The sequence below is a fragment of the Malania oleifera genome, chromosome 3 (genome assembly GCF_029873635.1).
Source record: "Malania oleifera isolate guangnan ecotype guangnan chromosome 3, ASM2987363v1, whole genome shotgun sequence".
NCBI lineage: Eukaryota > Viridiplantae > Streptophyta > Magnoliopsida > Santalales > Ximeniaceae > Malania > Malania oleifera.
Window position 1 is genome coordinate 44,916,207 of NC_080419.1, and position 144,179 is coordinate 45,060,385.

The 144,179-nt window shown below is 36.3% G+C and overlaps 2 protein-coding genes and 1 non-coding gene across 5 annotated transcripts; 1 reads left to right on the forward strand and 2 right to left on the reverse strand.

Annotated features, from left to right (window-relative positions):
• Positions 1-28,505: 28,505 nt before the first annotated feature.
• Positions 28,506-33,615, reverse strand: LOC131152398 (uncharacterized). 2 transcript variants are annotated; one of them, XM_058104256.1, is made up of 3 exons: positions 33,355-33,615; positions 32,131-32,560; positions 28,506-29,447 (listed from the first exon to the last, which is right to left on the reverse strand). In XM_058104256.1, exons 2-3 carry the CDS (start codon positions 32,317-32,319, stop codon positions 29,154-29,156), a joined length of 483 nt encoding a protein of 160 aa, XP_057960239.1. In that variant the 5' UTR covers positions 32,320-32,560; positions 33,355-33,615; the 3' UTR covers positions 28,506-29,153. The 2 variants fall into 2 exon arrangements, with proteins under 2 accessions (XP_057960239.1, XP_057960240.1); XM_058104257.1 differs by having other exon boundaries at positions 32,131-32,708; positions 33,355-33,603.
• A 1,267-nt stretch (positions 33,616-34,882) lies between these two features.
• Positions 34,883-108,191, reverse strand: LOC131152399 (dihydroxy-acid dehydratase, chloroplastic). Of its 2 annotated transcripts, XR_009135937.1 has the most exons (15): positions 107,493-108,191; positions 107,090-107,161; positions 92,685-92,732; positions 61,125-61,279; positions 60,843-61,037; positions 60,656-60,767; positions 60,385-60,454; positions 60,245-60,303; positions 60,014-60,137; positions 59,757-59,827; positions 41,513-41,614; positions 40,875-40,955; positions 35,400-35,558; positions 35,203-35,303; positions 34,883-35,117 (listed from the first exon to the last, which is right to left on the reverse strand). XR_009135937.1 is itself a non-coding variant. In XM_058104258.1 (14 exons), the coding sequence occupies exons 1-14, from the start codon at positions 108,105-108,107 to the stop codon at positions 35,253-35,255; spliced, it is 1,914 nt and encodes a 637-aa protein (XP_057960241.1). In that variant the 5' UTR covers positions 108,108-108,168; the 3' UTR covers positions 34,883-35,252. The 2 variants fall into 2 exon arrangements, 1 of the variants encoding a protein (XP_057960241.1); XM_058104258.1 differs by having other exon boundaries at positions 34,883-35,303; positions 107,493-108,168.
• Positions 108,192-116,316: 8,125 nt separating this feature from the next.
• On the forward strand, positions 116,317-116,422 carry LOC131152532 (small nucleolar RNA R71). The gene has a single exon (XR_009136024.1). It is a non-coding gene; the product is annotated as a small nucleolar RNA R71 (small nucleolar RNA).
• Positions 116,423-144,179: the final 27,757 nt, after the last annotated feature.

Sequence of the window (144,179 nt, forward strand, 5' to 3'; positions counted from 1 at the left end):
CTGAACCCCGATAACAAATGTTGTGTCTCTCTTTCTCTTTACTATTTATCTTTCCCGCACATGTATGTTTAAATTTGATTTATTGTGAATGTTGCGCATGATTTAAATACTTCCAAATATTAATATTCGAATTGGTTATCTCTTAGAAAGACCCTAAGTTGTGCTATACTGATTGTGATTTGAAGTCAACTTAGGAAGAAATTTTTAAATACCCAATTCACCCGCCCCCCACTTTGAGAATACACCATTCCTATCAATTGGTATCAGATCCAGGTTGCAATAAGCTTAACCGCATTTGCATAAAGATTACAATGACTCTTCTTCAGTGTATCCCTGTTTTGAAGGTCAATCCTTTGCAAATCATCCACTACTTTTACTATGCAAATTTTATCATTTGAATATTGAAAATTATTTTTGTAAAATCAATTGATTTGAGGTTTGGAAAGAGTTTGCCAAAGGATTTTTTTTTTCAATAAAAATGATTTTAAAAATCCATAGTTTCCCAAGCTTGAATGTGAAATGAATGAGCATGACATTGGTTTTAACGCATATTATTTGAGTGTCATGCATTATTTATTGTGTCTTATGCTACAAATGTTTTTAAAGAGGTTTATATCTTGTACTAGTAGTGCTAAGGTATTTTGGGAACATTAAGAAGCGTGGAAAAACCGAGAGAGAGAAGAACACCACTTCAAAGATTTCAGGCTTAAACAACTAAGAAGAGGTACATCTTCCTCCTTCAACTTTATTAAATATTCTATGTCATGATTCATGTGATGTTTTTGCGTTAAATTTTTTATGAATCATGTGATATTAGCATACCATCTTATGAGATGCTACATAGGAATATTTTATATACTCATAAGATTTTAGTAAATAATATAAAAGGGGTTATAATACTTTAAATGCTTAAGTAGTGTTTTATGCTTAAAATTTTAAATTTTAATATACACTATTGTTTTATTAAGAACCATGGAAGAGCATGCCAATATAAGAATTTTAGTGAAATATCCAATCTAATAACTTAATATCTATATATATATATATATATATATATATATATATCATGATGATTGGTTAGTATTTGATTATATTGGCTATAGCATGCTTAAATAAATTATCATTTCTTGAATTGAATCTTAGAAGCATGCTTAAGTGAAACTCTCCTCAAGTGAACATATGTGTTCTTATTTCTTAAAGCTATATATATGCTTAAAGTCTTGATTGTTGTCCACCACATTGAATTGAGTTTTAGGGAATCAATCAATGATATAAAATCATATATCCCTAAACTCTTCATTGAGCTTAAATGATCAATCATATTCAAATGCATTTAAAACTCATCCCCTAGTAGAAAATATTAGTTATGCCAAATATTGCTAATTGAATATATAATTCTTTGGCTAATGAGTTGAATGAAAAAGGGGAGCAGCATGATTTAAAATTTCATCCAATAAATACTATATTATATTGTGCATACTTTCGATATATCTATTTGCCCTACTTAATTATATTGGATGATTTGCGTGAGCTGAATGCTACCATCCATTTTTACTCAATGATTATATTATCTAATGGATGGATAACTTATAACAAAAATTGTTATTTGAGTCATACTGGTATGCATGCTTGTTCTAAATGCCAATTGCATGGCTGATGTAGTATTGTGAATTGCATGCTGGTAGTTGACTATGATCTTGCATGTTGAATTGAATGATCATATAATCACATGCCATCTAGTTAACCGAAATCATGACTTCATAAGACTTATTTTTGAATTTTAAATAGTTTCACAAGTCTTATGCAGTTTCAAATTTGTGACCATGTTGAACATAATATTTTAACTTAAGTGGTCATTTATAATGCTATATGTATTTTTCCGAATATTCACTATTGATGCATGCCTAATGATCATGGCTTGAAAACCACTACATGATGGTTGGACAAAATGAATATATTTAATGCATGCAAATTAATTGAATAGACTAGTACATGTTGAGTCCAAAATGCTACACAAATTGATCACATGTACACATTTCATAATCTTAAGATGAACTAGTTCATAGACACTATTTGGTCCAAATCTCTGGGTTATAACTTTCACCCAAGACCTAAATGGTAAAACATCATCCTTGGAGTCAAACATCTCATATTTTGATAGTCTATAGACTAGGGAAATTGCATGACTTAGGAGAGTTTTCATTTTGCACGCATGTATTATTGAGTTGTGTCATCTTTGTATTGAACCCCTATTGCATAATTTTTGAGTATAGCCTTGATTAGTTATCGTGCATTGAATAGATATGCAATATGTCATGCTTGTGTGTTGAACGCCTAATATTTGCTACATGCTGAAATCCTTTGGAGGATGAATATATGATGATTGCGCTTTAAATGAACTTCATCCTTGTTTGAAAATGCACTCATGTATGCATGCAAGTATACAGGGGGAGCTTAAGCCCCGTCCTCAAGAAAAAGATTAAAATCACCATCATGGACTCATGTGCCTCATTGTTTTTGTTTTTGAGTCCTTAAGTTTTTCTTGGTACCTTGAACATCATATCTAGTCCTTCATTGAATTATACTTCGATATGGATTGTTCTTGGCATATACAAATACTTTTCAAGACTTTATTTCAATCTTCTGGTGCATGTGTATCCTATAGGATTGATTATACTGGTTGCTTGTTGAAAATTGCCTAATTACCATCTAGTATATTTGCTTAAATTGTTGCTTATACTGTTTTATGCATTTTCACAATTTGTATCAGTATAAGTAGTTAACAACATCTAAGCTCGTATTCAAATTGATAGGGCCGAGGGGGGGACCTTTTGAACTTAAATTTTCATCTTGTTGTGCTCACCCATTCTTTTGCTTAGATCTATATTAAATTTTTGGTGGCATGTAGATTAAATTATGATGATTGTATTGAAAATGTTAAATAAAAATATATTATTTAGCCACAATTCAATTTAGGTTTTGCCATATGATCTTGCAATTAAATTGTATGATATTTTTTAATCAATATGGTTGCATTTATTTCTAGTTAATTTATGAAATGTTCCTTGCTTGAATGTATACCAGAAAAACTTTGCTTGCTTGAGTTCTTATGTTAAAGTTTCTTTTTCAGCAAGCATTGTCCCCAGAACTTATTAGTAATATCCAAAAGGGAATTTTTTTTGGCAAGAATGATCTTATAATTTCTAAATCTTATTCCTGTCTATGAGCTTAAAAGCAATCATGACAGGTACTACTTAGTTTCAAATTTTCATTTATGTCATGGATTTTTTTTTTTTTTTTAAGTTTTTAAGAGCTTTGGACTTTAAATAGTATTCTTTTCAAAGAAATTTTGTTTTAGCCCTTTTGCTGATGACAAAAGGGGGAGATGTTTTTTGAGCAAAATTATAAACCCCTTTTATCTCTCTATCTTTTGTTATTCAAAATGGAAAATGACAACTGCACAAACTTGAATATTTTGTTAAAATAGCTTCAAACATATACTACAATTGAACCACTGAGCTTAACTGTCAACCTGAAAATTTGTGAAGTCTTCATGTTTATGATTGAACTTTTTTTAATATCATTTTGAATTTATACGTATTTTAAATGGGAGCCTTATTAGGCAATCCCAATTTTGCTCTTGCGTTTGTCATCATCAAAAAGGGAGAGATTGTTAAGTTTTTTAGTCTGATCCTTGTTTTGATAATGAAAAACCACAGTATCTCACTTGTGTAACTAAGTGTGAACAGGTTTATACTTTTGTAAGCACAAGTGATTAATGCAAAATGGAAGTCGTAAAGAGTACTGAAAAGAACATCAATCGGCGTATTCCATGGAGCATTGAAGAGCAGAAGACACGAAAACTTTATTTATTTTCTGGGTTGTAATAATAATTAGGGTTGAGTGCGCATGCATCTTACATGATTTAAATTGAACCTCTACCTGACCTTAGATTGATCATAGGACCTCCAAGTAACATAAAAAACCCTTTTCATAAAATGTCTAACTTATACAAAGGCTTTTAAATAGTTTTAAAGTTAAAAGAAGGCAAAAACTAAATTTTTCAAAAGGGTCGGTTAACCAGCCAGTTGACCAAACATTAGAAATAAGAAATTTTCTCACTCAATTAGATCTCATCTCAAACTGTGTTCAACATGAAAATTGTGGCATTTTCCCTTAGCTTTCTTTTGATACCAAGAACGTCTAAATTGGAGTTGCACAGAAAACGTTATGGCTAAAACACTAAAAGGTGTCTGTAATAGAAAAACTCCCTTCATGTTTCTTCCGTCTCATTGATAGGCATTTTTATCAATCCAAAACTTCTTATCCTAAACTTTGTTCAACATGAGTGTTATGTAATTTTCTCTTAACTTTCCATTGATATCAAAAACATCCAATTTCGAGTTGTATAAAAAAAAGTTATAGCCAAAGTACTGAACAGTATCCGTGCAGAAAACTCAAGATCGGTTAACCAAACCTTGAGCTTGGTCGACCGACCTTCTTGGGAAACTGTCCCAATGGCCAAAAAATGGCTAGTTTTCAAAATAAAAAAATATTTTAAGGTTCCAATGGCTATATAACATTCACAAGGGGTTTTTGCCTATAAATAAAATCACAAAACACTTGAAAAATGTTGGAGAATCCCTTTGTTAATTTAGTTTATCATTCTTTAATTCTCCCACACTTCTATACCCCATTTATCTCCTACTCTTCTTTTATTTGAAAATCATTTTGGGAGAAAATATTGTTGGGGGGTTTTATGTGAAGAGGCTTGAGCATATATCATATACATATATATTGCTTGATGGTCCTCTTCTTTCATTTGTGATATATTTTCAAAGATTAAAATTTCTCCTATACTCTTCTTTTGAAAACCATTTTTGGGGAAATATTTTTGGGGTTATATTTGAAGAGGTTTGAGCATATAACATTCTCTATATGTATATTACTTGAAGGCTTCTCTATTTTTCATGTTTTCAAAGATTAAATTTCTCCCATATTCTTTCATTTGGAAAAATATATATATATTTTTTTTTGGAGAAATTTCTTGTGAGTAATGTCTTGAAGGCTTGGGCTAATATTCTTGCTCATATATTTTGCTTGAATACCTTCTTGGGATTAATTTTACTAAGGTCAATCATTTTGAAGAAAATCATAATATTCTCCTACTCTTATCTTGAAATATATTTGTTGGAGAATTTCTTTGGATTATACAAGAGGAAGCCTTAAGTATATATCAATTTAATATATACTTGTTTGAGAGGCTTCTCCTTTTATTTTATAAAGGTTAATCATTTTGATAGCAAAATCCTAGTTTCTCCTACTTGTCTTGAAGTATATTTTTGGAGAAACTCTTTGGGTTATTCAAGAGCTTTAAGCATATATTCATTAATATATATTGGCTTGAAAAGCTTCTTAAAAATAGGCTAAAGCATATATTCATTTTTTTCTTGGTAGCCTTCTTAATTTGAATTTGAAAAGGTCAAGCATTTTAGAAAAGAAAATCATTTTCCAATCTCTCAAATTTTACTTGAAAAATATTTTGAGAGAAAACTCATACTCTACATGAGCTTCATTTCAAAATCATATGAGAGTGCATATTAGATTTTAATGTTGTACATCCTTGCTTAGTTTAGAAGTATTTGTTTGTATGCAAATTCTATTAAATATATTTGTATTCCAGGCGTGGCCTAAAGAGAGAGACTCGCTCTATAAAGAGTTCCGGATAGATTTAGACCCGGTTAAGAAAGTCCCGAATTGGCTTAGACTTGATTAGGAAAACTAGATGCATCATCCTAGTAAGGTGTAGGTTGAGGTCAGCCTCACTAATTGACCTGGTATTAATGGTTGAGGTCAGCCCTGTGCTAATTGATCTGGTTGTAATCGGTGTCACTCTACCCGTTAAGTGAGCATTAGTGGAATCCTTGGGCTGCTGGCTCAAGGTGGGGATGTAGGCAGGATTGGCTGAACCCCGATAACAAATATTGTGTCTCTCTTTCTCTTTACTATTTATCTTTCCTACAATTGTATGTTTAAATTTGATTTATTGTGAATGTTGTGCATGATTTATATACTTCCAAATATTAATATTTGAATTGGTTATCTCTTAGAAAGACCCTAAGTTGTGTTATACTAATTGTTATTTGAAGTCAAAGTGGGAAGAAATTTTCAAATACCCAATTCATCCCCTTATTGGGAATACACCATTCCTATCACAATGGATAGTTTTGAGATTAGTGCAGAGTTGTTCTCACAAAAGCATACAGATATATAAGCATAAATAAATAAAAAAATTGAGAGCATTTTAATGTATATAATTATGAAAGAATACATGCTCCCCCTGAGTTATGAGCTCAACTCATTTTATGCCATTTTCTGATTATTCATGTTCTTTATCCAAGAGTTTTAAGATTTTCAATGTTATATATCTTGGCATTGGATGAATAGGCATAGAGGACCAAAAAATCACAATGTATATATCTTTAAGTGAGCTAAGCCTATATTTGCCTCTTTTCCTATGATTTACAATATATGAAAGGCTTAAGTTTAAATGGCTTTGAATGTTAAGGTTCATGCATAGGTTTCTTTGAATTTTGTTCCATCACCTAGATTGAAACTTATATTAATCATTTTAGCGATTTAACTTAATTCATGAGGATGAAGTTCTAAATGATTTTATATAAATTTTGAGAGCTCGAGGGAAAATTGAATGCTCTTAATAAGTAAATTTCTATTATGTTCATAAGAGTATTTAAGATAGGCAGGACATTTTTTAGGATAGGAAGTCTAAAGATATTGTCCTAATTGTTTTAGCAAAGAGCTCTAAAGTATATGAATTTTGACTATAACTCTTTGGTGATTGGAAAGTATCCTTTAAGTATTATTACTATTTTGAGTAAGGATACGAACCATGGAATAGGATGAAAACTTTATCGAATGTGATCGTGATTGGTAAAGATTACCTATTGATGAGATAAACCAAAATTAGAGGATTTTTATATTTTTGGTTCAAAGGGAATATTTTGATTTAATCAATAAAATTTGAATCCCTTAGTGGTTGCCTCTAATTTTGATTATGGAAGGATGTCTTTTAATAAGCACCAGAAATATTTGGAATTTGTGATCAATAGTGCTTCGAGCCTAGAGTGATGACTAAACCTTTTATTAGGCATTTTAGGCTTTGAAGTTCAATGATGGATTTAGGATTAAATGATATATAGTGTGAGATGGATTCTCTAAACCACAATCTAGTGTAATGGACAAAAGGTATCCTTAACTTTGGATATTCATATTTGAGCGTGAGTTAAGAAATTTGAAATTTAATTACAAGACAAACATGTCATGTCCATTTGGAAGTGGATTTTTATTCAAGCAGCCAATAATTTCATATTTTAACCAATGAATTTATGCATTAAGTTCAGATTGGTTATTTTGCTTGAATTTCCGTATTGGCTTGATTTTTCAAAATACTTAGTATGTAAAATTTTAAATAGTGGACATATACTAAGATTTTACATTTTCAGCCCCGAACCACTTCCTAAGCCTTTAGAAGACACTACCTCCTATAGCTAATCTTAACTGCTAAGGAAGAATTATGTGATCATGTAATTTTTGCGTGAGCAAATTCTTCCGTGAATTTCAAGGGATTTTTTTTCTTAATAATCCATATCATTTTTCTACCTTTTATTCTCAATGGGTTAGGAGTCGGTGATTCTTTAATTTTTTTCATACTCGTTTGGGTTTCACACCTTTTCTTTTAAATGGACAATTAATTTTTGTGTGCCCCTTCTTTTTACATAAGACACATGTGGTGTGAGTGTATGGACTAGAGGAGGTACTAGCATAGTGTTTCGACTCTTTTACAAAGTACCCCATGTATAGGTTCTTTCTTTTCTTATTTTCAATTCCATTATAACCTATACCTTCTTTGTCTAAGGTCAACTTTTGTGAACCTAAGAGTTTGTCAAATTTTTCTTTACCTCTAGTGAATGTATGGATGATCTTAGACTGGTCTTCAATTTTCTTTTCTATATCTTAAATTTTTAAGTTCTCTAGACCTTTGCAAACATTCTGAAGATTCATAAATTCTTTAGTCATATTGTTTGATTTTTTTTTTCAAGATCAAGGATATGAAGATCCTTTTCATTTTCAATTGTAAGTTGGGATCTTACGTCTTTAAGCTCTTTTTGTAGCATAGCATTCTTGTTTTCCAAATTCGTGATTTTATTTGTGATTCAAGTTCTTTCAATGATGCCCTTGTTTTCCAAAACATTGTAGCGTTCAAGTGTTTTAACAATAGACTTATGAGTTCTAACATATTCAACTTGCAATTCCTCATAAGTAGGCATGCTCTCACTATTAGTGTTATCATATGATTCAGTATCAGATGCATCATTCAATTCATCACATGAATCATTACCAGATTTATCTACTAAAGTAGAAGGAACAAAGACAACTTCATTATCTGTTAAGGCAATAAAGTACTGGTTACCTCCTTCAGGATTAGTAGGGCTTGAGTCACACGGAGAGATCACATTATTTTGCATGGGTGCTCCATATCTCCTCTCAAGTTCATCTCAGATCTGCTTAGCATTACTACACGCCATAACCTCACATAAAACATTAGAATCTAAAGCATGCAATAAGGTATTCATGGCATCAAAATTTATTTGCACTAAGTTCCTATCATGATCATTCAATTCATACTCAGATTTAGGAACACTAGTACAACCAATGAATTTAACAAGCACACAATCACCCTAATCAATGATATTCCAAAATTTCCAATTTAAAGCTTTCGCATACACAATCATTATGAATTTCCAGATAGCATAGTTATCACCACAGAATACTGGTGGGTGTGTGACGAGTCTTCCCTCACATGAAGGGGATGCACTAACACGAGTCATCATGATCTTTTACTAAATGACGTCGAAGTCTAAGTTACGAGACTCTGATACCAATTGTTAGTTTTGGTGCAATCCCAAGAGGGGGGTGAATTGGGTACTTAAAAATTATCGCCTAGGTCAATTGGTTTAACAACAGTATTGCACAACCTAGGGTTAGTCTATGCAATAAATAAATAAACATACATGTGCAGTAAAGTAAAGTGCAGAAAAAGTAAATGATACACGCGATATGTTATCGAGGTTCAACCAAAGTGCCTACGTCCCCGCCTTGGCTAACAAGCACATAGATTACCACTATAGGCTCACTTAACGGGTGGAGCGGCACCTAAACAATCAGGTCAATTAGCACAAGGCTGACCTCAACCTTTACAACCAAGTCAATTAACACAGGACTGACCTCAACCTACACAATCCTTCCAGGATGGAATACCGCCCCCTCAGGCCACACCTGGAAATATAACAGTAATTTCTAAATCAAATGGTATAGTGATTATATTTTCATGTAAAGCAGATACGCAATCAATATACACAGTATAATCAATACATTACTAAAAGATAGGATTTGATAAGCTCAGTATAGTCTAAGTGTCTGCTCTCAAATATCTATGCAAATATTGCAATTAGTGCGTGAGAGTGTAAATGATATGATTTTTGTGTCAAATAATGATTTTAATCACAATGCACAAACAAAGATCACAAGCACACTTCAAATATCTCAACAAATAATTTTCTCAAAATAAACCACAATAGATATTCAAAAATGGTTTGCAAAATATTTATTTGATCTTTGTAATAAAATGATAATCTCAATCAAAATGAACAATAACAAAGTTCTTCTAGCACTCAAGCAAATATCTCAAAATATATATATTTCAAATATGAGCACAAAAGATATTTTGAAAATGATTTCTAAAATATTTTAGCAATCAAGATACAATATGAACTTTTAAGTATTGCAATGAAAATGCAAAACTCGGAAGCTTTAAGAAGTTTTTCTACATAAAGCGTATTATGAAGCCCCCTAGAAAAACTAGAAGCTTACTCTCTATGAAAAATAGATCTCAATCAGAACAGGCAAGAGAGAGTTTAAGTTTGGTGAGATGAACACAAGAGCACTCTTACTAAGTGGTATTTGCAATATGGATGAGTAAGAATGGGAGTATAAAGCTTGAATATGAAAAATAGGCTTTTTGAGATTCAGAGGATATTTGCTAATTATTTTTCTAATCTCACACTAATTTTTGCAAATGAAGGGGTATATATAGACTTCCCCAAAAATATGACCGTTTAGGACACATGGAATTATTAGGAAAGTTTAAATATATTTTAATATGATTAACCCCGTTTAAAAATATTAACTGCGGTAAAAAATATGGGGCAACCCGAGAGCACCGATCGACCAAGCCAAGTTCGGTTGACCGAGTTGCTTGAAGTTCATACGACCGGGCATTAAATGAACTACAAATTCAGTCAAATGGACTTGGAGGTTCAGGGCAATTTTTTTCCTTTTCGCACGGTTCAGTCGATCGGAGACATTTTGAACTATCTCTATCGGTCGACTAGACCATTGAGTTCCCACACGTGGGAACTTGGTCGACCAAGACGTTGGTATACATTTTGTGTTTGGTCGACCAGATGGTCAATTATGTTGATTCCAAGTGAGTTTGGTCGACTAGGTATAAATGAACTAGCTGAGTTCAATCAACCGGGTTGTGGTCAATTTGTTGACTCGGTCCTAGTTCGGTCGACCAGGGGCATTTTGTACATGGGAGTACGATCGACCGAATATGTAATTTTCATACATTTCGGTTCTTTTCAATTCATGCAAACACCCTAATCAAATGACCAAACATATATATGCATGAGTGAGTGTCCTATGGCCATTCTAAGTCTTTTTGAAGACACCAAAAAAATCCTATGTCGGTCAACCGAAGGGTGTTCCCTGAGGTCTATCTATGGTCTTGAGCTTCTCCTTCCTACCATGCAGGTAAGGTATTAATTATTATAGACCATTTTCCTATCTTACTATTACAGACCCAAAATGATAAATAATGAATTACAACACAAAATGATCTTTAGGGTCTTTTTTCTTCTTTAAGCCCATGTGCGTGCACCATATGATACTTTTGATTGGTCTTGTACACAAACTCATCAACCATTAAATATCAAAGTATTTGTCATAATCAAAACGGGATTTGACCAATAAGGTCAACAATATTCCAGGCGCAGGCCTGAAGAGGGAGACTAGCCCTGCTGAATAGTCCCGGATTGGTTTAGACCCAGTTAGGAAAGTTAGGTACACCATCCTAGTAAGGTGTAGGTTGAGGTCAGCCCCATGAATTGACCTGGTTGTAACTGTTGCCGCTCCATCCATTAAGTGAGCATTAGTGGAATTCTCGGGCTTGCGAGCTAGAGGCGGGGACGTAGGCAGTATTAGACAAACCCCAATATCATATCGTGCGTGTACTTTTTATTTCGCAGTTTATATTCCACACTTTCATTTTCAGCACATGTATGTATTTTGTTTAATTCATTATATGTTGTACATGTGTTAATTGGGTTTATGATTAAATATAAAGACCCTAGGTTTGTGTAATACTGCTGCTAGATTGGTTGACCTAGGAGAGAAATTTTAAATACCCAATTCACCCCCCCCCCCTTCCTTGGGAATACACCAAAGCTAACACATTCCAATTGAGAAAATATGGATTTGTAAGATTTGAAGAACTAGTTTCAACGTTTAGTTGAGAAATAGGATTTGTTTGATCACTTGATTTAGGAGATGCTATGGATGGTTTTCAAGAATTCAATTGAGGAAGACGATCAAAAAAATGAAGAAAAACAGTTAGGAAATCGGTCAAACTGTGCTAGCCGAGGCTCTGATACCATGTAAAAAATTGAATGCCCTTTCTAATTTCATTGAAGCTGAAGAATGAGCAAATTACAATGAATGAATTAAATTAAAACTACATATGCCCAGCTAACATATATATAGGAGCTGGCTAACAGATAACTGAAAAAATAAACCAATTTTTTGTTGGAGGGAAAATTGTTACAACCATTTACTAAAACTACCAATAACTACAAAATAATTATATCACAGGCAGCAAATCCTCATAACTCATGCTCTGTTCTTGGATCACTGTCTTGCCTTGCACTGTACTGATAGCATTACCAGCATTGGTGGTAATCTCATTAAGTTTAACACAGGAGGAACGTGCTAAACTGGGTGCCTGACAAGACTTTAGAAAGGGCTAGAAGAATGCAGTCTGTTTTAGTTAATTCACTTGTTGTTCAATTATGGTGTCAATACTCTCTTTTTGTTGCTTCATAGTGCTTACTTTGTCCTCATGAATGGATTGTAGATGTGGCTGTGGATAATACTATTTTGACAGAGAAAGGAAGCCTTACTAGTGGGTATGAAAAATAGGCCATGACACTTTTCCATAAAACAACTTTTTATATTATATAGCTGACCATAATAATTTGCTCAATCTATATGCATTTTTTGGAAGCATGATTGTCTAGATTTCACGGATGGGTTTTTTAATTTGTTATACAATGCTTAAAGGACAACTAAGTCTTGTCACAAGGGTGTGTTCTGTGTTGAGTTGGTCTGTGTTGCTTCTATAACCTTAATATCACAATTTACACCTTCAATTTTCATTCTAAAATTATACAGGCAACTCCAAGCCTAAGCGAGGACAAAGTAAAGTAGTCTGTTGATCCAAAGCTAAACAATGACCATCAGTCGAAGGGTAAGGTATGCTCAATACCTTATATTCCTAAAATTTCCCTAAGGAAAAATTTGGAATTCAAAAAATTTGGAGGATAGGAAATATAAGGAAAAGAAATATTAGGGACAAAAGGAATATATTTTTCTTGCTTGGTAATCAATGAAAATGATGGAAGAAAAAAAAATAAAAATAAAATTAATGAACAAAATTTTTTTCATGCCATCACCATTTCATTTAACACAATTTTCAATCATATTGTAAGACAATTTCATTCCTAATATTATTTCAGACAAAGAGAAAATATTGGTAACTTGATTATCTTTTTATGTTCTTTTCCTTTCAAATCTCTCACAAAATAGTTAATCCAAACAACATCAATGAAAGTGGGTGCAATGTGTTCTCAAACCAACTTACAATTAAAAAGATATCTAATGGAATTTGCTAGCATGCTGCTGCAACAACACCTGCAACACTTATATGCTCAATATAACTATTGGTTTGCATTTAAAATCATTTATTAAAAATTATATCTTTTGAGTTTTTAGCTGGCAATAGTAACAACATTGTGTATGAATATGGAGCAAATTTCCACCAAATATGACAATTATGGTCAAGGCAATCCACTCATTTCTTAAATCAAAACCAGCATCAGCAAACTCCCGTGCATAGGAATGGCAGTGTATTTTAATTTTAATTTTTTAAGATTAGCAAGTTCAGAGTATTAGTATTAATAGTCATCTCTTTCTACAAATTTTGTACTCTGTACTATTCGCTATATTCTGTTCTTGCTAAGAATCGAAAGCAAACAAATTTTGTGTGATTTTGTATTGAATTGGAGTACAACTATTAATGAGTTTTGTAGATGGGTTTTTGAAATAATATTTTGTATGGTTGGATAGAATATTTTTCACCACAAAATTAGAAAAATATTTCTCATAAAAAGTAATTCTAATTTTATTTGCACTTGTTTCACTTTATATTTTTTAAAATAGGCTGTCTTCCTACTTCCCTCTTTCCACCCCCAGCCAATTAAAAAAAAAAATTTGAAGGTTATTGGATTCCCATCAATATACACTTATAGAATCTGAGATAATGGTTTAGCTTGAAGGTTGTACCTCACATTGGAAAGTAAAAATAAGTCGCATAACATGTTGTCAATGGCAAGTTCAATAATATCTCTTCCTCTTCTTCTTCTTCTTCTTATCCTCCTTCTCGTCCTCCTTTTTCTTTTCAATTGTTGCCTTAATAACGTTGGTTGTGGTATTCTTCTGAATCAAACTCATTTGCAGACCTTTTTCCATGGTTTAAATCAGTGAAGATTTTATGTAGTTGTTGGGTTTTTCCAAGAGTTAACTAGCCTGAAATCGTTTATTATTTAATTATGAAGGCACAATTGCACTATTGAATGCTAGTTATGAGGTACCTTGGTGTTGTACTTTTGTAGTGGCTAGAAATACTGACTAGTATGTGACCTACTATATTCTAAGTGTGCAAATGAAATACAATACCATTTTATCGCCATTTCTAATGTATGTTTTAGAAAATACAAATTTATTGTCTTGGGATGCTAAGGTGTTGGTCACGGATTTTTTCAATATTGAGTTCTCTTGATTAATCTATAACTTGCATAACATTACCAAAAAATTGTTAAATGACTATTAGAAAGGAGAATCTAGTCTGTTTTTGTTTCCCTTTTTGATCTTCGATGATCAAACGACCTTCATTAGTTTTTGTATTTTAGGTGGGAGAAACTAGAAGACAAGAAGTAATTCTTGAATGATATCTAATATAGAGGAGAGTAGCTGTTCCAAAAGGATTTATGTCGTGCAAAGTTGCACTTCCCAACCCAAAATTCCGGTATGTGTGAGATATTCATTATGTTGTGATTATTGAGAGCTGTTGTTTATTTGACTAAAATGTAGGGGCATCAATTTCATTGTTTGTCCTGAATTTTTGTTGGTTGATAGATGTACATTGCCTATTTAGAACTTCTGGTCTATGCTTTATAATTAATTCTTATTATCAGTTAGTGATACTTGGACCAAGAAAATTTTGTCTGCATGTCTTGAATCATGTCTTTATTGATTAAAATGTTGTTAGATTTTTAACTATAGCATCAAGTGCACAAATATCCCACCTAATATCAAGGATCTATGATGGGTATGACAAATGCTAATTAGGAAAATTATGCTGATGCGCATAATTTTTATTAGTGTGCCTCAATGATCAATTCTAATTATTTTGCTCAGAGCAATTGGAGAAAGTTAGCTTTTGAACATTTTATTAGAATTTGTTTAAATATAACTAGGATAAAAAGTGTCTAGCACGGAGACCTCGATATATTAAGATGTCTATATGGAAAAGGAATTGCTGCTGGAGTTTAGCTTGAGCCAATAGTGCAGTGGCTCATATTGTGTGTGTGTGTCTGTGGTCTCTAAGCACTTCTCCTTAAGCAAAAATCATACCACCTTTGAAAGCAGAACAATTTTCCTGCAGTTAGTGTGTGTCTCAAATTATTTATGTGTCTCTTGAAACAATCCTTTTTCCCAGATGTTGAATACATTTGTATTTATTTCTTTAACATAAATAATCCTTGCCAGCCTCGATTACCCACTTGTTACTCTTAACTATTAGAGTGTCAAGCGAATTAACTGGCACCTCTATTTAAGGATATGTACAGTGAAGTAATGGGACATCTTCAGAACTACTACAAACCAACCTAAATTGCATGCCACGGTCAATGATTTTGAAAGAGTTTGTGTAATTAGTTTATTAAAATGTAAAATTAAGATTCTTTTTTTTTTTGGTTTGGAAAATACTGATATAAGTAAAGAGTAGCATACTTGCTGTGTCTTGACTTAATTTGGATTGCCATTGTGATGTTTATATGAGTTGTTACCCGTTCAAGCCACTTTCAAGGTGGATATTGTCCAAGACATTTAATAAAGTTTCATTTATGCTCTGAATCAAAATTTTCTAATTTTTTTTGTTTAATTTTTGAATGTTGTTTTCATAAAATATTGTTTTATTTTATGTCAGTGACTATCATGGGTTGAACCATTTAGTTTGTAATGTGCAATTCATATATTGTGTAAATCCGGGTTTCTTTAGGGCAGGCAGTGAAGTTTGCCTTTGGTGTTATGATATAGTTTTCATATATTTTTAAAAAGAATTAATTGTTTGATTATTAAATAGTTTTGCTTGCAGTGAGCAATGAAATGCAACCACTTCCTGATAAAGAATTATTATCTTTAGAACAGGTTTAAGGATTGGAATACGAAGAAAAGTACTGAGAGTAAATATTCAACAAAAAGTATATTTTGGAAAATTTAGAACTACTGTAAATCGAGTTTCAAAAAAGGATTCAAAGAATCTTGAGAGGTGTGGTTTTGAAAGGCTTAAAAAATGTAGGAAAAACATTGAAATTCTATTGTCATATGCCTTAGGTTCTAGGAAGAAAAGTCTTCACCCATAAGGAACATTCTTCAAAAATGGAATAAGATATTAATATTGGCATTGTGTATTGCAATATCTTTGGACTCGTTGTTCTCTTACATCCCACTGTTTCAAAATAAAAAATAAATGCCTTAGCTTGGATTGGAATTCGGACATGTAGTCTTTGTTATTTCATTCACAAAATTCAATTTACTATTATCTATGCATATCTAACTCCTTGACCTTTTCTTATTTGTCTGCAACACTCACAACCTAAAACAACTGTGGGAACTCCTGCATACATTGCTTCAGAAGTACTAATGAGGCAAAAGGATGATGGCAAGGTAAAATTGTTTCTACTTTTGCAAAATAAATTACATTAAATTTACCATTTTTGTACTAAATTTTGCCCTTGAAACTTTGGTATTGACAGGTAACATAACGAGCATTTTTTAGCTAAAAACAGTGTACTGATAATGCAATTTTTTCATTGATTGAATCCAACCCTTATGTTATATTTGACCATCAAATTATTTTCTAACAGTCCTAGCAGTTGAATGATTATATTATATTAGTTAACTTTTTCTGTTTTTTTTTTTAAGTTTGCTTTAACCACAAATGTGGTTTAGTTTGCGTTAGTTAGTTTGATTAATTGTCAAGCTTGCTACTTTGAAAGTGATTATAAAGGTACGACCTTAGTTTTATGAGCATTATATAGTTTTTTGGATATGCAAAGGGGCATGCTTTTGCCAAGTTGTTTTGTTCATTCCATAGATTCTGGTAACAAAAGGTGGATGGGGAAAATTATAAACCTAGCTACATTTCTAAAGATGCTTGCTTTGATTCCTTCATTTTGTTTATCACGTGGAGGAGAAATTTCATTCCTTTTCTCATTAAAGGTTTTGAAATGAGTCTTGTAAAATATCTATTTTGAAGAATTTGAGAAATCAAAATTGAACCATTTTGGCTTTTCTGCTTATTCTTGATTCTTTAGTCATGGATGGCTTTGTAGATGACCAAGAAGTGGAAGACATGTACATACTAGAAAAAACCATGGCACCACGAGCATCACATCAACAAGATTATCAAGCATCCTATTCCTCTCTTGATATGAATACTGAATTCAGACTATCCAATTTATAGATTAGACCTTTCCAGCCCTTAACAAGATAGAACATATGATGAACAAGATCATTACCAGATTAAAATTTAAAGTTGAATCCCAAGTTTAAAATTAATAACAAGTTCAAATTATTGACATTTTAAACTGAGTTATTATAGTTGGTATATGTTGTCACTTATCAATTTAAAAAATGTGCTTGTAATAAATAAAGAGTATTCAGTTTTTTAATTATAAGAAGAGTACTTCTACTATGAAGTGTTCATAAAAAAATTATTGAATAAGAGATCTTTTAAAAAACAACCGCATGTCAACATGATACATCTATACCATCATATTGTAATACAAACATTGTGTTATATCGTATTAAATTATTTTTAAAACAAAAGATACAACCGTTTTCTAAGATTTTGCAAAACAACAAAGATTTCCTTTGAGGTCTCAAAAATTTCACTGATCTTTCCTAAGGTTGCAAAAATATCACAAACTTCCCCAGAAGTTTGCTTAAAAAAACAATTTTTTCCTTAAAAGATTTGTCTTTTTTGGTAAGATGTAATCAGAGATTTGTATATTTTTAACAAACTCTAGGAAAGGTCTCTGGAATTCTTGAAACTTTAGGAGAGATTTTTATCTTTTTGCCAAATCTCATAAAAGGTCAATGTCTTGTCTTTATTATTATTATAGTGTAATATTTATATTATTAAAATATTTGTGATGTGTGTGTGTGTATTTTATTATTAAAAACTTCACTATATATTTTTTATTTTTTAAAGTCTTTAATGGATAATATTTTGACAAATTATATTAAAACTCCCTTAACTCCCTTAATTCCTGGGCTTACGCGTCAAACTAATCCCATGCCTACACTAGCCGTGCTATAGAGACCCAATGATTTATAGCAATTAAATAATAAAAAAATGAGAGGAAAAAGGAAAATTTAAAAAGGGGAAAAAACAGGGTTCGTCGACGAACTCCCTATTGGATTCGTCGCGCGCCATGTGTCTCGTCAACGAGAAATTACCAAGAGGTTATTTTGCAGGGCCTGAAGTTCGTCAACGATAAATAAGTGTTCATCAACGAACTCTCTTCTGCGCTTCGTCGACGAGGTAACGTGTCTCGTCGACGAAGGCTAGTGTATAAATAGGCTCAAATCTAATTTTCTGAAAGGAAAATTCATGCAAATCCTTTTCTCTCTCCCAACTTCGGCTCCCTCACCTTCTCTCTTTGATTTCAGCCCCATTCTTTGTCTGATCGAAGATCGGAAGCCGCCACATCACTCTTGGGAAGATTCTCTGCGCATCAACTGGAGTGATTTGTTGGTTAGGCTAACTTGGGAACCATCCCAAATTTTGAGTAAGTTGATTATTTTAATATTTATTAAGGTATTTGGTATTTTTGGGTTGAGGAAGATATTAGATCAGTTTATACTGAAATTTTGTTAGGAAAATATCAATTTCAGGGTTTTGAGCTGGGGAACACACGGGTGTGATTTTGGGTGTTTTGGTGGGCTTCTCAGAAAGTCAGGTAAGGGGATAAACTAAATCAGTATTTCCATAAAATTATTTATTAATATTCAGCTTTTATTTTCAAGGAAACTATATCTATTATGGAATTGAGTTTGGAAATACAGCTTAACAGGAAAATGTTTTTAATACAGTTCAGCAAGGAATATGATTACTTGTGGATTTTTACGAATAGAACAACATTCATTTTTGTGTGGCATGAGTAGAAAATTATATGATTTTATGTAATATCAAAATAATATGTTTTCAGAATCAACATGTTATTACTGTTTTCAGAAGTTATTAAAATGATATGGGAACTATGTTTAAAGTATGGTAATGAAACAGTACATATATTTCAAACTATGTATGTTAAGTATATGTCGGCATAAGGACTGTGATTTTACATGATATGTCGGCGTAAGGGCCGTATTTTTATATGATATGCCATGCCGACGTAAGAGCTGTGATTTTTATATGACATGTTATGTCGGCGTAAGGGTCGTGTTTTATATGTTATGATATGCAAAAATTCATGAAAATATTATCCTGACTGATATTATTATGAAACAGTTATGTATCATTATTTGAAATTTACTATATGTTATCAGAACCCGAATGGTTTGGTTTAGGCTTTCACGAAGCACGGTACCGTAGCTATATGATCACGATCATGTATATGTTAGTGCTACCACTTGTCGTAAGGGGCAGTGGGAGATCGACAGTCGATGTGATTTTATGGTAGTGCAGGCGTCCCTCTAGTATCCATACCAGAAGGGACAGACACATCATACTTACAGACTTGTGTTTATCTAGCGTGGTCAGTCAGCCATTGTTAAGTCTCGCCTTCGAGCCGCACAACCTAATCATGTGGGGGTAAGACATGACACCATTCAACTATCCATTCGAGGTGTTATTTCATTTACAAATATATGAGATGATTTTTATGTATAGAAATTCAGTATGTTATACCATGTTATGAAAATTATGTTTTTCCCATATATGTTACAGACAGTTTTACCACATATGATTTACGTACTGTTATATGTATAACACGAAAATACTCATGTTGCCATACACTAATATTAGTTTATTTCCCTTACTGAGACGTGTCTCACCCCAGCTATATAAACATTTCAGGAAATCCAGGTAGATGAGCAAATAGAGCTCCACGACAGTAGAGTCTGATTGAGCTACCCTGTCAAAAGGGTGAGTTGATGAGCTAGGGTTAGATTAATTTTAGGGAAGTGGCCCTAGGCTACTTTTAGACGTTTTGTGGATGATTGTGTATATATATATATATATATATATATATATATATATATATATATATATATAAAACAGTTTTAGTAGGACTCTGATATTGTGGTTGGTTGTATGGTATGTTGTAATTTACATTTCCAGCTGCTTAGGTATCTAAGTTGTATTTTGGATATATCCCTAGTACCCATGGGTCCAGGTTGATTATGTTATTCAGTGGTACAGGATTATTATATTGATTGTTATTTTAAAAAAAATTATTAAATTGGTAAATTAGGCAGGTCGTTACAGTTTGGTATCAAAGCCAAGTTTGCTAGGTTTTATAGACTTTAGAGTGCAGTGGAAACAATACCAGAGTTTAGGAAAAAGATTTGAGGTTTTGTTCTGCAGGTTAGAGACAAGACTTCCATGGTGGTTTCTACGTCTTTTTTGGGGTGACGATTTTAGGAAAGTCATAATAAACTATTGTCGGGTTGTGTTTCTATAGTGTATGACTGAATCTTGAAATAAGATAAGGATGTCAAGATAGGGGATTTTAGTTAGATATGTAAAATATAAGAATAGGGTCCCTAAGCCATGTCAGGATAGACCCTGGAGAAGGTAGTGCCCATGCGAGCGGTAGTGACAGTGCAGGGCCCTCAAGTGCAGGCAGGGCTAATTCTAATGCGGTATTACGCAATGTGGCTCAACAGGTTATGGCTGAGATTGCTAGGAGCTCCAGAGAGTAGGGAGACACATCTACGATCCCTGGGTGCACGATAGAGAAACTTACCGAGATGAATCCTCCGGAATTTTCATGAGGAGTTGATCCTGCAGCAGCCAAGAATTGGATGCAGGAGTTTGATAAAGTTTTGGCGGTATTATAGTGTATGGAGGAGCAGAGGGTCCTCTTCGCCACCTATAAACTGACAAGGGAGGTTGAGAGGTGGTGGATTGCTGTGAAACTTTTGGAGCAGTAGAGGACTACGCCAATAGCTATGACATAGGACCGATTTAAAGAATTATTCTTTGACAGATATTTTCTAGCCACTATCAAGGAAGTTAAAGTGGAAGAGTTCCTAAATCTAAAATAAGGACAGCAGTCAGTCTAGCAAAATGCAGTGAGTTTCATAGAGTTGTCTTGCTTCGCTTCGTATATTGTTCCTAATAAAGTAAAGAAAACAAGGCAGTTTGAAAAAGGATTGAGGCGTGAAGTATACAAGCAGGTAGTAGTGTTGAAGATACATGACTTTGTTGAGTTAGTCGATAGAGCAACATTGGCTGAGGCTAGTGAGCAGATGGATACAGAGGAGTAGGAACAGAAAAAGAGATCTGCGCCTTTAGGTTTCCAGCAGGGATCTAGGCAGGTTTAGTGGAGGAGAGGAAATTATGGCAAAGGACAGAGGCACGAGATTGGAGGTCGTGAATTGCAGATAGTGCAGAATTTTCCTATTTGTCAAACTTGTGGAAAAAGACACTTGGGAGAGCATCGAGTGAGGAGAGACGTCTGCTATCACTGCAGTAGGTAGGGACATCTGGTGCGAGATTGCCCTACACCACTTGGTATTGCTCCTACTCCCAGACCATACTAGAGAGGTTATCAGGCACCTCGTGGAGGCTAGCAGAGGAATGTAGCTCCGGCAAGGGTCTATGCTTTGACGCCTGGAGATGTTGAGACAGCCGGCGATATGGTGACAGGTATGATTAACATGCTTTCATTTAAAGTTATTGTATTATTTGATTTAGAAGTCACACACTCGTCCATTTCTATGGAGTGTATTAGATTATATGGGGCAAAAACACAGTTATTAGACACCAAACTATTAGTAACTACACCGACAAGGTCAGTAGTGAGATGTAATAGAGTGCTCCGAGGTTGTTGAATTGACATTCAAGGGAAATTCTTGCCATCTAACTTGATAGTATTGGACATGCATGGGTTCGATGTAATTTTTTGTATGGACTAATTGGCAGCTAATTACACTAGTATAGATTTCGTTTAAAAGAAGTAATATTCAGACCTCTGGGAAGACCAGAATTTAGGTTCTTAGGGTCACGTGTGCAATCCCCACCTCAGTTAATATCAGTCATACAGGCGAGGAGATTACTCCTGGATGGTTTTCAGGGGTTTATAGCCTATGTAAAGGAGGTATCGAAAAATGAATTGAAACTGAGCAATACACTAGTGGTTAAGGAATTTCCGGATGTTTTTCTAGAAGATCTACTTGGGTTACCTCCTAACCACGAGGTAGGTTTCACTATTGATCTACTTTCTAGGACGGCACCGATCTCTAAAGCTCCTTACAGAATGGTTCTAGTAGAGTTGAGAGAATTAAAGGATCAGTTGCAAGACTTGCTGAATAAGTGTTTTATCCAGTGTATCACCGTGGGGAGCTCCAGTGTTATTTGTAAAGAAGAAGGATAGGTCTATAAGGATGTGTATAGATTACAAGGAAATTAATAAGGTGACAATCAAGAACAGGTATCCTCTACCCCGTATAGACAATTTCTTTGACCAGCTTCAGGGTTCACAGGTCTATTCCAAGATTGACCTCAGATTAGGCTACCATCATGTGAAAGTAAAAGCAGAAGACGTCTTGAAGACAGCCTTCAGGACTAGATATGGGCATTATGAATTCCTAGTTATGCCTTTTGGTCTGATGAATGCTCTTGTTGTATTCATTGACTTGATGAATAGAGTCATTCACTAGTATTTAGATTAGTTTTTTGTAGTTTTCATTGATGATATACTGGTCTACTCGAGGAGTTTTGAGGAGCATGAGACGCATTTACGGCTAGTACTTCAGATGCTCAGGGAAAAGAGATTGTATGTCAAGTTCAGTAAATGTGAATTTTGGTTGGAGAAAGTGTCATTTCTGGGGCATGTTATTTCAGGGGATGGTATTTTAGTAGATCCCAGCAAGATTGAGGCAATGGCGAATTGGGAAAGGCTGAGGAACGTTCATAAAATTAAGAGTTTCTTGGGGCTGGCAGGTTGTTATCGTTAGTTTGTTGAAAGATTCTCAGCATTATGAGGGCCTCTAACGCGTCTGACTAGGAAGAATGTTAAGTTTGAATGGGATGACGGTTATAAACAGAGCTTTTAGGAACTAAAACAGAGGCTTGTCACTGTAACAGTGTTGATCATTCCATCAAAGGATGATGATTATGTCATTTACAATTATGCGTCTTTGAAAAAGCTCGACAGTGTATTGATGCAGCATGGTAGAGTTGTAACTTATGTCTTCCGACAGTTGAAAGAATATGAAAAGAACTACCCTACCCATGATCTGGAATTGGCTGCAGTGGTACACGTGTTAAAGATTTGGAGGCATTACTTGTATGGTGAGAGATGCGAGATATTCTCCGATCACAAAAGTTTGAAGCACTTCTTCACTCAAAAGGAGCTGAACATGAGATAGAGAAGGTGGTTGGAACTTATTAAATATTATGACTACATCATTAATTACCACCCAGGGAAAGCAAACATGGTAACAGATGCTCTGAGCAAGAAATCAGTGGGACTAACACTGGTAGCTATGGAGATTCAGCATTCGATCCATATGGATCTAGAGAAACTCGATGTAAAGTTGGTAGAGAGTGATCCTCAAGCATTTATTGCTAGCCTAGTAGTGCAACCTACTCAACAAGAAAGGATTAAGACAGCTCAGAGAGATGACGCAAAATTAGCAAAACTGATAGCTAAGGTGCAGGACAGACAGGGAGATGAATTCAGTATTTCTAATGACGGAGCCTTGAGGTTCCGTTCCAAGTTATGTGTGCCTACAGATATGAACATCAGGAGGACGATTTTAGAAGAGACTCACAGGTCCTTATACACGATTCATCCAAGTAGTACTAAAATGTATAGGGATTTGTGAGAGTCTTACTAGTGGAGCGGTATGAAGAGGAAAATTGTTGAGTTCATATAGCAGTGTCTAACATGCCAACAAGTAAAGGCTGGGCACTAGAAGCCGGCGGGCCAATTGCAACCACTTTACATCCCAAAGTAGAAGTGGGATCATATATCTATGGACTTTGTGACGGGTTTGCCACCAGCACTGCATAGTTAGAATGTTATTTGGGTGGTCGTTGGTAGATTGATGAAGACCGCTTATTTTATTCCTATTAAAGTTAACTACTCCATGGACAGACTAGTAGAGATTTATGTTCAAGTGATAGTCTGTTCCCAGGGTGTGCCAGTGTCTATAATTTCAGACCAAGACCCACGTTTCACGTCACGATTTTGGAGGAGCTTTCAGGAGGCTCTAGGGTCTTATTTATCTTTCAGAATGGCATTTCATCTTCAGACAGATGGCCAGACTGTGAGGGTGATTTAGATATTAGAAGATATGTTGTGGGTATGCGTGCTGGATTTTGGGGGTAGTTTGACTCAGTATATGCCACTGGTAGAGTTTGTATACAATAACAACTATCAGACCAGCATTAGAATGACACCTTATGAAGCGCTCTATGGTAGGAGGTGTTGTTCTCATCTATACTGGGATAAGTTAGGTGAGCAACGAGTTGTGGGGCTAAAGCTAGTGCAACAAGCATATGATAAAGTTTGGTTCATCAAAGACAAATCAGTGCAGCTCAGAGCCGGCAGAAGAGTTATGCTGATACTCGCCACAGAAAATTGGAATTTGATATGGGAGATCACGTGTTTTTGAAAATAACTCTATTAAAGGGAATTGTTATATTTGGAAGGAAGGGTAAGCTTAGCCCTAGGTTTATTGGCCCTTTCGAGATACTAGAAAGAGTGGGGTCAGTTGCCTATCGGCTAGCCTTATCACTCGTTTTGTCCAGAATACACGACGTATTCCATGTTTCCATGTTGAGGAAATATGTCCCAGACCCCTTCCATGTGATTAGTTATGGTGAGATAGAGCTAAGGGATACTCTGGCATATAAGGAGGTACAAGTGCAGATTCTGGATAGGAAAGAATAGGAATTGCGTAATAAAAAGATTCCTTTAGTAAAAGTCTTGTGGAGAAATCATACGATAGAGGAAGCTTCATGGGAACTCGAGGAGCAGATACGTCAAAAGCACCCGTATCTCTTCAGTGGGGATCAGGAGTAATCAGGAAAAGTTACTGTAAAAATGTAAAATTTCTTTTGTGCAGGTTAGTTAGATGTAATAATTTTCTGATAGTAGATAATATTTTGGTTATGGGAGAATTTTATTTTATATGTATTGTAATCTCCCAGAACCCTAAATGTAACCACGGTATTCCTCCGCCATAAGTAAGGGTAAGTAATAAAATAAGTGACCCATTTTCTTTAAAGGATGGTATTAATACAGATAGTAAATTTCGAGGATGAAATTTTTATAAGGAGGGGAGAATGTAGATACCTAGTGAATTATAGCAATTAAATAATAAAGAAATGAGAGGAAAAAGATAAATTTTAAAAAGGGAAAAAGTAGGGTTCGTCAACGAACTCTCTATTGGATTCGTCGCACGCCACGTGTCTCATCGATGAGAAATTACCAAGAGGCTGTTTTGCAAGGCCTGAAGTTCGTCAACGATGAATAAGTGTTCGTCGACGAACTCTCTTCTGCGCCTCGTCGACGAGGTGACATGTTTCGTCGATGAAGACTAGTGTATAAATAGGCTTAAATCCGCTTTTCCCTTCTCTCTCTCCCAACTTCGGCTCCCTCACCTTCTCTTTTCGATTCCGACTCCGTTCTTTTTCAGATCGACGATCGGAAGCCGTCCCGTCACTCCTGGGAAGATTCTCTACACATCCACTGGAGTAATTTGTTAATTAGGTTAACTTGGGAACCATCCCAAAATTTGGGAAGTTGATTATTTTAATACTTATTAAGGTATTTGGTATTTCTGGGTTGAGGAAGATATTAGATGAGTTTATACTAAAGTTTTGTTGGGAAAATATCAATTTTAGGGTTTTGAGCTGGGGAACACACGGGTGTGATTTTGGGTGTTTTGGTGGGCTTCCTAAAAAGTTGGGTAAGGGGATAAACTAAATTAGTATTTCCATAAAATTATTTATTAATATTCAGCTTTTATTTTCAAGGAAACTATGCCTGTTATGGAATTGAGTTTGGAAATACAACTGTTAACAAGAAAATGTTTTTAATACAGTTCAGCAAAGAATATGATTACGTGTGGATTTTTATGAATAGAACACAATTCACTTTTGTGTGGCATGAGTATAAAATTATATGATTTTATGTAATATCAGAATAATATGTTTTTAGAATCAACATGTTATTACTGTTTTCAGGAAGTTATTAAAATGATACGGGAACTATGTTTAAAGTATGGTAATGAAATAGTACAAATATTTCAAACTATGTATGTTAAGTATATGTTGGTGTAAAGACTATGATTTTACATGATATGCCAACGTAAGGGTCGTGTTTTTATATGATATGCTATGCCGGCGTACGGGTTGTGATTTTTATATGACATTTTATGCCGGCGTAAGGGTCGTGATATATAAGATACAAAATGCCGACGTAAGGGTCGTGGTTTATATATTATGACATGCAAAAATTCATGAAAATATTATTCTGACTGATATTATTATGAAACAGCTATGCATCATTATTTGAAATTTACTATATGTTATCAGAACCCAAATGGTTTGGTTTAGGCTTTCACGAAGTACGATACCGTAGTTATATGATCACGATCATGTATATGTTAGTGCTACCACTTGTCATAATGGGCAGTAGGAGATCGGCAGTTGGTGTGGTTTTATGGTAGTGTAGGCGTCCCTCTGGTGTCCAAATTAGGAGGAGCAGACTCATCGTACTTACAAACTTATGTTGATCTAGCGTGGTCCGCCAACCATTGTTAGGTCCCGCCTTCAGGTCACACAACCTAGTCATGTGGGGATAAGACATGACACCAACCAGCTATCCATCCAGGGTGTTATTTCATTTACAGATATGAGATGATTTTGGGTAAGACATGACGCCAGCCAGCTATCCATCCAGAGTGTAATTTAATTTATAGATATATGAGATGATTTTTATGTATAGAAATTCAGTATGTTATACCATGTTATGAAAATTATGTTTTTCTCAAATATGTTACAGACAGTTTTACCACATATGATTTACGTACTGTTATATGTATAATACGAAAATACTCATTTTTCCACACACTGATATTAGTTTATTTCCCTTACTGAGATGTGTCTCACCCTAGGTAGAGGAGCAGATAGAGCTCCACGACAATAGATTCCGATTGAGCTACCCTGTCAGAAGGGTGAGTTGTAAGTTAGGGTTAGATTAATTTTTGGGAGGTGACCCTAGGCTACTTTTGGGCGTTTTGTGGATGATTGTCTATATATATATATATAACAATTTTAGTAGGACTCAGATATTGTGATTGGTTGTATGGTATGTTGTAATTTATATTTCCAGTTGTTTAGGTATCTGAGTTGTATTTTGGATATATCCCTGGTACCCATGGGTCTAGGTTGATTATGTTATTTAGTGGTACATGATTATTATATTGAATGTTATTTTTAAAAAAATATATTAAATTAGTAAATTAGGCAGGTCGTTACACATGCTCTCAGCCAACACGTAGGAGATAAATCGCGGATGTGCGTTGCAGACGACAGGGTTTGAATTGTTGGGCTTTTGTGGAGCCTAGTTGTGTCTTAATTTGGATGACGACCTGACCTCTGTTTAATTAGAGATTTCTATCCTAAGGCTTAGTCCATAGAGTGAAGGCTTGGGCTGTGACGCCCCCGGGGAAAATTTTTGGAGCCCATTCAGAACGGAACCCTAGGCGCAACATATAAAAAGGGTGCTTTCGGGTGATTAGGGTTTGTGTAGTTGTATCCGCGAGAGAGCGAGAGCGAGAGAATTGTATCGCCGCACTCTCTGTGCTTTCTTCCTGATAATATTGAAATCCCTGCAACTCCGTGGACGTAGGCAAAATTGCCGAACCACGTAAATATTGTCTTGTACGTGTGATTGAATTTTTCTTTGGCGTTATTCTTTCTCTATTTGTTTCTCACAGGTTTCGGGAATTTGTTCGTATATTCCTAACATGAATCTCATACTTCACCTTTGTCTAAGGTCGTCTGGTGAACTTTCTTACAACCTGAGCTTATGCCTGGGGGCTTGTCATTTCTTTCTTTCCTCCTCCTTTAACGCTGTGTAACAAACCACCAATGCCCACCTTTCCTTATTTTTCATAAATCACAGTAATAAATTAACTGAATTTTTAATATATCATTAGAATTCTCTATTATAACCTCTAATTAATACTTTGGATATTGGAGAAATTGGAAGCTTAATTTATACATTCAATAAATAAGGTAAGTGGTTGAAAATAAATTTCATCAAATTTATTTATTTGCATCAAATAATTAATTTAATCGTTAAAGACATGTACTAGGAGTTAATCTCATTTTAGACAATCTATTAATTACAAAAATGAAAGTTTTAAATTTATTATACTTAAGTTCATTTAATAATTAAAAATATCAAATTAATTTACATAAATATTTAAATGACTAAGGTTAAGTTGATTTGTGGAATATCTACTCTAAAATAGAATGGAATCATAATAAAATTTAGGACAAAAAACACTCACTTCCCTTGAGGTTCACCAAAAAAGACAAGAAACTCCTTTGAGGTTTGAAAAATGCCACAACCTCCCCTCACATTTGGATCCTTGGACGCTCAACACCCCCTTCCAATAACAGATACTTAACACCGTTAAAAGAAAAAAAAAAAAAACAATAATAATAGGACAAATTTACTCTTTGAAAATCGAAACTGCTTGTTCATCATCTCTCTCTCAATCCTCCCCTCCCGTTGATCATCCCCTCGAACCTCCCCTTTTCCAACTGCCTCTCGTACGTTGCTGTCACCCTCAAGCTCTCCAACTTCGATCTTAATTCAAGGGAACAAGTTGAAGCACATGCAAACTTTCTACAGAATAACCAATTCAGATGACATAATGTTCAACTTCATGACAGAGCAAATGGAGAACTGCACACACTCCTCTGCCATCATCATTAGCACCTTCGACAACTTCGAGTTCGAAGTCCTGCGTGCCCTCGCCGCTAAGTTCCCCCACATTTACACCGCCGAACCCCTCAATCTCATCATCTGGAATTGGCCCGAAACCCACTCGTCCTCCCTCGAATCTAGCCTTTGGAAAGAGAAAGTCGAGTGCATAGATTGGCTCGACCACCGGGAACCCGAGTTTGTAGTTCACAAAAAACTTCGCGAGCATCGCAGTGATGTTGGAAGAGCATGTGATGGAGTATGCATGGAGGCAGGCGAACTACGGCAAACCGATTTTGAGGATCCTATGGTTGGACATGGTGATGGGCAAGACGGCGATGCTACCCGAGAACTTCGCAGAGGAGGTGAAGGAGAAGGGGTTGCCAGCGAAGTGGTGTCTGTAGGAGAAGGTGCTTTTGCACCCGACAATGGCGGCGTTCTTGACACATATGGGGTGTAACTCGGTGTTGGAGAAGCTTGGAGGTGGGGGTGCTGCTGCATCTTCAAGCAAAGAATACAATAAAACATTAGCTAAATTCAGTAAAAAAAAAAAATGTTATATACTAATTTATTTCAGAAAAATGTATACTCTGCATTTCCAAACAAATTACAATACAACAGCAAATTTCAATAAAAAATGTTATATATTAATTATAAAGTATAAACTTGCATTAAGCTACATAATTAATTACATATTTTATAATATTAACTTAAAGACTTAATGCAGGTTAATATTATTACCTTAGTGGCTACATAATCATATTTGATGTATTTTGATTATATCAACCTAATTTTAGTTCCAAGTTTAACCTATTTTTGCAGATCAAGTTAGTACAGGTACAAGTGACAAATACATGAAGGTACTGGATCAAATGCAAAGATCGGATCGAGTGAACATTCGAGTTGGAAAGATCAAAGCAGAAAATCACTTATAAGAACTCAAACACATCCAACAAAGTCATAATGTAATAGGAAGTGTTTGAGAAAGGAACTGATGTAACTCTTGTAATATTATTTCACGCATGTTTATTGAGCAAGAGTTAAGCAAATTGCACGTGCATACTAGTTCGCAAGAGTACATATGATATCACTAAGTCATAAGTTCAGTACTTAAGAGCTTTCAAAGTCAAAACAAAAAGTTTTTAAAAATATCATTTATTCAAATGTATTTTAATATGAGATAAGTTTAAACCATCTTAGTGTTGTAATCTTTTATAGACTTGGTCCCAATTGGGCTAAAACCTCAGTTAAGGACTTAAATATCAAGTTTGTAAAGAAACAGATCAAATCGTCAACAGTTTGGCTTAAGTGCATTGACAATTTCAGGCAAAGAGTTTGATGGTTTTTGGCCTAAATGAAATCGTCCACGATTTGAGCAAACCATCGATGGTTTGAGGGGAAACCGTCAACAGTTTGGGGATCTGTCGACAGTTTGTGTCGGGATTCTACACTCAATGGCTATAAACGACTAGTTTTCAAAGTAAACAATTATTTTATTAGCCCAACGGCCATAAAACAGCTAGTAGCCCAATTTGCCTATAAATACAAGTCAAAAGGCTTGTTTACAAATTGATTTTAGTGATTATCATCTTCAAGCACATTACATTTTAGTTCATCATTTTTTTACTCAATCTCTCTCTTGCTCTCTAATCCTGTAGTGATTCATTACTTGTGAGATTAGGAATTGTTTTGATTGTATCAAATACCAGCTCATTCAAGGAGTATATGTTTTTGTAAATCATATTCACCATATTGTTGTATAAGGGTTCTTGGTGAACCTAGTTCAGAGGTTCTTGGTGAACTAAAGTGTAAGTGTTCTTGGCAAACTAGATTGTAAGGGTTCTTGGTGAACCTTGCTTGAAGGCTCTTTGTAAGCAAAAGAAATTTGTTCATGTGGTGTAAAGGCTTCTCCGTTGGTGAAAGAGTTATGTTAGTGGATTGTGGAAACCTTGGGTGTGACTCAAGGCATAGACATAGGCAAGGGGCCAAACCACGTTAACATGGATTGGCAAAAGCCTCATGCTGGTTCAAACTTTGAAGGGTCGAAGACAAAGGGCTCCTACCGGTTTCGTACTGCTTCAAAGGATCGATTGGTCGAAGATGAACTTCTTCTGCTAGTTTTGTGTTGCTTCGAAGGGTAGAAGACGAAGGGATAGGGCTGGTGCAAGCCGAATTGTCAAAGGCTAGATTGCTAGAAGTGGGCTAGAGCTGGTTCTGGCTACGTTTCATTTCTTAACAGCTTCAAAATTTTCAAGTTGCGACTCACTGCACCTGGAGAATCAGTGCACTTCAGAATGCGCCCCTTGAAGGTCGCCTCCCCTAAAGAAGGATGAGGTGCTAGCTTGGTCGCCTCACTGCGCCTTGCGCCTAGGCGCACTTTTAACAACTATGGAACAAGCAACCCTGATTTTTGAAGGGTAAATCTGTCCTATTATTATTATTATTATTATTATTTAAATGGTGTTAACCATCTCTTATTGGAAGGGGGTGCGAGTGTCCTAAGGATCCAAAGGAAAAGTTTGTAGTATTTTTCAAATCTTAGGAAAAGTCCTTATCTTTTTAACAAACTTCAAGAAAGCTGAGTGTCTTTTACCCTAAAATATTTAATTTATAATAAAATTTATAAATGACTGTTTTTTAACTGTGTCATATTAAGGATTATTACAAATACTTACATTATAATTTACTTTAAGAGACCCTCACTCTTTTATTTTTTAGGAATAGAAATTTTGTAAATCAAACTCAATTTAAAAAATTAAAAATAATTAACTGCTGGATCCCTACAATATAATAATAATATATATTATTTTCTTCCTTTTGAGAGCATGAAATATAATTTAAATTTGAGTATATTTGAAATAAGAAATTAAATTATATTAAATTTCTTTTACAAATGCAAATTCCAAACTCAAATCCATATTCTAGGAACCCAAAAGAGTCATCTTCTTCTTATTAATATTTGCTAAAATAAAACAACTAATTAATCTGGTACCAATTTATGGAATTGAATGAAACTGAAAGCAAAATCTTGTAAAACTAAGCAAAAAATAAAAATTTTAAAAATAAAATTGAAACTGTACTGAAAAAGGAAATTAAAAAAAAAAAAAAGGAAAAACCGTTTCTATGAAAAAACAAAAAATTAATATTTCATGTACCTAGTAACATAAATCAAAAGATTCAAAACCTGTATAGAATTGATCATGAGAGGCCAAAAAACTTGAGTTGCAGCCCCATGTATATTGGATCTATGGGGATCTTCATTATTTCGAATAGCCTTTGCAGGAAGAATTTCAGGAAACAGAGTCAAGAAGAAGCATAATTGCAGTAGGGGCAGCCTTCGGCCCATCTTTGGATTCGGCAGTAGGAGATTCATTCTTCTTCTTCTTCTTCTTGAGTGCAATCAAGGATTTCTTCTTCTGATCCTTGAGCCACTTCTTGGCTCTTTGCGCCACAGTCGGTCTTTTCATGCAGAAGGGGTAGCTCCTGAGGAACCTCTGCCTGGACGCATATCTATAATATTGGCTATCCTTCCTCACGAACTCCGCCTCTGCTTCCGGCCATGGATACAGCTTCGCGAAGCTGGCGTTCGGTCTTTTCGCCGGCGATTTCACCATCTAAAATTGATATAAGACCGTGTTGCAACTCACAGAGCAGAGAACAGAGAACAGAGTAGAGAGAGCAGAGGCAAGGGAGGGCGAGCAATTTTGCCTTTTGGGGTGGAATTGAAATGAAATCAATGCAAGTGCGGGTTTCATACACGTTCTGCGCCAACGGGTATGTATTTAAAATTTATGGGGGATGGGTTGACATTTAATCTCTACTTTCCATAAATACAAATAAAACTAGCCGTTTATGCTCTAGGCTCCGGATGATAATATCTCTTTTCATTATTATTTTTATATTTTGCAGTAAGAGCATGCAACAGATTAATTTAGGAATAATCTTGTTTAGAAAGCATTCAATCCTTAAATGATTGTCACTACTTCTTTCCATGTAAAAAATAAATTTAAATTTCCATTATTTGTTATGAGTTTTCACACTTAGTCTAGTATGCGCCGGAAATTTTAAAAATTCAAGGAATTTTATGTATGTGATTTCACATTGTTCGATAATTATTGTGAAAAAAATGATTCCTAATTTATTCTAATAAAATATTCTTCCTCATAAATTAATTTTTTGAATTTCACATTCCATAGCTGTTAGAGCATGCAAATTAACAGATTTTGGGAGGGTGGGGGGAACTCTTAATTGATTAATCAATTCATTCATTCATTATTCATTTTCCGGACTCTTAATTGATTAATCAATTCATTCATTCATCATTCATTTTCCTCAAATTTCTTGCGTAAATTGGGAACTTAGAACAAGGCTTGGGCAGAAGCTTTAGATTGATATTGATGGAACTTACATGGCGACTAGTGACCAGCAATGGCGATGGCGAATCGACAACAGAGGTGGAGGAGGAATGGCAACTGAGCAGGAGGACTGGAGGAGCAGCAGCTGAGCATGGCAACTCGGAATGATGACTGAGCCGGCGCAGTGAGGCAGCCAGCAGTGGAAGTGGAGGACTAGAGGTTGGAGCAGCCGACGATGCAAGGAACTAGGGAGCTAGGGTTTTGGTTTGGGAGTATGATTGAAGACGGTGGGGCCTCGAGGCGGTGGGATTTTTACCTTTACGTTATTAATATGTATATATATATATATATATATATATATATATATATATATATATAATTCTCGCAAATTTGTAAGCCTAGACTACAAAAACAAATAATGGCACGCATGCCATTATAGTCTCTCCTAACAAGGAGGGATTCAAATAAATTGCTTTGTTAATCAAATATATAACAAATTAATAAATAAAATATTAACTTACATGTCATTAGCATCTTATTTTTTAATGTTTGACCACAACGGAATAACTTAAATGACCATTTACCATTAAAAATTTTCAAGATGCCTTTCCAAAGATGGGACCGAACATACAAAAACCACGACTGCAACCGAGTTTTGTTTTCGTAAGCTAAAGTTTACTAAGATTTGAGTAACTAAATCAAAGTCGGAGTTCACTTCAGTTTTTATGCCTTTCGGATCCCTTAGCTCGAGCTCTAGCCCCTGTTGCGAGACTAAAGAATCTCTCCCCACACATCCTATCTTAAGATTGTGTTGTACCAAACACAAAAACTAAGAATATCGAAGCCTAACAAATCTCATCTCTAAAACAAATGCACCCTAAACGAGCTCATTCAGTTTGGCTCTAAAGCAGAAACTGAAATTGATTCAAACACTTGAATGTCAATTTAGAATGATTCCGTTTGGGTAAGACTCCAAAGTGAACCAAACTTTTGTCTCCCGCAGGGTTATCTATTCACAAATGACAAATTAATTTCTTACATTCTGTAGGGCTTTTAACCCTTGAAATAACAAACTTACTAAATAAAAAGTCAGCAACTCGAAGGCGTCATTTTCAACAATGAATGAAGAAAGAAAAAATGTTGCCAAATCAAAACCAATTTAACAAAATTCAAAACTTTCAAAATCCCATGTCCAAATATTTCAATTTCGCTGGTTACAAGCCAAAAAGGTTTCATTTTCGAAGCAACAAAAGCGTCAACTTAAAAATTCACAAATCCAGCTTCAACTGAAGACCAATCCAACTTCTGAAGGTCCAAAATTTCAACCAAATTTAAATCACATGATTATAAAATGGATAAATATCCAATTTCTAGAGCGAATCCAATTTTGTGGTAATTGTTGTTTGGGGGACTTGTTTGGGAGATTGTAAAGTTGGAGATTGTGAAAATGGATCTTTAGGATGGATAAGGTTAAGGCAGCTTAGCAATTTTTTGCCTCTATTAGCTTTAATTAGCTAGCCCAGTTATAATGCAATATAAAATACTTCTGGGCAACTCATTGTAAGTTCAGTAGACAAAAAGGGGCAGGAACCAATAAATTTTCATCTAATAAGCCAGTCTTAAAACCATGAGTACTACAAAAACTGGATAGAGATTCTCATTTTTATTGCACACCATCCCAAAAGGACCCAAATTAAAATTTTCAATTAAGAAGTCACGTAACAAAGTGACATGATACACATTTGGCCCCGTTATTGCACTCCACCATTCAAGCATTTGCCTCCTCTCTACTATTGTCATACAGCCTCTTAGGGTACTGCAAACGGATTAAGAGATCGTTTCAACAAAGATCTCACTGGCATAGACTACTTTAAGCAATAGAAATACAGATAATCACGTACCTTATATGGAACTCCTCATTTGGAGTAATTGGTCGGGGGACTCCTCTCTGCTACTCATCAGTCACACAGCCATTTGAAGCAGATTGCACATTCTTAATGTACTGCAGATGAATTAAGATATTCTTTTAGCAAATGATCTTGACCAATTAAACTCCTCCGATGACCATCCAGCAATAGAAATTCAGATTATCTCATACCTTGTATAGAACTCCTCGACTAGCCTTGTATGGTAGGGGAGTCCATTTCTGTCTTCGCTCATCCATCTCCGCATCTGTTAACTGAACATTGATTCTCCTCTTTTGAACATCAATGGTGATAATGTCTCCATTTTGAATAAGACCAATAGGGCCACCTTCCTGCAAACATATGCAAAGCCTTCTGTTTTAAAACCTGCTGGAAGATATAACAAAGGTGCATTCTGAAGAATAGACCATTCTACCTAAGAAATTCAATAAAACTTCTTTAGCCTGTTATTTTCATATATATATATATATATATATATATATATATATATACATATATTCCACACAATTGCAACAGCATTAGGAAAATTCAAGATTAAGTGATTAATATCACAACATGAAGCTAATTATTCCAAGGTGTCATGGCCCATATTTAAGGCTGGCATCTTATGTTGTAGTTATCTGCACAGTTTTTCTATCAAAAGAAGTTCATTTTTTTTTTTCCTTTTGCAGGGTTCCATGCTCATGTTCCTGTATCTTTACAGGTTCCTGTAGAATATTGCACCAAAAACATGCATGCCACTTTCTAATGTTCTTCCATCGAATCCTCACTTGTGAAAAACTAACAAATGCACATCGGTAGAAGGTATTGAATTTTCACTTCCACTTCTACTAACTGGCAGGCTCCCAAACCAAGCAGTGGCATTTCCTTCGTTACTCTTTTGGAAAAGGTAAATAAGGTTATCATTATTTTCCCGAACCAGAAAGTGTCATTGAAGAAGAACCATAGGTGGTTTTGTGGGTCATCTTTGTCATCAAAATTTTCCAATATTTGTACACTTACCAGATGATGACTTGTCAAAACCCTATCTCACTGTCCCTGCAAAGTTTTTAAGCACAAAGTCCTATAAACAACATTAAAATTACACATGCTTTGATTGTGATCCTAAAGTAGAAAGGTAAACAGTGAATTCAAGAAACAATGCAACTTCAACTATAGACAATTCAATGACAAGATTGTCCACAAATGGTTGCATATCATCTGCAGAAACCCAGCTGATTACTTGGCCGCCAAGGCATTTCCACTTCACCAAAAACTCCTGCCGCTTCTTCCTTGAGGATGTGAACTCTCTGTCTACAAGGATGTCTTCAACTTCTAGTCTATCAGGTTGCATTGTCTTCAATTCTACTCTGGTCGGTCCACTTTTGCTTGGATCTTCGGTGTCGATGTTGAACGGCTTGAGGCAGCTAACGTGAAACACATGATGAACTTTCATCCAAGCAAGAGGGTCAATTCTGTAGGAGGCCTTCTCAACTTTGGCCAATATGAGGACTAGTCCTTCATATTTATGAAGCAGTCTCTTATCTCGTCCCCATAGTGACTTGATCTGTTCAATATTAAGCTTAACAAGCACCAAGTCACCTACGCTGAAGTGCTACAATTTTCTCCCCTGATTTGCGCACTTCTTCATCTGCTTAAAAGCTTTCTCTAGGTAGGCTTGGGCAATCTCTGCATTATATCTCCATTCTTTGGTAAAGATGTATGCTCTGAGACTCTTTCCTCTGTACGACTCGTCCACTGTGTGAGGTAACAACATCGGCTGGCCTATAACAAGCTTAAAAGGACTCTTGTTAGTTGTTGAGCTCTTTTGGGCATTAAAACAAAACTGAGCCACATCAAGTAGTTGCATCCAATTTTTTTGGTTGGCCGTTCATGAAATGGCGCAAGCACTCTTCTAGTAGCGCGTTGAATCTCTCAATCTGTCCATTTGTTTATGGATGGTAGCTTGAAAAGATGTCAAGTTGTAAACTAAAGATTCTGAAAAGTTTTGTCTAGAAGTTGCCAGTGAATCTTGAGTTTCAGTCACTGACAATATTTTGGGGAACACCCCAATACTTCATAATATTCTTGAAGAATAGTGGTGTCGTCTCCTATACTGAACAATACTTTAGTGCGGGTATAAACATATCATACTTTAATGAAAGAGCACTTCTCTTACTATCCATCCTGATATGACCTTACTCAATCACATTACTAAGGAATTTGATGCTCCGCTCAACGAAAGAGCACTTCTCTTCATGGTTCGAAATCGCGGTCGCGAGTAACGTCGCGTAATGGTCGCGGGACGCGGGAGACGAGGTGTTACGTAATGGGAAGCGAGCGTAACGGTCGTGAATTTTTTTCACGCATGCACAACCATGCCAAAATCTAAAAATAAGCATGAAATCCATTAATACATGATTTTTAATGAATTTTAAAGGTCTTCATTCAACCTACAAATGTTTTTTAATAGGCATTATGATTTTCATATTAATTTTAGTGCGCTATTTACAAAAAAAAAAAAAAAACATATTTTTTAATAATTTACATTACTTTAAAATTTACAATTTAACAAAATAAATATGAAATTGTAAATCTTACAATTTAATTATTTAAATGGTAATAGACTTGAACTTGAGTCACTTAAGAGTTGAGACTTGACTAATTGTGTACAAATTAGAATTTATTATAAATTGTAGATCTAATATTAAATTATTAATTGTCAAGGACCTCAAGGTATTAAAAAAATATATATATATGTAGAATATTAATTAATAATTTTTTAATAAATCCGTACTCTAAGTTTCTAAGTTCTAAGTTCTAAGTTCTAGGTTCTAACTCTCTAAGAGTCTAAGTAACTTTATAAATTTTATATATTAAAAACTTTATACTATTTTTTTTTATTTTAATTAAAAAATTGTACTTATACAATCATTAATAATTTGCAATTGTTAATTTGTATTCTAATTAAATAATAAATAAACTAATTTATATACTAATTATATTTATAAACTGAAATTATAAAACAAAATTTACAACTTATATACTAATTAGTAATTAAATAAACTGAAATTTATAATTTATATAAACTATAAATTGAAATTATAAAACAAACTAAATTTAAAACTAAAATTTATAATTTATATACTAATTAAATAAATTGAAATTTAAAACAAACTGAAATTTACAATTTATATAAAGCAATAAAGCATAAATTGAAATAATAAAAAAGAATAAATTATTAAGCAATAAAGCATAAATTGAAATAATAAAAACAACAAACATACTACATACCCACTGGCCACCACCCACTTCCCAGTTACCACTTACCTACTCCTGACTCCCATTCCCACGGAAGCTGCGACCCTGCAACTACAAGAGAGCTGCTAGCCTGTTGCAGCTGCAACTTGCAAGCCTCCAAATTTTGGAGGAATCGAAGGGTTCAAATGGTGGAATCGAAGGCTTGCTGATTTTTGGGTTCTTGGACGAAGGAGATGAATGACAGACTGAGGGAGACGAAGTTGTACGAAGCAGATTTTGGGGGTTTTAGGGATTTCGAAGCTTCAGATCAGTAGATCGAAGCTGTACATAAGAAGGAAACGAAGAATCAAAGAGTGATTCAAGTGAAGAGGGAACTGAACTCAGCTTGCGGACGACAGATGTAAGGGTTCGAAGGATTGAAGCTGTTTAACAGACATTGCGTTCTGTAACGTTAGTGTAACGGCCATTACCCATGTGAATTTTTGGGTCGCCACTAATGCGGCCTGAAACGGTATTGGAGACCTGTTTTTCCGTTACGTAACGGCCGTTATTTAATACCATGGTTGATTATTTGAAGACCACCACTCATGTTCCTCGTCTCAATGTTGTTCGTGTATTACTCACAGTTGATTTTGATTGGCCCTTAAACGAGTTGGATGTGAAGAGCTTTCATGTATATAGATTTGAATACAGCAGTAAACCTCCTCGCTATGCTTCTCAAGCTTGGTTTGATAATTCAGTTTTTGTCTGCAGCAAGGTGACAAGTGTGGTACTTCTAATAGTTTTTATAGTGATGATATTATCATTAATAGTGACCAAAGCGGGATTGCAAATGTGAGGAAGTGGCTTCAAGGAAAATTTTAAAGTATTTGTGCACTCTACATTACTTTCTTCGTGTTGTGATTGTCCAGTGCAAGAAAGGGTCGAATCATCTTAGCGAAAATATGCCTTGGACTTGCTGCTAAGTGAGATTGATATGTTGGGAGCTAAACCAATAGATACTCCTATGAATCCCAGCATGAAGTTGCCAAGCATCGTTGGACTGGACTTTAAAGATAAATGATAATAAAAGTCGGCAAATTAGTCTACTTGACTGTCACTAGACCTGGCATATCCTTTGTTGTAGTGGTGATTAGTTAGTTTATGGAAAATCCCAAGCAACCACTCTGGGATGCTGTGTGTAGGTTATCTCAAAGGCTGCTCCACTTGTACAAGTTTGATTTATATATATAATAGAAATTGTGAGATCAAGTGATACTCTAAAGCAAATTGGGCTAGCTCATTGATGATTGAAAGTCCACTACTTGATAATGTGCATTTGTCTGAGGTAATCTTGACACCTAGCATGTCAAGAAACAAACTATTGTAGCAAGATCTTGTGCTAAAGCAGAATATTGCATCATGGCTCATACTGTGAGTGAGCCTTATATGATTGAGGTACATGCAGATATGTTTCGTGATAATCAAGCTGCCATTTATATTGCTAGCAACTCAGTGTTTTGTGAGAAGAGAAAGCATATTGAAGGTGACTGTCATTTTGTGAAGGATGTCATGTTGAAGAAGGTTGAGAGAACTTCATTTGTGAGTAGGCATTTTAAGCCTACGTTGTCTAGTGGTTCTAACAAGCTCAGATTAGGTGATATTTAAAGACCTACAGCTTCAGGAGGAGTGTTAGAAGAGAATAGGCTATTTTAGTAATTATGTGGTGTGAGTGTGGGTAACTTTTTCTTCCATGTTTTTTATTACAAAAACTAGCATATATGAGGGCAGACCGAGAGCGGTACATAAGGCTCCAGAAACAATTGGCAGTTTTTTCTCTCCTCTCTCTCTCTTTTATTTTCGTCTTAGCGCACAAGACACTAAACATCCCCTAATGTTTCACAAAAAGAGACGAATCTCCCTAAGGTTTCAAATATCCTAAGGACCTCCCCTAAGCTTTGGCAAAAAGACGTGGACTTCCCTTGAGCTTTTACAAATCCCAGACTTACTTGACATTTGATTTTTGGGACAAATATACCCCTCCCTCAGCTTATCTTTTTGTCATATATGAGGGATGGTTCAGAAAATATTAAGAGAGGTCCATGGAATTTTTGAATCCTTAGAGAAGGTATGTGTCTTTTTCACAAACTTAATGGAAGGTCTGTGTCTTTTTGCTTAACTTTAGGGGAAGTCAGTGTCTTTTACTCATTCCTCTTTTCTTCTCTTTTCTAACTTTACAACACATAATCTAGGACAAAAACAATAATTTCATGCATTTAATGTGTACATCACAGCTTCACACAACTTAATTGAGATCTCTCCCCTTCAATAAAAAACCATATGAAACATATATGGCAATATGATTGAATAGATCCATAATGACGTGAAGAGGGAATGCAACCATGAAAGAAAATGAAAAGCTAAAACACCTGTGCCTCAGGGCATATATGGCCAACAACATATCCATGTGACCCTCCTGAAAATCTTCCATCAGTCAACAAGGCAACATCCTGCATCATTCAACAGGAAAATCCAAAAGAAATATCAATTCTGACGGAAACAAACATTGTTGATAAGGTCAGTGGCTCAGGTCAAATAGCCTAAAGAGAAATAATCATTAAATAAAAACTTGTCCATTGTATCTAGGAAAGAACACTGAGAATTGCTAAAAAATTTCAGAACTGTAGGACTATTTTTTGATTCCTTTATTAACTCTTTTTTTTGGGGGCCCCCGCCCGGCCGCGGGGGGGGGGGGGAGAGAGAGAGAGGAGAGCATGAGATTAAACATCATAAGATCAATCAAGCAAATATATGAAAACTTTGATATTAAAGACTTTTATTTCAGTCATCAACATCATAAAATTCACATACGTACACATAATCTCAGGAGAGTTTTAGGGATACTAAAGTAATCGTTGATTTCTCTGACACTCTACAGTGAGGGATTGTTCTTTGTACTTTTTTTGCGTACTTTCACTGTAATTGGGTGGCATACCCTTGACGCCCTCTAATAAGCTTTCTTTTCTGATAAAAAAAAAAAAATGATTGCATTCAAATATAATTATACCTTTCCAAGACCTGCCCCCATTATTGCACTTGTCGGTGTCAACATCTCAGGCATGCCTGGTCCCCCTTTGGGACCTTCTCCTCTAATTACAACCACTTTTCCCTGAAATTATGACCAAAAAAAAAAATCAGGTGTCCCAAGTCAATAAGAATTCAATTACAAAACAATACTACAAAAATATGAAATCATCATTAAAACACCCGAAGTGAAAATTATGGAAATCACAAAAACTGGCACTAGGGTATAAATAAAAATACCAAGCAGAAAACCCATATCTGGGGAGCAATTTGAAACCATTAGTACAACATTCAAAGCATAAACATGACTCAGGTGTTCACCAAAAAAAAAAAAGATGAATCAATCCAGAGAGTCATCTCTCTCTAAGTCATTCATCATGGCATTCTCATGTTCGCAATGTTCGTTTGAGAAGTAAAAATTCCTCCAACTCGAATGAGAAAATACACTATTAACTCTCAGAGATGCAACCAAGGGGAACAACCATTCATCCAACTAATTAAGGAAATCATTTTAGAAATCCTTTGTTAGGGTTAGCTTCAGCTGCAAAAGCTACAAGGGAAGCCTTCTGGTATCTAATTACAGTAACCTAAATCTACACCATATAAGTATATATAAAATTATGACTATGTAAAGAATAAAGCATTGTGTTCAACAAAAATATCATTAACCTTTTACAAGATGCAGACAATTATTGACACCCATCATATAATAGCTCAGTCATGCATGAATCTCTCAACAATAATGATACACCTATCACATAGCAGCCTACCATATCTATGCATGACTGATCAATGACAGTGAATTCAGAAAGAAAAAGAAGGAAAGAGAGAACAAAAAGAAGAGAAAGAAGTAGATAAGAAGGTGGATGAAACCAAAGTGAGAGAGGAGATATTAAAATAAAATTTTTAATACATCAACAAAACTTCTTCATTATATCCATAGGCCTATAACTATAAGCAAATAAGAAACTTTAAAGATAAAATAACCAAAAATTACAAACATACCCCAAAAAACAATTAAAATCTCAAAACAATAAATATCACCAATCAATATAAATACCTAATTTCCTAAACTCGCCCCCCTTATCAATACCTAGAAGGCAGCATCAGTAGCAACCCATCATACTCACTCAGTTGAAAAGAACTCTACTCAACAGTTTGACCGCAACTACCACTATAAGAAATCAATATCAAGTTTACAAAGCTTATTTTAGGAATCCAGAAAGCACAAACGCAAGAAACCTTTCCACTTAACCATACATCCACAAAAACCTCCATCAAGTTACAAACTTACATCTGTGGAACGTGCAAGGCCCAAGGAACTACAGAACTCACAGGAATATTAGGAGACAAAGCAGGAGGCTCGAATGTGCCTAGATAAGGCATCAAATCCTCCACACAAAAAATGGGAGTTAATTTCATATAATCAAGAAAATCAAGTAAATATGCATTAGATGTAAATCTAAATTTTTTAAGGATGGGGAATGGGCATGCAGCTTCTTGAACAATTTCTTGAGACGAGTGTTCAAAATAAATGTGAACCATGACATTGCATGCACTAAACTCTTAAAACCCTACGGTCATCTTTAAAAATTCTTTAACCCTAAGATGCACATTAGTAGCGACTTAGATTACTCAGAGCAAGTTTTAGCCAAACCTTAGCAAGCATAACATGGACATGTTGGGCAAAAGACTCAGCAAGCTCAAACAACAAGCATTAGATAGTCAACGAACAAGATGAAGTGGTGTGCAAGGCCTGGCCCTAAAGACACTCTCAAATGAACTCTTATTCGTAGACCCTTTCGCTGAATTATTCTGACTCAACAGCAAATAACCCCAGGTCGCAAGTGCCTTGTTTTTCTCCTACAGATTACCAAAGAAATCACTGAAACAATGATTAACTTTGGTTTGACCATCAATCTGGGGTGAAAAGCATAATAAAACATCAAATTAGTACTGCACAACTTCCAAAATTTCTTCCAAAAGAAGCTGGTAAACTTTATATCACCATCAAACACCATACACTGCTGAGCTAGGCAACCATAAACTCCGAAAACTTCCTTAACAAAGAAATTGGCAACATGTAAAGCATCATAAATCTTACTCCAAGAAATAAAATGTGTCATCTTAGAGAACCTATCGATGACCACAAAAATGGAATCATGACCTTGGGCTATTTCTTGGGAAAAAATCCTCAAATTTTTCCAAGATATATATGGCAAAGAAAATCATGTATAAAGTCTATCATTCTATATCCTGGTTTTAGCAACCTGTAAGTACAACACTGCAATGCATCTATCTCCTTTAAGGAAGGCCAACAAAAATTACACTGAACACGGGCAACAGTATTGTTTCCACCCAAATGACCATCTCTACCACCTGCAACTCTCAAACAAAGAAATCTCTCAATACAGTGTGGAGAATGCATAGCATAGTGCCCTTAAATCAATAACTTTTATGGATACAAAACTCAACACATTCTCTGTAGTTACCATTACTCACCTCCTGAAGCATGATACCAAAGAACCTGGATAAGTAAAGAGACTCGTCATTCAATCTCTCAAAGCCTATCACCTCTATGTCCCATTGGCTACCTTATTCTTAAGGCATGTGCATTCAGATCAGTCGATGCATCTAATGAATCTACCAATTAAAAAAAAAAAAATCATATACTTCATCTAACCAAACCAACTAAAATTAGTGGGATTAGCTGAGACTAATTTGACTAAAACTTTTATCTGTCAGTTCTGTTATTATTTCAGTCTTCAACACTACACTCAGACGGACAGCACTAGGGCATGAACCAAATGGGTTTGATCCAATTATTCTACATGATTTTACACATTTTATACCCTTCTGAGCATTGTCACAAGTAGGGTAACATAGGTGATAGAAATCATCAGAATAGTGGTGGAGATGATGGGATTTAAGGCAACCGAAAAAAAAAAAATGACAAAGAGGGCATTTGAGCATGAGGAATAGAGGCTATTAGAACTGGGAAAGGATAAAGATGAGTTGATTTCAATTTAGGGTTGTACTCCACATATTTGTGAACCTAAAAAAAAACAGCCAATAATAAACAAAAAAATTATAAATTACAAGAGATCTCAGTTTAGTTCAGTTTATCCTATTTATGAGAAATAGGAACAGAGAATTGAGAACCAAAATGAACTGAAATTTTGGAATTTCAAAATTTAGAACTGAAAAACATTAAAAAATGAAATAGTGAAAAAAACTGACTTCAGTTTGGTTTGATCAATAATTTTTTTTTTGGTTTGACTGGTTTTTCACATCCCCACTATCAGTTTTTGAGGTCCAATGAAACTCCTCTTTCTTTAGATAGTGAATGATAGAGACATGTTAGTAACACAGTTAACTCTCCTAATCTTTTTTTATTTTATTTTAAATTTTCACATCCCTGCTGCGATTTCTTTGCTGTAATTTCGGGGCTGTGGCTGGAATGCAATGCGAGTATTTTCTCAGGGAAGAAGTTGTCTTTTCTGCTGGTTTGGGAGAAGATTAATTACATGGCTTCTCTTTGGTGTGTTGGTTATGGGAACTTTAAGGGGTGAGCTTTTCAGATATTATGTGCAATTGACAATATTTGTTGGATTGATAGTGTCAGCAGGATTTTTTTGTTTGTTTTCCTTTCTTTTTTTTTTTTGTCTCTTCTTCGTATTTTTATCTGGTTTGTCCCAGATTTTGTTAAGGAGATGTCTTATTCTCCTTGTTGTACATTCTTCAAATCTATAAATGAACTTGTTGTAAAACCGTTTTTGAGCTTTTAACCAGTTCTAATTCTTGTTTTCCCCTATAATCATCTATTTCAAAAGCAAAAGCTCCCCAAAAGATTAAGGCTTATATGGCTGATTATGCTTAATAAAAGCAACACTAATAACCTGTTGCAGGTCAGCAGACCTTTGAAGGCCTTATCTCCAGATGTATACATGTCATGCTATTTGAATTCTGAAACGGCACCTCATTTATTTTACACTGACTATGCTTGGAGAATATGGAATAACTTATTTGGTCTTATGGGAGAAAGCTTGGGTCTGCCTGACATCAGTGGAGGAATTGTTGCATATTTCTTTTGAGGGGTTTGATAGAAGGAAGGAGAGGATGACACTATGGAAATGTGGTATTTTTGCAGTGTTGTGGAACATATTTTTTCAGGGAGAAATTGAATTGACAGCTGGTTTGGGAGAAACTTCATTACCTGCCTTCTTTATGATGTGCTGGGTGCAGTTGCTTTATGGGAGTTAGTTTTTTGAATATTCAGCGATATTGAAAGAATCTTCTGCTCTGAATTTTAAGTTTTTTTTTTTTTTTTTTTCCAGTTTTGCTTAATTAGTTTGCTTTCCTGGATCTTTCCAGAATTTTGACAGGAGAAGTCTTTTTCTCATTTTTGTAAATTCTCCTCTTATCAATGAAATCTCTTCTTTTGTTATCCCGGAAAAAAATAAATAAATAATAAGAGCTTATAGGAAATAGCGCAGCCATTGTGACTATGAATTCCATAGATAGTCCTAGACTTAGGTCATTCTCTCATGGCTTTGACCTTATTACCATCAGCTCCTTTAGCTTACGCAAAGATGAAGCTACGAAAAAAGCACTCTGATATGCAAGAAGGCTCACTACTGAAGGTTAGAGAACAATTTGGCTTCCTTAAGAGTGGTAAACACATAGTAAGGATGATCTAGATGCTCCTCCTGGACCTACTATAGACCACGATATCATCAAAGTAAACCAATAGGATTTTCCTGTAAATGGCTATAGGAAATGAGTCATAATCCTCATTGAAGTACTAGGAGCATTATAGATTCCACAGAGCATGACCAACATACTAATCACTCAAAGAAACCATCACTTGTTGTCTTAAACACAATCTTCCATTCACATCCTGATTGGATGTGGGTCTAATGGCATCCACTGTGCAAGTAAATCCAGGAGTAGCAACCAAAGCCAGCTAGCATGTCAAGCATATCCTCAAGTCTAGAGATACCCTATGGTTAGGCTGATCTTATAAATGTTTTGCTATCGATGCACATTCTCCAAGCTTCACCTATCTTCCCCTTCTCCACAAGATATCCTACTTGCCTATTCAGTTTTGCACTTCTTAGGATTCAACCAATAACAAGGAAGGTTAGGCGACTAAGAACCAATGACCAAATTAAAACCATGTTGAATGTCTTGCATATTGCAAAAGTGGCAGCTCACTAGGACACTAATCAAATAAATCATTAAAGAACTCATTTAACAACTTCCTCACCTAAGGAGAAACTCAAGTTTGGGATTTCTGACCTCAGTGGAAACCTCTCTCACTGTATCCACAATCAGACGTTTGCTTTCAAGCATTCTCTGTCAAAATCTCGCAAATGGATACTCTTCTTAGCAAGGGCATGTGGATTTGAATTGTTCTTAAACTTAGGCTCCGGGATTATGGGCTTAGAAGGGACCAAAATGGTAATCTTTTATTTCTACCCCAACACGTGTTTTCCCCATCCTAGTTTGTTACATCAAGATCATATAGCTAAGGGCACCCTAATAGGAGATGTGCCACATCCATAACTAACATGGGTGAACCCTATCTTTATAAGTCTAAATAGGCATTAGACACCTTTTGATCCAGTTCACACTTCACACAATTAACCTTAAAGAGGTTGTGGCTTTAGCTTAAAGCTGAGTCTAGACAAAGCAACTTTGGACACCATGTTCATGTTAATCACCCCATGGATAACCAATTCATATGTCCAATTGAGATATAACATAAAGGTATGAAAAATAGTCAGCCTTTTCCACTTATCATTATCCATAGTAGTAGTTAATACACACCTCATCACACCAACAGGGTTATCATCCTCTTACAATCATCAAATGGCACAACCACATACCTTCAATACTCTACTAAATCTATGACATGATCCTCAACCTCAAGTATATCATATGCCTCAGGGTCTAGAGCTAAGGCTTTCTGAGTATGACAGGCAGCTAAGTGAAGTCTCACAAGGTCATGATGACACTACATGCATGAACTATTCGACTGAAGAGTACCAAACCACTAAGACAAATAATAGATTTGGGCTCTATATTCTCAGCAATATTTTTTCTGAAAGCATATTCAGACACATGTAGGTTAATGTAGACCTGGACCAAGTGAAAGATCTAGAATAGCGGGCTCAGTCGCCTGACATGATGTCTTAGGAGTCTTAAAACTACTTGTCTATGTCAAAGAGCTAGATTGTTGGGTCATGTCTTAGGTGAATGCAAGTCAGCTTGTCTCCTAATATTCTGCTTCAGCTAACAAACCTAGATTTTACAGTTTGGATCCTCAACAACACCACTGATAAGCATAAGCTCCTCCAATTGATCCATGCAACTGGTCCTAGTGTTTGTCATGATTCAAGAGCTGTCCAAAAAACTCTTCCTTATGAGAAGGGGGAAGTTATTTATCATTCATACTCTACCTCATCCAACCATTAGAAGGTCAACTGAACAATTTGCAAATACTTTCTATTTTATCTGAACCTTTAAGTTTGATTTTGGAGAAGTGGACTCTCTCTTCACCCCTTGAATGGTACTACTCAACAGCCCATCTTCTTAATCCTAGTGCAAGAAGGTATTGGAATCAAACTTCTCATCATATGCACACGTATTTGACTTACACTCTAAAAAATATCCCCCATAAACCTCTCAATCAAAACTAGATAGTGCGAAAAATGCATATTGCCCTTATCAAGAATCCTATCATGATATGTGTTCGACTACCACTTTACCTAAAAATATCCCCCATAAACCTCTCAATCAAAACTAGATAGGTGCAAAAAATGCATATTGCCCTTATCAAGAATCCTATCATGACATGTGTTCGACTACCACTTTACCTAAAAACTTAAGCTATTAGGTTGTGAGCCAGCAATGTAGATCAAGGCTTAACACTCCCCCACACGTGCAGCCTAACAACATGTGGAGAGATAAACACACAATAGATAACACACATTACAAGGAATACAATTATTTTTTTAAATGTCACACAATAAATGCAGGCAACAATACTAGAACCTAGGATCTCCTGGTAACCAACTCTTATACCATAGTATATTACCACTTTACCTAAAAGCTTAAGCTATTAGGTTGTGGGCCAACAATGTATATCAAGGCTTAACAAAATGCATGGGCTGCTTGCGCAGGGGGTATGCTAGTGCTCTATGGGATCAACTTCAAAATCATACCTAGATTCCAAATTTAATAGAGGGTCTCAATCCCAAACAAACTCATCAGTCAATCAAGGGCCTCAATTCACCCTAACGGTTGCTACATGCACTCAAGGGGCAGGTAGAATCCCTTGGGCTTACCCAGTTACCCACAAAATTTGGACCCATTAGGCTAGCTAGCAGACTCATCAATACCTTCATCTACAGGGTATTAATCCAAAATTTAGGGCTTATGTGAGAGCTTTATTTTATCATCTACAAAGTCCCCTCACGAATGCCTAAGCCAAGAGGGAAGGTTAGGGGTCAAGTGGTGAAGATTCATGCAAGGTAGAGTCAATGTTCATGCCGTTCATCATGTTGTGCAATAAAATGAAATAAGAAGGCAAATGTTTAGGAAGACTGAAATTGCAGCAAGTGAACCGTAGACTACCATGATGCATGCACAAAAGCTACAAAATTTCATGCAAATAACTGTCTAAGTTTCACTAGGTGCAACAAGCTTGTTGCTAGATGCAACAGAAAGGACGTAGATTCGAATATATTAAAAATATACAGCAAGAATAGGCAATGAACTAAACAAAAGGCAACAATTTTTTTTACATTTTTTTTTTGGTTAAGGTTTGATTTACATTGTTGGCCCACAATCTAAGAGTTTTAACTTTTGGGTAAAGTGAGAATCTAACATGGTACAAGAGCTATGGTTGTCAGGAGATCTCAGGTTCTAGTCTTGTTGCCTGAGTTCACTGTTTGTTAAGAATTATCTAACTCCCTGTAATGGATGATGTTTATCATCTGTTTATCTCTCCACGTGCAATCGCGCTGCATGTGCAGGAGAGTGTTAAGGCTTGATGTACATTGTTGGCCCAAAACCTAACAGCTTAAGCATTTAGGGAAAGTAGTGGTTTAACATTTTTCAATTGGGAAGAAAAGAAACTTGGAATGAGCAATTTCAGATATTTCCTACTCAAAAAAATACTAACCAAGCCTCAATGGAAGGAATTCCTTCTTCAACAAATTCTTTGGATCTTGCTTTCAATTTTTTTTTTTTTTTTGGACAGAAAAAGAACTTCATGAATTAGAAAAGATGAATATACAGTAATGAGGATAAGAAATCCTCAAAATGAGAAATAAAGAACAATCAAAATAATAAAGCCTTCCTGTCCCACTATAAATCCTCAAAACATATACCCTCAAAACAGCCTGCACTAAATGCCCACAGGGATGCCAATACCAAAATCTATCCAAAGCAAACTTGAAGACAGCTTCTTCCAATAAAAAATTCATGTATTTTGCACCAACCAGATCCCCCACATCCCTGCAAGGAGCACACACTTCTACGAAGTTGCAGAAGCCTTACTCTTCCCAAACCAAATAAAAGAAACAATCCAAAACTCATCCAACATCTTCTGCACACCCATTCCTCTCCAACTAAACCAAACAATCTACTCCACATGCCCCAAGAAAATGGAAAGTGCAGAAATAGACGAGGTACAGTCTCTAAACTGTCAAAACACAAAACACACACACACACATCTGGGAACAATGCCTTAAAAGGCCTCCTACTCTGTAACAGATTGTTGGGGTTAGCTCTATGAAGGGCGGGCCACCAACCAAACAAAAGCTTATATCTTAGAAGGAACAAGGGCACCCCCAGGCCACAAGGTTCCCCACTTTGCAAGGATAGAGGGAGTGTCACCACAATGTACGCAGCCTTACCCCTGCTAGGCTGTTTCCTTGAACTCGAACAGAGGAGTAACCTTACTGCTGATCCAAGACCCGTCCTCTAATATTTGAAGGAACCTGACTCCCAAATACAATGTTGAAGGATAAAAGGACATTAGATATGATAAGATGGCTAGGAAGGGGCTTAAAAGAGAATTCACCCAAAGAACCTACTTCTTAGCATCCCTCTTAGAAAGCTGACCTTCCTAGCACACACAGCAAAGAAGCAAGTTACTCCAACTCCCTATCATTTAGACCTCTTCTAAAACAAAAATCCCAAGAAACTCTAGAGCCATCATGAGTCAAAAAATAATAATACAGGTCTTATGAACTGATGTAAGATGATAGAGACAAAGAAAAATATTTTCCAGTACTGAACTCCCCACCCAAACATCCTCCAAAAATTTTATATGAGAACTGTTGTCACTTTATAATTTATCAAAGGAATAAAAAAAAAGGGTAAACTTGCAATAAAAATCTCTATAGGACTTTCACTGGAACATGTAAGAACCACATTAATGTCCTAGTCTTTCACATAAAAGCCAAATTTACTTTTTGATCACTTTGTGCCAAAAGGAAGTTTTACTCTCAAGTAAAAAACTGCCACAATCATTTATGCTGTGTTTTTAGATACCAAATTACCAATCTCCAAGCCCCCTTCCTCAAACCTACACAACCTCCCAACTAACCAAATGATCCCTCTTTTCTCCAACACCTAACCAAAGGAAATCTTTCTCGATCTTGTTAGCTAACACCACTCCCTCCCCTTCAACCAAAAAAAAGCCAAAAAATGTGGGGAGTCAAAATAAAGGGAAAAAATTAGACACATTTAATTAGAAGAGAAAGGATGTGCAATAAAGTGAACAAGAAATCCTCCAATTCAAAAAAAAAATAATGAATGCTTGCGAATGATTAAAAAAATAATAAATAACAATGATTAAAATAACAATGCTTGCGAATCCTACGAAATATCTAAAAAAACTCTCTCTTCGGCAAAACACCAAAGTGAAGTGAAATAATGAATCCTATCCCATAACAAAGAAGAATTAAACTTTTTCCCCATGTGCACATTTCAGTCCAAGCGAATTCCCCATGACATTGTGAAAAACCACACATCTCCGCAACACAGAGGCATCTTTACTCCTACCAAACCCAAATAAAATGATGCAGCCAACAAATCCTCCACCGACTACTAACAAACCAATGCTCTCATAATAAACCAAAAGGTTTATTCCAAATTTTCCAAGAAAAATAGCAATTCAAAAACAGATGAGGTGCTGACTCTGAACTATCAAAACATAAAGAACACACATCAGGAGAAAGTGCCTTCAAAGGTCTCCTACTACTTTGCAGCAAATTGTTGGTGCTACCTCTATCAAGAACAACCAACCAAATAAAAGCATTGATTTTTTAGAGGAAACTTTGGCCTTCTACATACATTTTATGGGGTGAAAGGACACATAAGCACTAGTCAAATGATAATATATATATATATATATTTAAACCCCCCCCCCCCCCCCCCCCCCCCCCCCAAAAAAGAATCTAAAGACCATGAATGGTGTTCCTCCTATGGAAGGAAGACAATTCTCTAGCAACCATAACAACGAAAAGAACTCCTCCACCTCCCTATCATTAGGATTTTTGCAAAAATGGAAATCCAAGAGGACATATGACTATCATATATCAAAAAGGAAGAAACAATTGAAGACAAATGATAAGGATGAGGGAAGGAAATGAATAAGGCAATATTACCCACCCAAATATCTTCCCATAAATGAATTTGAAAATCATTACCAAAAATAAATTTAGTATAGGGAATGAAAAGGGGGTAAATCAGAGAAATAAACCTCCAGGGGCTATATAAAGAACATCTAGTTCCCATGTTAGCATCCCACACATTCACATGCAAGACAAAATTACTTTTAATAGTTTCATGCTGAGGAGAAGTCTCCTCTAAGGGAAACTGCATTACCATTTAGCCAAGAGAAATATTTTTACACACCAACATACCAAGACCCAAACCCCCATCCAACTTAAACCCATAGTTGTTAGAATCTTACAATTTGTGATTCGATTCATATGATTCAAATCAGTTCTACACCAAATCAATTCAAATCTTACTAGTAAATCTAAAAACAACTAAATCATTGCCAAATCTACCGATTCACCTCGTGAATCTAACGATTCGATCCAAATCTATCGATTCACACGATTCTACACCTATCATATCCTGACAAGCCCAACTAGTTTGAAATCCCCAAAACAATATTTCTTTGCTTTTTTATTGCTTTTATTTTTACATGATTACCTTCTATTCCTTGTTTACGTCAATTTTGTACTAGAAAAGAAGAGAAAATAGAATTTTAGGTCCTATGTTGTCTTCACAAAATCATCTTCACTATAGAAGTATAGCATTTTGCCATTGAGAAGCAGCAGAACACTCACTGGCTATGGTAGTACTCTTGTTTTGTTGTGTTGTTGAGATTTAGAAGTTGGTTTTTTAGTATCTTGTTCAATTATTATCATTTTTTTAGGTTAATTTTTTTTTATTTTTAATTTGTGAAAGAATATGCATGAAATATTGTTGTTGTTTTTTTATCGTTGATAAACACTAGAAGTTCAACTGTTCAAATTTTTTTTCTTGATTCCCTTCCCATAAACAACACAAAATTCCTTTTTTTATTAATATTTTTTGACTCATTCTCATATTGTCATTGGTTTTGGGAAAGCATACACATGAAATATGATTTTTTTTTATTGTCAAAATTTAAATGTATTTTACTATTGCACTTGTTGTTTGTATCAATATATGCACGTCATTTAGGATTGATTTGGAAATTTGTACTAAATCTTATGATTCGATTCGATTCTCGATTCCCAAAATTGAAATTTTGATTCACGATTCAACTCTCGATTTGACAACTATGCTTAAACCTACATTCAACTAACCAAGTGATCCCTCTTCTCCCCTTCTCAGACCAAAGGAAAGCTAAACGAACCACATAACCATTTAGCCACAAAAGTAATGTTTTCAAACACTAGCATACCAAGAGCCAAAACCCCATGCATATTAAACCTACACCCAACTAGCCAAGTGATCCCTCTTCTCCCCTTCCCCAAACCAAAGGAAATCTACCATAATTTTCACAAATTTATTAGCAAGAACCACATGAATTCTAAAGATAGAAAAATAAGAATAGGGGCACTAGCAAGACAAGATTGAATGAGAGTAATATGAACCATAGAGAATATAATGCACCTTTCCACCCATCTAAATGGCTAGACAACCTCTCCAAAACTATATCCCAAAAAACAATTGACCTAGGATTGCCACCCTAAGGGACCCTTAAATAAGACAAGAATCAATCCAGATACCAACAATGCCAACTCCCTAGATCTACTAGAGCTCAGACAAATAGTAGCAATTCCAATCTTCACCAAATGAACTTTTAGCCTAGAAACTCAATAGAAATTTAGGAGTAAGAACGTTCAAGAAAGAATCTCTACAATCTAAGAAAAAAAGTGTCATCAGTAAACTAAGGGGTCATTTGGTATCATTAGCAAAAATTAGAGAAATGAAAACTAGAAACAAAACGAAAAACTGAAAATAGAAACTAAAAACAAGAAACCAGCAACCTGTTAGGTTAACATTTACACACATTTTCATCTTTAAATCAAAATATTATAAAAATGTGATCGAAATAAAAAAAAAAAAATTACAAATAATAAACATTAAAAAAAGTACCATGATAAAAATAAAATTTATTTTAGTTATCTTAATTGTTCTACTTTCAAAATTTACTTTACAATAAAAATTTTATTGGACATGACAATTGAAAAATAGTAAAATTAGTTTACGATTGGCTTTATTATTATTTTTTGAAATTTATGTATATTTTTCTATTAATTATATTTAAATTAAGATGGTCATTTAATTTTAGTTTTAACTTAAAAGTGTATAAAATGAATAATTTAATCCAAAAAAACTATTTCTGGATATTAAAATTTCTAGCTACAAGTGACCAAAACAACTGAAAAACCATAAAAATGGTTTTTAGTTTTGGCAAATAGTTAAAAACCAGCAACAGAAACAGAAAATTGACAACAAAAAAAAACATGTTTTTATAATCTGTTTTTTCACTAGAGAAACAAAAACAAAAAGCAAAAAACAGCAACTATACCAAACAGGCCCTAAGGTGAGACACAAATAGCCCCCTCTCTACCCATTTCAAGCCCTCTCATGAGATTTTATCAACCACCATATCCACCATTCTACTCGACAACTAACACAAACAAGAATTAAGATCACGGATCCTCTTGTTAACACCCCTCAATGACCTAAACCACAACTTTAGTTCACCAATCACCATAATATAAGAGAATGCATTACACAATCAACCACTCATCCAAGACAGCCACCTTCCACCAAGCCCCTTCCTAACGAGTATCTTATCAAAGAGTTCCAATTAACCCTTTCGTGAGCTTGTACAAAAAGTTCTTTCATAGGTTCCGGGTTGGGATGGGGACATTGACTGTATAATGATAGGGCAAGGAAAAAGAAGAAGAAGAAAAAGAAAAGCAAACAAGTGGGAGGGATATACGAGACATGAGAGAGACACAAGATCAGGCTGCAACTCCTCAATCAATCATCAAAACTACTTTTAGTAAATTTAAATTTTATTTCTATTTTAGCTATGAACTTAATTTAAAGAATATCATTCAGGTATTGAAGTTGCATGGTAAGTAGTTACAATATGTTCAGCAAGGAGATGTTGTGCATAAATATGATCTTAAGTTCTACTATTTATTGACATTTTTTATTATAGAAAAAGAAATAATATTAAAAACAGAAGATAATTTATAAAAAAAAGCGAACAAGAAATCCTTCAACAAATGTATATAGAAAATAAAATGGCATCATCTTAGTAAAGCACTCCAATCTCTAGTGAAATCTTGAAAATAGCAGCCCTTAAAACAGCCAGCACAATAAGCCAAAGAGAAGCCTATCAAATTCTGCCGCACCAAATGAATCACAGTGAAAAACTCTTCCTGAAAAAATTTTAGCATTTCTTTCCAGCCAATTTCCCCACAATAATTCGTTATTTATTGACATATTTAATCAGTATCATTCACCAACAAAATCAAATTTACTGGTCATAATATACATACATGAAAATGCATGAACCAAACCACCATCAATGGAAGGGAGCAACTGATCTCAAAGATCAAGTCTCGTCCTTACTAACAATAGTTTAGAAAAAATAATGTGTGGCATGCAACTTTTTTCCTAGTCTTTGATACGTTCTAAACTAAACACAAAAATATGCATTGGTTATGCACGCAAATGATTGAAATTGAAAAACACACTCAAGACTCAACATCCTATAAATTTCACCCCCTTCAAATGATGCAAATTGTTGTTTTTTGTCCCACATTGGTAGAATAGTTCCACATTGGTATAAAAAGTTGTTTTGAATTTTTTCTTTGTTTGTCCCACATTTGTGAGAAGTGTTTTTTGGACTTGAGGTTGAAGCTATATAAAGATCTCAACTCTACATTTGTAAAACACACCTCAAAGTTGTACTTTGTCAAGAAGTAGTCGATTGATCGTCGGCGCCTAAGGACGTAGGTAATTCTGTATCGAACCTCGTTAAATTCTTGTCTTGTTCTTTTTACCGTCTTTCATTATAAGTTTCTGCATTTGCTTTAGTTCTTTATATTTTCAATAGCATTAGTTGTAGTATTAGTGTTTGGCACAAGTGGGGTGCCCGGAAAAACAATTCGCATCAGAGCTAGGTTAAATAGTGCCGATACGGAGGTGTTCCTCTGTTAAGATCCTTGATTCCACATTTGATGCCTAAGAAAGACCTTATCTAAGCGAGTACTCAGAGACCATTGCGGCTCAGTCGCTCCCTGATTGTCGGTCTGGTCAAAGTGGAATTTCATAGGATAAAACATATTAGACACAGTTAATACGTACTATTCATCCTAGGCCTTTTGCTTTGTTGGTTGCTATTGAATATATAGAAGATGGCAGAAACTAGTGCAACAGTAAAAGAAACTCTGTCCGCACGAACCCCAACCTCTTCGGCTTCGACTTCAAAGACGATAAGTAATGCTCGGTTTGAGGTCGAGAAATTTGATGGTACCAATAATTTTGGTATGTGGCAATGTAAGGTGATGGACATCCTGTATCAACAAGAATTAGATATTACTTTGGATGATAAATCAGTGGATATGAGTGACAGAGATTGGGAAAAGGCATGTGGTAAGATTCGTCTGTGTCGCTAAAAATCAAAAATATTGTGTTATGAGGGAGACATCTGCAAAGAAATTGTGGAAGACATTGGAAGATACATTTATGACCAAGAGTCTGAAAAATTGGCTCTATTTGAAAAAAAAATTGTTTCGCTTCCAGTATCAACCAAGTATTTCGATTAATGACCACATAAATGCTTTCAATAAAATTTTGACCAATTTTTTAAATTTGGATGAAAAGGTTAAAGATGAGGATAAAGCCATATTGTTGCTAAACTCTCTCCCTGATGATTATGAACATCTGACCACCACTTTATTGTATGGGAAAGATAAAGTTACTTTTGATGCTGTTTGTACTGCATTAATTAGTACTGAATGCAGAAAGAAGGATCAGAGGGTCCATAAGGAAATAGCTAAAGCACTAACAATAAGGGAACGTTCTCAGAGTCGCAAGCCTAGAAGGAGGAGTAAATCTCATAGGAGACCTGCTAAAGATGAATGTGTCTTTTGTCGTCAGAGAGGGCATTGGAAGAAAGATTGCCCTAAATTACAGTAGAAGAATAAGGGCAGAGCACATTCTAATGTCAATATTGCCAATGATGATGGAAGTGAGTCAAATTTTTCTCTTGTTGGAACATCTTTGTCACATTATTTTGGTGAGTGGATTTTGGATTCTGGTTGTTCCTATCACATGTGTCTCAATAGGGAATGGTTTTCTAATTTTGAAGAATTAGATGGTAGGGTTGTTTTTATGGGAAATGATAATGCCTGTAAAACAAATGGAATAGGATCAATACAATTGAAATGTCAAGATAGAACTATTAAAACCTTGACTAATATTAGGTATGTTCCAAGTCTAAAGAAAAATTTGATTTCATTGGGTGCCTTGGAATCTAAAGGATTCACTATCACTTTGAAAATGGAACCTTAAAGATTGAATCAAGTGCACTGGTGGTGATGAAAGAAATAAGGAAAAATAACTTGTACTATTTACAAGGTAGTACAGTTATTGACTCAGCAGCTGTTGTCTCTGAGAAAGATGCAAGTTCAAATTCAACCAGGTTATGGCATATGCGATTAGCACATGCAGGAGAAAAATCTTTGCAACAATTAGCTAAGCGAAGTTTGTTAAAGGGTGCAAAAGTATGCAAACTTGAATTTTGTGAGCATTACATTCTGGGAAAACAGACTAGAGTGAAATTTGGCACTGCAATCCACCAGGCTGAAGGTATTTTAGACTAGATCCATACAGATGTATAGGGGCCCACAAAAACGGCTTCATTAGGTGGTATGCATTATTTTGTCACTTTTGTTGATGATTTTTTCAAAAAAGTTTGGGTGTATTCTATGAAGCATAAAAATGAAGTGTGATATTTTCCTTAAGTGGAAAACATTAGTTGAAACTCAAACTGACAGAAAGATTAAACGGCTCAAATCAGATAATGATGATGAATACACAAGCGACCCATTTATGAAGGTATGTCAGGATGAAGGTATTGCTCGACACTTCACAGTTAGAGATACACCACAGTAGAATGGGGTGGCAGAGCGCATGAATCGCACTTTACTGGAGAAAGTTCGATGTATGTTATCTAATGCTAGGTTAGACGAAGGTTTTGGGCTGAGGCCGTTAGATATGCACGTCATCTCATCAACCGTCCACCATCATCTGCAATAAGGGGAAAAACACTCTATAAGGTATGGTCTGAAAAGCCTGCTGGTGATTTTGATTCTTTACATGTATTTGGAACTGCAACTTATTAGCATGTTAAAGAATCTAAATTGGATCCAAGAGCCAAGAAAGTAATATTCTTGGGGATAAGTGCAAGAGTCAAAGGATATCGTCTTTAGTGTCTTGAGACGAAAAAAAATGATTTTAAGCAGGGATGTGACTTTTGATGAACTTGCGATGATGAAGAAAACAATACGCAAGGAGTCACAAGTTGAAGAGAAGACAAGTGGTACTCAACAACAGGTGGAGGTTGAGACAATTTTGGGAAACCCAGTGAGAAATGAGGCTACACAAGGTAACTCTCTAGTTACGGTGGAGAATAGTGTACAAGAAGAGGAGATTTCAATTCGAGAATCTTCACAACAACAAGAATCAATTGTTTCTCAGAGGCCAAGACTAGAAATTCGAAAACCTGCTCAATATACTGATATGGTGGCCCATGCACTTCCAATTGTGGAGGATAATGTTCCTTACACTTCCAAAGAAGCAATGAGGAACTCTGAATCAGACAAGTGAAAAAGAGCAATGGATGAAGAAATGCAGTCTCTTCATCAAAATTAGACTTGGGAGCAAGCCCAAATGCCCAAGGGGAAGAAAGCAATTGGTTACAAATGGGCTTATGTAAAGAAAGAAGGATTTTCAGATGCAAATAATGTTCACTTCAAAGTTAGATTGGTAGCTAAGGGCTACGCACAGAAGAAACGCATTGATTATAATGAGGTATTTTCTCCAATTGTTAAACATTCTTCCCTTCGAATTTTGTTGGCTTTGGTAGCACAATTTGTTCTTGTTGCTGTGAAGATTCTCGAATTGAAATCTCTTCTTCTTATACTGAACCTCGTTAAATTCTTGTCTTGTTCTTTTTACTGTCTTTCATTATTAGTTTCTGCATTTGCTTTAGTTCTTTATATTTTCAATAGCATTAGTTGTAGCATTGGTGTTTGGCACAAGTGGGGTGCCAGACACAACACAAATAACAAGGTAAGTCCAGTTGCTAGGCAATAAATTTTGTACTAAGGTAAAACTTTCAACCATGCACTGTATTTCTCACAAGAAAAATATTCCAGATTTAAAATTTTTAAACCATCAAGTACAGCAGTGCCACTGAAACAAGTCATCCTCAAAACACATAAGCTGAGTCCATCTGCTTTTCAAGGGCTACCACATTGCAAGAATAAACAAGATCAAATACAAGCACACAGCTGATCAATTAAGGTTCCAATAAACCAGGAGTCACTTCCCACTTCTCAAAAAATTGATTCAACACACCAAAACAGAAAAACAAAATTGAAGAAGTTACATACCTTAAAACTCATAGGATTTTCAGAGATGGCTGCAATCATGGATTCCTCTCCCTCAAACACAAGAGCAGGACCTGAAAACAATTCTTCCAATCATTATCGTCTCGGCAAAGTAAGCAAAATTCTATTTCATAAAACTAGAAAATCAAAGTGTCAAACAACATCCAGCATGAAACTCCAAGTATAATAAGACAAAAATAGAAAGTCAATAATGCCTAATGAAAAAAAAGAAAAACAGAAAACAGATGAGTACACAGCACCAGAGAAATATAGCCCTTCTTTTCCTGTAATTTTTGCTACAGAACCATGAGGTGCTAGGTTTCCATATAATATCTGTATGTGGCCGGTTTTCTTGATGGGATTTGTCCATGGTCTTATAATTTGCTGTAGCAAAAAATAAAAAGGAAAAAAAAAATGGATATTCAAGTAGCACTCACTTATCAATCATCAAAATCATTACAAAAATTCAATAAATAAATAACTGCTCCTACCTGACCCTCAGCCAAGGAAGGGAAAAGTTTTGCATTTTCGGCAAGTGTCTTCCCAGTGACTATAAAGGACATGTTAGAGTTAGTAATAAGAATAATATGAACCATCTTTGCAAGTAATGCAATAATCACAGTATAGATACCTGTCACACAATCTCCATCTAAAAGCCCTAGCTCCAATAGGTACTTAATGACTGCAGGTGTTCCCCCAATCTATCAAAATAATTGTAAGCCCACCAAGAGGAAAGGTTCATACACGTGTACCAAAATGGAAGAAAATATCATATGCCTCACGCAACATGGAAAAATATTTACATAGAATCAACAAACTAAAATAACAATGATTTCACAGAAAGAACTGACAGGTGTAAATAGAATTAACAAGAATGAATTTGCAAAAAGCAATGTGAATACCTTGTGTAAGTCCTCCATCACATATTTGCCACTAGGCTTTAGGTCTGCAAGAAAAGGAACCTCATTGCTAACCTTCTGAAAATCATCAAGAGTTAAATGCAAACCAACAGACCTGCAGACAGTCTTGCTATGAGCTATTTATGCATGATGGCATCTAAAGGGGAAGTCAATGCCGAATTCTCCTCACCTTGCAATAGCAATTAAATGTAGCACAGCATTAGTGGATCCACCTAGGGCCATGACAATAACCATTGCATTGTGCAGTGATTTCTGAGTAATAATGTCTCGCGGTTTCAAATCCATTTTTATTAACTCCAGAAGATATTTCCCAGCCAAACGGCATTCATCCAACTTCAATGGGTCTTCAGCTGGTGTTGAAGAGCTTCTCAGAAACAAATGAACAGAGTAATTAGTTAAGATAATTCTGGCAAACTCCAATACAGGTGATCATGCAAAGACGTATTTCCACCTGTAAGGAAGAGACATCCCCATGGTTTCAATTGCAGAAGCCATGGTATTTGCTGTATACATTCCACCACAAGCCCCAGCTCCTGGGCATGAATTGCGGACTACATTTATTCTCTGGTCATCACTTATAGAACCGCTTACGTACTCTCCATAAACCTAAATAAAAGTAAAAGTTGCACTGCCAGAAATCAACAAAATCTACTACAAAGAATAAAAGAAACAAATATTACTGAACGGAATTTATTCATCTAAGACTTTGTGACCAATAAATAAGCAAAAAATATCATTAGAAGGGCACCAAGGGGAGATCAACCCATCAACAAAGTTAATTTACAATTAAAAAATTCAACTAAATCCAACATGGACTCCAAAATGAAAATCATAAATCCCATTCTACCAAAATGCAAAGTCGACCAATTATGTTTATATCTCAAGCGGAACACTTCCTCTACATCAAACACTCTTTATGTTTCCCTTTTATTTTGGAAGAAAGAAAATCTATCAAGAAAGAAGAGAAATATAAAGCAGAGTCATCCAATCCTGCTGAAATATCTGAAGCAACTAGAAGAGAAAGCCTACAATAACGTGAGGAAGCCAGTCTAACCTGAAGCAGCAGCACAGGCAAAGACAATTATTAAATGTGGGCATGACTCTCCAGAAATAATTTTTTTTGAATTAAATCATTCGTTTTAGGCATACTTTTTAAAAAAATTAAAATATAATGATCATATGATTTTAAAATATAATTAAAATAAAAATATCCATAAAATTTTTAAAATTAAGAAATTAATAAGTCATTTAAAAAATAATTTTACTATTTTCCAATTGCCATGCACAATAAGATTGTTCTTGTAAAGAGAATTACGAAATATAATAATTTAGTAAAATAATTGTAGAAATTTTTATTTTTATTATAGTATTTTATTTTGTATCATTTTGTACTTTTTATTATTTTAATCTTTTTTTTTAATTGTTATTTGATTCAAGAACAAAATTGAGCATTTGCTAATCAAGTTTTTAATTTGTTTTAGTTTAAGAAATATCAACCAAGCAAGTTACCAGTTTTTGGTTTTTAGTTTCTGTTTTCATTTCCAGTTTTCATTTTCATAATTTTTTAGAGTGATACACCAAACAGCCCTTAGCTTTAGAGCATGAGACCCCATAGGTGATTACTTAAGGCCCAAAAGATAAGCACTCTCGTTCAAAGTTCAGGAAAAAAAAACCACCAAAATGGGCTTTACCCCAAACATACAGCATAGGGCTCACCAAATTTGAAACTTCTGCCATCTAGCTATCTTGCGACAGGTCTAGACCTGCCCACAACACACACATAAGCGCAAGTGTTTCCACATTTCATCATCTTCCCTAACTCAGCAATGATGTTATATATACTATATAACTATATAAAAGAAAGAATAGTGTAAGTCATGTTGCTCGGTATTTGTAACCTTGTCTCCTTTTTGTGCTAATATATTCTCTCTTACCATCTTTAAAAAAAGAATAGTGTACATCATTTTGTTGACAAAAATATTCTAATCTTTTAAAAGTAAGACGGCATCCTTAAAAAATATTAGGTTAAACTATAATTACATAAAAATTGTAATTAGAAAGTTCATTTTAGATTAGTTAATTTTGAACCTAAAAATTAAAATCCATTAATTAAAAAATAAAAATGAAAGTAATAACATCATAATGCTAAATAAAGTACGTTTATGAAGGAAAAAATATGTAAAAATAGGTAAACCCTTTTGACATATTCTAAAACTAATTGTCTTTGTTAAGGCTTGACACACACTACTGGTCCACAAACTAACAATTTAGGCTTTTAGGTGAACCGGTAATCTAACATGGTATCAGAGCCATGGTTGCCAGGAGATCCTAGGCTCTAGTCTTGTCGCCCGTGTTTAAGGGAAGTTTGTTAAAAGAATTATCGTGCTCCCAATATGAGTATTATTCATTGTTCGTTTGACTCTCCACATGCAATCAGCTGCACATGCAGGGGAGCATTAAGGCTTGATATACATTGTTGGCTGAAACCCTAACAGCTTAAGCTTTTAGGTGATTAATCTAGCAGTATCTAATATCATTAACATGAGCAATAACTTAACTTTTCACAGATAAATATCAGAGAGAAAATCATAGGTTTAGCAACCTCCAAATAACAAATATCAAATTTATTTGAAAGTGGAAGAAACTGGCTAATTGACTACTAATTAAATATAAATAAAATAAAATAAAATTTCTAAACAAAGAAAGTTTATCCTAAAAAGTATATAAAGTAGGTAAACACCAAAAGGGCGGGCCTTGGATCAATGATAAGGTTGCTCCTCATGACCGGTTGGTCACAGGTTTGACTACAAGGAAACAGCCTTGTTAGAAGGAAAATAAGTATGTTATTCTTTTCAATATATAAGAGGCAGACCTGGAACTGTATGTAAGAGCTCCAAGACCAGGAAAAACTGCCGATTGTTTCTTTTCTCCTTCTTCTCTGCTTCTCTTCATCTCTAAACGTGAGTTCTGTATTTTCTTCTTTGATTCTTCAATTTATTTCAGATTTACAAAATGGGATCAGAGCAGTTTCTCTGAATGTGATTAATCTGACCTAGTACAGCCCCCTCTTCCTCTCCTTTTCTTTTCTCCCCTGTCAACCCTTGAAGTAGAGATTTTTTTCTCATTTGGTAGTCATTTAGGGTTTTTTCTCCTTCTCCTCTCAGCCATGAGCCACTCTTGTTGGTGCTGTGTGGCTCGTGGTAGTTCACTGATGTAAAGACAGCACCCTACTGTTTCTTGCAGACTATAGTTGCTGTTCTGATGTCTGACTGCTAGTCCATTGATGATACTGTTATGATGCTCTAAATGCTGTTTTCATGCCTGCCTTTGCTCCTAGCTGCTGCCAGGTTGGTTTTGGAGTGTCTGCACTGCAGTTTTAAGTGCCTATGGTGCTTCGTTGTGGTCTCCCCTGTCCTGTGTGGTCTTCACTGCTCTGTGTGCTCAAAGCCAGCTTTGACAGGATTAGTGAGAGGCAGAGACTATTTATGCCTATGATTCCTCCAAGGATACTGCAGTTTTGTGGTTGTAGCTTCCTGTTGAAGTTCTGAAACTTTAAGATTTGGAATACTTCTCTTGCTTGTGTGAGAATGCTGTTCTGTGCCTGTGTGCTGCCTGATTTTGCAGAGTTTCTGTGTTATTCATTCCCTACACTGGTGTGCGTTGAACGGAGTGTATAGGGAATGTTTTTTATGGCCTCTACAGAGAGAGCTTCAGCTGATACTGTTAATTTACAGATCACAGCCATCAAACTAGTTGGATCCTCCAACTATCTATTGTGGTCTAAGGCAGTGCATGTGTATATTAACGCGAAAGGGAAGTCCAAGGATTTGTTGCATTTTCCCCAATCTACGGACTCCAACGATTATGAAGATTGGATGAAAGAGAGTGACATATTGCTGGGGTGGTTGCGGAATAGCATAGAGCCACGAATTGATGCGAACATGATGTTTCATAGAACAGCCAAGGCTGTGCGGGATGATATTCGTGAAAGCTTCTCAAAAGATAAATATCAAACTCATGTTTTTGACCTATATGAGAATTTTTTCAAATATAACCAAGAAGGTAGGTCCATTAGTGAGTACTATAGTAAGTTGAAGGGTATATAGAAGGAACTCGACATCTTTCAACCAGTTTGCGCTGACATTGAGATGATTAAGAGGCAAAGGGCAGAGTTTTTGGCTACCAAGCTTTTGTCTAGGTTGAGTCCTACGCTTTAACCCATTCATGATCAGATTCTTGCTAGTGAATCCATGCCATCCATGAATGAAGCATATGCTAGAATCCAACATATCACCAAAGGCAGCTCTCAATGTTCTTCTCAAACTTCTTCTCATGATAAATCAGTCATGGCTAGCACTACCTCCAACCATGGTAAGGGTAGTGTTGGAGGATGAGGATAGAGTTTGGAAAGGGTCATGGGAGAGGTAATGTCTTCGGAGGAGCAGTTCACCAAGGCAATTCCCGCATTTGCACGCATTATAGTAAGGAAAGCCATACTATGGATCGTTGTTGGGATCTCCACTGGAAACCGACTTGGGCCAATAAGTCTCTTACCAAAGGTGATCCCACCATTGAAACTTCAAATGCACTAGTCCACTCCACTAGGGAGTTGAGTACATCATCTACTGTGTCTAAAGAGTATAACAATCTCGTCCGCATGGTCCAACAACTCCAAACTCAGTCTTCTTCATCTACTGCTATCGTGGCCCATTCAGGTACAACAATGCTTCTCGCCTCTTTATCCTCTTCACCTTAGGTTATTAATTATGATATGACCTCCCACATGACGTGTAGTGATCCTAAAAAATAAAAAAAATAAAAAATAAAAAATTAAATTAAAATTAAAATTAAAATTAAAATTATAAATAATTAATTAATTAATTAAATTATTATTATTATCCAGAAGAATTATCCTTCAGGAAATAGAGACATTTTCTTTTTCTCTTCTTCGTTCTCATTTTGCACACTCTATGTCTCAACGTCTCCCTCGCTCCTCTCTCCCATTCTCCTCCATCTCGTCTCTGATATTTGGTCGATTGGAAATCCAAAAATACCGTTGGGCTCTGTTTACCGCCATCGACACTTCTACTAAAGCGAATCTGTCGTGGAAGTGGCGAAGTGTCACGAGCTAAGCTTGTTCAGGGCATTATGTTTGCTTGTGACCGCTTATCTCACGTTCTTAAGATGGGTTTCCATCATGTAAATACTAGTGTAGGGTTATTTTCTGCTAATAGAGTCCTTGAAAGCCAAATAAGGCAGTATGACTCCTCGGTCACTTTGATGTTTCCTAGTGCCAGGATGATAATTACATAAAAACCTCTTTAGAGGAGGGTGAGTGTTCATCAATCATTGTAAAACTCACTAGCAATTGTCAACGTGCTTAGCCTACTTGCCTCCCTCGCTAAGTACACCATGTCAACGGAGGATTTGTTAATGAATTACATTTGCTTCAATGTTTACTGCTTGCTTACCACGGCTTTCATGAACTGATTACCGTTTCCACTGCTATCTCAATGAATGTTAATGAAAGTGCTTCGTGGATGAATGTTGGTAAACGATAGGCTGGCTAGTTAAACAAGAATGTTTTAGCTAGCGCCGCACAGCCCTTCACAAGGGTGTGAAAATAGTCGAACCGTGACATTTGGTATCAAAGCCAAGTTGGTGACACTTGGTGAGAGCCCAAGGTTGAGTTGCTACGTGAATTCGATTGCCTTCGTTGTTGGATTTGGGAAGCTTTGATAAGTGACCATGGCACCAAACACTGCTGAGAGGATCAGCGTGCTGGAAGCACAGGTTGAGACAACAACCAACATTATGGCCGCGGAGGTGGCCCAGATGAGAGAACTTGTTGATGAGGTGATGGGATCACAAAAATATCAAGCAGGTTTGATAGGCAAAATGTCAAAGGACTTTCGCCACACAGTTGGAACTTTGCAATCGCGGATAGCTGATCTGGATGCAAAGGTGAATCTGATGGTTCTTGCTATGGGGAACTCCAACACTACGGCAGTTAACAAGACCAAGGTACCAGAACCCAGGACGTATGGGGGTGCCCGAGATGCCAAGGAGTTAGAGAACTTCTTGTTTGATGTGGAGCAGTACTTTCGCATTGTGAGGATGACCTCAGAACAGGCAAAGGTTGATACTGCGACCATGTACTTGGTTGGTGATGCCAAACTATGGTGGCATACCAACTACCAAGAGATTGAAACTGGACGCTGTGTAATCGATAATTGAGCAGACTTGAAGAGAGAGCTCAAGGCCCAATTCTTTCCTGAAAATGTTGAGTATAATGCAAGGAGAAAACTGAGAGATCTCAAGCATACAGGGTCAATCAGCGAATACGTGAAACAATTTTCTACTTTAATGTTGGATATTCGGGATATGTCAGAGAAGGACAAGTTGTTCTATTTTCTTGAGGGGATGAAACCGTGAGCAAGAATTGAACTTCATAGGCAAAGGGTTCAAGACTTGTCAACTGCACAAGCGGCTGTAGAACGCATGACTGACTACGCTGGTAATGATACCGCTTCGTCCAAACGGTTTGGCAGAGAGGAAAACGGTGGAAAGTCTTTCAAGAATGGCAAACCCAAGAGTGGGGGAGCCGACTCTAAATCATCAACCTCAAAGAAAGCTTCGTCATCTCAAGGGTTCAACACATCCAATGGAAAGGGGAAGAGTAAAATTTCTTGCTACTTGTGTGGTGGATCTCACAAAATGAGTGAGTGTCAACACAAGAGATTACTCAATGCCTTACAAGCTTCCACTTCGAGAAAAGGGGTGGAAAGTGAGGAGGAAGAGGATGATGCCCCGAGGGTGGGTTCAGTGCGGCTGGTGAGCGCATTGGAAAAGCAGGAAAAAACACCAAAAGTTACACGAGCAAAAGGGTTAATGTTTGTGGAATTGAGGATCAATGGGAAGAGTACTCGCGCTATGGTAGATACGGGGGCTACTCATAATTTTGTTTCGCAGTTTGAAGCATGGAGACTCAACTTATCCTTAGAGAAGGATACAACACGCATGAAAGCAATTAACTCTGTAGCCCAACCTACTCTAGGAGTAGCCAAGCCAGTGACTGTAAAGCTTGGACAATGAGAAGGTCATGCGAATTTCACAGCGGTACCATTGGATGACTTTCCAATTATTCTAGGAATGGAGTTCCTAAAGGGGACGAGGGCAGTGCTGATGCCTTCGGCTGGTTCCCTGTGTCTGATGGGAGATCACTCGTGCATGGTGCAAGTTGTTGCAACGAAAGGAGACAACGGGAAGTCCCTTTCAGCCATACAACTCAATGAGGGATTAGGTCAAGGTGAGCAGGCACGTCTAGCCACGGTGGTGGTAGACAAAGAAGTAGGCCAAGAGCTGAAGCCTATGACCATTCAAGTGGTGTTGGATGAGTATAAGGAGGTGTTGCAGGATAAGCCGCCTCACAATTTGCCTTCATGACGGACTGTGGAGGATAAGATCAAGTTGTTATCAGGAGTGAAACCACCTGCTAAAGGGCCATGTCGGATTGCGCCTCAAGAGATAGTAGAGTTGGGGAAGCAACTTGATGAATTGGAAGTGGGATGTGTTCGCCCTTCCAAAACACCCTTAAGAGCATCGGTGTTGTTTCAGAGGAAACATGAATAGCATCTACGGAAGGTGTTCGACAGGCTGAGGGGAAACAGTCTGGATGTGAAGAAGGAGAATTTCTCTTTCGCTCGGTGGAGCAACAAATTCCTTGGTCAAGTGGTTGAACAAGGTCGTATCCGGAGGAGTATGGAGAAGGTAAGGATGCTTCAAGAACGGAAGATCCCCACGACAGTGAAGGAGTTGCGTTCCTTTCTTGACCTTACTAAATACTGCAGGAAGTTCGTTGAGGGGTCTTCGCGTAGAATGACTCCAATGATAGGACTACTGAAGAGGTATTATTGGCCGCACACGCGGGATGATGTGGTTGATTATACCAAAACTTGTCTCACTTGCCAAGAAGACAAGGGGGAGCGGAAGAAGTATGGTACTTTCATGGCCGCATCAAAATACTGTTTGGCAGAGGAGACGACACAATTGTTCCTTGTGACTATTGTGAAACATTGGGGTGTTCCCCAAGTTATTATTTGTAACCAAGATTTAATGTTCACTGACAACTTCTTTACAGAGTTTTTCAGGATATTCAGGTCACATTTTGACATCTCTTCGAGTTATCACCAACAGATAGACAGACAGCTGAAAAGATTCAGAGAGCTACTAGATGAGTACTTGTGCCATTATGTCAACGACAACCAGAAGAATGGCATGCAACTACTTGATGTGGCTCCATTCTGTGGCAACGCCCAAAGGCGCTCAACAACCAACAAGAGCCTTTTTGAGCTTGTTACAAGCCAACTACCGCTGTTACCTCACACAGTGGGTGAATCGTATAGACGAAAGAATCCCAGGGTGTACATCTTCACCAGTGAAGGGAGACGGAATGCAGAGTTTGCCCAAGCCTATCTGGAGAAAGCTTCTGAGCAGATGAAGAAGTGGCCAGATAAGGGGAGAAGACCGCAGTTTCATGTTAGTCGCCTCAAGCCATTCAATGCCAACACCAATGACCTGAGCAGAAGTCAGTCCAATAAAGCAGAGTTGAAGACAGTGCAACCTGACAGACATGACGTTGAAGAGATCCTTGCAAACAGAAAGCTCACATCCTCAAGGAAGAAGCGGCAGAAGTTCCTAGTGAAGTGGAAATGCCTTGATGACAAAGAAATCAACTGGATTTCTATGGAAGATATTCAACCGTTCGAGGACAAATTTGAAGTGTACCGACCGCCAAAAGTCTACGAGGACATCGATCGCATAAGTGGGGGAGAATGTCACGAGTTAAGCTTGTTCAGGGCATTATGCTTGCCTGTGACCGCTTATCTCGTGTGCTTAGGATGAGTTTCCATCATGTAAATACTAGTGTAGGGTTATTTTCTGCTAGTAGAGTCTTTGTAAGCCAAATAAGGCAATATGACTCCTCGGTCACTTTGATGTTTCCTAATGCCAAGATGATAATTACATAAAAACCTCTTTAGGGGAGGGTGAGTGTTCATCAATCATTGTAAAACTCACTAGCAATTGTCAACGTGCTTAGCCAACTTGCCTCTCTCGCTAAGTACACCATGTCAATGGAGGATTTGTTAATGAATTACGTTTGCTTCAATGTTTACTACTTGCTTACCACGGCTTTCATGAATTGATTACTGTTTCCGCTGATATCTGAATGAATGTTAATGAAAGTGCTGCGTGGATGAATGTTGGTAAACGATAGGCTGGCTAGTTAAACAAGAGTGCTTTAACTAGCACCGCACGACCCTTCACAAGGGTGTGAAAATAGTCAGACTGTGACACGTAGGCATATCTCCTGGGATAAGGTCAATTCTCAAACTTACCTCAATTTCTCTTAAACTATAAGTCCAATTAACAAACGGAAATTGTCAGGAGATTCGTGGGGAGATTCTCTACAATCTAGCCGGAGCGGGTTTTCGAATTAGAGCTCCGGGGTACCAATCCTAAATCAGGGGTAAGTTTAATAATTTAGGCTTTATTAGGCTATTTAGAGTATTCAGAGCCTAAGGGAATTTTAGGGAAAGTTACTCTAGGGATTCTGATAAGTAATGTAGTGAAATTTGAATTTCAGGGTTTCTGAGATTTTGAACACCATGGGACGTAGGCCGGGGTGTTAGCGGGTGTTTTTCAGGAATTAGGTAAGGGGATTAAGTTAAGTCAGTAATCTTATGAAACTTGAATCAATTTAATTGTTATGTTTATATAAATATATTTATTTATTTATTTATTCATTTGGGAATTTAAAAGTTATTTTGAAAACCAACCATTCGAAATGGATTTTACAAACCTAAGATATATGGAATGGTATTTTTGAATAAAATGAACGGTGGAAAGCTTATTTGTTTATATGGATATGTTAAAATGTGGAAAATCGTGTGGCAGATGATTTAATTGGTATAGATTATTGTATATTTGGATTTGGGATTTTGAAATACTGAATTGTTTGAGAAATACTGGAAATGTTTGTGAAAATACTGGAATTGTTTATAAAATGCAGGTGTTTGAACTAACGGCCAATGGCTGGGTATTGTTTGATTGGACAAGGGCCAGGATTATTATTTGACAGCCGAGGGCCGAGTTTTAATTGATGGCTATATGCCGAATTGTATTTTGTGACCGGGGGTCAGGTTTTTAGAATAACAGGAAATAAATGTGAATTAATGTTTTAAATGATGATTTCTATTATCTAAATTGCATGATATTCTTTAGGAACCCTGGGGACCAGTGTAATGTGAGCACGGTACCATTGCTAGTTAGACCATATGCACCCACACTGTTCTGGATAGAAGTGGAGGGGAGTCCAACCGACTGCCTGCGTGAGGTTGAAGTAAGGGCATCGGACCTGCAGCTTTGCTGTGGATGCCTGCAGATGTGTTTATAGAGGATGTTATTTTTTTTTACTTTGTTTAGGCTGATCACCCAGACTTAGTCCAGCCTTTGGGCCGCACAACCCCTGCCATAGGAGAAGTAAATGGTGTGTTTGTCAGAGGGAGTGTCTTATATGCATATCTGTTAATTTATGCGAATATGAATAATTAATAAGATAATTTCAAGGGCTTGCTGAGAAAGGCGAGTGCCGTAATAGCAGTAATGGTATTAAAGTAAAGGGAAGCTACTTGTATGGGCGGGTAATCTTCCCTATCCTCGGCTAATTGTGTGTGTGAGTGTAAATTAAGAATTTTTTCACAAATGTGTTTATCTATTCAGTAAAGTGTTTATTTTCTATACACTAAATGCATGCTGGCCACACACTGACATTAACTTAGTCTTTCCCTTACTGAGTTATGCCTCTCCCCTATTTTACAAACTGTCTTTTTAGGGAATCCTAGAGATCGGGTCAGGCAGGCTAGAGGAGTCGAGCTAGTGGTGTAAATTTTATGTAGGTAGTGTGTAGATAGAGATTTTACTGTTGTTTAGTTTTATGGAATATAATTATGTGAAAGTGGATATATATGTATATAAAGATAGTTAGAACTCTAGTAATGTAATTTGAGGATTTTATATTTTATTTCTGCTACGTATGTGTGTTTTATATTTGATGAATAAGGTATCAGGTACACTAATGTCACTAAAGTAGCACTCCGGACCCATGTAGCCGGTTGGGGTCGTTACATGACGGGCAATCCTAATTTATTTGAGTCCTTGAAACCAACTACTTTACAATCCAACATTAGTCTTGTTGATGGTTCAGATACACCGGTTTCTAGTCGTGGCAATATTTTTCCGTTTTCTTCTATGCCTCTTTCTTCTATGTTATATGTACCAAAATATCCCTTGAACCTATTATCAGCTAATCAATTAACTAAATCCCACAAATGTTTTGTTAACCTTTCCTTTATTTGCATTATTAAGGATCTCCAGACAAAGAAGAAGATTGGGGAGGGCTTGAGAAGGATGGATTGCACTATTATGATGATGTTGATAATAGATCCAATTCTTGTCATACCACTTCCTCAATTTCTACTCACGATGTTACTCTTGTTCAATGGCATGCTCGTTTCGGTCATCCATCTCTTCAAAAGCTACAAGTTTTTCTTATGTTTAAGTTTATTTCTCATTTATTGTTTATTCATATATTTGGGGTCCATGTAAAGTCAAAATTTTGAATGGTTATGAATATTTTGTGTTCTTTGTGGATGAATTTTCACACATGACCTTGATCCATTTGTCAAAGGACATGTTTTAAGTTTTGAAGGTATTTACTTAATTTTACCAGGAAATAAAAACTCAATTTGGCATTTGTATTCAAATTTTTCAATCCAATAATGCACTTGGATTTGTTCAAAATGAGCTTTAGCCTTTCTGCATGTCCGAAGGGATCATTCATTTTTTAATTAAAAAAGAAGATATATCAAGACAAAGAATATACAATAAGTGCTAGGAGAAGTCCTCAAAAAGAAAAAAATAAAAATAAAAAAAGCGACAAAAAGAAAAAAGATTTTAGAAAAAAACTACAACAACAACAAAACCAAACCTTAAGTCTCACCAGGTGGGGTCGGCTATATGAATCATTTTCCACCAATTTATGCGATCATGGATCATTTCTTTTGACAGATTCAGGGATATTAAATCCTTACTCACTATCTCCTCCCAAGTTATTTTAAGTCTGCCCCTACCCCTTCTACTGCCCCATATAGTAACTAACTCACTCTTCCTCACTGGTGCACTATGTGGCCTACGTTGCAAGTGTTCATACCATTTGAGTCGTCCCTCCCTTATCTTATCCTCTATAGGAGCTACACCTAACTTACTGCGAATATGTTCATTCCTTAATTTATCTTTCAATGTTATACCACTCATCCATCTAAGCATTCTCATCTCGGAAACTTTTACCTTTTGGATATTATGTTTCTTCGTCACCCAACATTCTGATCCATAAAGCATAACTGGTCTTATAACTATCCTATAAAACTTCCATTTCAACTTTAAGGGTATTCTAATTCTACGATCACAGAGCACACTTGAAGCACTTCTCCAATTTATCCAACCTGCTTTAACTCCATGCATTACATCATCTTCAATTTCTCCTTCAGCTTGCATAATAGATCCACGGTATCAAAATCTACAAGTGTTATTTATTTTTTCATCATCAAATTTAACTTTGTCTCCAATATTCCTCCTGTCATTACTAAAATTACATTTCATATATTTTGTCTTATTTCTAATTATCCTAGAGCTTCTAGATTCCAAAACTTCTCTCCATAATTCTAACTCAGCCTCTACTCCGTCCCTAATTTCATTAATTAATACAATATCATCTGCAAACACCATACACCATGGAACCTCCTTTTGAATACTCTTAGTCAATTGGTCCATCACTAAAGCAAAAAGATAAGGACTCAAAGCAGATCCTTGATGTACACCTATGGTAATTGGAAATTCTCTAGTTTCTCCATCTATAGTCCTTACACTAATCATTACTCCATCATACATATCCTTAATGACATATGTATACTTACTACATACAGTCTTTCTTTCTAAAACCCACCATAGAACTTCCTTAGGCATCCTATCATATGCTTTCTCAAGGTCAATAAATATCATATGCAAGTCTCTCTTCTTTTCCCTAAACTTTTCCATTAATCTTCTTAAAAGATATATAGCTTCTGGGGTAGATCTCCCAAGCATAAAACCAAATTGATTTTCTGAAACCTTCGTTTCTAACTTTAATCTTTGTTCAACAACCTTTTCCCATAGTTTCATCATATGACTCATAAGTTTAATTCCACGATAGTTATGACAATTTTGAATATCTCCTTTATTTTTGTATATAGGTATTAAAGTGTTTTTCCTCCATTCATCTGGCATTTTCTTAGTTTTTATAATTGTATTAAATAAATTAGTTAATCATATAATTACGTTATCACCTAAGCATTTCCAAACTTCAATTAAGACGTTATATGGTTCCATAATTTCCCCATTTTTCATTTTTTTAGTGCAAACTTAACTTCGTTAACTCTAATTTTGCGAATAAATCTCATATTTTTAGTTTTTTCCTCATTTGACAATTCTAAGTTTAAGCCTTCTATTTGCTTTTCATCAAACAACTTACTAAAGTAACTTCGTCATCTTTCTTTAATGTCTTCATCCTTAACCAAGACAATATCATCATCACTTCTTAATTTTTTATACATTTTACATTTCCTAAGTTCTTACTCTTCCTTTCTCTAGCTTTAGCAAGTTTAAATATATCTCTTTCCCCTTTTTTTGTATCTAATCTATCATACAAACTATTAAATGATCTGTATTTAGCTTCACTAACGACCTTTTTTGCATCTTTTCTTGCCTCCTTATACTTTTCAAAGTTATCCCTATTTCTACATTTTTGCCACGTTTTATACCAAATTCTTTTTGTTTTTTTTTTATTTTTGTACATCTTTATCCCACCACCAACTTTCGTTGCTATTTGAGAATCTTCCCCTTGATTCACCTAAAATCTTTTTTGCTATCTTTTTAATAAAGCTAGCTAATCTACTTCAAAGAGTATTTTGTATCTATCCCATCCTCTATAGTTCAATCCCCATCTTTGATCATTTTATCTTTAAATTTTATTATATTTTCTCATTTTAGGTTCCACCACCTAGTTCTCTTACACTAGTTTATTTTATCCTTTTTCTTCCATTTTTTAATGCATATATCTAACACTAAGACTCTATGTTGTATGGTTAGCCTTTCACCTGGAATAACTTTACAATCCTTGCATGATAAACGATCTACCCTCCTAGTTAAAAGAAAATCTATTTGACTTCTATTTTATCCATTTTTAAAGGTTATTAAATGTTCTTCTCTCTTCTTAAAGCAAGTATTCATTATACTAAAATCATATGACATAGCAAAGTCTAAGATCATCTCCTCAGGCTCATTTTTGTCTCCATATCCATATCTTCTATGTATCCTCTCATAATTTTTATTATCCCTTCCAACATGTCCATTCAGATCTCCTCCTATAAATATTTTCTCAGTCCCTAGTATGCCTTGTATAATACTATCCATATCTTCCCAAAATTGTCTCTTAAGATTTTCTGCTAAGCCGACTTGAGGAGCATAAGCACTAATGATATTTATTATCTTTTGTCCTAATACCATCTTGATTTTTATAATTCTACACTCTACTCTACTTACATCAACAATGCTATCTTTTAAGTTTTTGTCTATAATAATTCCTACTCCATTCTAATGTTTTTCTTTTCCAGTGTACCAAAGTTTAAATCTTGATTTATCAATTTCTCTAGCTTTCTCCCACTCACTTAGTTTCTTGAAGGAAAATTATATTAATTCTTCTTATGATCATTGTATCCACAATTTCCATGCTTTTACCCATAAGTGTCCCTATATTCCAAGTTGCTAATCTAATCTAATCCTAATTTCCTAAACTAACGTCTTTACCTGCCCACTAACCCTTCTTCACCTTAGATTTACCACCATCAAGCCTAACTTCACTTCCTCCATAATTAGACAAATTGAGGCCTAAGTTATCCAACAAACTCTGAATTTGAACGTCCTTCCAAGAATTTCTTGAGTTGGAGTAGTTAGAATTCCATCTTTTACCTTCTGCTCTTCGTTAGATACATCATCCTCAAAAATATTAATACCATCTAATCCTACTAAAGGAAGAGGCGGCACATAAGATAAATCCCCGAGATGATCAAAAGACAAGCTGGAAAAATAACCATGTAGATCCCAAATTTGATCCACAAGTAGGCCCATGTCACAATAAAAATCACTAATGTTTGTATTACCATCATTCAAAACATCCCCCCATCTCATACTATCCCCAACTACCAGCCCTCTAACCAATTGACTCCTCTACATTCAACCCTTCTTTTGAATCTCTCTTAAGAAATTTTTTTTTCTTGTTATTTCACAAGATGAATCTCAAATTTCATCAAGATGTTTCCTCATTTCAAAACCCTTTTGCACTACCTTAGGCCACATGCAAACCTTTTGATCTGTCAAATTATCTAAAAATTAGCTCTCTTACCATATGAAATTGCTTTGGACCCACAAGAAAATCCTGAATTTCATTCTCACAAGAATTACCATTTGTAGATGAATCTACTCCAATTTCATTCTCGGAACCCTACCCACTAGCATTCTTCTTCGGAACGATAAAAAAACTCACCCTCAAGAATATCATTTGAATCTTTGGAAACCAACCTTCCAACTACCACCTCCTTCGATTTTCAGTTATTGGAACAACTACTCATCTCTGGTTTGAGGTCAAGTGAAACGCTAATGCAGTCATAGCTTGTCTCTGCTAAAGGAAGATGATGTCTTGCCACCTCACAAGATTTAGAAGAGAGCTAGGCTTCATTCAAATTGGGGTTGGACTTTCAACCAGGCTATTAAAGCTAGTAGGTATAGACCTTTGGGCCTACCCATTCAGTTGGCTCAGCTGAGGCTTAACTAGATTGTCTTCTTTCCCATTAAGCAAGACCAAAGTAGGAACATAGTTTTGATCTTGGGCATCCTTAACTGAAAGGCATATCAACTGTTTTAAAAGGACTATATTGTTGTCGTACAACCAGCCCAGGTCTAAAGCAATTGTCAAAGACCAAGGCCCAACCCATCCAATCTTCATCAATCCTTTGTCCAAGCAGGAAACCCTAGTCACCTTTAGACTCGGGGTGTACAAAATATACTGAAAAATCGAAAACCAAACTGTAACCAAACCATTTAACATTTTAGTTTGGTGCTTCAGCTTTAGTTTTCATTTTGAATTTAGATTTCATAAAAGTCAAGTTTCAGTTTTAGTTTCAGTTTTAAGTTTCACAAAAGAACCAATCCAATCAATTTTCAGTTTTAGTTTTAGTTTTGGCTTCACAAAAGAACCAGTCCAAAAAAGATTGAAAAAAGATGAAGGAGAGATGAAGGAGAAAAAAGATGAATTGGAATAAGGCGACAGGGGAAGCTGTGGCACCCTGTGGCAAAGGGTGGCTCCTCAAACCAGAATCTTGAGGAGTTTGTGGAGAGGTCATGAGCAGCAGTTTCCTAGTTGTAGAGTTCTATTCATCGCCCAAGAGGAAGAAGTGCAGACCCTTCCCCCTCCTATGAAACTCAATCCCACACCTCCCACTGCACATCATCCAATTTCAATGACAGGCCAGCAAAATTAGCTCGCGTGGCAGGCTCTTCTAAACTTCAAATGGGCCATTAGAGGCTTCAAAGCTGATTCCATTTAGTCAAATTCTCTTCTAACCTAGTTGGCCTTGCTTTACTTGGGCCAAGATTTTTTTTTTTTTTTTTTTAAACTTGATTTTATATAAAAACTAAAAAAAAAAAATTAAAAATTAACCTAACCATAGAAGTTCAGTCTGCGGTGTAACTAAACCATCAATGTGCAAATTGATTTCGATTTGAGAATTTTGAAACCGATTAATTCGGTTTGGCGATTGATTTTGTGCAAAACCAAACTAAACTGATTACACCCCTACTATAGACTCAACCCCACAATCAGAATCCTTGCCCTTACCAACTTTGACTAATCTAACCCAGCAAGTCGAAGGACTTCCTCTTGCATCTTAGCCCCACAACAAACACCCACCCTTAGAAGTTGCAGAAGCACCAACATCAACTCAACTTCATGAAACTATCTCAATCCATTAACAATTCTCAAAAACCTTATTACTCCCTACACCATTAATGTCAGGATGAAGAGAGCTTACCAAAGCACTAAATTCTTCCCCAAATTGAAGCCACACATTACCTTCGGACCCTTTAGGAACAAATATAGTGTACCTCTTGCCTCTCCACCCAAGCCCTAATTCCAAGAACTTACTTGCCCTCGTCACATGAATCACCATCCACTAGTTAGAAAAACCCACACGAGATCTTCAAAAACCCTTGCTTGACCTTCCATCAAGAGAGGGAAATGCTAGCAAGAACCATGTTGCAGCAGCCAATGAAAGTCTTAACCCATCAATTGTGTTGGCGAATCTTCTCTCAAGAACAATCAAAGCTACCACCATCCCTACTTTATCCAATCTTAGGTCAAAGGATTTCCCTTCATTTTGGGATGAACGACCCCCACCATAAAATCTACCAATGCCATGACAAAGCAGAATATCAAAATGAGAGATGAGGTTTTTGTGCGTGAGAGAACCATCAAAATAAAGTCTAGTCTCAAAAATCTAAGGGGCAAACATCAAGCATACAGACATGCCGCCCCAACAGAATGGAGTAGTTAAAAGAAAAAAAAAAATAGACATTTACTTCACATAGGACAGTCTCTACTCCATATGCCTGTTCCTAAAACTTTTTGGACCAATGCTCTTCTAACAGCCTATTTTTTGCTCAACAAGAAGCCCACTAGTGTTCTAAAAGGATACATTCTCTTCTCCATCATTTACCCAAAAGCATCCATGTTCTTTATTGTGCCTTGTGTTTGTGGGTGCAAATGTTTTGTTTATGTTAAAATGTCAACCTAGAATATCTTTGTAAATAAAACAAATTAGGAAAGTGAGTAATTAGTGAGTAATTATGGGGGATTTGATTTCATTTAATAGGAAATTATTTCCTTGATTAGAATAGGTTATTGTATTATATATTGGATTGTACGAAGGAACAAAATTATGAAAGAAATATTTTTTCCAATCTTTTATCTTTCATGGTATCAGAGCTAGGGTTTCTTAAACCCAGCTAAAACAATGGCTGACAGCAGAGACTCTATCTCCTCTGCAAACATCACCGGCGATTCAGAGGTTACGTCCGGTGGGAGTACGAATGATAACACAGGTTTTCCATTCTCACTGGAAAAATTAAACGGAAAAAATTTCCGTGAATGGGCTTAGTCCATTAAACTAGTAATTGAGGGAAAAGGAAAACTTGGCTACCTTACCGGTGAGCGAAGGAAACCAGATCCATCCGACGCCATCGCCTTGCCAAGATGGAGATCCGAAAATTCCATGGTCACGGCTTGGCTAGTCAATTCAATGCTACCATCAATCGGAAAAATGTATTTGTTTTTGCCGACGGCGAAGGAGGTCTGGGAAGCCGTACGTGAGACGTACTCCGATGGCGAAAGTTACTCTCAAATCTTCGACATCAAGACTCGACTGTGGCAGATGAGGCAAGGCGAGAGAAGGGTTACCAAGTATTTCATGGAGATGAGTCATCTCTGGCAGGAGCTCGATCTGAGCATTGACGAAGAGTGGGAGTGCTCCGGCGATAGCACGCGATACCGAAGGAGGCTTGAAAACGAGAGGGTCTTCGAGTTTCTTGCCGGCCTGAATCGAGAGCTCGACGACGTCAGGGGACGGATCCTTGGCCGGCGCCCTCTCCCTTCAACCCGAGAAGTTTTCGCAGAAGTCAGCCGTGAGGAGAACAAGAGACGGGTAATGTTGCGCCCCCAAAATGATTCCGCTGGGCTGGACCCGGCTGCACGTGGATCTGCCCAAAAATTAGATGGGCCGCACGCCGGGCCGGACGCATCAGCCCTTACATTAAAAGGCCCAAAAGGACCTAGTCAACGGCCACAAAGAGGTAAAATGTGGTGTGAACATTGTCGAAAAACAGGTCATTCAAAAAATACCTGCTAGGAGATTCATGGAAAACCGGCAGACTGGAAACCGAGACAATACCACAAAAATCGTGGGTACCAGGCCAACACTGGCGGGTCAAATGAAAGATCACAAGGAGAGAACAATAATACCCCATCCATCAGTGTATTCAGTCCTGAACAGTTGGATCAGTTATATAAGATGTTTTCATGAATGCAAACCTCGGGTCAGTCTTCCTCTGGTTCTCTGGCTCATCAAGGTAATCATTTGATGGCTTTAAAAATCACATCTTGTTACAAATACCCTTGGATAATTGATTCAGGTGCGTCCGATCATATGACTGGGTCATATCAATACTTTTCATCCTATTCCCCATATGCCGGGAATTTGAAGGTAAAAATTGCAGATGGATCTCTCTCACCAGTTGCTGGAAAAGGAAGTATTCGCATATCTGATTCCTTAACTTTGCAATCAGTCTTACATGTCCCCAAGTTATCCTGCAATTTGTTGTCTATCAGTCAGTTAACAAAAGACTCAAATTGTTCTGCTAAATTTGTTTCCTCACATTGTGTTTTTCAGGACCTATCATCGGGGAAGACGATTGGCACTGCTAAAGCGTATGAGGGACTCTACTACTTTGAGGAGGCAAGTTTGAGTGAATTATGTAAAACTGCAATTTGTGATTCTGCATCTACTTCTAAAAATAGTGAACTTTTGTTATGGCATTCACGGATGGTCATCCCAATTTTCAATATTTAAAACGTTTGTTTCCTTCTCTTTGTTCAAATAAAATGGCTTTTGAGTTTCAATGTGAAGTATGTGAGCTTGCTAAACATCGTCGTGCTTCGTTCCCATCATCCATATACAAACCATCTCGCCCATTTGCAATGTTTCACAGTGATGTATGGGGTCCCTCACGTTCCCTAAATCGCACCAATACAAAATGGTTTGTGACCTTTATCGATGATCATACTCGTCTTTGTTGGGTCTACTTACTGAAAGACAAAACTGAAGTCCGTTCCATTTTTATCAATTTTCATACCATGATTCATACACAGTTCCAGACTCATATTCAAATCCTACGTACTGATAATGGTACGGAATATTTCAATACCATCCTGGGAACTTATCTTCAAGATCATGGGATTGTTCATCAAAGTTCTTGTGTAGATACCCCTCAACAAAATGGGGTTGCTGAACGAAAAAATAGACATATACTTGAAGTCGCCCGGGCTTTAATGTTTACCACCCACATGAAACATTATTTTTGGGGCGATGCCATCTTAACAGCCACACACCTCATTAATCGAATGCCAAGTCGAGTACTCTCATTTGTCACTCCTCTACAGAAATTTCAGGAAAACTTTCCTAACTCTCGTCTCCCTTCCAGTCTCCCACTGAAAATTTTTGGCTGTACTACGTTTGTTCATGTCCATGCACACCACCGCAATAAATTGGATCCTCGTGCCATTAAATGTGTTTTCATTGGTTATTCACCTACCCAAAAAGGCTACAAATGCTATGACCCGGTCTCAAAACGACTGTTCGTTAGTCTTGATGTCACCTTTTTTGAAACCACTCCTTATTTCTCAAAGCCCTCTCTTCAGGGGGAGAAATGGAGGAGTGAAGATCGGTTCTTTGATCCTTTTACTATTGAATCTGAATCTGCAGTTACTCCAGTTACCTCATTCTCTGACCCGTCTATTGACCCGCCTATTGAGTCTTCCATTACAGTACTTCCTGGTCTACCAAACACAACTAAACACTTACCCTTAGGGGGAGATGCAGGCGAACAAAACAACGCAGACATACTGGTTTACTCAAGAAAACCGAAAACAACGGAAAAGGAGAACCTCATATCTGAAGCACCAAGATCGTTGGACCCGGTGATGGTTCCGAATAATCATGATCTGGTAATTGAGTCTTCTTCTGACAATCCTGCACCTGATGATATCAATCTACCTATTGCAATCAGAAAACAAACTAGGTCATGTACTCAATATCCTTGGTCGAAATACATGCCTTATAAAAGCTTGTCTACAGGATATCGTGCATTTGTCTCTAATCTGGACAGGACTAAAGTACCAAAAAACATTCAGGAAGCTCTAGAAATACCAGAATGGAGAGAGGCAGTCTTGGAAGAAATGCGAGCCTTAGAAAAAAATGGAACTTGGAAGTTGACAGATCTACCGAAAGGGAAGAAGCCAGTAGGTTGTAAATGGGTTTTCACAGTGAAATGTAAATCTGATGGAACAGTTGAAAGATATAAAGCCAGACTAGTTGCAAAAGGCTTTACACAGACCTACGGCATTGACTATACTGAGACATTTGCACCAGTGGCAAACTTAAATACAGTTCGGGTTCTCTTATCCCTGGCAGCCAATTTAGATTGGCCACTACAACAACTTGATATAAAAAATGCTTTCTTAAATGGAGAATTAGAAGAGGAAGTTTACATGACTATACCACCAGGATTCAGTAGAACAAGTGAAGAAAACAGAGTGTGTAAACTAAAGAAATCGTTATATGGCCTCAAACAATCTCCAAGAGCGTGGTTCGACAAATTCGCAAAGGTACTAAAGAATCAAGGGTATCGACAAGGACAATCAGACCATACACTATTCTTCCAACAGTCTGAAGGAGGTAAGAAAACAATTCTAATAGTGTATGTTGATGATATAATTCTTAATGGTGATGATACTGTAGAAATGGAGAGATTGAAGAAGGTTCTGGCTACTGAATTTGAAGTTAAAGACTTGGGACAGATGCGGTATTTCCTAGGAATGGAAGTGGCAAGAACAAAAAAGGGGATTAGTGTTTCGCAGCGAAAGTATGTTACTGACCTCCTAGTTGAAACTGGCATGCTAGGGTGTAAACCCAGCGAAACCCCAATAGAAACAGTAAAAAGGGTTGAAGATTGTGGAAAACCAGTGGAAAAGGAGAGGTATCAGAGATTGGTTGGCAAACTAATCTACCTATCACATACTCGACCAGATATTGCATTTGCAGTTAGTGTAGTAAGCCAACACATGCACTCACCAAAAGAAGTTCACTTCGATGCCGTATACAAGATCCTTAGATACCTCAAGGGATCCCCAGGAAGAGGACTCTTCTTCAAGAAATGTGAGAGCAAGGAAATAGAAATCTTTATAGATGCAGATTGGGCAGGATCAGTGGAAGATAGAAGGTCCACCACAGGATATTGTACATTCGTTTGGGGAAATCTCGTGACTTGGAGGAGCAAAAAACAGAATGTGATGGCTCGTAGTAGTGCTGAAGCTGAATTCAGGGCAATTGCTCAAGGGATTTGTGAAGGATTGTGGTTACAAAAACTGTTGGAGGAATTACGGGTACCGGTAAACATTCCTATCAAACTCTACAGTGACAATAAGGCAGCTATTAGCATCTCTCTTAATCCAGTCCAACATGACAGGACTAAACATGTGGAGGTAGACCGACACTTCATCAAGGAAAAAATTGAAGAAGGAGTTATATGTATGACTTATGTACCAACCAAGGAACAAACTGCAGATATTCTTACTAAAGGCTTGGGACGACAGAGTTTTGATGATCTTATTAACAAGTTGGAAATGATTAATATTTATGATCCAACTTGAGGGGGAGTGTTAAAATGTCAACCTAGAATATCTTTGTAAATAAAACAAATTAGGAAAGTGAGTAATTATGGGGGATTTGATTTCATTTAATAGGAAATTATTTCCTTGATTAGAATAGGTTATTGTATTATATATTGGATTGTACGAAGGAACAAAATTATGAAAGAAATATTTTTTCCAATCTTTTCTTCTTTCAGTTTATGTTCCACATATTGGTTAGGACAAGTTCTCTCCTTGCGCTATTAAATGTGTCTTAGTAATATTCTCTCTCTGACACTCCTTCAACGACTGTTCGTGAGCAATTTCTCCTCAACTAGGTGTCCACCTTCTTCTTTGGCAATACCCTAGCGAGTGCTCATCCGTCCCCTTTACGTGTTGATCCTCTTATTCCAATTGTTATCCCTCTCCAGAGATCTTTTACCCTTCCAAATCCAACTATTGATGACCAGAAGAAACAATTGAGGTCTTATGAAAGATAAAAAGCAAGCACAAACATCACTACCATTATGCAACCACCTCTTCTACTCATCATTGCTCCAACTTCTGGAGTTCGAGAACAGTAAAATGTCTCTCTAACGCTCGTTCGATGATTGTTCATGTGCAATTTCTCCTCAACTAGGTGTCCACTCTCTCTCTCTCTCTCTCTCTCTCTCTCACACACACACACACACACTCATGGGTCTTCAAGAATCACTCTCTTGCTCCAACAGATCTTTAAGAAAAGCAAAATGTCTCTCTCACTCTGACACTCCTTCAACAACTATTTGAGAGTAGTTTCTCCTTGACTAGGTGTCCATTTTCTCTAGCAATACCTCTCTCTCTCTCTAACAAGTCTTTAAGAATCTCCCCTTCTCACTCCAATACAATCTTTCATTCACAATGGCCTCTCTCTCTCTCTCTCTCTGACAAGTCTTTGAGAATCTGCCCCTCTCGCTCCAACACAATTTTTATTCACAATGGCCTCTCTCTCGCTCGTGCTTTACCTATCGCTCTCTTTCTCCCCTGCGAAAGTACTCCTTCATATTGAATCAATTTGAAAGTAGGTATGGAGGAGAATCTCCTCAAGTCAGTGCAGATCGAAATTTGATCGAAGGAAAGACTTTCAATCTGTATTCGGAAAAAGTTTGGGGAAGGGGGTTTTGTTCATTTGAAGGAGAGATCTTGAGCCAAAAATTGGTGGATCAAAATCACCTTTTTGGCAACAAGGTGGGTGTGTGATTTCTCTCTTTTAAATCTATAACCTGGACCATTTCTCTTGCCACAAAATATTTGGTAGATTGCTTTTTTGGGTGGCCAGTAAATCGAATCGCAAAGGGAAAATATTGGAAGTGGGAATGCAGTCGAACAACAAGAGAAACTCTATATTTATTCCTGGGGGATTGACTGGGGAAAATTGGCGCAGCTTCTTTGAAGCCTTGGAGGGTTGGAGTCGGTGGGAGGTAAGCAAAATAGCCCAAATCCCAAGGGAGAATTAGGGAAGGTGTCTGCACAACCAAACAGTCATTGAAGTTTGAAGGATGCCTTGGTTGCAGAATCATTGCCAAAGTTCTAGCATCGTGAGTGGCATTGCAGCAACTATGGAGGTACCGAGTACAGCACAATCTCCTGGTGGCGGCAAACAGTCCTATGGACATCGCTACAGCTAGGATTTGTGATGTGGAGAGGGCTAATGGTCAAGAACCCAATAAAAAAGGAGCGGGCTTGGAGGTGGATAGGCTGGGAATTATACATATTACTTTGAACTGGTCAACTGCTGGGTGCTATTGAGCTTGACCCAAATGTATTAAAAGTGCAGCATGCTCCAAGCAACTTGTTTTCTCCGGAGCAGGCCCATCGCAAATCTCTGACTTTGCAAAGTCCTCCTGTGAGATATTAGGCCCAAAGTCCATTGGAGAATTCCATTGAGCAGCCTTTGATTCCAGGTAAATCACCTTACAACCAAGCCCAATGTTTGGGCGACGACACAGATGAGCACCGCAAAATTGGTTTCACGTAGTGTGAGAAAATGGGGGAGAAACATCATCGCGGTACTTATTCTACAATAGAGGTGACTATGTGGAAGAGCAACACAAGAAAAGCGGTGGGCAAACAAATGGAGGAAGGATTTATTAAAGATAGATGAGTTTACCAATAGTGTTGCTATAGAGGGTGTAAGGAAGCTCTTATGGAGGATTACGATTTGATTTTTTGAAATAGGAATCAAGATGATCCAAGCTTTAGTTGCAACAAGGCAAGGATGGATGGGGTAAAGGAGTCTCAGGTTGCTGATAAGGAAGCAACATTAAAGGTTTATACTTGTGAGAGGCAGAAGAGCAAGGATGTTAGGGATGACTCAAATAGAAAGATGTTCAAGGCAGCTGGGAGGCCAATTAAGCTCCTCAGAAAACATAGTGATGGTAATTTTTATGTTGAACAATCAAATGGAATGAAAACAGCCTTAAACAGAAAAGTTAGTGGGGAAACTTCGTTTGAGAAGAAGAAGTGGGGAGATGTATCAAATGAGAAGGGTGATATGGATAGTGATTTTGATTGTTAAGAAGGCCTTTTTTAGACATGGTTCATGAACAACTTGATTTTGGTTCAGATAATTCAAATTTTATGGGGGCTCATTCTTCGTCACCAATAGATGATTTAGCTAGTATTCATGGATTGAGGAATGATGAATTAGAAGAGATAGAAGATAAGATTGAAAAAAATGAGATAAATACTGATTTTGTGTCTTGTCTTCAACATATGCTGGATAAGAAAGATATTGGGCAATTTGGGCTAGCAAACTTAGAAGGAAAGGAAGGCTGACGGCATAACCAAGGCTAGGAAGGAGCAACAGGAATTGACTAATTTGCAATGTTCCATCAATTACGATGGGAAAGGTTTGAAACAAGGTTTTCTTGGGTATGCATTGTTGTTTAGGCTTAGGTAGGGCCTTGCATAGAGGGTAATCGTGGTTTGGATTCTGGGCAGTTTGGGTTTGGGGTGGTCTTAATTTTTGTTTTTATTTTCTTTTAGGATTTCTTATCCTCTACATCTGGTACTTCTTTAGCTCTTAATATATATTATTTTATTTTAAAAAAAATATGTTCCAACTTTTAGTTTTGGAGATCCATCCCAATGTGACTTGGATTTGCCAATTGCTCACTGAAAAGGTACTTGAACATGTACTTAAAAGTCCTTTGTGACTTATCCTATTGCCCATTATGTTTTAGTTCTTCACATTCCTAGCCCCATGCATTCTTTTGCCTTGTCTATTTCTTTTGTTTCTATCCCTTCCTCACATGTTGAAGCACTTGCTAACCGTGGGTGGAAGCATGCAATGGATGCAGAAATGGATGCCTTGACCACTTGAGGGACATGGGATTTGGTGGATCTTCCTCCTAGAAAGAAGTTGGTTAGGTGTCGTTGAGTCTACACCATCATCAAATATCTTCCTTATGGCTCTATTAAACATTTTAAGGCACGATTGGATGCCATGGAATAAACCCAACCATATGGTATTGATTATTTTGAGACCTTATCTCATGTTGCTCAACTAAATTCTGTTCATGTATTGATCTCATTAGCACTTAATTTTGATTGGCCTTCACAGTTGGATGTGAAGAATGCTTTTTTGTATAGATATTTGCAGGAAGAGACATACATAGCAACCTCCTAGTTATGTTGCTCAGGGGGAGGATGGTAAAGTATGTAGGTTGCATAAGGCCATTCATGGTCTTAAGCAGTCTCCTCGGGCCTAGTTTGACAAGTTTAGTGAGGTGGTCTTCACATTTGGGTTTATTCAATGCTACTTTGATCATTCGATCTTTGTCCGCCAAAAAGGAGACTTGAGTGATACTTCTTGTGATTTATGTTGATGATATCATCATTACTAGTAGCAACTAGAGCAAGATTGCAGATGTTAAGTGGTGACTTCAAACTAAATTTCAAATCAAGGACTTGTGCACTCTATGTTGCTCTCTTCATATTAAGATTGTACAATGTAGGAAAGAGTTGAATATATCCCAGCAAAAATATACCTTGCACTTTCCATGTGAGACTTGTTTGTTGGGAGCTAAACCAATTTATACTCCTATCGATCCTAACATGAAGTTGTCCAAGGATGTCAAACCGAACTTTGAAGACAAATGTCAATATAGGCAATTGGTTGGTAAGTTGATCTATTTGATTGTCACTTGACCTTACATATCTTTTGCAGTGGGGGTGGTGAGCCAATTTATTCAAAATCCCAAAAAACCACATGGGGATATTGTTTTAAGGATTTTGCACTATCTCAAAGGTTCTCCCAGCAAAAATTTGATATATAAATGCAGTAAAAATTATAAGATCATGGGATACTCGTGAAAATTGGACTGGCTCTATTGATGATCAAAGGTCTACTACTGGATGTCATACATTTATGGGAGCTAATCTTGTTAACTGGCATAGCAATAAAAAAAAATACTGTAGCAAGATCTAGTGCTGAAGCACAATACTGAGCTATGCCTCATGCTGTAAGTGAGCTTATATGGTTGAAGCCTCTTATATCAGAGATGGGATTCTTGGAAACGAAGCCAACAGATATGTTTTGTGATAACCATGCTGCCATTTATGTTGTTAGAAATCCAGTATTTCATGAGAGGACAAAGAACATTGAAGTTGATTGTCATCTTGTAAGGGGTGTTGTGTTGAAGAAGACAGTGAAGACTCCATTTGTGAAATCTGTGTATCAATTAGGTGATCTTTTCACAAAGCCTTTATTTAAGCTGGCCTTGTCTAATGGTTGTAACAAGCTGTGGTTATATTTATACACCTCTAGCTTAAGGGGGAGTGTTAAAAGGAAATATGTTGTTTTAGTCATTAGCTTGCGTGAGCGAGGGAACTTTTGTCCTCAAATCTATTTATTAATATATAAGAGGCAGACCTAGGCTGAACATAAGAGCTCTAGGAAAATATGTCGATTGTTTCTTTTCTCCTTCTTCTCTTCTTCTCTTCATCTCTAACTGCAAGTTCTGTATTTTTTTCTTTGGTTCTTCAATTTATTTTAGATGTACAACAAGCCATTCTGCATAAAAGCAAAGGTAAGGCTGCATACACTGTGACAGCCCTCCCCCTACCCTCACAAAGTGAAGAGCCTTGTGACCTAGGGACACCCTTTTTAGGTAAACTTCAACATCTCCTAAAACTATTACAGAGTTTCTAATATCATTAAGATATGCAATAAATTGAATTATCAAAAATAAAAATTAGAAATAAAATCATAGACTTAGAAGCAGGGTTGTTAAATGGGAGGAGGTATGCAAGCCAATTGATGAGGGAGCTTCGGGTCTAAAGCTGATTGCAGATTGTGGCAAAGTTTTTTTGATGAAGCTGTTGTGGCAAATCTGCATTTCAAAGCAATTTTTATGGATTATCCGGGTTCATACTTACAAGATTAAAGGGAGGAGTATTTAGTAAATTAAGGAGCAGCCATATGACTCTTGGCCTTGGAAAAAGCTACTGAGATTCAGATCTGCAATCAATCCTCTCATTAAGTTCAAGGTTTACTCAGGTTGTACTGTCTTTTATTTGACAATTGTATCCTCAAAGTCCCTTTTTCCAATATCATGGGGGTCAGATTCAATTTGACCTTGGCATTCTCAAATTTGAAAAATTAGATTAATTCATTCATAATGGTACTTGGAGATGGCCAAGAAGATTGTCAAGAAATGCTCAGGTAATGGTTAGAAGTATCAATTTCTCCCTAGCAGATGATGCCATTAATTGGATTCTAACTAAAAATGGGAATTTCTCTGCTTTTCCAGCTTACAATTATATCAGAAAACAGAATGTAAAGATGGACTGAGCTTGGATTACCTGATTAAACAGGCATGGGTTTACTTGCTGGTTGACAGGCATGGGTTTACTTGCTGGTTGGCTATTTTGAATAGACTGTCAACATTGGAAAAACTCAGGAAATGGGGGAACTAAATGAGAGTTGCTGCAGATTTCGTAATTATAACCAGGAAAAAAGAGATAATTTTTTCTTTGAATGCTCATTCTCAAAAATGGTCTATTTTACAGATTTGTGTATAAGGGGAGTTGCTGAAAGCTGGAATAGTAATATTGAGAAACTGTTAACAGTTGGCAATTCTAAGCAGAATGAGGTTGAAAAGATTAATTGGGCTGCTGCCATCTATCATATATGGAAAATTAGAAATGAAATTATGTATGCTGATGCTCAGCCAAATTTTTATTCAGTGGTGAAGTCTATAGTGAATGATGTCAAGCTGAACTGTACTAGGATTTCTGGGTTTGAGTTTTAAAATTTCTGATTGTATTCACATTTAAGCTGTAAGCTGTAAGCTGTGTCTTTCTCTTGTATGTTGTATTCCCCTCAATTACTTTTGTTGTTTTCTTCTTACCGAAAAAAAAAAAGTTTGTTAAAGTCGAAATCCCGAATGGGATCATTGAGGGGGTCTACAGTGTACTGGAACCTGAATGGAATCAAGGATTGTAATATTCTATTTACAATGTAAAATGAACATTAAAAATTTAGGTGTCCAATTTTATGACAATCCTGTCAATATTAAGCCTAAAAACTAGCTAGTAATTATAAGAAATTAAAACAATTTTTTTATAACGGCAGGTTCTTCCTAATTTCCCTCGACAAATTTTGACCAAGAAAACTGAACAGTCCAAAATCTGAATTACAAGGTGCTTCATACAATAGAGGACTATTAGTAGCCAGTTTATTCAGTACTTGTGTTTAAAAAAAATGCACAAGAATGAAGAAAAAGGAAGAAGAGGTTGCTAAGCTTAATACAATGAACTGCTGTAGTAAGCTGCTCTTCATCTCTGCCTGTCATCAGAGTCACCAGAGTATCAGGATTCAGATCATAAGAAGAAGGAAAAATAAGAAGACAAGGAAGGAAAAGATGAAGAAAAAGCAGAGGTTTGTGTTGGAAAAGGGACTAGGGAGAGCATTTTGCCAATTGAACCAGAAAAGAAGAAAAGAAAGTTAGCTGCTGAGTGCCTGAGTCTGATCCCTCGGCTTTGAAGAAAAAACAGAAGAAAATTTTTATGATAGTTTCTTTTTTAGGGGAAAAAAAGGTCTCCAACTCTCTGGTTTCTCAAAAATTAGAAAGAGAAGAGAAGAAAGTGAAAAACATAACTACTGTGTGTCAAAAATAGGAAAGAAGGAAATACATTCCCTGCTGTCTTTCAAAGCTCTTCAAGAGCTCTCTGTTGAAACACTTCAAGGTCTGGTTGCTCATTGTTGAAAGCGCTGCAACTTCAAGATGGAAGAACCCAACTGTCCAGAGCTCTCTGCCTTAAAGAAGGAACTGACCTGCTGATCAGTGCTACAACTGTTGAGTATCAAGAGCTCTCTCAATTTGAATTTTGGTGCTCTCTACTATTACCATGAGTTCTCTCTTGACGTGCAGTGAACAAATCCAGTGTGTTATTTTGCGCTAATTTTAAAGGATTTGGGCCAAATGGGTCATGTCTATTGCACAAGAGAAGTGTTTGGACCAATAATGTTTATATACTTTACCTTTAAAGCCCATAAACAGAAAAGCCCAATCCTGCTGAACAAGCAGGATAGGTGGGATCCCAAGTGCAATCATGATCCTACAATCCTAACCATCCTGATGCTATCATATGGTTATCCTACATGATTCTCAGTCTGAATATGATCTGGTTCGACTGGGAAAATCTGGATCATAGGACCGTATGTATGATCCTCGGAGATCGGGATTTTGATTACCATGACTAGAAGTCATAAAAGTCAAATTTATTCGAAATTAGACAAAATTCACTAATTGACCATTACATAAACTAAAAAAATAATAGCTATAAAGATATATTTTTCTTTTTATATAACACAAAATTCATTAATGAAAGAATAAAGAAAATTAACGTGTAAGGAGGATAAGGATCCTCCAAAAAGGAAAAAGAATTACATTGACACAGCTTTGAATCTCTATGAATGTCAAACAGCAAAAGACCCTAAAAAAACCCAAAAGAATAAGCCCAAACAAAAAAAGCAAGCAGTAAAGAAATTTAAAAAACAGATTTTACTAGTAGAGATGAATAAGTAGGGAAAATCAGACAAATAATTGTCATAGGCAACCAATGAACAACTTAGATGGTAAGTCACATTCTAGGAGTTGAAACTGATTTTAAACCTAAAATAACTTTTCGAGGAGGTTCATTATTGAATATCCCTCCAAAGCTAATTTTTAAATCAATGATTGTTTACCAACCAAATTATTGCATGTTAGTATTTGTACAATGAAATCACTTTTTACCCAAGCCAGCAGAAAATGAGCCATAATAATAGCATAAAGTATAATAACAAAAACAGCACACAAAATGCAGTTAAAAACAATCCCCAATAACCCCCTGACTAGCTCCAGGGGATTAAACCATAGAATCACTGGCTTAGTGATCCATACACACTACTCACTAGTGATTCACACAAGCATACTTATTTTGAAACAAAAGCTTGAGGCCGTCAAAGTTGAGAACAAATTCATCACAAAAATAGGTGTATAGATAATGAGCAAATTTCTATTACAAATTTTTTTCTGTATGCTTTCTCCTCATAGTGTTGTTAAGTGGACTTTATCCAAATTTCAATCCGATAAAATATATCCTCGTTCAAACAACATCCAATATATCCTTCAACTCAACCACTTGTATACCCATCACATACATATAGTGTTCTTTTTATAATAGCAAATTAATTCTGTACCACAGATGAATGAATATACAGAAATATTGATGACAGGGTGAAGGCTCTACGTAATTATTCTCAATCTCCATCCATCCGTTCAGCATCTCATTTGCCTTCATAATTTCATTTACTTTCATAGCCCAATATTCATAAGCCTTAATGTGGTCTTACATGAACATGTGTGACACAGTTGAGAGTATAGCTTCCTAACCAAATGCCTCTTATGCAACATAAAGTTAGACAATTGAAATTTGGATGGCCTGAAACCTTTGGGCTTTGGCCGACTCACTGAACTGCAATTCTGAAAACAAAGTGTGCCTCTCAAAAAGATGCTTTTCTGCATCTAAGAAACTTGAGTTTCCTCATGCTGGATTAACAATTTGAAACCATCAGGCGTCAACATATCATCATACCCCAAAAAAAAAGGTGATGTTCATGGCATGACAGGAGACAGATTCCTAAAATTCTACCCAACCAAAAGGGGCAGTTATTTTCTTCAGAAATTCCACCCAATCTCCAGTAATGATCTCACAAAAATAAAAGCAATTAAAAGACAGGAGCCATAAAACCTAAACATGAGTCACCAGCTCACAGAATCTATATATTCAAACGGCAGATTGAGCGCATACCTGGAAGGCAGAAACTATGTCAAAAGTATGGCCTTGAAAATGACCTGGCTGCAAGGGAAATAATTAAAACCAATGGCTTGTTAGCATATACCGAAGCTTCTCTCTGATCAGTAAGAATTTGAACAAGACCTAATCAATAAAGTCTAGAAAAAACTACACCATTTAGTATAAATGATCATGCATATGAAATAAAACTACTACACATCTATCACACAGTTATAAAGCAAAGAAAGTGTGCGAAAAAATTGGAGCAAACCAATGCTTCTATGAAAATGGATCAAATGATAATCTTAGCATTTAATCTGCCTATGAAAAAATGTACCGCATGGCTAATTACCACTATTAGAAGAAAATAGGCTATTTTAGTAATCATGTGGTGTGAGTGGGGGGTATTATCTTTCATTTTTTTTATTATTAACATATCAGAGGGCACTACAGCTCCAGGAAAACTGCTGCCTGGCTTTTTCTCTCCTTCTTCTCTTCTCGTCTCTAAACCTAAGTGCTGCATTTTCATCATTGAATCTTCAATTTATTTCAGATTTACAACATGGTATTAGAGCATTGATATCCTCTAAATCTGATTTATAAGAGTTGATTTTAGACATTATCTATCCTTTTTTCTTATCTTTCTCTATTGGTTCTCAAATCTGATTGTTTGTTTGGTTTGAGAGTCCTTTAGGGACACTCTTTCTCTCAGTTAGGCTGTGCAGCATCCTTGGTTGGGTTCTATGCGTGCTCATGGTGGTTTGCTGCTGTGAAGTCAGTCACATACAGTTTCTGGTACACTTCTGCAGTTGTCCTGATGTTCCACTGGGTGGTTGTGGCATAATGATGCTGTTTTAATGCTACGTGTGTTCATGATTGATTGCTTGCAATTTTGCATCAGTTGCTGGTTAGGTTCGACTGGTGTCCGATGACTCTATTTTCAATTTCCTATTTCCTCTTCTTGCCTGCACTCACTTCTAGTTGCTGCCAGCCATAATGCCTATATTTGCACCAGTTGTTTATTAAGTGCCTGCAATGCTTTGTTGTCATCTGCCATGTTGTGTGTGATCTAGTGATTCCACCTAGGTTATTGTAAGTTCACCTTGGTGGTAATAGCTGTCACTTGAGGGTAATTGGTTCTCGACATTTTTCAAGATTCCCAGGAATGTGCGATGCCCATGGCATCCTATTCGCAAGTTTATTTGAGCACAAGAATCTAACATGGCAGAAATGTTCACTGTTGGCCTGACATGGTTTTTCAATCTTGTTTTAATGATAACAAATAAAGGATAATTTGACTTGTGTTTGTTCAAGTGATGATGTTTCAGGTTTTAGCATAAAATGGTTCAAAAGCTATAAAGGATCAAAGCACATTAAAGCATTATTCATACTTAAAGAGATCCAAAGGAAGCTCAAAGCAACACCAAAATGATCTGAGGAAAAGGAATCTAAAGCTAACTCAAGCCAAAGTCCAAGGAAACACAAAGTGAACATATCATGGAAGACTTCAAGCTTAGAGTATTGGGCTTTAGGAAATGCAATGTGAGTACTTCATATCAGAATATCATAAAGAAATATTCTTGAAGCTCTTTAGGGGTATTATGGACCTTGAAACCTAATTTACAAAACCCTGGAAAATGTTTTAAAGCTAGAGAGCAAGGTATAATTAAAAAGCAAATTGAAAAACTGAGAATTGTCTGTCCAGACGACTAAGTAGTATCCTCGGACGTCTGAAGAGGTATCTCAGAAGTCTAAAGATTTGTCTCAGACGTCTGTAGTATTTCTTCAGACGACTGAAGAATTAGTTCAGAAGTCTGAAGAATTAATTTGCAAAACACAGAAAAGACAATATATCCTCAGAAGTCTGAAGCGTAAGTTCAGACGTTTGACAAGGATCTTCAGAAGTCTAAACCTCAAGTTCAAACAGTCTGACCCTGCGTCTAGTTAAAGTTTTCAAAGTATTAAGGAACATCAGAAGACTGAACTCAATTGTTCAGTCGTCTGAACACTGTTAACGGCTATTTTTTTTTAAATGTTTTAAAAGTCAAATTAAAGGTTTCTTCAACCCCAAATTTTCCAAAAATGTGAGAAATACTCCAAGTAATCTTGGGCTCCACGAAATAATTTTTAGAAGCCTATAAATTTATGGTTTTGCAAGATTAAAAAACACCGAGAATTGAGAAAATCTGAAAAACTGCAGAAATCCTTCTTGCAAAAGCTCTCTCTTGCTCTAACGCTCGCTCAATCCAAATTACTGATATTCTGGAAAGATGATCTTCAATCTTTAAGTTCCCTTTGCTGATTTCTCATCTGGAGAAAGGAACTTGGTGAATTCTAACCTGAGCTTCAATCTTATTTCAATTTGATATTTTAATATTGAAGTATCTAGTGTTTTGAACTAATTAGCTCTTTTGAGAGCATCTCTTGTACACCTTCTCTTAATCTTGTCTTGTAGATTGATTGATGGTTCAAGTGCGTGGATCGTTGGACCGAACGAGGGAATATCGTTTGAAGAGGCGGGCTCTAGCCCTAATTAAGGAGTGCTTGTAACGGTGTTGTTCCACCCAACAAAGGAACTAATATAGTGGAATCCTTTGGTGATTTGCCAAAGGCGAGGACGTAGGCTGGGGATAAGCCGAACCTCGTAAAACTTGGTGTTCTTCTCTCTACTTTACCCTTTACTTTCAGCACAATATTTTTATTTGTTGAATGCATATTGCTGATTGCAGGGCTTAAGTAAAAATTCAGAGAAGACTCTTGATTTTAGAAATTACGTTTTAATTAACCTCTTACGGAAACCCACAAAGGAGTACATTGGTTAATTTGCGGAAATCTTGGTTAAGAGGCGCATTACAAATCAAAATCAAAACAGGGCTTGCATATAAACACAGGGCTGCTACCAAAAGCTTAAAAGCATCAAGTTCTTGAATGATTGATTGATTTTCATATTGTGGTTGATTGGATTGTTTAACTTTCAGTACTTTGTGGTTTGATTTGGTTGTGGTTATAAATTGATTGATTTACTTACATTCTTGTTATTACACTAAAACAAGTAAGAAGTTAAAAAGAAATTAAAATTTTTTAATCAACCCAATTCACCCCACCTCTTGGAACACTATTCTAATTTCAATTGGTATTAGAAACTAGTTATAGTAAATCTTAACAAGAAGCTATATAAAGATCGAAATGGCACACATTGGAATAGTTCCCTTCGGAGAGGGTCAATCCTCAACCCGACTACCAATCTTTTGTGGAATGAACTATACTTTTTGGAAACAAGTATGAGAATATATCTTCAAACTATGGATTGGAAAGCTTGGGAGGTTGTCACGGATGGTGACCTAATTCCCTTCAAACTAGTAGATGAAAAACAAGTCCCTAAGGAGAAAAAGGACATGACTGACTTAGATCACAAAATGCTTCAAGTTAATTCAAGTACGATAAATGCTTTATATTGTGCTCTAGATATTAACAAATTCAATAGAGTTATGGCCCGCAAAACAGCCAAAGAAATTTGGGATAAGCTAGAGGTAACCTATGAAGGAACAGTCCATGTTAGAGACAACAAGATTGATATGCCAACTAGTGAATATGAAGCTTTCAAAATGAACTCAGATGAATCTATTACTAGTATGTATACAAGGTTTACTCACATAATCAATTCTCTCAATGCCTTAGGAAAAACTTACACTACCTATGAGATGATTTGAAAAATACTTAGAGGTCTTCTACCCATATGGGAACCAAAGGCCACAGCAATTACAGAAGGTAGGAACCTTAAAACCACATCACTAGATGAACTTATAGGTTCACTACTTACTTATGAAATAGCCTTAAAGGAAAGAAATCCTAAACCTAAGCACAAGAAACCTATTGCTTTAAAAACAACTAACGAAAGCTCAAGTGATGACAATAGTGAATCAAGTGATCTAGACCAAGATGAATTAGCATTCATTACCAAAAGACTTGGCAAGTTCTATAGATGAAACAAAAAGTTCCCTAGAAAATTTAATAAAACAAAAACTGAAAAAGGGGAAACAAGTAGGAAAGAAAACAAAAATAAAAATGACCTAACTATGTGTTATCATTGCAAAAAACTAGGTCATATCAAGCCGGACTGCCCTCAACTCAAGAAGGAGAAGAAGAAAAAGAAAAAGAAAACAATCATGAAGGCAACATGGGATGACACAAGTTCAAGCGAAACGGAAACCGAGTCAAGCGGGCAAGAGATGGCTAACATGTGCTTCATGGCACATGATGAAGAGGTAAATTCTTACTACTCCTCATCAGAAGAATCTGGTAGTGATCATGTGATGAATCTTGTGACAGCATGCCTTCCTACAAAGAACTTCAAGCCGAGTTGTTTGCTCTACATAAACGATCTATCAAAGTTTCTAAAAGAAATATAACTTTGAAAGAACAAAACGAAAATCTAATGAAACAACTTGAATCCTCTAAATCTATTGAAAAAGAAAAAGAATCCCAAATTGAAAATCTAAAAGAGAAAATAAATGATATGTCATAAGAAATTGTAAAGAGACAAGTAGATGATCAAAGTAAGAAGAATTTAGAAATAATTGATCTTCAGAAGACACTTGAGGATAAAGAAAAAATTATCTACAACTTCACAAAAGGAAAAGAAAACTTTGAGAAAATGATTGGACAACAAAGAATGCATGGAAATAAAGAAGGAATCGGTTATAATGGAATAACAAATAAAAGAAAGAAGAAATTGTTCTTGGGGTACTTTGTGAAAGAAGCTAAACACTATGCTAGTACTTCTTCAACTAATGTTCATGAACATACCATTTGCTACATGTGTAAGAACAAAGGACATATTATGTTTAACTGCCCTCTTAAAAAGAAGTATGTTAAAGTTAAAAATGAATGGAAAGAGAACAATGGAACTAGATATAATTTAAAGAAAATTAAGAAAGTTTGGATTCCAAAAGTAACATCTTAAATCTTTCATTGTAGGTATGCTTTAGGACAACACCATCAAAGGAAAAGTGGTACTTGGACAGCGGCTGTTCAAGACACATGACCGGAGATAGAACCAAATTCACCACATTAACTATAAAAGATGGGGGATACGTAACCTTCGGTGACAATGCCAAAGGTAAAATTGTTGGAATAGGTAAAAGAGATAAAGAACCCTCTTTAACTATTGATGATGTGTTGTTAGTAGATGGTCTAAAACATAATCTCTTGAGTATTAGTCAACTTAGTGATAAAGGGTTTGAAATTATCTTTAAGAAAGACAAGTGTATAATACAAAACCCTAAGAATAATGAAATCCTATTCACAGCACATAGAACAAATAATGTGTATTGCATAAAACTTGATAATTTAATATCTCAAGATGTAACTTGCTTAGCTGCCCTAAATGAAAATAGATGGCTTTGGCATAGAAGATTAGGTCATACTAGCATGGACATTCTATCTAAACTATCAAAGAAAAATTTAGTGAAAGACTTACCAAATACTAAGTTTATCAAAGATAAAATTTGTGATGCTTGCCAACTAGGAAAACAAGTCAAGACAAGTTTTAAAAAGAAGAAACATATATCAACTAGTAGACCCTCAGAACTCATGCACTTAGACTTGTTTGGACCAACTGGAACTCAAAGCTTAGGTGGAAAACAATATGCTTTTGTAATTGTTGATGACTATTCTAGATATACATGGGTATTGTTTTTAGCCAACAAAAATGAAGCTTGTGATATGTTGATAACTCTTTGCAAGAAACTTTAAAATGAAAAAGGATATAAAGTCACTAACTTTAGGATTGATCAAGGTAGAGAATTTAAAAATAATGATGTCGAAAAAATTTGTGATGATCATGGCATAAACCATAATTTCTCAGCTCCTAAAACTCCACAACAAAATAGAGTTGTTGAAAGGAAAAATAGAACCCTTCAAGAAATGACTAGAACTATGTTAAATGAAAACAATTTACCTAAGTATTTCTGGGCTGAAGCTGTGAATACAGCTTGTTATGTAATAAATAGGGTATCTATTAGATCAAATCTAAACAAGACACCTTATGAATTATGGAAAGGAAGAAGACCAAACATAGCTTACTTCCATGTATTTGGATGTAAATATCTTGTTCTAAATAACAAAGATGACTTAGGGAAATTTGATGCCAAATGAAAGAATTTTCTTACGATATTCTACGAATAGTAAAGCCTATAGGATCTATAATAAAAGAACACTTACTATTGTTGAATCAATGCATGTAACTTTTGATGAATCAAGTCCCTTTGCAAATGAAATCAAGAATGATGAAAATGAGGATATCTCTCAAAAGGTGGAAAATCTTGAAATTAAAGAGAAATAGAAGAAAACAATGAAGAAACTTCAAAAGAAAAACTCACATAAAATCAAGAAATACCAAAAGAATGGAAATATGTGAGAAACCATCCTCAAGATCAAATTATTGGAGAACCTTCAAGAGGAGTAACCATTAGATCATCATTGAAGAATATACGCAATCATTATGCATTCCTAACTCAAGGTGAACCTAAAAATATTGAAGAAGCTCTACAAGATGACTCTTGGATAATTGCTATGCAAGAGAAATTAAATCAATTCGAAAGAAGCAAAGTATGGCAATTGGTACCCAAGCCTAAAAACCACTCAATAATAGGAACTAAATGGGTATTTAGAAATAAAAAGGATGAAAATGGTATAGTAGTTAGAAACAAAGCTAGACTTGTAGCCAAAGGATATAACCAAGAAGAAGAAATAGATTAAGATGAGACTTTTGCTCCTGTAGCAAGAATGGAAGCAATTAGAATACTTTTAGCCTAAGCATCCCATAAAGAATTTAAATTATATCAAATGGATGTAAAGAGTGCATTTCTAAATGGTTATATAAACGAAGAAGTATATGTAGAACAACCCCGAGGATTTGAAGATATTAAAAAACCCAATCATGTACTTAGACTAACTAAAGCTTTGTACGGTTTAAAACAAGCCCCTAGAGCTTGGTATGAAAGATTAAGTAAATTCTTACTAAACAATGACTTTTCAAGAGGAAAAGTTGATAACACCTTGTTTATAAAAACTAAAAACAAAGACATGCTGATAATTCAAATCTATGTAGATGATATCATATTTGGTGCTACAAATGAAGAAATATGTAAAAAATTTGCAAAATGTATGCAAGAAGAATTTGAAATGAGCATGATGGGGGAACTAAACTATTTCCTAGGAATACAAATTAAACAAGCAAAGAATGGGACTTTTATAAGTCAATCAAAATACATAAAGGACATGCTTAAAAAGTTTGACATAGAAAGTAGTAAACGCATAGGAACCCCCACGAGTACTACCATCAGCCTTGATAAAGATGAAAAAGGTAAACCACTAGATGTGAAGCATTATAGAGGAATGATAGGTAGTTTAATATATCTTACAGCAAGTAGACCCAACATAATGTTTAGTGTGTGTCTGTGTGCATGATTCAAATCAGAACCTAAAGAATCACACCAAATAGCTGTTAAAAGAATTTTTTGATACTTATTAGGTACAAGAGACTTAGGTCTTTGGTATCCTAAAAACACTGGTTTCGAAATGATAAGCTATTCAGATGCCAACTATGCAGGGTGTAAGATTGATAGAAAAAGCACTAGTGACACTTGCCATTTTCTAGGCAAATCACTAGTATCTTGGTTCTCTAAGAAACAAAACTCCATAGCTTTATCCACAGCTGAAGCAAAGCATGTAGCAGCTGGAAGTTGTTGCGCACAAACTCTATACATGAAACAACAACTAAAGGATTATAATTTAGAATACAATACCATTCCAATAAAATGTAATAATACAAGTGCTATTAACATATCCAAAAATCAAATATCACATGAAAGAACAAAACATATTGATATAAGACATCACTTCTTAAGAGATCATGTTCAAAAAGAGGATACATCACTTGAATTTGTGAATACAAATGATCAATGGGCAGATATTTTAACAAAAACCTCTTAGTGAAAAAAGATTTATATCTATACAGAGAGAACTTGAATTAATACATATAAGAGAAGTTGTTTAAGGAAAAAAATGCAAATAAGGAGAGAAGGAATTTTAAAACTAACATGACTTTAGATGACTGACCTTGAAAGTTCAGATATCTGAACACTGTAGCACTCTAAGTTTAGATGACTAAACTAGAATTCAGTCTTCTGACGTGCTACTGACTGTTCAGTTTTCGGGGTTGAAATTCTTCAGACGACTGCAGAAATACTTCAACCTTCTGAAGTCGCGGTGTTTAAATTTTTAATTCCTCAAAAACCTAACTTCAAACTCCTGAGCACTAGTTTATCACTCCTCCGAAGCATCTTCCTCTCTGTCTCCCTCCATTCTCACTCAAAATCTTGTGAATCCAAGGCTCCAAAATCCTACTTTCAAACCATCCTTACGAATTCTCGGGCTTTCTTCACTGGTTACTTCGTGATCTTCACCATGCCACAAACTAAAATCACAGCAAATCGAGGAAAAACCTCAGGAAGAGGCAAGCAAAATATAGAGAAATGGCTTGTTGCTCCCCAAGCTAAGCTACAATATCGAGCCTCTCTTCGATCTGCTGATCCCATCTTAAGTAAGGTCCTCGACACAACGTTCTTTGATGAAGAATTCCCAGAAATCCTTCCTTTGTTTAGAGAAATTGGTTGGTATAATTTTGTCATCTATCAAGCTAAAGGCTCATTTCCGAACCTCATCAAAAAATTTTATGCCAATCTTGAGTCCAATGATGGTATTTTATCAATTGAGGTTAAAGAGCAGAAAATTACTCTCACTCCTGAAATTTTAGCTCCAACTCTGAAAATAACTCCCGGAGAATTTCAATGTCCCACTATATCTCAGTCATGGATTATTGCACAAGACTTTACTCCCGAAGCTTTTCAACCCCTTGTTATGGAACATGAGCTGGTGTATTTTGGGCATCCTCTATACAAACAACTTAATTTCAAAGCCCAAATACTCCATAAAATCATTTCTTACAACATAATTCCTAAAGTTGGTTCATTTGACCACTTATCCTATCTCGAGTGTTTTGTCCTCTGGTGTGTACTAAAAGGTAAGAAATTAGATCTAGCAAGTCTTATCATCAGATGGATGTGGACAAAACTAGAGTCAGCTAGGGTTACTATTCCCTACGGCGGTATCTTAAACCTCCATTTTGCCAAACTCAACATATCAAATACCGGTGAACTATTTGTTAAACGTACACTATATGATCTCTTCAATTTAACCACCTTGAAACAAATGGGTTATGATAAAGGAAATCAAGGTTGGTACCTCAAAACTGGCAAGCCTCACAATGTTCCCGCAGCTGCTCCTTGTCCTCCTCCTGCACAAGAACAGGGTACTCTTCAAGTTACACCTTCCTGGTTTTTATCATATCAAGAAGATTTTGCATCCTTTCGTACTGAAATCAGAACAGGACTTAAAAAACTTCAGGAGAATATATCTTCACTTCAGACCACATGTTCATCTCTAAATCAGCATCTTACTCAACTTGAGAAATATCAAGCTGGAGGTGATCCTATGGCTACCAGTTCAGCATCTAGTAGTGATACTGAGGAAGAGAGAGAAGAGGAAACTGATAAAGAAGAGAAAGCTGCTGAAGCAGGTGATGAAGGAGAGGAAGCTGATGAAGAAGGTGATGACAATGTGGAAGAAGCTGTCAAGGAAGAAGAAGGAACTGCAAGAGAAGGTAAAAACTGAAACCTAGGAAATTTTTAGGCACTCTGATAAGTTTATGCTAGTTATGACTTTCTACTTTTGTGTTTGTACTACCCCTTGTTTTTGAATGATGCAAAAAGGGGAGAGATATTATGTAAGCAAAGATGGTGTTTTGAAACATATGCTATATAATATGTTGTTTTGATATGGATTGCAATATACTTGATACTATATGTTGTTTTGCTATGATGAATTGAATCTATGAATTAACTATGAAATGACTATGAAATACATGCTTGTGTATGAGCTGATCATCATTTTGAACTCACTTTCTTGAAATATGCTTATTGAAAAGGGGAGTTTTTTTAAGGGAACCCTCATCTTAGCCTCTTATTTGTCATCATCAAAAAGGGAGAGATTGTTGGTCTGACATGGTTTTTCAATCTTGTCTTGATGATAACAAATAAAGGATAATTTGACTTGTGTTTGTTCAAGTGATGATGTTTCAGGTTTTAGCATAAAATGGTTCAAAAGCTATAAAGGATCAAAGCACATTAAAGTCTTATTCATACTTAAATAGATCCACAGGAAGCTCAAAGCAACACCAAAATGATCCGAGGAAAAGGAATCTAAAGCTAACTCAAGCCAAAGTCCAAGGAAACACAAAGTGACCATATCATGGAAGACTTCAAGCTTAGAGTATAGGGCTTTAGGAAATGCAATGTGAGTACTTCATATCAGAATATCATAAAGAAATATTCTTGAAGCTCTTTAGGGGTATTATGGACCTTGAAACCTAATGTACAAAACCCTGGAAAATGTTTGAAAGCTAGAGAGCAAGGTATAATTAAAAAGCAAATTGAAAAACTGAGAATTGTCTGTCCAGACTAAGGAGTATCCTCGGACATCTAAAGAGGTATCTTAGAAATCTGAAGATTTGTCTCAGATGTCTGTAGTATTTCTTCAGACGACTAAAGAATTAGTTCAGAAGTCTGAAGAATTAATTTGCAAAACACAGAAAGACAGTATATCCTCAAAAGCCTGAAGTGTAAGTTTAGACGTTTGACCAGGATCTTCAGAAGTCTAAACCTCAAGTTCAGACGTCTGAGCCTGTGTCCAGTTAAATTTTTTCAAAGTATTAAGGAACATCAGAAGATTGAACTCAATTGTTCAGTCGTTTGAACACTGTTAACAGCTATTTTTTTTAAAATGTTTTAAAAGTCAAATTAAAGGTTTCTTGAGCCCCAAATTTTCCAAAAACGTGGGCAATACTCCAAGTAATCTTGGGTTCCACAAAATAACTTTTAGAAGCCTATAAATTTATGGTTTTGCAAGATTAAAAAGCACGGAGAATTGAGAAAATATGAAAAACTGCTGAAATCCTTCTTGCAAAAGCTCTCTCTTGCTCTAACGCTCGCTCAATCCGAATTACTGATATTCTGGAAAGCTGACCTTCAATCTCTAGGTTCCCTTTGCTGATTTCTCATCTAATCAGCTCTTTTGAGAGCATCTCTTGTACACCTTCTCTTAATCTTGTCTTGTAAATTGATTGACGGTTCAGGTGCGTGGATCGTTGGACCGAACGAGGGAATATCGTTTGGAGAGGCGAGCTCTACCCCTAATTAAGGAGTGGTTGTAACGATATTGTTCCGCCCGAAAAAGGAACTAATATAGTGGAATCCTTTGGTGGTTTGCCAAAGGCGAGAACGTAGGCTGGGGATAAGCCGAACCTCGTAAAACTTGGTGTTCTTCTCTCTACTTTACCCTTTACTTTCAGCACAATATTTTTATTTGTAGAATGCATATTGCTGATTGCAGGGCTTAAGTAAAAATTCAGAGAAGACTTTTGATTTTAGAAAGTACGTTTTAATTAACCTTTTGCGGAAACCCACAAGGGAGTACGTTGGTTAATTTGCGGAAATCTTGGTTAAGAGAGCGCATTACAAATCAAAATCAAAACAAGGCTTGCATATAAACACAAAGCAACTACCAAAAGCTTAAAAGCATCAAGTTCTTGAATGATTGATTGATTTTCACATTGTAATTGGTTGGATTGTCTAACTTTCAGTACTTTGTGGTTTGATTTGGTTGTGGTTATAAATTGATTGATTTACTTGCAATCTTGTTGTTACACTAAAACAAGTAAGAAGTTAAAAAGAAATTAAAATTTTTAATTAACTCAATTCACCCCCCCTCTTGGGAACACTATTCTAATTTCATTCACATTCCTCAGAATGTAAATAATCCCACAAGACCTGGGAATCTCATTCCCACCTCCCCCGATGGGTAAGTTTCATGGGAATCCCATTCCCATGGAAGTGCTAGTTTTTGGACCAAATTGCCCTCACTATTTTAGCAGGTTGGAAAAAAACACCCCTACAAGTATTATCACACTATTACCATATTTAAGAAAATAAATTATTAATAAACTGAAAGTAATCATATTATTATCATGTTATGGTATTATAACATAATGGTTAATATTCATACACCATATTACCCTCATTACTTCAGTTAATTAATAATTTAATTGTTGCACTTTTAAATTTATGATTTTTATTAAGTACATTATCTTAGTAGGTTTTTATGTTGAAATTATAATTATTCTTCACATAGTAGTTAAGCATATGTTAAGGGTATAATGGTCAACTTCTTGAAATGCTGACTAGGATCCCCACATTGAACCAAACATGGAGATGGGAATCTTGTGTACATTCCTAGGAATCTTACAACGCGAACCATATAAAGTTACTGTAAAAGATCTGATCTAACGCCATGTCTGTCTCAATGATGGCCACAGCATCATGAGAACTCCCAGCTTTACTGCTAGGGTCAACTCCTCCTTCAAATATGAAAGTGAGCTTATTACTCTTTCAGAACCTATTTGTTTTAAAACATTAAAAGCCCCTTCTCAATGGGATTTATCTACCAATCCAGTCAACCAAAAAGAGATACAGGGTAACCTTAAATTCTTTCAGCATGATCTTTCAAATGCAAAAAAGATTCATTACGGTAATTTTCGCCAAGATTCATTACTGCTACAATGCCTCTTCCTAGAATTATCGCCATCTTCCATTCTATTAATCTGGTCACCAAAAGAATCATGGAGAAACACCGTGGCTGCAAAACTGAACATATTCTCTAAGAAGATCCTCATAAGATAACTTTTTTTCTGAATATATAATCACCCAAATACCAATGAATCTATTCCTCAGAGTGGCGTCATTATGCCCATCTTCCTTAGATTTCTCCACCATTGCATCCACTGTCCGAATACAACAAATAGTCCTCCCTGGAATCGTCAAATCACTACCCACCAATCCTTGAACTGCCACAGCCTCCACCCCACCAGTGATTATCAGAGACTGTTTCCAGCCTTGATTCAAGACCCTTTTGCATCAATTAAAATTGCCTTTGAAATAATACAATAACCTCAATGGGGTTGTATGGCCAATTTGCCCTATCCATGCGCACCCAAGGGGTAACTGTTTTAATAAACAAAAAACTGGCTAGCTCAGTAACCGCCCATTTGAAGACCTTGTCCTTGAAACACACAGCAGAGAAACCACATGTTGAGGAACCCTATGATACTCCATACCAAACCTTTCATGAAATTGAAAGCCTTTCTCTCAACCAGCATCCTTACAAAGGCATAATCATTAAAAATAATCTAAGCAGTTGCCAAAAAAAAATCAAGGAACAACTGCATGTTCATTATATCATCAACACTTCTTTTTCGCATTTAGCCATTCATTGTGAAACAAAGTAGTAATTCAGCATCTACATGACATGTGTATATGCTAAAGCTCAAGCTGTGCAGGATAATAATGATGTGCCTACTTAGCCTATAGCGATCGCCAATTCCAAATGCAATGCAACCCTTTTTCCTCTATATTTGATCCCTAACTTACATCAAAATTTGTCAAAAGATAGTCACTTGACTAGACAAAATACAGGGGGTAAAAAAAGCTCGAATTAGGGCATAATGATGTAGCGGAAGCAAAGTAAATGAAAGCACCCTACTTCATTTCTTGGAAGAAATATTTGAACAAGTTGAGAGTGGTCCCTCTACATTGAGCATCCTCTTCTTTTACTTGACAGCCTCTTTTTTTTCTTTTTTTCTTTTTTGAAGTAGCATAAAATAGCTAGGAATAGTAAGAGAAACACTTTCTCTCATAATAGTGAGCGAAATACCTTTTCTCCTTTGACATGGGATAAACATTATATATTTCTATTTTACTAGGTTATTTTTTAAGAATTTGGCCATTAATAGTCCAAACTAGAAGATCAAATGACTTCTGTGTCTTAAAAAATAAGAAATTTCACAATAACATGACCAAAATCAGTTTAAATTATCTTCACAAAATGCAAAGATTGACAATTACAAATCATCTAATATTGCAAGGTCAATTTTATTACATTGTGGAAAAGCATCAATACTGAAGCATTTTCCCATATTCATTTTTTAAGAAAAATAAAGGAGTCAGAACCTTGGGCAAGGATACTCATAATCCAAAGCATTTCTCTCGATGTTTAAAAAAGGGCTCACGTTGAATCCTCCACTGAGAGCCATATGCTCCTCGTAATATTTCTTAAAACAACCTCCAAATTGTTAACACAAAAATTTAATGGCAGAAATGGTAAGTTTAGGGTCAAATCACATATTTTGTACAAAATAAACGAAGTTCCAAATAGCGCATCTGTAGCAAAGGCATTAGCAATCTCACCTTAATAGCTCCACCATATACCATAATACTTGGTCGGTTGAGCCGTCCCATTGCCATAATTGTACCTGGCATCTGTGAACAACACTAGGTTAGATTCAAAAGCATAGAAATCAGCAGCTCAGACAGTTCACAAAGCCACGTATACCTAGTCAAAGAAAAATCAGAAAAAGAATGCTAGAGCTCAAACTACTCGCACAAAATAATAACCAAGATAGAAAAAAAAAATCAAAAACAGCAGGAGAAGCCAAGCAAGCTCCACAACCACAAATACACATTAGAGAAAAATATGGGCAGATAAAAATATAATATAGGTAAAAAAAATAAAAAAACAGAGCACATTATTTTGAATAGCACAGATGCCCATTGAGAAATAAGGAGGGTTGAACACAAACCAAGAGCGTACATTTTTGTCACAGCCAGGGATAGAGATGTTCCCATCGTACCACTGAGCAGACATGACGGTCTCAATACTATCAGCAATTAAATCCCGAGACTGCAAGCTATAGCACATGCCTCTAGTGCCCATTGAAATGGCATCACTGACCCCAATGGTGTTGAACCTAAACCCCACCATGCCAGCTTCCCTCACCCCCTCCTTCACGGCCTCCCCAAGCCTCAACAGGTGCATATTACAAGTATTTCCCTCGTACCACACCGAGGATATGCCGATCTGGGGCTTGTGCATGTCGTCATCCGATAGACCCACGCCGTAGAGGATCGCCTGCGACCCACCTTGAGACTTCGGCTCCGTGACTTGAGAGCTGTACTTGTTGAGCTTGTGTAGTGGCTGATTGGACGGTGGGGAATCTATCGCCACAGGTTGTGAGTGTAGCTGCTGGACTGTATCTGTTGAAGAAGAGGAGGACGACGACGACGAAGATGTGGCTTTGAGAGAGAAGGGGCGTTTGACGAGGTGGGGCCCTTGAGAAGGAACCATGGGTATGAAGACCGAGGTGGTGGCGGTGGTGGCGCCAGCGCCGGCGGCGCAGGGAGGTGGTGTTAGCAGAGTGACTTGCATTGCGGCGGCGCAAGTGGTGATGATGTCGTTGAATTTTGAAGAAGGGTTTTAGGGTGTTAAATAAATAATCTGTATTATTTCATTAATTAAACTTATCTTTACGATGATATTTATACTGATATTTATACTAAGTATATGAAATGAAAAATACAACTGAAATAATAACTAACAAATTAACAACTAAACAACCTAATAGATTAACAATTCTAATACGCCCCCTCAAGATGGAGATGGTGAATAAAGATTTCACATCCCTATCTTGCCGTAAAAAGATGATGAAAACAAAAAAAAAAACTTTATTAATGTGAAGCATGACAGCAGCAGAGAAGGCAACGACGACGGAGACGATCCGTAGGAGAAGATGCCGATGCATAAAGCAGGCGAGACGTGCTGGCGAACATGAAAATTGATGCGAAATGAAGACCAAAAATATGGCCCAAAATGAAAGAAAAGCCTGTAAAAATTTCCTTCAAAATCAAGAAATTCCAAAAGATCAACTGTCTCTGAAAATGAGTGATGAAACACAGTATAACCGGAGCGGGAATGGCTGACCAGCAGATCAGACCCAATACGAGTGAGCCGGAGACGAGACGAAGACGACGACACAGACTAGCAGATCAAACCAGAGATAGAGTGGAGAGCTGCAAAGTCACTTTGAAGTGCGAAGCTCCTAACCGGCAATCACGGGAATCAACTTCAATTGAGATAATGAAACAGCAGATATGGATCAACTTCAATTGAGATAATGGAACAGTAGATATGGAAGGGATTTCCTGAAGACCTGTTCCAGAATTCCAACTCATTTATTTTTTTTTTTAACTAATAGCAACAAAAAAATTCCTGCTCAACAATCAGAGATAAAACAAAATTTCATCCAAACTTCAAAGAAAAACCCGAACAAGACCAAGAAGCCGATGCTTGGTTCATTGGATTCACCCTTGTAATTGGGTTCACGAAAGTATATCCACAAACTGTTGGAGGCTTGCAACACCCAAACTAAAGAGGCGAAATTCGGGCGACGAAGAACTAATCAATGGTGACATACTCCTAGCCGAGCTTGACGCAAACCGCGAGATAGGTCTTGATCTTGTTACAATTGTCGGAGCATTGTGAATCACCAACTCCTTTGTGTCATTCTTTCGAACACTTGGAGCACACACAAGAAATGAAACCATACTAAACAATATTCCCAAAATTCCAGAGCAGAATATGGGAGAAAGAATCATCAGCAATTTTCCAAGTAATAAAAACTTGAAGAAAGAAATGAAGAAAATTCAAAAGTAGAATTTTAAAGTATTCCAGTAGAATTTTAGAGTAGGATATGTAGCATTCCATAGCAGAATTTTAGAGTAGGATATGCAGCATTCCATAGTAGAATTTTAGAGTAGGATATGCAGCATTCCATAGTAGAATTTTAGAGTAGGATATGCAGCATTGCAGAGTATAAAATTCCAAAGCATAAAATTCCAGAGCAGAAGTTTAGAGCAGAAAATTCCCAAAATTCTAGAGCAGAATATGGGAGAATGAAAAGAAAAAAAAAATGCATGCGGAAGCAAGAATCAGAAAAGCAGAAAATCCGAGGAGGGGAAGGGACACAATCACCAACAGGGGAAAGAAGAAACCAACGAAGCGAAAACGAAATGAGAAATGCCCAAACAAAGAAAACAAGAATAGAAAATCGTTGAGATAGGCAATTTCAAATCTCGCAAAATACAGAAGGCCTCGCCCATCCGACTCTTCGGCACCTCTAGAGCAACAAAGCAGTAAGGAATCCACGATTCTGGGTGAACTATGGTTTCGATAACTCGGTTTCAGAGGCATTGTCTGCAACAAAGCCACGGTGACTGCCCAACACAAGAACGATGAACTGGGGTTCCAAGAACCCGGTTTCAGAGGCATCATCAAGAAGCTTCAACATGAGGAGTGATCTTGATCGTGAATGGGAACCCATGAATCTTGATTGCGAGAACGATTTACTTGCTCTTCAAATGCTAGAAGTTGAACTTGAAGTCATCACCGCTGGTGGCGACAACATTGACGGAATCTGGAGCTGCGAACATGGCAAACGCGAGGGATTGCAGTAAGAAGAGATCGAAAAGCCTGAGGAGATTAAGAGAGCGTCAGAGTGGAGCGAAGAGTGCTCTGAGAGGCGAGATCGCAAGAGGAACTCTTTGCAGGGAATAGCAGAAGAACTCTGAGAGAGAGAGAGAGAGAGAGAGAGAGGAAGTTAAATGCTCTAATACTATGTTAAATAAATAATCTGTATTATTTCATTAATTAAAGTTATCTTTACAATGATATTTATACTAGTATATGAAATGAAAAATACAACTGAAATAATAACTAACAAATTAACAACTAAACTACCTAACAGATTAACAATTCTAATAGAAGGTATAAATGGGGTTTTTGTAAGCGAGAAGGGGGTTTATTGGACCTGGTTCAGACGGAGGGGAGGTGATCTTGTTTTGGGCCGCCACTTTGTAATTTTGGAAATTAATAGACAATTTTCTGAACGTTATAATCTTATGGACGTTAATTGTAAAAAATAATTTAAGTTATAAACATCATGATTTTTCAGAAACTAAAAATTTGTGAAACCCATAAAAATCAAGTGAATCAAAATAATTTGATTGATTTGGTTCAATTTGGTTCTCATTTGAGTAAGTTCAATTCAATTTTTTTTTTCCAATAATGTTTTAGTTCGATTTCAATTTTGTCCGAAATGGAATCAAAAGAAATTAAAATTGTTTGCGTATGAGTAAAAGTTGTAACGAGTCAAAAATAGTTATACTTATTAGGGTTATGATCCTAAAAATAATTGATTAATTAATTAAATGATAATAATTATTAATTAAATAATATAATATAATATATTTATATCTATATATATGTAAGAAATCAATCTCCTTGAACATTCATGAAGATTGAATTTCAATCTTTCAATGTCCATCCCCACTCTTTGTATCTCTCACCCTCTCTCTCTCTCTCCTCAACTCCTTTCTCTCTCCTTAATTTTTTCGGCGAATTGTATAACGATTGAAGAACAGAAAATACTCTTGGGTTCCAAATTCGATCATCAACATTTTAATCAGAGTGAAATCGTTATTTGAAAATCTTAGGCACCATTCTAAGATTAAGGTAAGAGGAATAAATTATGTCAGATATTTTTTTAAATTTAACTGATTAAACTATTATATGTGGTTACAAAAATTGATATATATATATATATATATATATAAAAGTTTTCTGGGTATTCGAATATATGGAAATTGGATTTTGGATTATTATTATTATTATTATGAGTTGATTAACCGTTTCAATTGAAAAATATAATTATATGGATATTATGCTGATTTTAATATGAGTATATGAGATTAATTAAAGTGTGAATTAAAGTATGAATTATTGTGTAAAATGTGTGGCATGAGATTAATCCAATTTATTGTATTTTATTCAACTTGTTGAGATGTTCATGGTTTGGTACTAGTTATAGTAAGATTATGTGAAGTGGTATTTTATTACATATTTAAGGAAGGAATTACGTTTAGTTATATACTAGTTTTTCTGGAAGTGTTGAAAAGGGGTTGTAATATGACGTTAGCAGTGAAATGAGGAGGTCGTTATATTGTCTATCATGTATATTGCAATATAACGTTGGTAGTGAAATGAGAAGGTTGTTATATTGTTTTATACGTAGGCATGTTCCAAGAAATGAGGAGATAGTTATATTATTTTATATGTAAACATGAACCACAGGATTAAATGTTATTTATATGTAATACACTAAAACTCATTGGTCACACACTGATAATAATTTATTCCTTCTTACTAAGAGGTGTCTCACCCTAATGATTATCCAATATTTTTCAAATGCCCTATGGAGTATGATAGTAATCAGAGTAGCGCAGTGGAAGCATGAGTGGGACTAGATAGAGAGGTTTATATTTATTGTAATACCCCAACCTCGAAATGTCTGGGATATTTATTTTTTACTATTGATTTACAGCGGAAGTAAATAAACTCAATTATTATTAAACCAAAGCGCTAATCATCCATATTACAATCATTTATTTCAAAAAAAGAAAAATTACATAAACATAAATATCTGACATCATACTAATATTTCTAATCAAATTTTATATTTCTATTATATTCCCACCCGCATGCTTGCTATGTCTGATTTCCGATATGTCCTTCAGAGTTATCTGCAATGTAAAATATGATTGGGGGTGAGATGACACTCAGTAAGTAAATAAGATTATTGTTAGTGTGTGACCAAAATGAGCTTTTAAAATTTCTTAAAATAATATTTAATACTATAACTTCAAAATTGCTTCTAAAATAATTGTAAATTTAAAAATTTCTACATAAAACTTTTACTATCAACTATAACAGTAAAATTTAATAACCATATACTGTGACTGTTAAATTTAACTTTTAACTTTAAAACTGTAAAAATATTTAATTATTTACATATATATACTTTTCCATATATGTTTCCTTTAGATCGTTATTTAGGCACAAGAATGACCCTTTTCACATATACTTTTACATCAAACCATCAATAACTCTATACACGTAATTAAATATATATAAACATATATTGTGAAAACCATCTTTAGGCCTGTTTGTCGTAAGTCATGTTTACCCCCATGACTGGGTTGTGCGGTCTGAAAACTAAACTTAGCTGGCTGGCCGATTAAACTAAATCAACGTACGTAAACATTAAGTGAGATTTTTCTTATTAAGTCCTAGTCCGGAACCAGGTGTGCATTCAGGAGAAATCCACTAACATAAATAACCACTCTGTAAACAGTGTGAGTGTACTTTGATCCATTTAAACTTTAAGCTGAGGTACCGAGCATTTGTAACTTTGAACTTTCGTTGCCATAAGGGGTTTTAAAATCATCTTATTATAATTTATGCAATTTAAAATAATAGCGTGAAAATCTCATCTTTACTCATATTTTCATAAATACATGCAACATAGAAATAAACTTATGCCACATAATTTTTGTGTTAAAAATATTTATTTATTTATTTTTTAATAGAAAGAAATGCTGAAAATTATCCGATTGGATTAGAATATTTCTTAACCCAAAAATAAATGTAAGAATTTTAAAATTAAAACTAGTATAATTAAATATGCGTAAAAATAAACTCAGGGGAATTTTACGAAACTAAGTAACATAAATGAAATTTACTTACAAATAAACTCGGGTATAAATTTTAAATGAAAATCTAACATAATCTAATTTACTTACCTCTTCTTTTATCTTGTGCTACGAACACAGTAACTATCTCTAAGAAATGAGATCAGAAAGAGTGGGTGAGTGAGAACTTGCTCAAAAATTCTTTCTCCACCTCAAATTCTTTCACTCACTAATTTTTCTATTCCTTTTAAAATTTTGGTGAAAAATGAAAGTTGAGAGCTTCCTATTTATAGGAAAATTTTAGGGAGTAAGTGGAATTTGTTAAAGTGTGGGGAGAGGGGTGAAATTATAATTTTTTTAAAATTAAAGAATGGGCAAGGGATGGGCTAGGTACGGGCTGAGTATAGGATGGAGATGGAGGCCATGTGGGAGTGTTTGCCACCATTCCCATTAAATAAATTTTTAATTAATTACTTACTTAATTAATTATTTTATTATTTTCTTTTTTTAAAATCATTATTATTACTTTTAAGCCATGTTTTAGTATTTATTTTTATTTTTTTAAAAAATAATTAAATTTGAATTTCTAAAACTCAAGTAGGCCTCACATGGTCTTATGGGCCCCACACAACTTCGAGACCCTACCTAACTCTAATAGTCCTTATACGATTTTATGAGCCCTACATAACTGTGGGACTTATGTGAATCTCACACGACTTCGGGACTCATGTGGGCCCTATATATGATACCTATATTATTATTATCTTGCTATGTATTTCTATAAATTATGCCTGTCAAAATACTATTTTATGTATATGTACTTATTTACGTATATAAACAGTGTCTATCTTGTTTATCCTATGAAATTCCATTTTGACGAGGCCGACCTCCAGGGAGCGACTGAGTCGCAATGGTCTCTAAACACTCGCTAAGACAAGGTCTTTCTTAGGCATCAAACATGGAATCAAGGATCCTACAGAAAAACACTTCTGTATTGATATTAACTTAATGACCACTTTTATTATTTTATTATTATTGTGTTTTAATCGTATATATATTTTTGGGTCATCACATTTATTGTTAATTTTGTTATTCTGGTTTATCTTGAAATTCCCAAGGATGTATTAAATTAATATTAAAGATATTATTGATATTTTATTTATGTTTTGATGAGTTGGGAACTTCATTGAGATACTAGGATGGATTTATTGTTATATTGGATATTTTAGTTACTCTGAGAATATGCTTGGAGATCTTCTGTTGTGTAATTATATGGTATTAGAGATTTATTTAGAATAACACTCCGGATCCCCAATTTCGGGTTCGGGGTGTCACAAGAACCCAAGCCCAACCCAAGTCCATGTCCAAGTCCATTCCTAGTCTAGTGGTCCTTAGGACCATAACACTTAGCCCAATTCTTAAGGCCTTGTTTAGGGATGGCAAAATGAGTCAAAGTCCTACCTTGAACACTACATCCTTTACCACACCCGGGGGTTTCTTTATGGAGCGATCAACAAGACACAATGTGACTAGGGTGGACTGCAACTCTCCTAAGTTAAGTTTCTGGTAAGCCGAGTACGAAAGGATGTTCACGCTTGCCCCTATATCTAAAAGAGTCCCATTAATGGTGTAACTGCCAATTACACACAAAATAATGGGTGAGCCAAGGTTTTTTAGTTTAGGAACGAGGTGCCCTAATGTCAATGAGCTCGTGCGCTCAACCCGTTTTACTAATCTATCCATATGCACCCTCGACTCGTGCTCTTGCGTGTACAAGTCCTTAAGGAACTCAGTGTACGTAGGCATTTTCTTGATATCATTTAGGAGAGGCTTGTTGACCTTCACTTATTTAAATATGTCCTAGATGGACTCAGTGGAAGTCTCCTTCCTAAACAAAGAAGGTGCAAGAGAAGCTACAGGGGATGATGTTGGAGAGGCATGAAATACCCTATAAGGGGCATAATGAGGAATGGTTCCTCCAATGACAGGTGTGGGAGTGGAGAGTTTATGTATTAAACTAGAGGAGGATAGGGTGCAAGAATCAACGTTGGGTTTTTCCCTATTTTCTTTCTCACCCTTGCCCTCGCTCAACTATTCCTCTACCTTATTGTCTGTCATCCTGCCACTATTGAGAGTAGTCACCGCTTAAGCTTGCTTGTGAAATGACGAGGGATCAGCGCCCAATTCACATTCCATCCTGTATTGTCCCTTGAGTTCACTAAGGGCTGATTCAGTAATTTGCCCTCATCTCTCGGACTCAAGGTAGCAGCTAGTTACCCCATGGTGGCTTCTAGCCTTGCGATAGATTAGGAGTGAGAGTGAAGAAGTTGTCGATCTAATTAGCAGTCAACCTCAATGGTCTAGAGTGCTTTCAGCACCGTCTCCTAAAATGTATCGTACTTGGGTCAAGGAGGAGGTGGCTGCTGAAATGATGATGGTTTGGGGCCAAATGTGGAATGATTTTTAGAGTTATTGAATAGGCAAGAAGGTTGAGCATCAGGGGCATGTGGAGGTCTTCGGGATTGAAAACCCGGAGTTTGTGCCCTCCAGAAGTTAGGATATTGTCTCCACACAGGGTTATACGTATTAGAGTAGGGGTCATTTGATGATCTATTGTACCAATTATGGGTAAAGTTAACTTCTTCCTACACAAGCCTAGGTTGGGATGGCGCATATGAGCAATTGTAGCTAGAATGGAAAGGGTTAGAACAAATTGCACGCACTTATGCACAGGCCTTTGATTGTTGTTGCTGTCTTAAGGACAAGCACTGATCTAGCTTTTTCAATATGGTGTGCAGAGTGGGTGCTAGGTCATGGTCTGTGGTCAACTAATAAACTCCCTTGGGTTTGGAGGTGGATGGGTTGGGGGTGGGTTGGGGGGTCTACGAGTAGCAATGGTGTGTTGTTGAGAATTCTCAGCTAGGTTCTTAAAGAGAACTCATGTCTCATTCTCATGTTTTGTGAGGAAAGTACTTCCGCATGATGCATCAACCATCGACCTATCTCTCTCAACTAACCCTTTATAAAAGGTTTAGATTAATTGCCACTTTGGGACCTGATGATGTGGGCATTTATTGAGGTAGTCCCTAAAACGCTCCCAAGTCTCGAAAAAGAGTTCCCCATCCATCTGTGTGAAACTCGTGATGGCTCTTCGAAGTTGATTAGTCTTACCAATTGGGAAATACTTCTTTAGAAATTCGTGTTGTATGGTGGCCCATGTAACGCCCCGACCCGCCACGTGGGCCTAGGGTGCTAGTGTAAAACATATAAATTCTCTGAAACCAACTGTAGCATATATAAATGCAACCCGCCCTAACCAGGAAATGCCAGGTGCACCTTCCCTTAGTAAAATTAAACCATACAACAGAAGATTTCTAAAACATCCAACCACTTTGCCAGAGTTCTATCTATTCCCAAATACACACATACACAATCTGTTTACATATTACAACCCAAAAATAACCAAAGAAGACATCTGTATCCCACCAATTTTGATAACTACTCCCATAAGTCTAATCCTAGCCTCGAGGTAAACTAGGTACGGTTCTCTAGAAGACCCCTAAAAAATAATTTGTATAATGGGGTGAGACACTTCTCAGTAAGACGGATTATATTACTATCAGTGTGTGGCTAGCATGAGTTCTCGTGTGAATATAAAACTTCCATATTTAATTGAATATGAAATGACATTTAAACCGTGCTACACTATATATCTAAAAATACATAATTTATGAATAATAAACTGTCAGCTCAATATAGTCTTTTTATAGTAAATTTGCCCATATATGCATAAAAGATACAACCTAGACTGCTGTATTATCGTCGTCGCACTATCATAAACTCAGACGAAATGCTTTCCCCCAAGATGGGTTGTACGACCTGAAAGCTGGACTCAACTCCTCACCGACTGACCATAGTTGAGTCAAAAAAGGTAGTAAGTACAATTGCGCTTACCTATGGTCATCCGGAAACTACCTTGGATGGGGCCCCCTGCAGAAACCTCATAGTAGTAGTATGGCCCAGGTCACTAAATTGCCTATCCATCATCACACTATCATCCCAGCGTGATTGCACTCCCTGCCAACATATAGCTACGGTATCGTACTCATAACATCACATTTCATATTCACAAGGCTCTAGAATCATATATGGCAATTTACATAATAAAAACTACTTTATTCTCATTTTATATAAAACTTGTCATTTATTAACTCTCAGCCCTCGGCTGTTATATCAAATCTCACCCCCCGCCGTCATATTAAATCTCGGCCCCCGACTATCATATCAAATCTCGGCCCCTGACCATCATATTAAATCTCGGCCCCTAGCGGGTCATATTGAATCTCAAGCCCAAGCCGTCATATCATATTGTATATTGTCAGTAAAAATATTCTACTTATATATATATACCATTGAAAACTATTCTTATGTCACACAATTTTTATCTGATAGATCATAAATAAAATAATATGACAGGGAAAAACATAAATTGCTAAAAATAGGGTCTGAACATCTCCATGTTTTTATTTAACTTAAACTATTTATTTTATAGAAAATGGGAGATTTCAAACCAAACACGTTTCCCCAAAACATATAACACTCAAAACCATTCTTTTCATATACTTGATTCGTTTAAAAAATCATATATTGCAATTTAATTTGTCCATATTTCAAAATTAACTGACGTAATATAATTTCCTTACCTGACTTACTGGAAACCCTAAATCCACGCCCTGTGGCGTTCGAAAATCAAAACCCTAAAATTACATTTTCTCCAAATTAATCAACTCAACTCACAGAATATTTCTTGTTGAGCGTTTCCTAGGCCTCATATACTCTAAATCAACAATAAAACCCTAAAAGACCCTACTTATCCTAGTTTTGGAGTGGTGCCCGGAAAGCCCCGATCAAAAATCCACTCTGCTAGACTTGTAGAGAATTTCTCCTAGATCCTCATAGCGGCCTCTGATCATCGAATCAGGCAATGAACGATGAGAAAATCGAAGAGAGAGAGTGTAGGCTGCTAGTTAGAGAGAGAGAGAGAGATAGAGAGAAAAACTAATTTTTTAATGAAGAAGCAAACAAAAATTCTATTTATGCCCCTTTGACCCGACACGATTCGTCAACGAAATGGGACCTTCATCAATGAATCGCAGAAGGACATTCGTCAACAAAGGAGGAGTTCGTCGACGAACCTTAAATATGATATTTTCCTGTTGTTCAGGATCTCTTTGTCGACGACGCCTGACTTTCGTCGACGAAGCAGAGAAGACCACTTGTTAATGAAAACAGGGGATTCGTCGACTAGGCATGTTGTTTGCCCCTTTTAATTTTTATTTTTCTTCTTTTTATTATTTATTTTTTTATTTTTCGAGTTTGGGTTTCTACAATCTCCTCCCCTTATAAAAATTTCGTCCTCGAAATTTACTAATTGATTTCCATTACATCCTTTGAATTATTGCTAATCTGCTGATTCGACTCTAGGAAGAGCCGGCGGCCACCCACATAGCAGCCTTGTCCCAAATTTATTAAATACCCTCACTTATGGCAGAGGAGTACTGCGGTTCCACATACTGTCTCGAGAGGTTACAATATTCATACAAAAATTCTCCTAGAGACCATTCATAAACCCTAAACAAACAATAAAGCTAAACATACCTACTCTAAGAAATCTAGACACAAAACTAACACTTACCTACTGCTCTACTTACTATTTTAACGATGATCCTCTATGAACAACTATGGATACTTCTGACTTATCTCTGTATCTAATTCCCATGATGCTTCCTCCACTACATGATCACACCAAAGTACCTTTACAAGCGGAATCCTTTTTGTACGTAGCTCCTGATCCTTATAGTCTAGAATTTGAATTAGTATCTCTTCATATACTAACGTATCCCTGAGCTCCAAAGACTCGAAACTGATCACATACGAAAGATCCAGAATGTACTTCCTTAACATGGACACGTAGAACACAATGTGAATCCTAGACAATGCTAGAGGTAATGCTATTATGTACGCCATCGGACCAACTCTCTTCAAAATCTCGAATGGCCCAATGTATCTAGGGCTTAGCTTCCCTTTTTCCCCAAATATCATTACCCCTTTCATCAAAGCAATTCTAAAAAATATGGCATCACCTATCTCGAACTCCAGCTCTTATCGGCGTGTATCCATATAGCTCATCTGCCGACTCTGAGTTGTCTTTATTCTTTCCCTGATAAACTGAACCTTATCAGAGGTCTGCTAAATAATCTCCAGCCCTAAAATCTGTTGTTCACCGACCTCGTCCCAATACAACGAAGATCGGCACCTTTGACCATATAGTGGCCCATACGGTGCTATCTCGATACTGGTCTAATGACTGTTATTGTATGCGAACTCAGCTAATGGCAGATATTTAATCCAACTACCCTCGAAATCCAATACGCACGCTCGCAACATATATTCTAAAATCTGAATAGTCCTCTCTGACTAACCATCGGTCTATGGGTGAAAAGCAGTATTGAAAGTAAGTTGAGTTCCCAAAGCTTCCTATAGACTTTTCCAAAATCGAGAAGTAAATTGCGGGTCCCTATCTGAAACGATAGAGACAGACACACCGTGCAGTCTGACTTCTCTAGCATATAAAGCTCTGACAGCCTATTTGTAGAGTAACTGACTCTAACCGAAATGAAATGAGCAGTCTTTGTCAGTCCGTCAACAACTACCCAGATAGCATTCTATCCCTGAAGTGTCGATGGCAGTCCCATGACGAATTCCATGGAAATGTGCTCCCACTTCCACTTAGAAATAAGAAGTGGTTGCAATGGTCCTGCTGACCTCTGGTGCTCGGCCTTCACTTGCTGACGTGTCAGACACTTCCCAACAAAATGGGTGATCTCTCTTTTCATGTTAGACCACCAGAATCGCAAATCCCTGTACATCTTTGTGCTCCCTAGATGCATAATATATAGAGAGCGACGTGCCTCTTCCAGGATGGTTCGTTTAATTTCAAGATCATTCGGTACACATACCCTAGTGTGAAATCTCAATACCCCGTCATCTGAGACATTGAAATCTACATTCAACCCATCATGTATTCCACTCACAATCTGTGCTAACTCCGCATCATTCATTTGAGTAGTCCTGATCCTTTCCCATAAGGTGGGTTGCACTACTAGGCTAGTAATGAACGCCTGGTGATTTCCTCCCACTAATTGTACACCCAGGCTTTCCAAGTTCATTCTGATATGATGCTAAACTCCAACTGCCGAGACTGACACAACCATTGACTTCCAACTCAAAGTATCAGTTACCACATTAGCTTTTCTTGGGTGGTAACTAATGGTACAGTCGTAGTCCTTTATCAACTCAAGCCACCTTCGTTGTCTCATGTTTAACCCTTTCTGAGTGAAAAAGTACTTACGACTCTTGTGGTCGGTAAAGATCTCGTACCTTTCATCGTATAGGTAGTGCCTTTATATTTTCAATGCATAAACTACTGCTATCAATTCCATGTCATGCATCGGATAATTCTTCTCATACTCCTTGAGTTGGCGAAAAGCGTATGCGATAACCTTTCATTGCTACATTAAGACACACCTAAGCCCCTTCTTAGATGCATCACTTTAGATCACAAATCCACCCTTTCCTAATGGAATGGTCAATACTGGGGTAGTAACTAGACGCTGCTTCAGTTCTTGAAAACTTTGCTCGCACTCATCACTCCACTGGAACTTTATGTTCTTCCCTATTAGCTGTGTCAGCGAACTTAATAGTTTAGAAAAGCCTGCTATGAATCGGCGATAATATCCCACTAGACCCAAGAAACTTCTAACCTTATACACGTTCTTCGGTCTTACCTAATCCACCACCACTTCTATCTTGCTCGGATCCACTAAAACACCTTCCCTGGACATCACATGTCCCAGAAATGCCACTCACTCTAACTAAAATTTGCATTTCTTGAACTTCGCAAACAATTTCTTTCCTCTAAGTACCTGGAGTACCAACCTCAAATGAGTTGCATGCTCTCAAGACTCCTCGAATAAACCAGGATGTCATCGATGAATACCACAACGAACTGATATAGGTACTCATGAAACACCTTATTCATCAGGTCCATGAATGTCGTAGGAGCATTGGTCAATTCGAATGGCATAACTAGAAATTTGCAGTGGCCATACCTAGTACGGAAGACCGTCTTTGGTACATCCTTTGATTTAACCTTCAATTGGTGATGCCTGGATTGCAGTTCAATCTTGGAAAAGACCTATGTGCCCTGTAACTAGTCAAACAAATTGTCAAATCGAGGTAACAGGTATTTATTCTTTACTGTCACTTTATTAATTTCTCTGTAGTCGATGCACATCCTCATTGACCCATCCTTCTTCTTTACAAACAACACTGGCACTCCCCAGGGTGATACGCTCGGCCTGATAAACCCCTTGTCAAGAAGTTCCTGTGGCTGCTCCTTTAACTCCTTTAGTTCAACTGGAGCCATTTTGTATGGAGCCTTAGAAATAGATGTTGTCCCCGGAAACAACTCAATAGCAAATTCCACCTCGTGATCAGGAGGCAATCCCGGTAAGTCCTCTGGGAAAACATCTGAGAACTCCCTAACTATGAAAATATCCTCCATTTTAGATTCTTCCCTCAGTGCTTCTTTTACGAATGGTAAGTACCCCTGGCATCCCTCCAGAAGTAGCCTCCTTTCCTAAATGGTTGAAAGGATCTGTGGTGCAGAGCACACACACGACCCGACAAATATTAACTCCTGCTCCCTAGGAGGTCGGAACAGTACTCCTTTCTGTGGCAGTCAATACTCGCGTAGCTGGCTGCTAACCAATCCATTCCTAGAATAAGATCAAAGTATAATCAAATTAGAAGGTATCATTCTCCCCTGAATTTCCACTAGGCATTCTCGGATCACTTTACTACACACTACCACTGACCTTGTCGATGTGACCACTTCTAACTCGACATCTAACAGTTGTGTTTCTACCACTCACAATTTAATGAAACCCAGAGAAATAAAAAAATATGTCGTACCTGAGTCAAACAATACAATGACACTATTTGAAAAAATGGAAACTGTACTTGTCACCACGTCACCAGCGTTCTCAACGTCACCAGGAGTTAAGGAATACACTCGTGCTTGGGTCGTACCCCTCAGATAGTTTCCGCGTGGTGCTTGATTACCTCCCTGATATGGCTGCTGTGGTGGTGTGTTTTTCTACGCCACACAACAATCACGTGCCAAATGTCTAGACCTGCCACACCGAAAGAAACCACCTGCTCCTGCCCCGCACTCTCTCGAATGCCTCTTGCCACACGTAGGGAAAATAAGGCCTGATGAGGTACCTTGGAATGCTCTAACACCCGTATCCTATTGCTGACCTCTGCCGTTGCGAGATCTCCTCTAAGGGCCCTGCCTGGCACCCGTATGGGAACTAGAAGGAATCGGCCTCTTCTTGTGGTTTTGAGCTTTTTACATCCCCCTGTAAGCTTGCCTTTACCATAGTGGCCTTATCTACCATTGTAGCAAACTCCTGCATTTGTAACATAGCCACTTGCTTTTTAATCTCCTGCTTCAAACCCTTCTCGAACTTCCAAACCTTCATAGACTCGTCTGGTACCATGTAAGGAGCAAAAGCATGACAGCTCCACAAATCAAGTGACATACTGCTGAACAGTCACCTGTCCTTGAGTCAGGTTCATTAACTCAACTACCTTTGCTTTCCCGATAAAGGTTGGAAAATACCAATCAAAGAACATTTCTTTGAAACGGCTCCACATCATCGCCACCGGTACCAGTCTCTGCTCCTCTAGAAGCTTTACTGCTTCCCACCATCTCTCGATCTCTCCAGTTAGTTTAAAAGTAGCATATAGCACATTCTGCTCGTCGGTGCATCGCAGTATAGTGAATATCTTCTCAATATCCCGAATCCAGTTCTATGCAAGGATCGGGTTGGTACTTCCCGTGAAAGTAGGAGGCTTCAGGCTAGTGAACTTCTCAATAGAATCTCCCAGCTCAGTAGTGGGATGATCTTGCCCCCAAGAATTCCGCGTAATCTCAGCCATAAACTGCTGGGCACAATCCCAAAATGCCACTATAGAATCACTGCCACCCTCATGGGCAGCTCCCTCACTGCTACTTCCTCCTATAACAGCATTACTGTCCCTGGGATCCATCCTAAAGATAGAACCAAATAAATTTAGAATCCTAATATCTTACTATGACTGGTGCAATTATAATGCTAAAATATTTACCTTTAATAAATTTCAAATATCGGTCTAACTCTTTTTCTCTTAATTCATGACATACTTTACCAATTTTAGGGCCCTATCCTAGTTTCCAAGTTCCTACCCTTCCGCTCAAAAAAAAAAAAACCATCAATGGATTACTGTGATTTTCTGAACCAATCAACTGATCCAGAAAAACACAGAAGTCCATCAAGGGATTTTTGTCTCCAACCTTACAAAGCAAGACTCGAATTTCCTATTCTACCCATTCCTATCATCATCCTATACTCTAGTAAAATCATCCAACCTAGTTTTCAAAACCTAACAGCCTAGGCGCTCTGATACAACTTGTAACGCCCTGACCCGCCATGTAGGCCCGAGGTGCTGGTGTAAAACATATAAACTCTCTGACTGTAGCATATATAAATGTAACCCGCCCTAACCAGGGAATCTCGGGAGCATCTGCCCTTACTGAAATTAAACCATACAGCAGAAGATTTCTAAAACACCCAACCACTTTACTAGAGTTCTATCTGTTCCCAAATACACACATACACAATCTATCTACATGGTATGTAAAGGCCCAGAAAAAAAATATTATTATTAACTAATTAGTTATTACTATTAAATTGAATTAATGAAATAAATAATAGGATGAATATATAAGTATACATATATATACATATATATATACATATATATATATATATTATAATACCTTAATTTCAAATATCATGGAATGCATTAAATGCATTCCATGATATTTGTATATATAATATTAATATAAAATAATAAAGCAAATGATTGTTTTAATGCCATTAAGTAGATTGGATTTCAATTTGAAATCCAATTGCAAGGAAATTTGAACCCTCCCAGTACTTGTCTAAGTATTTCACGCCTCTCTCACATTTTTCCTTTTTTTTTTTTTCTCTTTCTCTCTCCTTGCCACCACTTTCTCTATCCTCATTTTCTCGACCAATATTCAACCAATCGTAAAATCGAAGATACTGCTGGGTTCCTATCTCTATCACCGACATTTCTACCGGAGTGTATTTGTCATGGGAGCGACGTAGACACCACTCCTAAGGAAAGGTAAAACCTCACTTTTTCCTTAATTTCTCCTAAGATCTTCAGCTAAATGGACGATCAGACACCACCACGGGGTCCTAATCTCAATCATTGTCATTTTGGCTTGAGTAAATTTTCAATTTGGGTATCTTGACATGCAACACAGCCATAATCGCACATATGGAAAAGGTGTGGTCAATCCTTAGCCGCACGATTTGTGTTTCCTCATAATGGCATGGATCATGCCATGTCACTAATCCACACACTCCAATCCCTAGCCATCTAATTTGTGTTTCCTCAGAACGACGTAGATTACGCCACGTCATTGATCCATGCCCGTATATTCCCCTTTATCCAGCTGCCAACGCATAACCATGTGACGACACGGTGATGTCACCACCCCAGCCCTCATTTTAAATACTAAAATATATATATATATATATTCGTTGAGCCAAGTGTTCTCACTCGATGACGACACGTGGCTCCATTCATTGACCCAACCCTGTTTCCCCTGAATCGGTTTGTTGACTTTTTGAGTCTGATCTCGGTTTTGATGCTGACAATGCACTTGTTACTTATGTGTGTATTCAGTATATGAACAGGTTAAGAATTCAACACACACATAAGGGGACTGAAAATGGAAGCCTGATGACCTTAAAGATCATTTTTGTAAGAACCCGAACCGTGATAAATGAGTTTAAATAAATAAAAAGGGTTAAAATTGGTATTTGAATAGGCTTCATCGATGAAGCCAGAGTTCGTCGACGAAGGTCATGCATTTCTCGTCGATGAAATTCAGAGGCTCGTCGACGAGGAGAAACCAAGGAGTTTCGGGAACCGGTGATATCAAGGTTCGTCGATGAATCCTCTATCTCATCGATGAGAGGACTATAGGGCCTCGTCGACGAGGACACCATTTCGTCGACGAGTTTGCCCAGGTCAAAGGGGCTACAAATAGGAATTTCTTTACTTCTCAACTAAGAAAACTTCAAATCTCTCTCTCTCTCTCTCTAGAACTCTCCCAACTCTCTATCTCTCTAGATTTCTTCGCTGTTCATCGCTAGAATCATGAATCTGAAGTTACAATGAGGATCGTGGAAGGATTCTCTACAAGTTCTACAGATCGGAATCTTGTTTCGGAGATTTTCAGGTTTTCGTTTAAAATCGAGGTAAGACTCGGTTTTTAATTCTGATCCAATAGTTTTGTATGGAACAGTGTTGTGAGTATATTATGTATTGTGATTTGTAGGTTTTGGAACTCGGTTCGCTGTTTAGGGGCCTTGGAGTTTGAGATTTGCTATTCAGGGAAAAGGTAAGGGGAACTGTGTTTATATTAGTTATTTTTGAAATTGGACTCGGTGAAACTGTGGTTCACGTTTCTGTGTGTGTTTTGGCTATTCATTTGGGGGGATCTAATGGGAAAAACTATGGGTTTTTCATTATTATAGTTTTTGGAAAAAGGAGGCGATAGGCTGCATCCCTGGTTTTGTTGAAAACCGAGCGTATATGGTGATTTATACTGTGTTATTGGGATGGTCGTGCCTTGACTTGTTTAAACTGTATTTATTTGGAAAACCATGCTTTAAATTACCAAATGGGTGTGGTTTGTTTGGTTATATGAGCATGCATGCGTGTGTGACTGTTGAAATGCTAGTAGGAACGGGGTTCCGAATTGTTTCAGGTACTGAGAGTGTTTGGCTCTATATCCGAGGGCGTGTGTTTATCGCTTGCCACATAGGCAAGAGTATTCGACTCTATATTCGAGGGCGTGAGCCTATACCGGCATATCAGGCCGAAGGGTATGGATCCACCAGTTAGTGCTGGTACGATGCCATGGGAGTCGGGGACCAGCCATGTGCCGGTGGTGCCATGTTCGGGAGTTGGCTACGGGCCAATGCCGTATGTCACGGGTCGGCTTCGGGCTGAAGGGTGTGATGACACCAAGATTGCTGATCATGTGTATGTGTGCGTGTATGCACTGTGTAAAATTAGTACTGGATTGCATTTAACTGCGTGTATGTTACATCATGATAACACTCAAATGCCACACACCAATATAACCTGTGTTCTTCCTTGCTAAGAGGTGTCTCACCCCTGCTGTACGTACATTTTTACAGGTCCTTTGAGTAACCGGAACTAGCGTCTTGGTGTAGGGAGCGTAGTGGCCGGTGTACTGCGGTTAGCACTGGGTAAGTGCTAGGACTGTATTTTGGTGGGTTGCCATTTTAAGATGTACTTGGGCACCCGTTTGTACGTTTTGATAGAGTCGTGTTCTACTCTTGTATAGACTGTGGTATGGTACTGCATATGTATATATAGAATGACCTTTTTCCGCTGCGTATATGATTGTGTTTGGATGTGTTTAGGGTGCCTGGAAACCCCACGGGGTCGGACCCTCATCCTTTGTACTCTATCTGTGGATGATTGGTATGATACAGGGACAGGTTCGGTTACCTTTTCACCCCTGGATCCCATTTCGGGGTTTGGGGCGTGATAGCTTATCCGTCGTATTCCATGGAAGTCAGAAGAGTAAAGAAAAAGAAGACATATGTATTTCATTTGTAATTGCATTTTGTTTAGATTGGTCTGTACTAATGCATTGCATGCATGATGTGATTTACTGCTCAAGATGACCATAGACAGACCTTAGGGCACCTTAACTTTAATCAAAAATATTTTTCATAAAAAGCTAAAATCAAACATGGATTTTTGGTAAAAACTTAGGGTCAAAATTGGGGCAAAAACAGGGCTAAAATTATTTTTTCATAGTTAACTAAAATTGCATTTTTAGGCTTAATTAAAATGCCTAGGTTGACCGAACCTTCATGTTTAAATTATCTCGGTCAACCAAACTGGCCTTGAGGGCAAAATTGTAATTTTGGTTAGGCTCGGGCGACCGGCCCCTAAACAAACCAAACCCTCGGTTGACCTACTTTGTATTTTGGCCTGCTTATTATACCTCGGGCGACCGGCCATGTAGTTCAAATATGCCTTAACCGACCGGTTACTTTGGTTCGGCAGATCGGGTTTGAGCTTGGTCGATTGAACCTATGAAGGGTTAAGAATCGCCTTTGGGCGGCTGACCGTCACCCTCCTCAGTCAACCGTAGTCAATTGAAAATTTAAATGTTTGGCTTAAGAGGGTCGACTGGTGACACCATGTGTCGATCGAACCTCTTGGGTTGCCGAATTTTTGAAGCACTAATCGTCATTAATTTTTTACTTAAATCTTTTTCTAAAATGATGAGCGTGTTCTCAACGAGCATATTTTTCCCAAACTCTATAAATAGCCCCTTCATAAACAAAATTAGCAAGATGATTAGTTGAAAAATCCTCTTAAATATTTTTTCATCTTCAAACTTTATTATTCACACTCTCTTACTCTTATTCACTTCAAAATCAATTTTTAAATGAGTTTTTGATTGTCTCCCTTACTGTCTTCATTAGCAAGTTCTTTGCTCTTGAGGACTGTTTAAGGATTTATTTATTTGGGCATTACATTCAAAGCATAAATACTCTCATTTTCTTTTCACTTTGAAAATCTTTTTGAGAGTAAGCTTTGAGATTTCTCCACATATTTCCTTAGTAAATATTTTTTTTGGATAAATACATTCTTGCTTAGAAACTTTTTTGCACACAGAATTTCAAATGCTTGTATTTTGTTTTGTGTAAAATTATTTGAAAGCAAAACCATAAGGTCTCCTGCACTTTACTTGAAAATTTTTTTTGGAGAAAAATATTGTTTGGGTTTAAATATTTGAGCACTCATCATATATACTTTATTCAAAGATTAGATTGAGAAAAATAAACGCTCTGATTTAAGCTTATCTTATATCATACATGAGTGCATTTTGAGCTTTATTGTGTACACATCTGCTTTTGTAGAAGCATTCATAGTTTTACAAATATTTTTTATATTTGTTGTATTCTCGACGTGTGGTTGGAAGAGGATTGCATTGGCCTGTAACGTGCATCAGATAGACTTAGACCCGGTTAAGAAAGTTTCAGACTGGTTCAGACCCGGTTAGGAGAACTAGGAGCACCATCCTGTAAGGTGTAGTTGTAAAGGTTGGGGTCAGCCCTGTAATGTGATCTGGGGTATTCCCTTGCATAGTAAGGAGAGAGTGTTATATTCGGTACCGCTCCACCCATTAAGTGAGCCTTAGTGGAATCCTCTTACTTGTTAGCTTGAGGCGGGGACGTAGGCAGGATTGGTCGATCCCCGATAACAAATTTTGTGTCGGCTCTTATTTTTCGCACTTTACATTTCTGCACATGTATGTTCAGTTTTTATGTTCTTGATTGTTTTACATACATGCTTTAAATATCTACGATATCGGTATCTACTTAGAAAGTCCCTAGGTTGTGTAATACTGATTATGATATGAACCTAACCTAGGAAGAAATTTTTAAATACCTATTTCACCGTTGGGATTACACCAATTACATCAATTGGTATTAGAGTCTCATTGTAAAAAGTTTAATCGCTTATGCTAAAGATTGCGATGGCTCACTTTGGTTTATCCTCATTCAGTGAGGGAAAGTCATTTACCAGACCTCCATTATTTTATGGTGTCGATTACACCACCTGAAAAATTAGGATGAGCATATTTTAAAATCAATGGACTGGAGGGTATGACAGGTGACTGATAGAGGAATTTGTATGCTTGTAGATAAAAATGACATTAATTATATGCACGCAAATTCACATGCCATGGATTTATTGTTTTTAGATTCTAATTTTTTTTTGTCTATGGTATGTATATATGCGAGGGTATTTTGGGAAGAGTTAGAGAGGAGCTATGGAGGATCTAAGGAAGAGGTATATCATTCTATCTCTACTTCTATTGATGATTCTTGTGTTGTATGCTCTCAATGATGCATGCAATGATTCATGTGATTATTATGATATATCATGTATTGAATCATGTAATGAATTTGATGTTAAGAGCATGCCTTCCTTCGACAAACTAGAAAGAGTTAAAATGCATAAATTTCTAGTTAGGATATTTAAGGAGAAAACAATCTTGAAAAGTGAGAATAAAAAGTTGCCATAGCAATTAGAAAATCTAAAAGATTATTTTACCACATTAGAAAAGAGAAAGATTAAGAAAATTATATGCTTAGAAGAAGAAATAGATGATTATTTTAGAATTACTCACAAAATTAAAAATAAAAAGAATAATCATGCCAAACCGTTAGAAGTAAAAATAATCTTCTCTTTCAAAAAGGGTTCATCATTTAAGTCTCATAGCCATCGGCGAATGTCATCTAGAGTAAATAAGCATAAACTTTCCCATGGACTTAAAGCTTGCTTATTTTGTAAAATGACATGGCACTTTCAGTTTACTTGTCTATCTAGAAGTGCCAAAGGCTTAGAGAAGGAAATGATACGGGTAATCATGGAAGCTAATCTCTTAGGACCAAAGGAAGATTGGAATCCAATAGTAATTACATAATCACTTTATCCTTCCTTTGTTCTTAGGTTTAGTTGTTAGAAGTTGTGATGACTACAGGCTCGGGAAGTGGTGTGTGCTCAAAATGATTAATCTTAAACTATACATTCATTATACATATTTTGTTATACTAAGGATCTAAATCCACTTCCAAATGGACAAGGCATCTTTGCCAGGTAAATAATTCTAAATGCTTAACTCATGCTTAAATATGTTTTACCTGAAGTTAAGCCACTACTATCCATTGTACAAAGTTGAGCTTTAGAGATCCATCTTATACCATTCATCATTTTATCCTAAACTCATTTTTTTAATTACAAAAGCCTTAATCAAAGTTTGGTTATCACTTTAGGCTTAAGCACTAAGGATCATAAATGCCTATTCTACTAGTGCTAATTAAGAGTCATCCTCCTTGTAATCAAAATTAGAGGCATCCACTAAGGGATTCATATTATATTGTTAAATCAAATTATTCCATTTGAATTTAAAATACAAATCCTCTAATCTTGATTCACTTATCACCTCCATAGGAAATCTTTACCACACCATGATCACATATGGTAAAGATTCATTTATTCATTGGTTCATATCTTGCTCCAAATTATAATCATAGCTATAGGATACCTTCCACCCTCCAAAGAGCTCTCTTCTAAAAATAATCATATGCTTATAAATGCTCTTTGCCAAAATAGTTAGGACATAATCACTAGCACGAAAAAATATTAAATAATGTCCTGCTTCTCCAAAATACTCTTCCAAACTCAATAAAGATTAAATCTTTAAGAGTATTTATCCTATTTTGCTTCATAAGCTCTCAAATAAACTCCTAATCAATTAGAGCTTTTGAATGTGCTAAATGGCTAAGTTGATTGCTATAGGTTTCAATCTAGATGATGAAATAAAATTTATATAAACCTATGCACGAACTGTAAAACTCCAAAGCCATTCTTAATTTGTGCCTCTCACGCATTGAAATTCATAAGAAAAGAGGCAAACATAAGTTTATGACCCTGAAAAAGTATTGCTTGTGACTTTTTGGTCATCTAAACCGAAGCATTCAATGCCAAGTCTAAATCATTGAAAATCTTAGAACACTTGACTAAAGAACTTGAAAAATAAGAAAAGGCATAAGTTGGATAAGTACTTAACTGAGGGGGAGCATCTTTCCCTGATAGTTATATAAATTAAAATGCTCTCATATTCATACTATATGTTTATATGCCTTTATGAATAGCGCTGTAAATTACTATTCATGTTATACTGAATGGTTAAGTATATTTGATGGTTGGTTTACATTTTACGAACTGTTATTTGAGCTACCTAATTGCATGCTCGTATTGAATGCCTTCTACATAACGGATGCAGTGATGTAAATTGCATGCTAGTAGTGGATCTAGGTTGTTGCATGCTTTATATGAACTATTTATTGAAAACAACCAGGTTTCAAGTACATGATAAAATGGGAAATTGTTCAATTTACATACGGCATGCTTCCGAAATTTCGTTAGAATTTACCCAAATAAAACCATGTGCAAAGGATGATTATGATAAAATAAATGTTAAAATATTTTTGAAAAGATGAGTGAAAACTTAAATAGATAATCAAACTTCATCCTTACATAATCATCAAATATTTAGGGAGAGCTAAGCTCCAGTCTTAGAGAAAGAGCATAAAATATTCATTTGCATCATGTTTAGATTTTTGAATATTGAGGTTCTTTTGAGAACCCTGAACATCATATCTAGCTCATAAGGACTCTATGAATCTAGCTCATAAAGACTCTATGAATAGATATAGATTGTTCTTAGCTTATGAGCTTTATTTCATGCCTTAATATTTATCTCCTGATGCATCTATGCTCCTTAAGGACAAGTATACTAATTAGGTAATAAACATAGTTAATAAATATTCAGTATAGTTGGTTTAAGAAGTTTAAAATGATTGCTTATATTGCTTGACACTCTTAGTGAAATTACTCCTTGATTAATATAAGCAGTTCATTGCATCTAAACTTGAATTCAAATCTAAAGGGGGAGATTTTATAAAAATCCTAGTTCTTATGCTCACCCTACTAAAAGCTTAGACCCATAGATTACTGTGGCCTATATGTTTAGTATAACGAATTTCCTTCTACCCACAGTAAATCTCTAACTCATAGTATTTAGGCTCGTATTAAAATTCATAGGGGGAGCTCTTGAAATATAAATTTTCATCGTATTGCGCTCACTCATCCTTAGTCTTAGATGTGCATTGAGTTATATTATGACATGTGCTAAATTATAATATTTTTATTGAATATTTCAAATGAAAACTATAATTCTTTGCCACATATTCTTTAGATTTAACCGTATAATCCTTGCTTTAAATATTTTTTTTGTTTCTTTGGATCCATATGGTTATGATTCTGGTTTTATTATAAAATTGTGCTTAAATGCTAAACTAGAAAAATATTGCTTGCTTGATCCTTTTTATTAAAATTTCTTTTTCAGCAAGCATCCCCCCAGTATTTCTTGATAATATCAAAAGTAGGATATATATTTTCTTGGCATGAAATGATTTTACATGAGACATATCTTGTTTTTTGCTTGTGTGCTTGGATGATTCATGACACGTGTTGTTAAAACTGTTGTACAAATTTTTGATGTCATGAAATTTATATATTATTTCTTTTATTGCATAACTGGTTCGGTAATTAAATATAAAAATGTATGCTAACCAATTAGATCGGATTTTATGCTCAAACCTACATTTGCCATCATATGCCATACATTTTAAACTTCTATATTTTACGGGTATTATGATGTGTTTTGAATTGTAAAGGTTTGTGGATATTTCTCGTCCACCGATATTTAACATGTGTTTTTATTTTATTTTTGTTATGACCAATTATATTGTTGTATGTGTTTTTCTTGCAAATTTTTCAAACCAACAGTAAAATTTTTTAATGCCCATGTTTTAACTTAAAAAGGGGGAGAATTTTTAATGCTCAAATGGTTTTATAACTTAGCCTTTTTGCTGATGAAAAAAGGGGAGAATTTTTATGAGCAAAATGAACAAATTTTTAATTGCCAAAAAAGAGGAAATTTTTAAATGGAAAAATATCTGAACTGCATGCATTATGTATTTGTACTTTATTGTTAAAACAAAATGCATTGTCTTAATGTCTTCTTAATATGCTTGTGCTATATTGTTTATATTTTTAAATTATGCATATTGTAAGGGGGAGCCTTTCTGGTTGAACCCATTTTGCTTATGAGTATTTGTTATAATAAAAAATGAGGAGATTGTTGACTTTTTGAGTCCAATCTCTATTTTGATGCTGACAACACACTTGTTACTTATGTGTGTATTTAGTATGTAAATAAGTTCAAAATTCAACACACACATAAGGGGACTAGAAATGGAAGCCTAATGACCTTAAAGATCATTCTTATCCGGTGTATTCCATTGAAGTCAGAAGAGTAAAGAAGAAAGAAGACATGTATTTCATTTGTAATTGCATTTTGTTTAGATTGGTCTATAATAATGCATTGCATGCATGATGTGATTTATTACTCATGATGACCATAGACAGACCTTAGGGTAGCTTAACTTTAATAAAAAAAATCCTTTTCATAAAAAGTTAAAATCAAACAAGGATTATTGGAAAAACTTAGGGTCAAAATTAGGGCAAAAATAGGGCTAAAATTATTTTTACTCGGTCGACTGATGTTGCATTTTTAGGCTTAATTAAAAAGCTTTGGTGGACCGAACCTTTATGTTTAAATTATCTCGGTTGACCGAACTTGCCCTGAGGGCAAAATTGTAATTTTGGTGTGGCTCGGGCGACCAGCCCCTAAATGAACCAAACCCTCAGTCGATCGACTTTGTATTTTGACTTGCTTATTGTACCTCGGGTGACCGGCCTTGTAGTTCAAATAAGCCTTAACCGACTGGTTACCTTGGTTTGGCAGATTGACCTTGAGCCCGGTCGATCAAACCTACGAAAGGTTTAGAATCGCCTTTGGGCGGCTGACTGTCACCCTCCTCACTCGACTAAGTTCAATTGAAAATTCAAATGTTTGTCTTAGGATGGTCGACCGGTAACACCATGGATCAATCGAACCTCTCAGGTAGCCAAATTTTTTAAGCGCTAATCGTCATTAATTTTTCACTTAATCTTTTTCTAAAATGACAAGTGTGTCCCCAACAGTCATATTTTTCCTAAACTCTATAAATAGCCCCTTCATAAACATAATTAGCAAATTTTTTAGTTGAAAAATTCTCTTAAATATTTTTTCATCTTCAAACTTTATTTTTCACACTCTCTTACACTTATTCATTTTAAAACCATTTTTTAAAAGAGTTTTTGATTGTCTCCCTTACTCTCTTCATTGGCAAGTTCTTTGCTCTTGAGGATTGTTTGAGGAGTTATTTATTTGGGCATTAAGTTTACATTCAAAGCATAAATACTCTCATTTTCTTTTCACTTTGAAAATCTTTTTGAGAGTAAGCTTTGAGATTTCTCCACATATTTTCTTGGTAAATACTTTGTTGGAGAAATACATTCTTGCTTAGTAACCTTTTTGCACATAGAATTTCAAATGTTTGTATTTTGTTGTGTGCAAAATTATTTGAAAGCAAAACCATAAGTTCTCCTACACTTTACTTGAAAATTTTTTTTGGAGAAAAATATTTTTTGGGTTTTGTTGTGATATGGACCGAATAATTAAGATGCATAGTGGAATAAATACAGCAAGTAAATAACAGAACTAAAACAAGAACAACAACAAGATTTACGTGGTTCGGCAAAACCTACATTCACAGAAGCAATGATACACAAATTTCATTATGAAAATCACAAAATACACAATACACTTCTCAAATGATCACTCTCTTTCTCAATACATGCCCATAATGACATATATAACACTCTCTCGGAGGTTTCCCTCCCTTTACCCAACCACCCCAAAGTTCAAATTTAAAATTCAAAAAATCTGCTCGCAGTTCAAAACTTCTCGTCGACGAGAATAGGTGATTCATCGACAAGACCATGAAGAACACTCATCGATGAATCATTCCACTAGTCGACGATCCCAATTTTTTGCTCTCAGTATCTCAGAAACTCTAAACTTTTGGGCCTCTCAGGATCTTCTCGTCAACAAGCACATGACACTCGTCGATGAGTCCTTGTAGTCTCCTTGTCAACAAACATAGGGCACTTATCGATGAGCAACTGCTATGCTGCCCCTTCATGATTTTCTTTCTTCTTTGTTTATGAAAACCAAAGTATAAGAGTCACACCACAAATAACAATCTCCACCTTGACGATTATATGCCCCTTAAGAGAATCCCGAAATACATGTCTAGCTGCTTCGCCTTGAACTTGAAACGCTTGGTTGGGTATGTCTCCCTTCTATCACTTGGAGACGTAGAGTAAGTCTAAGAAATGCTTGAACTTTTCAGAAGTAACTGATTTCTTCAGAATATCCGCCACATTTTTGGACGTGTGAACTTTCTCCAATACAAGCTCACCCGAAGCAATCAATTCCAGATGCCTGTGGAACCTCACATCAATGTGCTTGGTTCTAGCATGGTATATTAGATTCTTCACCAAGCAAATGATACTCTGATTATCACAATGCAGCACCACTCCATTTTACTGTAACCCTAGCTCTTTGACTGAACCAGTAAACCATAAGGCTTCCTTTGCAGCTTCTGCAACTGCCATATATTCCCGCCTCAGTCGTGGATAGTGCTACCAGAGACTGTACCCTGGATCTCCAACATTCTGGTCCTCCTACAAAGGTAAACACATATCCGGTTGTAGACCTTCTGTCACCGATATCTCCTGCATAATCAGCATCAACAAACCCCATAACTGAAGGACAATCCTGTTGCTTGATGAACATGATGCCATATCTTGATGTACCTTGTAAGTATCTAAGTATCCATTTGACGACTTCCTAATGTTGCCTTCCTGAATTGTAAAGAAATTTACTTACCACGCTCACCGCATGAGCCAAATCTGGCTTCGTACACACCAGCATACATCAAACTCCCTACAGAACTAGCATAGGGGACTTTTGACATGTTCTAGATTTCCTCATCCGTACTTGGGTAATCTGCAGTAGACAACTTGAAATGATTCTCTAGAGGTGTACACATCGGTCTTGCATTAACCATGCTAAACCTCTCCAACACTTTCTGTACATAACCGCCCTAAGATAACTATAACCTCCCTATAGTTCTGTCACGGCGAATCTCCATCCCAAGTATTTTCTTGGTTGAACCAAGATCCTTCATGTCAAATTCCTTATACAACAGGTCGTTTAACTGATTCACCTCAGTTAAATCCTTTGTAGCTATCAACATGTCATCGACGTTCAATAACCAGAAAATAAGAGAACCATCCTCAAGCTTGTTCACATGTATGCAGCAGTCATACTCACACCTTTTGTAGCCAATCTTGATCATATAAGAATCAAACCATTTATACAATTGCCTTGGAGACTATTTCAGCCCATATAGAGATTTCTTTAACCTGCAAACAAAATTTTTTTTCCCGGTTCAATGAATTCCTCTGGCTATACCATGTAGATTTGTTCCTCCAAGTCACCGTGAAGAAACGCCGTCTTCACATCCATTTGTTCCAAATAAAGATCGTAATGGGCTACGAACCCCAACACAATTCTGATAGAAGTATGTCAGACATTGGAGAAAAGATCTCATCATAATCTATCACCTTCTTCTATGAGTATCCTTTTGCCACCAACTATGCCTTGAATTTCTCTCATTCCTTTTATGAAATTGCCTCATTCTTCCTATATACCCATTTGCAACCTATCGATCTCCTCCTATATGGAAGCTCCACCAATTCCCAAGTTTGGTTTTTATGTAGTGATTCCATCTCCTCAATCATCGCACCCATCCACCTATCTTTCTCTTGGTTGTGCACAGACTATTGAAAAGTAGTTGGATCGTTGCAACTGGTAAGGAAAGTATAAAATACTAACTCTTCAAATCCATACCTTGGTGGAGGCCTAATAATGCATTTGGATCTCCGTATAGGAATATCGTCGACTTGCTGGTTTCTCGAGCTAAAACTCCCCTCAACAATAGGACCATGATCATTTCCATTGCCCTAAGCTTCCAACTCCACTTGCACAACATGTTCATCACTACCCCAGCTTCCTGGCTCCTGTTTCTGTTCATCATACTCTTGAGTACGCTTCACTATAGCCTTTTCATCAAAGACTACATCCCTGTTGATCACCACCTTGTTTGCCATTGGGTCCCCTAGCTTGTACCCCTTCGCACCCTCTGGATATCCCAAAAAGATGCAATGATGAGACTTTAAGTCAAGCTTAGACCTCTTCTCACTAGATACATGAACATAGGCTGGACACTCGAATACCTTCAATTTGGAGTAGTATACTACATTTCCCTTCCAAACTTCTTCTGCCACTCTACCCCCTAGTGATGACCTTGGTGATCGATTTATCAGAAAACAAGCCATACTCACTGCCTCAGCCTAGAAGTTCTTCAGTAACTTTGCATTTAATTTGAGACACCAGGCCCTTTCATTAAGAGTCCAGTTCATCCGTTCTGCCACACCATTTTTTGGAGGTGTTTGGCGAACTATAAAGTGTCTCTTGATGCCCTGCTCCACACAAAACTCCATAAATCGAGAATTAGTGTACTTGATCCCATTATTCAACCTTAAATATTTAATTCTCCTCCCTATCAGGTTTTCCACTTCAGCCTTCTAGATTTTTAACTTGGCAAACGTATATGATTTGTGATGCATGAAGTAAACCCAAACCTTGTGTGAGTAATCATCAATGAAACTCACATAATACACATGTCCACCCTTTGATGCAACTCTAACCGGGCCCCAAACATTTGAATGCACATAATCAAGAATATCCTTTGTCTTGTGTTTAGCTGATCTGATCTTTGCCCCGTTATGTTTTCCAAGAACACAAATCCTGCAAAATTCCAATTAACATGATTTTAAGCCCTTCAAAAGTTTCCTCTCGTGTAGTTCTTTTATGTCGTGTTCCCCCATATGCCCAAGGTGCATATGCTACAAGACGGTCTCCTCTTATTCAACATCTATGGCTGCAGCTCCACCTACAACGGTAGTTCCCTGCAATGTGTAGATATTCCCATCCAGTTTCTGCCTTTTCATTAGAGTCAGATTACCTTTCCATACCGTACAAACTCCACCTTTGGACTTGTAATTAAAGCCATTACAATCCAAAGTTCCAAGTGATATAAAACTCTTCCTCAACTTTGGTATATGTGTTACATTATATAACGTTCTTACAACACCATAAAACATTTTTATCTTTACATTTATTATGCCAATGATCTTGCAAAAAGCATCATTACCCATAAGAATTGATCTAGAATTCACTAACTTGTTAGTGCTGAACCACTCCTTATTGGGAGTCATGTGATAAGAACATGCCAAGTCAAGTATCCAAGAGTTTGTTAGATTATTCAACCCCGTTGAAACTGATAGAACATCACCGTCACTACACGCTGGACCTCCTTTTTGAAAAATATTCACAGATTTTGAAGTACCCTCATGTTTCTCAGAATTTCCCTTCTTCTAATTTGGACACTCCGGTTTCACATGCCCCTTTTTACCACATTTATAACACTGAATTTCTTTCTTCTTCTTGGATTGATTTCAGGATTTCTGACTTGATCCATGTTTGGATTTTCCCTTGCCTCGTTCATTATTACCCTTTATCACAAGTCCTTCTCCTTCATCACATATTTTCAATATTTGATGAAAATTTAGCAAAATACTTGTTACCTTTTCTAGATCAAGAGTTTCTTTTCCCCATGTAAGAGTGGTCACAAGATTTTCATAGGTATAAGTTGAGGGCAAAAAGTTTAACAATATCAAAACTTTGTCATCCTCATCAAACTTAACATCAACTCTCATCAAATCACTAATAATTTGATTGGAAGGATTAATGTGTTGATATAAGTTTGATCCTTCAACCATCTTAAGCCGATACCAACGTTGCTTAAGAAAAAGTTTATTATTAAGAAATTTGGACATGTACAGGCTCTCTAACTTTCGCCATATAGCTACTGGAGAATCCTCCTCCATTGCCCGATAGAGTACTTCGTCGGCCAAACACAAGCGTATTGTAGAAGTGGCCTTTACTTCCAAACCTACCCATGTTGCCTTATCCATTCCTTCTGGTTGAGTATCAAGTAGAGCCTTAGCCATTCCTTGTTGCACAAGAATGCCCTTCACTTTCCTCTGGCATAAACTAAAGTTCCTGGTTCCATCAAATTTGACAATGTCAAATCTTACAGAAGACGATCTCGATGCCATAACAACAACCTGGCTCTGATACCAATTTGTTGTGATATGGACTGAATAATTAAGATGCACAGTGGAATAAATACAACAAGTAAATAACACAACCATAACAAGATAAACAACAAGATTTACATGGTTCGGCAAAGCCTACTTCCACAAAAGCAATGACACACAAATTTTATTATGGAAATCACAAAGTACACAATACACTTCTCAAATGATCACTCTCTTTCTCAATACATGCCCATAATGACATATATAACACTCTCTCGGAGGTTTCCCTCCATTTACCTAACCACCCCAACGTTCAAATTTAAAGTTCAAAAAAACTGCTCGCAGCCTAGAACTTCTTGTTGATGAGAACATGGGATTCGTCGATAAGACCAAGAAGAACACTCGTCGATGAATCATTCCACTCATCGACGATCCTAATTTTATGCTCTTGGTATCTCAGAAACTCTAAAATTTTGGGCCTTTTAGGATCTTCTCATTGACGAGCACATGACACTCGTCGACGAGTCCTTGTAGTCTCCTCGTCGACGAACACAAGGCACTCATCGACGAGCCCTTGCTATGCTGCCCCTTCATATTTTTCTTTCTTCTTTGTTTATGAAAAGCAAAGTATAAGAGCCACACCACAAACAAAAGGTTTAAATCTTTGAGCACTCATCATATATACTTTATTCAAGGATTAAATTGATAAAAATACACTCTTACTTGAGCTTATCTCATATCATACGTGAGTGAGTTTTGAGCTTTATTGTGTACACATATGCTTTTGTAGAAGCATTCATATTTGTACAAATATTTTCTATAATTGCTGTATTCTCGATGTGTGATTGGAAGAGGATTGCACTAGCCTATAACGTGCACCGGATAGACTTTAACTCTGTTAATAAAGTCCCAGACTGGTTTAGACCCGTTTAGGAGAACTAGGAGCACCGTTCTATAAGGTGTAATTGTAAAGGTTGGGGTTAGCCCTGTAATGTGACCTGAGGTATTCCCTTGCCCATTAAGGAGAGGGTATTGTATTCAGTGCCACTCCACCCATTAAGCGAGCCTTAGTGGAATCCTCTTGCTTGTTAGCTTGAGGCAGGGACATAGGTAGAATTGGTTGAACCCCAATAACAAATTTTGTTTTAACTCTTTATTTTTTGCACTTTACATTTCTGCATATGTATGTTTAGTTTTTAGTATCTTGATTGCTTTACATACATACTTTAAATATCTGCTATATTGGTATTTGCTCAAAAAGACCCTAAGTTGTGTAATACTGATTATGATTTAAACCAAACCTAGGAAGAAATTTCTAAATACCTATTTCACCCCCTCTTGGGATTACACCAATTACATCACTGTTGCCCTAGTAGAACTGATTCAAACCGGTTTCTCTATTTTCTTAATTATTTTTCTATTATATTATTTATTTGATGTAAAAATTAGGAAAAATAGTAGAAAAATCACAAAAAATCAGGAAAAATTAGAAAAATTTTGGAAAAATGTTTTTAAGATCAGTAAATATTTTTAATTCATTTTTTTATTTGGGAAAATAAAAAAATTCCAAAACCTCCTTAAAATTTTGAAAATATTACAGAATACTTAGAAAAATATATATAAAATTTTGAAAATTAGGACCTATTTTCTTAAAATATTTTCTTGATTTTTTAAATGGGGCATGTCCCTGTGATCTTAAAAAGGGCAATGGGCCTTTTGGCCTTACTTGTTGGAACTCTGAAGGGGGAAGGGGGGGGGGGGGGTTCTAAAGAGATCCCCTTTTCCAAGGGTCTTATTAGACAATTCCTAAATCACACCTTATTTTAAATATACTCAATAAAAATGTGCATATTTGTTTGCTTACTTATTTGTATGTACTTTGGTAATTTTTTTATTTAAAAGAAGTAAAATAAAAATTTATTAAAATTTAATTAGGGATAATTCATGGTTTATTAGGTAGCGTTCGTAAAATGGGTGTGTAGGGGGTGCTAGTACTTTCCCCTCGCATAACCGAACTCCTGATCCCGATTTTTTTTTATACGCAGATCGGTACTACTCTTAATTGAGTAGTAATCAGGTGTTCTAACCACACCAAGAAAAAGGTTAGTGGCGACTTCAAACTTCCCATTTTTCTTGAAAAGCTAACTTATCATTTTTGTTTGCCTCCCCGGGGCACCTCGTTTCTGGAACGTCGCAATAGTTTGGCAACTCTGTTGGGGACATGTTAGAGAGTCGAGCCAGTAATTAATTACGAATTATCCCAAATTCCAATTTAATAGGTCTTTAATCATCCTTTCTTATATTGCCAATATTGTATACTTGTGAATATCTGGTTGGAAGTTTCTTTGTATATGTTTGAAATATATTGTTGGAATTGGTGTATACCCAAGAGGAGGGGGGGGGGTTGAATTGTGCATTTAAAGAATTTCTCTTAGGTCAAGTTCAAATCCACAAACAGTATTTCACAACCTAGGACCTTTCTATGCAAACCCAATCACATAGGTATTTGGCTGAGCAAATATTTAAACAAACAAAGCAGTCTCAGTATATCATTCATTCAGAACTGTAAATAATAACATATATGTACAGCAAATTAAAGTACAAAAAATAAAATAGCAGACACACAATATGTTATCGGGGTTCGACCAATACTGCCTACGTCCCCGCCTCAAGCTTACAAGTAAGAAGATTCCACTAATTGCTTACTTACGGGTGGAGCGACACTGTTTATAACACCTACAGGATGGTGCACTTAATTCTCCTAACCAGGTCTGAAACAATCTAGTGCTCTCCTAACCAGGTCTAAGCAAGTCCGAGACTTTTCACAGAGCAAGTCTTCCTCTTCCGACCACTCGTAGGGAATACAACAGATATTCAAATTAATTTTTGTGTACGAAAAAATGTTTCTTACACTAAGCAGATATGTATCACTGCGCACAATCAATTAATGCACTCATATATGATGTGAATATAAGCTCATTGTGAGTATGATGTTTTTCTCAATGTAATCTTTGAGTGAAAAAATGTGCATGAGTGCTCAAAGATTTTATGCTCAAACAATAAATTTCTCTAAAAAAATTTTTCTTAATAAGGTGCTGGAGAATCTAGGTTTATGGCTCAAAAATAATTTCGCAAGCACAAGTAAATGAGCCTTTGAATCTTGCAATGGATGTGCAAGATTCATAGGCAAATAATATTAACTCCCAATAATATTTATCAAATGAAGTATATAGAAGAAAACTACGGATTTACTCTCAAAAGATATGATTTGAAAAATGAATGCAAGATGAGTGTGACGACTTGCTTAATTTCCACGTTTTTTTCCCTTAAATAATACAAATCAGTATAATAAATCTAGTAGGTCATAATCCACCTGGACCCGTGGGTGCCAGGGATACATCAAAAATATAGTACTGATGCCTAAGCAGCAAGAAACATAAAATCATAAATCCAATATCACTCATCACAATACCAACGTTACTACATCCATTACATTTAAGAATATACACAATACACAACCCAAAAGATGCCCTAAGGTCACTTCTCAAAAGTGCATCCGACCCTATCTAAGTACTTACCCTTTAGGAAGGGTAGATCGGCAATAACTACCTCAGTGGAGCTTTATCCGCTCTCCTATCTGGGGCACTTGAAATGTTTATGAAATTTTGGGGTGAGACACCTCTCAGTAAGGGAAATAAACTAATACTAGTGTGTGGTAACATGAGCATTTCTGTGTTATACATATAATCATATACATAAACATAACTAGTAAAACTGTATGTATCATATCTAGGAAAACATATATACTCATTCAAAAGCAAAACATAAAGGATTTCTGATGGCATGGATCATCTCATATAATAATAATACAAAACCACCCTGGTAGGTTAGTTGGCCGTTGTCATGTATTACCCCCACATGACTGGGTTGTGTGGCCCGAAGGCGAGACCTGATAATGGTTGGCCGACCACTGCCAAGTCAAAAGTACAGTCTGTAAGTCCGATAGGTTTGCCAGACCTAGTCCATACACCAAGAGCGCTCACACTTTTTAAAACCAATTCGACCATCCAACCTCACGCCACTCTATACAACAGCGTTAACACAAATATCATGATGAATCATGAACACATAGCAGCGGTACCGTACAAGTGCTAGCCTAGACCAAGCCAACCAAGTTCTAATAACACATAGCATATAATCAAACTGTGATACATGAATATTTCATACTATTAATTGCCAAATCAATATCATCACATCATTTTTCATATTTATACATATATCACGAAAATCATTGGCCCGTACACCGGTATTTCATATTTTAATATAGCTCAGCCCATATGCCAGCCAATCATATCCATAGCACGGCCCGTACGCCGGCAAATCATATCCATAGTACGGCCCATACGCTAGCAAATCACATACATAGCACGGCCCGTACGCCGGCAAATCAAATACATAGCATGACCTATACGCCGGCAAATCACATACATAGCACGGCTCGTATGCCGATAAATCATATCCATATCTTTACCATGTTTCTAGAAAACAGTATTTCATAAATTCCACTCATGTCTCATGAAATAGGTTTTATACATATTAAAACATATCATCTTTTACAACAATATTGCCCAAACATAAAGCATATATAAATATATGTATTTTACTGAAATCAGATGCTGTAATAATATACATACATTTTCATAAAATAACTAGTTTAGTTTATCCCCTCACCTGATTCTTGAAAAGCCCCTAAGAGATTTGCTCCTGCACCCGCAGGGTTTCCCACTCAACACCCTGAAAAAGACATTCTCCAGAACTAAATTTCAGTATTTCTACG

Coding starts and splice junctions, on each gene's coding strand:
- LOC131152398 (XM_058104256.1), bottom strand. CDS start 32,319: ATGAATCTCCTACTGCCGAATCCAAAGATGGGCCGAAGGCTGCCCCTA. Junction 29,448..32,130: donor TCATGATCAATTCTATACAG/GTTTTGAATCTT, acceptor CTTTGCTTGAAG/ATGCAGCAGCACCCCCACCT.
- LOC131152399 (XM_058104258.1), bottom strand. CDS start 108,107: ATGCAAGTCACTCTGCTAACACCACCTCCCTGCGCCGCCGGCGCTGGC. Junction 92,733..107,089: donor TATATGGTGGAGCTATTAAG/GTGAGATTGCTA, acceptor TTTCCCTTGCAG/CCAGGTCATTTTCAAGGCCA. Junction 40,956..41,512: donor TGGGGGCAGGTCTTGGAAAG/GTATAATTATAT, acceptor TGAATGATGCAG/GATGTTGCCTTGTTGACTGA.